The sequence below is a fragment of the Emys orbicularis genome, chromosome 11 (assembly GCF_028017835.1).
Source record: "Emys orbicularis isolate rEmyOrb1 chromosome 11, rEmyOrb1.hap1, whole genome shotgun sequence".
In the NCBI taxonomy this organism is placed as follows: Eukaryota; Metazoa; Chordata; order Testudines; family Emydidae; genus Emys; species Emys orbicularis.
This window is the reverse complement of record NC_088693.1, coordinates 42,793,933-42,938,111: the sequence shown is the minus strand read 5'-3', so window position 1 is coordinate 42,938,111 and position 144,179 is coordinate 42,793,933. Positions and strand designations below refer to the sequence as shown.

The 144,179-nt window shown below is 41.6% G+C and overlaps 1 protein-coding gene across 1 annotated transcript; it reads right to left on the bottom strand.

The window, feature by feature from the left end:
* Positions 1 to 73,850: 73,850 nt before the first annotated feature.
* Positions 73,851 to 123,021, bottom strand: MTX2 (metaxin 2). The gene is made up of 10 exons (XM_065413564.1): positions 122,894 to 123,021; positions 103,961 to 104,008; positions 102,936 to 102,982; positions 83,580 to 83,652; positions 80,427 to 80,503; positions 79,139 to 79,231; positions 78,550 to 78,588; positions 77,997 to 78,122; positions 77,212 to 77,288; positions 73,851 to 74,346 (listed from the first exon to the last, which is right to left on the bottom strand). The coding sequence occupies exons 1-10, from the start codon at positions 122,931 to 122,933 to the stop codon at positions 74,136 to 74,138; spliced, it is 831 nt and encodes a 276-aa protein (XP_065269636.1). The 5' UTR covers positions 122,934 to 123,021; the 3' UTR covers positions 73,851 to 74,135.
* Positions 123,022 to 144,179: the final 21,158 nt, after the last annotated feature.

Here is a 144,179-nt window from a genome sequence, read left to right as displayed (position 1 = left end):
TGTGCTGACTGTAATGTGGGCACTGCACAAATAATAAACACTCACTTAGAATCAGAGATGTCATTTTCTGTTAGGCCACCTGATTCTAATCCCAGGCATCTCAGTTACCAAGTGGTATCCGATGGTAATGGTTAAAGAGGGATTGTAGTCAGGCAGTTCTAGCCTAGTGTAGTTGCACTTCAGTGTTTGGGAGGGGTTGGGGGAAGTGATCCCTGACAATAAATACTCTCTGTAAAAGGCTTTGGAATCCTTCAGTGTGACAGTCACTGTTGTAAATGTAAACGACTACATAATTTGGGTACATCTAACCAGAGGTACTGTAAGAATGGTGTTCTGCAATCCTTAGACCGTACCTACTGTCACAGTTGTTCAACTCATGGGGGCAATCCAAACCAATGAGGGGTTGTGGCACCACTTGCCCTGCAACCCTGGGTGCCTCACAATGCTTTGCTGCTCTAGCTCCCAACATGGGTGTGGTGTTTAGATGCTGCATATGATTATTAGAACTGGGAGCACTGGCTGTTGGGAGTCTGAAAGGACAGGAAACAGGAAGGAGGGGGGAGGAGTTGAGGAGGCTGGGAGAGTTACAGAGTGTGCAGCTACAGCTTGGAAAAGAGACTTCCACTGTAAATAAAGTTCTGTTGAAGTTGTTAATACTTTGCTTGGTGGATACAACATTTTGGCGACGAGGGTGGGATCTTCTGCCTCTGAACCCACCTGCACCCTTTCTGCAAAGCCCAGGTGAGCCTCCAATTGCTTTTACTGCCTAGATCCATATGTTTGAGACTTATCTGCTTGCAATCAGTGCTACAGAGATTTCTGAAGTAAGAAAGCGTGCTCTGCTAATCCACTGCCTTGGAGCAGAAGGGCAGCATATATTTTACACTTTTCCCCTTGCAGATGATAAATATGAAACTGCATTAAAGAACTTTTTTATGCCAAAAAGTGAATGTAGTAGCTAATCGCTACAGATTTCGCCAGCGTGAGCAGAAACCAGGGGAGACTATAATGCAGTATATGGCTTCCCTGAGGAGTCTGATTGTAACTTGTGACTTTGGGAATATGGCAGATGAGATGATTAGAGACCAGCTCATTGAGAAAACAACAATGCTTCATGTAAGAGAACGCTTACTTCTAGAACCACAACTTACACTCAGGGCCGGCTCTAGGCACCAGCAAAACAAGCACATTTCTAGGGGCGGCATTCTGGCGCCGGCCATGCCGCCCCTAAAAATGTGCCCCGGCCGGCCTAGCTCACCTCCACTGCTGCCACTTGCGTGCCACGGCACGCGAAACAGCTGATTCGCGCGCCGCTGCTCGCCCTCCCTCCCAGGCTCTCAAACCTGGGAGGGAGGGGGAGATCCCGAGCGGCTGCGGCGCGTGAAACAGCTGATTCGCGCACCGCTGCCCCCCCTCCCTCCCAGGTTTGAGAGCCTGGGAGGGAGGGGGAGATCCCGAGTGGCCGCGGCGCGTGAAACAGCTGATTCGCGCGCCACTGCTCACCCTCCCTCCCAGGTTTGAGAGCCTGGGAGGGAGGGGGAGACCCTGAGTGGCCGCGGCGTGCGCGCTGCTTCTCCCCCTCCCTCCCTCCTTCCTAGGCTTGAGAGCCTGGGGGGAGGAGGCAGGGCTGGGGATTTGGGGAAGGGGCGGAGTTGAGGCGGGGCCGGGGGTGGGGTAAGAAAAAACGGGGGGGGCGGCCAAAATTGTTTTTGCTTGGGGCGGCAAAAATCCTAGAGCCGGCCTTGCTTACACTAGAAAAAGCAATAACCATTGCCACTCAGATTGAGTCAGCTACAGCTGAAGCCAAAATAATGAGCCAGGGTACAGGAGGCCCAGTCCAGGCTGTGACTCCTTTGCAGAAAAGTTCACTATCACTGCAGACAAACAATTGCAAAAGGAAAACTAATGAAAAGCCACTGAATCAGCAAATGCAAAATACAGTAAAAGCATGCTTTCGCTGTGGATCCCCACAACATCTTGCAAGCTACACAGGATGTCCAGCAAAAGTAGCTCAGTGCAATCATTGCAAAAAGATTGGGCATTTTGCTAAAGTATGTCGCAGTAGCCAGTTCAATCAACAGGTGCATGCAGTTACAATACCAGATGTTACTGTGCTGAGTGTAAACAAAATCACTACTGCACAAATTCCAGAACAGATAAAGTGCACTGTAAATGTTTCTGCCATACCCTCAGGCAAATCACACTCTATTCAGCTAATGTTGGACACTGGCTCAGCAGTATCTATACTACCTGATTCCATCTATTTGCATTACTTTAAAGATGTGCCTCTTACTGAACCCAAACTTCACTTGGTATGCTATTTGAAAAACCATATTCCAGTACATGGCTGCTTGCCAGCAATAGTTACTTTTGGTGATCGCTGTGTAACTGCGGAATTCTACATTGTTCACAAAGGCACTCCTATCCTTGGCAGAGATTTATTAGCTGCTTGTTCAGCGTGTCCAATTCAACAAAAATTACGGGAATTTCTGACAAAGAGATGGCCCAGTAACCCTAAAAACCTTGACCCAGTTTTGCTGCCTTATTTTAGAGTTTGGGATGAACTTTCTTTGCTCGATGGCTGTGTGCTACGAGGTACACACCGGCTACTTGTGCCAGAAGAATTACAGTCAAAACTCATACACCTGGCACACGATACTCATCAAGGAATTGTCAGAACCAAACAACGACTACGGGATCTGTATTGGTGGCCAGGGATGGACTCTCAAACTGAAGCACTCATAAAATCCTGTATCACTTGCCAAATGCATGATAAGACAGCAGTGACATGTACCCCTCCATTACAGCCTGTTCCTCTTCCTGAATCTGCATGGGAAAAAGTGGCGATTGACATTGTAGGACCCTTTGATACTGCTCCACTTGACTGTCATTATGCCATGACTTTAATAGACTATTTCAGCAAATGGCCTGAGGTGGCGTTTACATCGCAAATTTCTTCTGCTACAGTAATTAAGTTCCTCTCTTCAGTTTTTAGCCGGGAAGGTAACCCCAAAGAACTGGTTTCAGATAATGGTAGTCAATTTACTTCCCTGGAGTTTGAAACTTTTCTAGCAGAGAGGACCATTTTACACAGGAGGTCATCCCTATATTACCCTCAAGCCAATGGGGAAATCGAACGGTTTAACAGAAGTTTGAAAGAGAGTTTGCAAACAGCTAAACTGGAAGGGCGATTGTGGATACCCTTCACTACTGATTTCTTGCAAGCATACCGGGCTACACGACATGTCACAACGCAAAGATCACCCACAGAGTTACTTCATGGGAAACAGATGACTACTAAACTGAACATTGCTGGATTGTTAAAGGCACGACCTGATGCCCCACACAAGGATGATGTGAGAAAGACAGTTGAACAGAACCAAGCAAAGTCTAAGGCTTTCACAGACAAACGGCAGGGTGCTAAGGAACCAAAGTTTGAGTGTGGTTCCTTTGTTAGAATACGAAAACCTGGACTCTTACGCAAAGGGGACCATAAATTCACAGCTCCTCTTAAAATCATAGAGAAGAAGGGACCTTACACCTATTGACTTTCTGATGGGCGGGTATGGAATGCTTCTTATCTTGCACCTGCCTATGCACCAAGAGGAGATTATGCCAACACCCAGTCTGCATTGGATGACTTCACTGTAGAACCAACACAACAAGACATTGCACTGGAACCGGGGCTTGAGAGACGGCCTGTCAGACTCAGACAACCACCTGCCTGGACTAAAGACTATGTTATGTAGTATCTACAGTGTTTTCAGTGTAATATTCCTGCCAACAGTATAGTGTCTTGTTTCATATTTGTTCCTGTGGTTAGAACAACAATGTTTATTTTAATTTGGAAAGTTTCTTAAGAGAGGAGGGAATGTGGTGTTTAGATGCTCCATGTGATTATTAGAACTGGGAGCACTGGCTGTTGGGAGTCTGAAAGGACAGGAAACAGGAAGGAGTGGGGAGGAGTTGAGGAGGCTGGGAGAGTTACAGAGTGTGCAGCTACAGCTTGGAAAGAGACTTCCACTGTAACTAAAGTTCTGTTGAAGTTGTTAATACTTTGCTTGGTGGATACAACAATGGGATGCTCACAACCCAAGCATGCAGGTCACACCCTGCGTGTCTGTGTGCTAGACAGCCCTGGTTCAGCAGCCCTGATTACAGCCCCACTCTGGCTTCCATCAGCCTTGGCTACAAGCAGCAAGGTGACCCCAAACATACCTCGTCCTAAATTTTGCCAAAACTGTGTGCTCTGTAATTTCCAGCCCTTCCAGTTCTAAGAAAACTCAGAAATTACTCTCCAGTACATTACGTTCAATTAACTCATTAAACTAAGTTGTTTTGTAACTCATCTTTGGATTATTAAATACTATTGCTTCAGATGCAACATGATTTACTTTTCACTTAGTAGATGTCAAAATTTTATCTAGAGATGAGTGCCAGGGCAATAAGTCTTTTAAGTAACTGTCCTCTGAAATCTGAAGGGCCTAGTCTCTCTTCTGAAACTACTTATAATTTCTATTATTGTCAATGGGAACTACATGTGCATATTCAGTAAAATGTAGTCCTTGAATGGGTGCCTCCCAACTTTGAGAAGATTATCATAGTGTTGAACATAGGAAATCACTTTACTTAATATCACACTTAGTACAGTACTTCCTAGGGCCGTTCTAAACATGTAGAATATGTCTGGGTACACTTAAGAGCTCTCTGACCAGTCTAGAGACCAGGCTGAGTTACAGTCATCTTTCTCCCAAGACTATAAAGCAAAGGCCAGGGCCAACTTCTCTAATATAGCTCCTCATTAGAGAAAGAATAGGGTAAGGGATGGAAAGGGGCATCCCTAAGAACTTCACTAGGAGTTCTTATAAAGAGTTGAAAAGTAGATTCAACAGATATCATGGCATAGTGGGTTTGAGTACATCAGATAGAATAGGCTAAGTCACTTTAAAAAGTAATGAGCTGTTCAAGTTTAGGATTACTCAGCTGGACAACCATCAGTTGACAAAACTGCATATGAAAACAAATATTGGAGAAATTTAGGGTCCTAATATCTCCCCTTGCTTATACCATTGTAAATCAGTATCTACTTAATTGAAGTCAATTGAGTTACAGTAGTATAAATGCGAGGAGAATCAGTAACATCTCATTAACATAGGGTTACCATCCGTCCGTATTTCCCCGGACATGTCCGGCTTTTGCGTCTCTAAATAGCCGTCCGGGAGGAATTGGTAACAAGGTTAAAATGTCCGGGATTTTTTTCTCCCTCGCCTCCCTCCCTCCCTTCCATGCAGAGTGTGGCTGCTGATTGGGCGGCTGGGCCGATTGACCCACTCCCATTGGCCTCCAGCAGCCGGAGCCCTCCCCTTCTCCCCCCTCCCTCTGTCTGCAGCCCTGTGTAACACACAAACCGACCCACCGGGCAGCGTGTTTTGCAAACACGTGGAGCCAGAATGGTAAGGGGAGTCTGGGGGGGGGCAGTCAGGGAGCGGGGGAGTGTTGGATGGGTCCCTGGCCTCCACCTGCCCTCCCCCCTCCTCGTGCCCCCCCCCCCCGCGGGTTCCCCCCTTGCCTGCCTCTCCCTTGTCTGCTGCCCCCGGGTCCTAGTGTCCCCCATCTACTAATGGGAAGACAGACTGCCCTTACCCTGCCCTTCCACCCTAGCCCTGAGCCTCTCCAATGCCCCAAACCCCTCAGCCCCAGCCCTCATCCCCCCACACCCTAATCCTCTGCTACATCCCTGAGCCCCCTCCTACATCATGAACCCCTCATCCTCAGACCCACAGTCCTCATCCCTGCATCCCCTCCTATCCCCAAAGTCCCTCCCTGACCCTGGATGGGGGCAGGGTGGGGGTGGGGCTAGGGCGGGGATTCCCCCCCCCCCAGTGTCCTCTTTTTTGATTGTGGAAATGTGGCAACCCTAATTAACACCTTAAGGCCCCTTTACACTACCACCGTGGTATAAAGTGGCCTTAATGTAAATGAGAATCGGCTCTTTACTGAGCAATATTGTTGGGAATTAAAAATGGTGACTGGACACTAGATTAGATGCAAGATTTTAAGATACAAAAATCTCTTGAGGTATTCTTACAATGTTGCTTAAGAATATATATATATATATATATATATACACATTTTCCAGACATATGAAAGTTAAATGTATACACTATGGAGTGTTTTAATTTTCAAATATAAAATATTTACAAAAAAAATCCAGACAGTGTCTTACATACAACCTAAAATAGGGTATTTTCCACATATAATTTAATAAATCTACAACATAGTACTTAGGGTTTTGTATGTTATCCCTGGCCTTTAACTTAACCTTCTTCCTTGTCAGGATACCACTGCAGAGTGACTGAATTTTTCACAGGCTGAATTCTCCATATCTATTCTCATCTAATAAATTCATCCCTCCAATCAGTAAAATGAAGAACACGCTCTGCTAAGCCCTTGCATTTGCATTTACTACTTCCACAAACCAGCAATACCAGTTTTGAAAAATCTTCAGACAAACAGACAAAAATTACTTAAACTAAATAGGTACTGCGACATGGCATGTGCCCCACACTGGCAAATAAAGCGTTAACAGGGAGCCTGCGGAGCCAATTATCCAGCTGCGGAGAATGAAACTGAGTGGTTCCTCCAAAGGAAAGACTTCAGGGCCAATGAGGAAGGACAGACAGGAGAGCTGCAGGAGGGAGCTTATACTCTGGGATTGGCACTGAAAGAAAGGGGCAGCAAAGGTGAAGGGGTTCACTAGGGAACATTTAATATGCACAAGCAGGATCTACACAAGACAGTTATTGTGCAATGCATTGGTGCTCATTAGAATTTACACCCCACTAGTGCACATTACCCCACTGTGCAGACAAGCCCTAAGAGACACCTGAAGAAGGCTCCTTGTTTGGTTTGGTTTGGTTTGGTTTGGTTTTTTAAAAAAACAAACACCGAGGAAAAGCTTCATGGAGAGATGAAACTCCAGGGAGAGGGGAGTGGAGAGCACAGCTCCACAACAGATGCTTGTAAGCTGGCAAAGTAGGAAGAAATCCAGGGAACAAGAAAGGGATGATGAGAAACACACCCTAGATGCTTATCACAAGGACCCTGGGCTGGAACCCAGAGGAGAGGTCAGCGGGCAGGCAACGGTTCCCCCTACAATCCTCTTGCAGGAAAGGCAGTGTAAGCCTCAGGAATGGGGCAAGGACTACTGAGCCTGGACTAGGGATGAAGGCTGGCTATGTGGTCTCTTAGACTTTGTTTTTTTGTTGGGACTTATTTGGGTACTCCAGAAAAGGGCGGGCTATAGGGCTAAGACACAGAAGTTGCAAATTGCAATGCTTGATGCCAGGGGGCACTATGGCAGTGGGGGCTATCGCTTTAAGGTACATCTAAAAAAATTGTAAATGAAAAACCAACACTAAGCCTTCCTCGCATGGAAGAAAGGACATGGCAATGAAGGGTCGGAACCACCGTTTTAGAATTTTATTTTGCCAAACATCTTTCCTCCCCATACTCCAAGAGCTGCTTTATTCACTTTGTGCCAGAGTGTGAATTCCCAGTGGTGAGCAGTTATTTACCCAAGTAGTCTCATTGACTTCTATGGGACCACTCAGGTGAATAAATTGCTTACCAAAGGGGAGCAACAAGATACTGGGACAAAATGGGTCAGCATTTCTTGGGGCACTGCTGTCCCACAGATAAGATGACCAGTGTATCAAAATGAAAAAAAAAACAGGGCAACTGCCATTCAGGGTTGGTGGGAGATGGGGTGACACCTCTCAGAGCTTTATAGAGAACTAGGAAATAGTGTAATTACAGCACCAATAAGCTACTTCATTATTTAAACATAAACAATAACATGATTTAGAGTTTTTCCAACTTCAGGGCTGATAAAACATCAAAATGTCAATTTTTTAATTAAAAAAAACCATCAAAGATTATTTTAGAGTAACCCTAAAATACAAGCTGCTCCATTCATACATCACACCATCCTGGCCTGTTTCCCACCCCCTTCTCACTTGGGATCTGGTGCTTCTCTCCCTCTCCAGTAAGGAGCCCATTTTCCGCACTCATCTCCTTCTTTGCTACTCCTGGCTGGGCCTTGCTCCTGCTGCCCTGATGCTGTTGCCCTAGCTGGGCCCGATTCCTGCAGCTTTGGTAGTGATGCTGGTGCCACCCACCAGTCCCCTGAGGTAGTAGTCTGGTACTGGTGCTGCCAGTGCCACTAGTGGCCTCTTCCTGAAAGTGTGGCGGGGGCTATGTCACATGGCTTCCCAGAGTTTGCCACTGTGCCATCTGCTAGTGAGGAATGTGGGGGAGTTGTGAACTATAAAATAGGACATTCATATATGGGGATTTACAGCTCCGTATTTCCAGGATGGAGAGCTGAAAAATGGAACTGTCCAGGGAAAAAACAAAAGGGTCACTTTACCCATAGAAATACCTGTAGGGTGAAGGAATAATGCTGTAGAGAGCAGCCATCCTTCCCACTCACCTCAACTGTTATTATTCAGTTTTAGGTTTTTATACCACACCAATCCCCATGGTGTCTGAGCACCTTCTGTCTCCTTATACCACACTGAACCTCTGCTTCCATGGTGTGAGAAGTGGGATGAGAGGGAACAAGCCAACAGTCCCTAACTCTTCCCACCCTACTCAGCCCCCTAAGACTAACCTAATAGAGCTAGGTCTCCTTTGCTCATGAAAGCAGACAGACAATCTAGCCTCCCATGAAATGTACCCAACAAACCAGTTTAATTCAGAGGAACAGTGCTGTGTTATTAAAGACCCATAATCTGTCATAGTCAAGTGAGAAACTAAATAATTCACATCCTAAAATCATGCATTGTTTTAAAAAGATATTCAGTACATAAACCACATTCAAACAGTGTTATGAAGTTGACTTAAAGCCAGGAAATTCTATTTAAATAAACTTAAAGTATGTTGTTCCACTTTTTTTTTTTTAAAGTTTGAGGCCAGAAGGATCAGACCTAACCTAGAATTTCCTGAATCATGTGGTCTAATGTATATTAAATATTGTTTTTAAAGTTGTTAAGTAAATATGTGATAAACTATTAATCCATTAGAAGAGGAACTGGTCTTTTCAAATAAATTCATTAATCTTCAAATATTGAATATTATAACACAGTCAAATATTACATTGCTCTTTATCTAAGTGAACATATAGTTTCAAGATATATTTAGGAAGGAAATGTGTGTTTATTGATTGTATGAGTGAAATGACTTTAATTAAGGAAACAGGCTCACTGCCAAAAAGTTCATACATAGCTATTAGTGTGAGCTGCTTACTACAACAGCCCAAGAAGTCATCATCAAAAGCAGATGCCTAAGTCGGCTACAGCATACATTCTGGTCAGACAAATCCTAATGCTGTACCTTTCGTGACACATAGATTCTCTTCACTTTGAAAGCAAACTCCACTAAACACAACTCTGATATTAGTTTTTCTGCAAAATGCTATGTAAAAACCCTTTAAGCTTGAAAGCAAAACTAATTGTGAGTCCTCTAACTGAGCAAGATTCTGTTGTGAAGATTTTGGGGTCATATGATAGATACAATGCATCTCACCATTTCAAGATGGAATATGGAGAAGAAAAGCTGAGATCCTTTCAAAGAGGCAATGTAAATACCTTCCTGTTAGCTTGCACTCTTCTAAAAATGGTGGTGATGCATTACATTTTTCTCCAGGTTTGGCTGAGGTTACATTTCATGTTCAAAGATAAAGGGAGTAATTGGGAACCAAAAATATTAAGATTATGCGATATGTTTTTGGCTACTGTCACTTACAAAGTTCTAGATGTTTCAGTTCCTTGCGTGAAACATTAAACTGAAAATACTACACAAACAACAGTAATAACTAGGGAAGATGAAATGTCAGTTGTTCGTATTTGGTTTATTTCATATCTGCATTCAAACATTCTGATCTGTATTCACACCTCTTAGTCTAGGCCTTGGTCTGGGAATCCCATGGGAATTTTAACAATTCCTCTGGTACATCTTGGTTCAAGTTGTTTGGCAAACAACAAAATAGCCCCTCTCGTAGTATTTTAGTGCTTCCACACAAGACCAAGGAAAGGAGCTCCATAAAAATGAAAAAAGTTAGTTTGGGATATAGTATGATTTTAAGGGAAAGGCTCAGTGAGCAACTTCTCCAGAATGGCTCATATGTCATCTCTCCAATTCAGAACTGAACCTTAGCCTGGTATTAACTGTGGTACTGTGCTGGTTGAGTTGTCCTGTTCTGGATGAGAAGTAAAACTGTTCTAAGTGTAGGGGCATACTATACTATGGTGTCTCCGTTTAATGATAGCTAGTGAGAGTATGTGTCTGTGAATCACACCAAATATGTACATGTATGGGTAATAGCCATATAATAAATTGCATTTGTTGTGCAACTCTGACTAGATAGCCTGCTCTCTGCCCACTAATCCACATCCCTGGGATTAATTCTAACATTCTAAACCCCTGATCAAACCACGCTATCCATTTTTATTTAACCCAACCTGCCAAATAGAGGTTCCAGTCTTTCCCCTCCATGGTAGAAATGGGATTTTTATACTACTGAAAATGGGAGAACCCTAATTTTCAAATGCTTGCTTCTAGCCATGGAAAGTGTCGAGATATCAGAATTTAAACTTATAGTACTTATATTTGAAAAAACTAGAGATATTTCAAATGGGTTAATTTTACATTTTCTCTCCCTTTGAGCCCTGTATAACTGAGATGAAGTCTTGGCCCCACTGATTTCGGTGAGGCCAGGATTTCACTCGGATTCTGCATGAGGCAGTATAAAAGAAATATATTTTTAAAAGATTAAACACTCAAGCAGCTTTGCAGTGAAGCAGTATATACAGAGCACACAATGGTGTGGAATGGTATAAAGGGTTTATTGACACTTGTCTGGGAAAACCTTCATAATTTGCTTAGGGTATTCTCATTCTTGATTAATGCAGCAATCACAGATGAGTGCCAATAAAATCTTTATATCATACCACAGAATCATGGTTTTCATTATATACAGTTTATAAATGAAACAATTTTTAATATTTATAGTGTAAATTATATATACACACTCATCTATAACACAAACATGCTCACACACTCGTGTGTATGGATCGCTCCCATTCGACTTCAAAGTATCAGACTGTACCCAGGACATCTGTAAAACCAGTAGCCAATATTTAGCATACATTTGACAAGTCATCAATAAACATCTGTATTGAGCCTTGGAGAAAGGCTGTGCAAAGGTCCTCTGGAGTCCAGAGAAGACATATAACCAGCGGCTGCTTTGGGTTAAATCATTTTACAGATTTGAAGACATAGTTGGGATTTTAGAGCTGTAGACGTGTAGTACATTGAGTCACCAGTAAGGGGAACCCTCTTTGCAGTAAACCTTCAAGCCTTCACTGCTTTGATTGAAAGTGTGGTTATAAAGATAATGTGACATTTTGGTTCCAAAAAAATTATGTTTAATCAGAAGGCAACCAGAGATAAGCAGTTTAAAATGAAATCTGAATTACAATTTCAAGTCTCCACTTTTTTATACTTCTCAATGAGATTGAAGAGGAAATGTGAATGAACCTGCATATCAAATACAGGCATTAACCCATAACAATCTTAAATGAAAGAAAAATTGAGGGAAATAGGTTTTTTCTCCAGATTTTAAAATATATCATATTACTCAGAACTTCAAAATAAATTTCTCTATTAACTGGCATTCTTAATAAAATAATGGAAAATAAATGGTTTATATGATAACATAAAATTTAGTAATTTTACCCATAACCGAATCAATCTGTATTTTTAGAGTCAGAGGAACACAACAATTTGGAAACCTAGAAATTAAGTATTCTGATCATTAATAGTCCTGGGTAAATATAAAGATAAGCCTTGCTAATATAGGTGCACCAGGATCAACTCCTGAAAAAAGTTATGATAGTTTGAGACCCATCATTAACCCTTTTGCCACCCTGTGTATGTTTGATTCATGACTAGATTGCTATGTTTGTGGCCTATGATCATACAATGCGCATCTCCAGAAATGATAAAATGTTAATACGGTGCAACGGACACAGTGTGAATATTTGTATCCTGAGTGGGCAGTAGGGGTGGTGTTCCCGGGTTGAGTAGAAGTGGTATATGTTGAAGAATGGTAAGCATCATCTATTTTGGTGAATAATCCAGCAATAGACTCACTTATATAAAATGTGAGATAATATGGAACTGTTGCAACTAATGTGCAAAGAATCACCCCCTTTCCCTTTCCAAGTGAATACTCTTCCATTCAACTCAAGCTAGAAAAAACTCTTCATTTAGCCAAATTTTTTCCCCTAGTGGTAAATATTTAACTATATGGAACCACGGGCTAGTGCAGAGATTTAATGCAGGCCATAAAATCTAAAAGTAAATACCACTCTCTGTCAGAAACCAAAATTTCTGCCATGGTTGTTCAAATACCCTTCCCTCCAGACGTCCAGTGAGAATGGCTGCCTTTTTCTAACTTTTGAATACACCATAAATGCACTACACAGACTGACAGCATATCAATATTAATTAATAATTCACAACTCTGTCCAAATTTTTCCCTACATGTAATCACAACTCTAAATCTTTGGAAACCTTCCTTTATCTAGCAGGAGAGAAAAACCATTTCACTTCTTCCACCCTGCATTGTTTTCAGTCTCTTCTTAGGTGCATCAGCAAATATATGGGAAAGTCTCTCTTGGATGTTTTTAAATGATCAAATGCTTAATGCTGTAATGCAGTTACATATTGCAAATGTGTGCTGTTATTCCTCATTGGAGCCATTCCTAGGATACACCATATTTTATTTATAAAAACATTAGGTAAGTGGAATGTTTTCGCCAGCTGCACCTAGTTAGGAAGTTGGAGCCCTCGCTTTCAAATATGGATCTTGCTCCTGTAATGTAATCTATGCATTCATCACCTCATGATGAGCCACTGCAATGTGCTATATGTAAGGTTACACCCTACATCTACTCAGAGAGTGAAGTTGGTGGATCACTGATTTTAGTGAATCACTTATTAAGTGGCGTACCCTGCTAGCAGGGCAGCTCCTGTGCTCCCACAGCTGCACTGACTGTAGCTGCAGTGCCTGCCTATTGGTCTCTAGGAGAAGCTGAAGGTCTTGATTTGACATATGAAGCCCCAGACGGCCTAGGATATCACCTTTCTTCCTAAGCATACTTCTACAGCAAAGGTCAGCAGCTTTTGCAAAAGTGCCATGGTTATTTAATTATCATAAGAGAGAGAGGATGGCAGATACAACATTATCTGTGAGGGGTCTTTGGCTCTGGAATTCATGCCCTCATTGGTCCAAAATTGATTGATAAGTATGGAGGGCTGAGGATATGTGGTGCACTGGGATGGGATGCATCTTGCACATGTATCTACTAGCTGATATCTTAATTGCTATGCTGAATCAGGGTCAGTGTCCCCTGCTGTAACCACCGGACAAAACTTCTTCTCTGTGGCAGTGGTTTCCTTACCAAGAAATAACAACACATTTATTTGATTTCTTTGTAGGTATGTCTATTGCACTCCTCACTGTATCATCTGAGCATCTCAAAGACACCGGTGAATTAAATCTCACCCCTGAGAAACAGGAAAGCATTATCTCCCCCATACAGCAAAGCCTTCCTCCTATACAGCACATCCCTGCTCAAAAGACTTCTTTGGCTTCTATTGCCTTCCCAGTCCATGGATTTATCCTTCCCATGCTCTGTCCATCTCTCTGAACTCCTGTCTTCCTACTCACCACACAAACCTACATCCTTTTAAAATGACTGGTTGGAATCCTGGTCCCATTTAAGTCAATGGAAGTGTTGCTATTAAGTACAATAGGATTCCTTTCTGTTCCTTTTTAGCTCTCCAGAGTAGCCATAGGCTATTTCTGAGGTTGTACCAAAAATCTGAGACAATTTCTTTACTTGTCTATATTTCAACAATTCCATGCTTTCCTGGTACCATCTGAAAACCTACTAATGTCCTGGGATTCTTAGCTATGTCTCGAATCATTCAAATACTGTGCTCTGGGATCTTCATTTTCCTTATAGTAAAAATCACCTTACACTTATATATTGCAAACAAGCATCAATTCATCCTCTACTGGGACGCAGCCACATCTGAGATGGAACACACACACACACAAATAAATGTTCACCCATTCATATCAGTGCTATAAATTCGCTTAGGGAATGCATGCTATGGGGGAGCAGCTCAGGGAGGGAACGAGTCTTCATGGCACAGTCTAGCCTCATAGTTCAGCACTGATAAAAGGGGAATACGGCTCCTGACTGCATTTCCACCACCCAGCTTTCCATGGCGATCTCCCAGCCTCGCACTAAGCAGACCCATACTTGCTTAACTAATGACATCTGATGAGATCACATCCAGAAGCAAGGCAGCTCTACTAAGCATAAACTTCTTGAAACTTGACAATTTTACTTTTTTTCAGATCTTTCCCAGTATATCAACAGCTACCATGTATATGGTATATTGTAATCAAAATACTTTAGATGCATTGACTGTGAATCATTTTTAAAAAATTCCTTGTGAAACCCACTAACAGAATACACTGACTCTGTATAAAACTCAATGTCAAGCAAATTTCCATTATCAAACTTATTTTCAAAATTTGCACAGGTCAGCACACTTGGGTTAAGTCAAGAACACGATTATTTGCAAGCATGTAGGAAGACAAGGCCCTCTCGTCAAAGACCTTACAAATGAAACAGATAACCAGGAGATGAGAGAGGGAGAAAGATGCAATATAAAGGCAGATAGTGGTGACGGTTAGGATGCATCTCAGTTCCATGGTTTTTATTTGGATTTCTTTTTCTTAATCTTCCCCCTCCCTCCTGTTGTGTGGGTGGGTGCTAAGGATTTCCTTGTCTCAATTTCATTCACTTTCATTGTCATTCGACCCATTCAATATGTAAGGTGCATATCCCGCAAGTAGCTCGCAAAGTCTCCGAAGCATCCAAAAAATTATGTTAGGCTGATGTGATGATTCTGACACGACATCATCAGAAAATACACTTTTGGTGGCAAATTTTCCATTAACTTAATTTGGCCCTCTTTGGGCTTCATGAATGAGCAACCAAAATAAATAATAACAAAATACAAACAAAAGCTGAGTTTGGGGTGGGATTTTTTTATACTTAAATATAATTGGACTGCAGATTTTAATCAACATTATGTGTGCAGTGTTTTAAATAAAATTACATTTTTACTTTACATTAATATTGACATTGCAACTAACTCCTTCCTAAGGGTTGGCTGGACCAGTCAATATTGCTCTGTTAAAGCCATTACACGGAGTTTAGTCAAAGATCTGTTTATGAAAGTCTCCATACTGCTCCAAACAGCTCAACTCTGGTTTCATTATAAGAATGTGTTTTCTGAAGAAAATAGCTATTTAAAATATTGGTAAAATGATGGGGAAAATAAACCAAAAGCAGTCCTATGCTAACTATGTTAACTTTTAGAGTTACACCAGGAATGAATTTGGCCCAATACATATACTTCCAGCCAAAGTGGGCTATAATTTTTTTCTATGATTGGGATCCCATTCCCATTGTAAACACGTTCATATATATATACAAATATATACTACAACTGTTAATGTTAAAAATATCCATTTGATAAAGTCTCAATATTACAGATGGCCACGGTGCTTTGGAGCAGCTCTGTGTTGTGTCAAAAATCTCCTTCTTAATGCCTTTGTACAAGGTCTCTGGACAGCTGTTACAGTGTATCAATGTGAAAGATCCCATTTAATAATCTCTCCACATACTACAGATTGGCTCAATCCTGCATTGATACAGCTGCAAAGAGTGATTTGCTTCTGTAAGGACTATAGGCTCCATCCTAAGAGTACAATGGGGGGGAAATTGCAACAGTTCTATTACAAAGTTAAGTTGGTAGGTAAGCCCTCTACTGTTCCCTCCTCTCTGCCTCTGGGAATCATCCCATCTTCTTCCACAGTGAAAAGGTACTCCTGCTTCACTAGAGAAATAGGAAAGATAAGAAACACGGTTGCCTCTTGCTTTGAACTGAAGACAGACGACCATACTATCAGAGTGCTGAGTAGGAAATTCTAGCTATTATTTATCATGTCCCAGCAGAATGTAACATAATGGGATTTGATAGAGAAAAAGGCCTTTTTCTATTATTGTGACTGAAAAAATGCATTGACAATCCCAATCAAACTATTAGATATGCTAGAAAAATGTAAATGTAAACTCTATTATCTGCATCTGCAATAAATGCAGAAGGTAGTTTGAGTTCAAGAATAATTTTTTACATTTCTGTAACATGGCTGTTCTAAAGAAGTTTTCTAAAAGATTACTAGATTTTCCGTAGAAATAACTACCCTATTGTTCTTTTAAAATGAAAAAAGTTATATCCACTGATGTCTCCTAGACTTTTAGATTCAGTTTACTCACCTTAGAAACAGCCAAATGTGGAGCTATATTTCTATAGGAATTCCTATGCCATCCTTGCTTTCCCTTGTTTGTTTGTTTGTTTGTTTGTTTTTTGTGTATTTTTAAAATAGGAAACCTTATTTCTACATCCTGGGTACAATGTGGTCCAGACAAGTTGTGACTGAAAGTCATTGCCATGTAGGAGCATATCCTGCTTGCCTTTCTCATACTCATAGTCTCTTTGAATTCAGTGGGACTACTCAGGAGAGTAAGGTGAGAAATATTTGGTTTGCTGGTCCTGTTCCAGCAAAGCACTTCAGTATACGCCTAACTTTAAGCTCATGAATAGGCTCATTGAAGTTAAGCACATGTTTGAGTGCTTTGCTGGATGGAGGCCTAAATGATCACGGTACTTTTAGTGAACAAGATTCTAGCATATAAACCACCTTCACAAATTATACTATCTGGCTATAATGAGAGAATGAAATAGCACATAAACTTTCGCAGAATCAGTGTCTTTGCTATATGCTTCCTGCATCAGCAACTTCAACAGCTTAATTATATATTGCACAAAAACGTATTTGCTCTTATCCAGGTTAATGATATTGCTTTTTAATTGTGTGTACCTCTGTATTCTTTTGTTATGCGAAGATAAATAAATAAATAGCATCTGACTCCCTGTTTCATACTCCTTTTCCTTTCCTTTCTCTGGACATTTTCTTGTTCTGCTATATCTTTATTGATATGAGTTCAATGGGAAGTTTTTGGTGCATGCAGTTACTCACACATTAGAGTTTGCAGGTTTGGGAGCTGAATCTTGGGAGGGTGGGGGGTAAAAAGGCTACAGTGGTAAATGAATAACAACATCTGTACTTACGTTTGCTAAGATACAATAATAAGGGACATCAGTCTTAATGACTCAGTGGATAAAATGATTACTAGCTGGGGATGGGGAAAGGTTTCCCCCTGTGATGTTGTATTGAATAGTTAGCTGCATTAAGGGTTTTTATGCCAATGAAGCATCTAATATTGGCCACTGTGAGACATAGGATCCTGTACTAGATCACTTAGCAGTCTGCTCTACTTCTTTCTAAAATAGTTATTTAATGTATTTTTTCTGCTGCTGGAGTCCTGGCTTATTACACCCTTAACAACAAAACAAAATTATAGTATTTAAAACTGAAGGGCTCTCTCCTACCAGTTATCTAAGATGCCCATCACCATAATATGTAGTTTCCATTAGAAGAGTTTTAAAATAGATCAGATTCATAGTGGTCCTATAATCATAGGTAATTAAAATCATGATTAGAAACAATTACTTGTATTAGCACTTTCATATATTACTAAAGTCATGTTGTCCTTTTAATAAGTCACTGCCCAATCATAGCTCTTTTAATTGACTATGGTGCAGGTACTAATTAAAAAATTGTTGTCTTGGAAATGGTGCCTTTTATTTTCCAGGCATCCCAAATCCTTTTTCAAAGTAATGAGTTAGATCCCATGTCTGTGAGTAAAAGAAGCTGCCACACATTTGGAAAACAGTGTAATTGAGATGAAGAGGTGACCAGGACCAGAGATAGAACCAAGCTGCAACCTGGATTTCAGTCACCTCAAATCTTGGGGTGTTCAGATTGGGTTTGCCACTGATTGTCTCTCTACTCTTATTGGAAACTGCTGAAATCCACTTAAGCATCAGTCAGAGACAGGCAGAAGTCTAACCCAAAGGATGCCACCTCCAACAACATATCACCTTGCTGCTACTGCACTATAGTGTTAGCATCAAAGTCGTGGGTGGGGGTGCAGCATCATGCTCTAAGACCACAGCATGGAGCCATGTGTCCTGCTTGCTTTCTGAATCAGGGCTTGCATTTACTCACAACTCTCTCCCACCCACTGTGTTGTTTCCCTCAGCCTACCTCCTCCCACTGCCCTTTGTGCTATCTTTCCCCTCCCCCTGCAGCTGCTGTATTGTGCTCTATGTCTCCAAGAGGCATGCTAGCAGCCCAGGGAAATTGATCTGACTCCAGCGCTCAAACACCAGCAAAAATTGCTGCAGAGCTGGGGAGTGCTGTCGGTTTTATTTATGCTGCTGGAGTGACAGGGAAACAAAATGGAGGAGTATGGGAAGACAGATAACACAGACGTGGGAGGTGGATAACACATTGAGGCTATAGGGAGATAGAGACAAATCAAACAACACAAGAAAGATTACCTGGACTCAGGGAGAGGGGAGTTGTGAAAGATGGGTAGAGAACAGCTGTGCATGGATGGAAACTCCTGTGCCATGACATCTAGACAGGTTGAGTTCCACAGCAGGTGCAGAGGAAAATATGACAAGTACTGGTGCAAGTGTGGTTGTGGAGAATCCTGGGGGGAATAGTGAATGGAGGTTTCCTGTTAAATAGGTGCAAACTGATTTACCCAAGCCAGTGCAAACTGGGCAACCTACTGATTTCCCATGGAACTCAAGTCCCGCTCCTCCACCCCCCGCCACCCAGAGGTCTTAGGTAGCAAGAAGCAGCTCATACTTCTCAGCACCAGTATTGCCAAACCCAAGAGCTCAAAAATCATGAGCTTTTTAAAAAATCCCAGTATTTTAAAGCCAAATAATACATTTGGGGAACCTTTTATTTGCTTTTTGCTTCCTAAGTCTTCAGGGTGTGCTCAAATCATATTTTCAAGATTTACTCTGCAACCATGGGGACCAGAACCTTAATTTTAAAGATATGAAAATAGAAGTTCTTATGAAATCACAGGATTCCAGGAGTTGAGGCTTTAAATCAAGACATTAAATATTGTGAGACTCACAATTAAAAAAAAATCACAAGAGTCCGAAGTACTGCACCCACTGCTGGAGCATGATTAACAAACATCACACTAAAACTGGTGGAATTCCCATGGCCCAGGGGCCTGATTGCATCTGCAGGATTGATAGCATTATCTGAAGCAGCCTGCTTCTCAGCCCCATCTGACTTGGCACTGCAGATTGCCCCTTCTTCCTGATTGGCTCCTGGAGGCCAGTGGGGGAACCTTGTCAGATTTTGCCTTGTCATTGACGGGAGTGGCCTCGCATACTACCTGATGCCACATGATGCTGCAAGAGAAATGTTCATGCAAATGAACTGACAATAGACAAGGACGCACCAAGTAGCCAGGAAAAGTGGGGGTGGGAGTGAGAGAAAGATTGAGCAGAACACCTTCTCTCTGCTGACAGCCAGGAGTGGGACAGAAGCCTTGAAACCAACAGAGTAATAATGTCAGGACATTGTTCTGCAATTATGTTTTGTTTCTTGAAACCTCATTTGATAACGAAGTGGCTCTCCAGTCATTCAAGGCTAAGTACCATAGCACTAGAACATTATGGCTCTGGGGTCAACAGTATTAGCATTCCCTGCTACTGGAGATAGAATTTGAAGGGTTAGCTTATGTTCTATGTAGAGTGTAGAGTTGGGCAAATAAAGAAAAAGAAGAAAGTGTGAATTCACCAACTGGCTTTACCAGTAGTCACAACCCATTGCATTCAATCATTTGGGAACCTTCTGATGAATGCATTCTCTTGGCAGGAATGTTCATGGGGAGCAAGTGTTGCAGATACTAGCATTAATAAATATTAAGGAGCATAGAAGTGTTTCTTTAGCCCTCTTGGAAAGTCCCTTTTTATTATTCATGCCTTAGACTTGATCAGTGACAAGTGTTCAATAATTTGCATACAGAAAAAGGGAACTCTATCAGCTTTGATCATTCAATCAGAGTAAAGTTCATCTTTATAGGAGACAGAGCTTTCTAAGGGACTGGTGTGAGACACTAGAATGAAGTCCCACGGGAATGAAGGACTATGGCAAACCTCACCACCTTCTGCTCTAAGTGCAAGGTGTGCTTCTTTGCTGTTGCCTTCTCTAACAAACACACAACAAAACACTACCCTCCCCACACAATTCTCTCCCTATGAAGAGGCTGAGAAGTAGAATAAACCATCCATGACAGATGTCAGTCATTTGAGAGACAAGGCGGGTGAGGGAATATATTTTATTGGACCAACTTCTGTTGGTGAAAAAGACAAGCTTTTGAACCACACAGGTCAGGTCTACAACAACACTGCAAATGACAGATGTCAGTCATGTCACTTAATACACTACTGGAAGGTGCCCAGATACTACAGTGATGAGGGTAAGAACCTATTGTAAATAATCCTATCATTTACAATACATGTAGCACCCAGTCAAACATGAATTCTGGCATGGAAAAGAATGATTCAGCAACATTATAAACATATGTCTCATAAGAGGCATTTAACTACAGTATCTCGATGAAGGACTCAGTACAAAAACTGAAATGGACTAATCCATTAAGCTCCCCAATTCTGGGAAAGATTGGAAAGAACAACCTGATTGTCAAATACAACTTTAAAAAGAGAGAAATTGAATAAGTTAATGGCAAGTCATTTTGATCCACCACTGATTTGCTAATAGTTAAGGGGCTGATTTGATGAGTTCACTGATGTCAAGATACCTTTCTAATTGGCACCCCCATTGGTACCTATGTTATATAGTAAAGTTGAGCACTCAACTCCCATTGAATTCAGTGACAGCTGAGGGTGCTGGGCACTCATAGAATTAGAGCCATGCTTAAAATCTATAACAATTACAACATAAGACTGGCCATACTGGGCCAGACCAAAGGTCCATCCAGCTCAATATCCTGTCTACCAACAGTGGCCAATGCCAGGTGCCCCAAAGGGAGTGAACCTAACAGGCAATGATCAAGTGATCTCTCTCCTGCCATCCATCTCCACCCTCTGACAAACAGAGGCTAGGGACACCATTCCTTACCCATCCTGGCTAATAGCCATTAATGGACTTAATCTCCATGAATTTATCTAGTTCTCTTTTAAACCCTGTTATAGTCCTAGACTTCACAACCTCCTCAGGCAAGGAGTTCCACAGGTTGACTGTGCACTGTGTGAAGAAGCACTTCCTTTTATTTCATTTGGTGGCCCCTAGTTCTTATATTATAGGAACAAGTAAAGAACTTTTCCTTATTCACTTTCTCCACACCACTCATGATTTTGTATACCTCTATCATATCCCCCCTTAGTCTCCTCTTTTCCAAGCTGAAAAGTCCTAGCCTCTTTAATCTCTCCTCATATGGGACCCTCTCCAAACCCCTAATCATTTTAGTTGCCCTTCTCTGAACCTTTTCTAATGCCAGTATATCTTTTTTGAGATGAGGAGACCACATCTATACGCAGTATTCAAGATGTGGGCATACCATCGATATAAGGGCAATAAGATAGTCTCTGTCTTATTCTCTATCCCTTTTTTAATGATTCCTAACATCCTGTTTGCTTTATTGACTGCCACTGCACACTGCATGGACGTCTTCAGAGAACTATCCACGATGACTCCAAGATCTCTTTCCTGATTAGTTGTAGCTAAATTAGCCCCCATCATATTGTATGTATAGTTGGGGTTATTTTTTCCAATGTACATTACTTTACATTTATCCAAACTACATTTATTACACACTGCATAGGTGCGCTAACATTGAACTTGAAGAAATTGACTCAGCTGTATCATCAGAAAGAGCAAAACTAAACTTGGCTGTTTGCATAATGTTGTCTCTTTGGCCAGCCAGTAACTGAATATTTTGGGCCTTTCAGCACTGTTGCCATTAGGAGGAGAAATGGATGATACGAGTCAGGTATATTCTTTGGTGTAATCCTGTTTATTTACAAAGTACGCAATGTTCTGTTTCCCTAAGCACAGGAGAGACAAACAGCAGGCAGTTTCCTTGCTCACAATTTCCCAAGTCTGACGTTCCACTCAGTTCTGTGCCCCAAAGAGCTCTGTGTCTCTTCTTCCTCTCAGGACCATGCTCATGACAGAGTCTATCCTGTCTACTGGCTCTATTTCACCTCTTCCTGACTCCTCCCCACAGCTTGCCAAAAGAATCCCTAGCCCCTCTGTTAGCAATCAGGAACTCCTTCAGCCCCCACTGCTGTAGCTTCTCTTGTCTCCAGGTATCTCACAGAATGAGCTGATTGTTCCTTCCATTTAGCTGGAAAGAAGGGTGCTTAGTATACCAGTCAGCTTTTACCAGGTCTAATTGTTTGTAACTCAAATACCTGCCTGAAGGAAACCACTAACACCTTCCAGTTTAACAATAACCATTACAATTCACATTACAACACGTGGGAACAGATACTTAGGAGCATGAATCCTAGAAGTTAGAACAGAATGCTGCAGAGACTCCTTTTGTGGAGAGACACTAACCCTCTGAGCTAAATTTGCTGTAATCCAAAAGTTTAAATACAGAGATCTTCCACATTTGTTTCAAATCACACAGAACATTTCAGTAAGTGCTGCACAGAGATTTATAGGGACCCCTAAACACAGTCCACTTTGTGACTGATACTCAGTGCTAATCCCTTTAGGTTTTGCCTTCCAAAAAGCCAACATTGTTACTACTTCTCTGGTCAAAGGTTACGCTTCCTGCTCTCCATCAATGCAACAGACCTGTGAGTGTTTTCAGATATTAGCCAGGTCACTTTCTTGCAAGAATCACTCTTGCCAATAATCTGATTACTGTGGCTAGTGAAGTTAATGCTGTTATTAAGAAGGCATTACCTACATCTTTCCTTTTTTATATAGGTGAGGTAAAGAAGCTCAGGCATCACACTCTTCCATAAATAATTTTCAGAGTTGTGAGACACTTTAATTTTACAGACCCAGACCTGCACAGATACATGTGGCTTGGAAAATCAGCAGCTAGAGAAAAAAAAGGAAGGGAGAACACTATTAATGGGAACATATAGGCTAGATCACAGTTTACATAGGGAGTACTGTATCTGACCTGTTTATCAGATGAGAATCTATGTGTTGCATAATTAAATCCCTTCTATTAGGAAATGCAAGACCCCAAGTGTTGGAGAGGTGAAGAGAGTTCATCATTTGACAAATCACTGTCTGATTTAGCAAAGGATTGAGAAAGATAGTTACTGGTCTTTTCAAAGTGCTCTAGGGCAGGGGTTCTCAAACTGGGGGTCGCGAGGTTATTATATGGGGGGTCGTGAGCTGTCAACCTCCACCCCAAACCCCGCTTTGCCTCCAGCATTTATAATGGTGTTAAATATATTAAAAAGTGTTTTTAATTTATAAGGGGGGGGGGTCGCATTGAGAGGCTTGCTATGTGAAAGGGGTCACCAGTACAAAAGTTTGAGAACCACTGCTCTAGGGGCTTCCTCTTTTAGCCTGTTAGTCAAACTTCTAAGAGTTTTATGTAACAGAAATCTGATCCATACCAACAGATAATTAGTGAAGAAAAATAAACTGAATTTCCATATGAGCCGAGTTATTTACAGTACACAGATGTTTAGATTAGTTCTCAGTTCAGGTATTGGGGCTGGTTTTGACATCAGCTCAAGACTCACGTTTTTTTATGCTTGTAAAACAGTCCACTTCACCTCTGCCTGAACTTGGACCTTCTCAGAAAACCTATCTTCTCTCGGAAAGGCTCTGTTTTCCTTTCCATTTCTTTTCCTCCATGCTGATGCAGCACAGTTTGTACTGAGTTGTGATGAATTTCCCTTCTCCACATATTTCAGTACTGAATCCTTATCCAGGAAATCGAATCCCTTACAATAAATAAAAGGACACTACAATGATCTACCTGTATGCAGAGCTGGCTTTAGTCCTCAGTTTCAACAAGTTTTCATTAAAGGTGGCTAAACAAACATCTCAGCATCTATCTACTCCACTAGCCATCTCCCATTCTTCAGCTAGCTTTCTTCTTTGTTTCTTCAGATAAACCCTCCAATCTTACATCATTCCCCTAGGGCAAACTTTGAAGGTCAACTAATTTAGCAGAGTGAAGTTTAATTTGCTGAAGGAGAGGATTATTAATTTGTTCTTGTTTCTTTTGTTGATCTTCCAAATCTCCTACACACTTACACATCTGCAGCTTACATCCAGTGAGTTGTGCATATGTTTTTCAGATCCCTAGAATACATTGGAAAATAATGTTTATTGCCTCTTCTGGATATTTTGTTTTATTTATAAACAGTGTTTTAAATTCTATCCTTTTGTATTGTAGTCAGATTTCCCCATCACAACATCTATGGCTGGCAATGAACAAGTCAGCACCAAGGAATTGATTTTTTTCATGACGAGAGTCAAGTGGGTCAAAATTCAACCTGGTGAGACTTTATTGACAGAATAAATGTAGAGCATTGTAGCTTGTTAATTATTATTAATGCAACACCCAGAAATATAGTAGGTAATTTTAAGATCAAATAGTTTCTGCTCCAAAGACCCTACAATCTTAGGCCCCACACATGCACAATGGTCTACCCTAGCAAATCTGGTGACTAAATCGGATGCTTAGAAGCAATGCAGTGAGTATATGTAAGAAACAATAGGTGGCATGGGGTGAGGAGAAAACATTTTCAAACGTGTACTTGCTTATTTTATTATATCCCTCTCTCCAACTTTTGGAGGTAGTTTTTCTTAAATTGTCAGCTCTCTGGGGCAGGAATCATGTCTTTGTATGTGTTTAAACAGGGCCTAGTACAATGGGGGCCCCATTCTTTATAATAGGAAGACTATTACAGTAACACGGTCAGTTACAATACAGTGGGTGCACTTCTTAATGGTTCCGGTAATTTAAGAAGGAGCCAAAAAAAAAAAAAAAAAAAAAAGGATCATGACCTCAAATCCCAGGGACCCTAAATAATAGCATTATCCACAACAAAGTTAAAGCAAATAATTTTGGCTTTGGAAAGTTGTCCAGGAAATTGGATGTTCAATGAAGGTTTGCTGGTGTTTGGTCTTTCTGGAAGAACCCATCAATTGGCGACTACATACTACAGCTTTCTAGCACTGCATTCCTTGTCTAGGCATGGGCAGGGGTATACCTCCTTACATCATTCACGAGCCACCTTAGCCATTTTTCACTGCAATTTTCTAATGTATGTACTATGTCAGCAGGGCTATCCCCTAGCCCTGAGTGATTGGTATGGTCCAAAACTATGTCTCAATCTCAAACAAAGCAAAAATCGCAGACAGATGTGATGCTACAGCCACTGGTCTTATTACTATTGTCTCTGAAGGTCCTAGAACATTAACCACAGGAGAGCTGGAGTTATAATACTGCTGATGCTACTGCTTCTTTTGCAGTACTGCTACTGTGTATTCAGCAAAACAAGAACTACTGAAGAATAGCATGGTATTGATGATGAATGACAACTTAAAACAAATTGATACTATAAAAGGCTCACTGTCAGGTAATTTAGGCCCACACATTAATGAAAAATAAGGTTTTAAAACATATTACAAATGCTTTCATGAATAGAAAAAAAAATCAATGAACACAGTTTGTTTGAATTTAAATATTCCCCAGTACTGTTTGCAACACAAACATTGCAGCACTAATCTAGTGCACCAACATGAGTAAGAAAAAAAATATTTCATAGTGATAAATAAATGTGAACTAGTCTGTTTTCATGTTGAAGTTAGATATCCAAATATTCAGGTTCGTACATTAACTAGCATGCATCTGATACTGAAGAGATAGTTCAGTGCCTCATATCCTTCTTCAAGGCCTTGTCTACACTTGTGATGTAAGTTGATCTAAGTTACTCTAGTTAAGTTACATAAGTTACGTAACTTACGTCGACGTAACTTATATCAACTTAACCCAGTGTTTACACTGCACTATGTCAATGGGAGATGCTCTCCCTTTGACTTATCGTGTCTTCACCAGAGCCACTAAATCGATGCCTGCTGCATCGATTGCAGTGGCGCTGATATAGCCCGGAATGAAGACAAGCCCTGAGACTGGATGACCAACACTGTGAATCAAGCTGGGAAATTCTATAGAAGGAAGAGGAATATTCTGTTACTGGTTTCTTCAAAACCTAGAACAATATTTTTCACCTGTCACAAAAACTATATATCATTAACATTTTCTACTTTGTGTTGACAGAAATGGCCATTGCCGTAAACTGTGTTTGCAAGCCCTAAACTTATCCTGGCATACAAATACACAGATGCTGCACAGAAATCTTTTTTTCATTTCAATGAACATTTTGAACCATCTTTTTAGAGTAACAGCAGTGAGATATAAATGGCACCTGAAGGGAAGAGAATATGCATAAGGATTCTTCCATTTGCTATTCCACCCTGTTACTTGAATCATATTTAGTACTCATGTAGCCATGTAGATCAAATAAGAGAGTTAGCAAACAAAGTTTGCTCATCATTATTTGCTATTCATGCTGTATGATTGGTAAATGGTATTATCTGAGCACCTTCCAGTAGGGCACTAAGTGACATGACTAACATCTGTTGCATGTGGCTAGTTATTTCTCTGATCCTCTTTCCAGAGGAAGAATTGTGTGCAGTGTATTGTTTTGTTTTGGTAGGGTTTTGTTTAATGTACATGCTGCTCTGGATTTGTGTTAGAGAATGCATGGCAAAGAAGTGTACCTTGCACTTGGAGTGGAAGGTAATGAGATTTGAGGTGGTAGTTACTTCCTGTGAGAGTTCATTCCAGTCTTGACCAGCCCTCAAGAAAGCCCTGTCTCCAGCAGTGATGAGCTTTTTTCTTATGGTACAAAGTTTCTTTGTACCTGAGAAGCAGAACTGTCAGCCACAGTCCTCATCCTTGAGCTGTAGGTGATCTTTCTTGTTTCCAGGACCAAGGCCACTGAGTGCCTTGAAGCTAAGGACTAAGACCTTGAACTTGCCTCAATATTCTATGGGAAGCCAGGGCAGATAGCAGAGGATAGGTCTGATGTGCTCTTTGGTAGCCCATTTTTTCCGAGGAAATGAGTTGCTATTACAACTCTCCTTTCTTTCTGGCCTTACAGAAAAATCTCTTTTGTAGCCTATTTCTTTGGTTCTGATGGTTGCATCTGCTTCATACCTCAGTCTACTGCTCCATATTCCACTACATTGTGAGCTTCTTTCAAGCAATATACTGATTTTAAAATTGCTCTTTAAAATTGCAATTTTTAAAACTGACTTTTATTTAATTGGCTTTATTTCTACCTATGCATCTCGCTGCTTTACGAGGTAGAAAGATATTGGATTTCTTACTATTCTGGTCAAAGATTCCATGGCATTTTCTTGAGACTAGGACTGATAGTTCTAGTGTTTTGACCAAATACAACTTTGGTTAACTACATTTTGTCCACTGTACCTAGTATTTGCCACTCTCCACTTTTAAATTGTTGTATAGTGTTGCTGTGTACTGTTTAAGCATTTTGCTGCTGTACACTCAGAGCCTGCTTCCTGGTGGGCACTATATGTGTGTGTAGCACCTCTCTCTCTCTCACTCACACACACACACACACACACACACACACAGAGTAGGTAGATAGTAAAAGCACTTTGGTGCTCCATACATTGAAGATATTATTAATTCAGTAAATGTCTATCCAGACAGGATTGCTTTGATTTTTTTTCTTTTAACAGCATCTATTATTCCTCCCTGTTTCCAATGTTATATATCTGAAGAAAATAGTAATTTTTAGACACAAAGCTTGAGTCATATGGTGGTGCCAGTGAAGGCTCTTCTAGTTAGTAGCAATTATAAGTCCAGAATTATCACTTAGACTTTCCCATGAATCTGAAAGCATTCATGCGCTCTCTGTGGTCAAAGTGTAGCACTTCAGCATATTTCAGTCACTTATATTTGCTCTCCATCACATGCAGAAAAGTTGTCTTTCTACCTCTTAGATTTGCTAAAAAGCTTTTAAAGTTCAACACTAGAAAAATGGATCAGATTTCTGTATGACAGGCACTACAGCAACATGGAAATCATAAAAGCCCACAGAACTGTAACTGTGTAGCATGAGAAACACTGTCTTTAGCCTGCCCTTGGGTTTCTAGTGTGTTATAGTAATGGAACATACCATCATTCTAGATATACGCTTTATACCTACTTCATTTACAAACACAAGCACAAGCAGGTGGCGATTAGAGTACATAGGTATAGAAAGATATGCTACCAGGTAATGTAATGAAGCAGCATAATTCATCCTTTGCTCTCTGCATTATGTAAGGGGGAAACAAATGTGCATTAATCATGCAGAAAGCGGGAAAAGGAGATGTATGGAAGGGGAGAGTGATATGATGTAAACCCCTCTCTAGGCCTCACATAGCTGGCAATAGGTTCACCTGTTGAATAATGTCTATTTTGACATACACGTCATTTGACAGGTAGGGCCACCAAGAGGGGCGATGTTAGGGAGTAGCTACTTATTACCAACAGAAAGGCGTGAACAAAGGGTTATTACATTTAAGGTAAAGTAATACTGACTCAGTTGGCATCCACTGTTGCAGATAGGGCACCACAACATGTTTTCAGCTATTGGGAGCTATTCTTATTACTCTGGAATTCTGTCTGTGGAGCTAGGACAGAACACTGTCATTTCTACTAGGTGCAACAAATCCAAGGAGAGAGAGAGAGAGAGAGAGAGAGAGAGAGAGAGGAGGAATGGACCTGCTGTATTGCATTATCCATACATACAGTTCTTCTTTCCACTCTAGCTCTCAACAGCCAGGGCCCCCTCTCACAATACAGAATCCACAATTGCTGGACAGAGGCATTACTACCTTTGTTATGTACTAAGCCCTGGTCTACACTACGAGGGTAAGTCGAATTTAGCCATGTTAGGTCGATTTTATAAGCAATGCGGCTACACAGGCAACCCCGTTCCGTCAACCTAAAGGGCTTTTAAAATCGACTGCTGTACTCCTCCCTGGCGAGGGGAGTAGCACTAAAATCGACCTTGGTTTGAATTTGGGGTAGTGCAGATGCAGCGTTGTGCAAGTCGATGGTATTGGCCTCCTGGAGCTATCCCAGAGTGCTCCAATGTGACTGCTCTGGACAGCACTTTCAACTCTGATGCACTAACCAGGTACACAGGAAAAGCCCCGGGGAACTTTTGAATTTCATTTCCTGTTTGGTCAGCGTGGTGAGCTCAGCAGCACAGGTGACCATGCAGTCCCAGAATCGCAAACGAGCTTCAGCATGGAGCGAACAGGAGACACTGGATCTGATTGCTGTATGGGGAGAAGAATCTGTGCAGGCAGAACTCTAATCAAAAAGAAGAAATGCTAATATATATGCCAAAATTGCAGAGGGCATGGTGGAGAGAGGCTACACCAGGGACACACAGCAGTGCCACATGAAAGTTAAGGAGCTCAGGCAAGCCTCCCACAAGACAAAGGAGGCAAACGGTCGCTCCGGGTCAGAGCCCCATATATGCCGCTTCTATGATCAGCTGCATGCCATTCTAGGGGGGGACTCTACCAGTACCCAACCACTGTCTGTGGACACCTGCAAGGGGGGAGTCTCATGTAACATGGAGGAGGATTTTGTGGATGAGGAAGAGGAGGAGGAGGAGGAGGAGGAGAAAGCGCAGCAGGCAAGCGGAGAATCCGTTCTCCCCGGCAGCCAGAACCTTTTCATCATCCTGGAGCCAATACCCTCCCAAGGCGGGCTCCCGGACCCTGAAGGTGGAGAAGGCACCTCTGGTGAGTGCACATTTGTAACTACAGTACAGGGTTTAAAAGCAATAGTGTTTAATGTTTGATTTGCACTGAAGACTTGGGATGCATTCGCGGCTACTGGAAAAGTCTGTTAACGTGTCTGGGGATGGAGCGGGAATCCTCCAGGGACATCTCCATGAAGCTCTCCTGGAGGTACTCTGAAAGCCTTTGCAGAAGGTTTCTGGGGAGGGCTGCCTTATTTCGTCCTCCACGGTAGGACACTTTACCATGCCAAGCCAGTAGCAAGTAGTCTGGAATCATTGCAGCACAAAGCATGGCAGTGAATGGTCCTGGGTTTTGGTCGCATTCATGCAACATTCGGTCTTTATCTTTCTGTATCAGCCTCAGGTGAATGATATCATTCATGGTCACCTGGTTGAAATAGGGGAATTTTTGTAAGGGAGCAGTAAAAAGACCCCGTTCATGCTGGGCTGTTTGCGCTTGGCTAAAAAGGATCATCCCGGAGAATAGCCATGAGGTGGGGGGAGGGGTGTGCTGCACATCCAACCCAAAACTGCAGCCCCCTCCTTTTAAACAGCAAACCCAACCAGCATTGCTTGCTATGGGGAAGGAGGGTGCTGCAGTTTGAAACCATTCCCATATGTTATGAAGGCAGAAGAAGCCAATCCCATGTACCTTTTGGCTTACCATGGCTGCCTGGAAACCGAATTCTGTTGCCCAGCCATGTGTGATGTGTCACCATACTGGCAGGTGCTCAATATAAAAGGCAAAATGCGACCTTGTACCTAAAGCACATGTGCTGTCTGCTGTGAATTGCTTGATTCACTGTGAAAGAGTCTCCCTTTTGTTCTCAGAAATGTATCTTCTTAAATTTTGCTCTCCCTTTTTATCCCTCCTGCAGGTGCAAATGTTTCTATGCTCATCCCTATCATCTCCGTTCCTGAGGTTATCGCAGATTAGAAGGTGAAAAAAACGCACTCGAGATAACATGTTTTCCGAGCTCATGCAGTCCTTCCGCACTGGTAGGGCACAGCTGAACGCATGGAGGCATTCCGTGGCAGAGGCCAGGAAAGCATACAGTGAGCATGATCAGAACACGCAGGAGGAGATGCTGAGGCTAATAGGGGAGCAAATGGACATGATCAGGCGTCTGGTGGAGCTGCTGGAAAGGCAACAAGAGCACAGACTGCCACTGCATTCATTGTATAACCGCCTGCCCTCCTCCCCAAGTTCCATATTCTCCTCACCCAGACGCCCAAGAATGCAGGGGCAGGGAGGCTCCTGGCATCCAGCCACTCTACTCCAGAGGATGGCCCAAGCAACAGAAGGTTGTCATTCAAACAATTTTGATTTGTAGTGTAGCTACAATAAGCAATGTGGCCTTGTCCTTCCCTCTTCCCCTCCTCCCCCACCCCACCCGGGCTACCTTGTCAGTTATCTCACTTTTTTCTTAATAAATAAAGAACTCATGGATTCACAACAATAGGGACTTTATTTCCTTTGCCAGCTGTGGTCGAACGGGGAGGAGGATTGGCTTACAGGGAAGAAAATTCAACAAAGGGGGCGGTTTTGCATCAAGGAGAAACACACACAACTGTCACACAGTAGCCTGGCCAGTCTAGGGTGACCAGATCAGTGCTATAAAATATCGGGATGCGGGGGCGGAGCAAAAAAAAAGGGGGGGGCGGAGCAAAAAAAAAAAAAAAAAAGGAGTTTCAAAGGGGCCAGGGGCATTAGCAGGCCCCGGCCGCGCGTGCTGCCCTCCCCTGGAGCCTCCCGCCCCGCGGCCCGCCACGGGCATATGCAGCGCGCGGTGGGTCCGGGCGGGGGCAGCGTGGAGCGAGAAGGGGCCGGGTGGGCGGCGCGGGGGGGCGCGGGCTGAATCCCTGCTGCTGCCGGGGAGCCCCGCACCTCTCCCTCCCGCTCGCGGCTGCGGCTCCTTCCTGGTGGGACGCGCCTCCCGCCGCCCCAGCCACATGCGGCGCGCGTCCCCCACGCCTAGTCTCCTTCCCGCTGTGAAGGAGCCGCTGGACGCACGCCACATGTGCCCAGGGCGGGCCGGGGGGTGCGTCCCGCCGGGAAGGAGCTGCAGCCGCGAGCGGGAGGGAGAGGTGCGGGGCTCCCCGGCAGCAGCGGGGATTCGGCCCATGCCCCCGCGCCGCCCACCCAGCCCCTGCCCGCTCCGCGCTGCCCGCCTGGACCCACCGCGCTGCCTCCAAGCTGCGCTCCCGGCCCCGGCCCCCCTGTGCTGCGGCCCGGGCAGGAGCCCTCTGGTGCAGCAGGGGGCTCAGAGCTGAGCCCCCCATCTCCCTCCCTTGCCAGCCCCCCTTTGCCCGCCTGGTGCCTGGGTGCCGGAGCTGACTCACCAGCTCCAGGATCCAGGCACCGCCGCCACCCCCTCCCGGCTTGTGCCGCCATGCAGCTGCAAGCCTGGGAGAGAGGAGGAATGCTGCGTGGTTGGGGAAGAGGCGGGGCCAGGGCGGGGATTTGGGGAGGGAGCCAATGGGGGAAGGAGGGGGTGGAGCCGGGGTGGGAGGGGCGAGAGTCCCTCCCGGAGGGCAAAATTTCTTGTTTGTCCAGTGTTTGTCCAAACATTGGTCGGGACGTGGGACAAAGAAGCAAATATCGGGACAGTCCCAATAAAATCGGGACGTCTGGTCACCCTAGGCCAGTCATGAAACTGGTTTTCAAAGCTTCTCTGATGCGCAGTGCACCTAGCTGTGCTCTTCTAATCACCCTGGTGTCTGGCTGCTCAAAATCAGCCACCATTTGCCTCAACCTCCCACCCGCCATAAACGTCTCCCCCGTACTCTCACAGATATTATGGAGCAAGCAGCAATAACAATGGGAATATTGGTTGCGCTGAGGTCTAACCTAGTCAGCAAACAGCGCCAGTGAGCTTTTAAACGTCCAAAGGCACATTCTACCACCATTCTGCACTTGCGCAGCCTATAGTTGAACTGCTTCTTACTACTGTCCAGGCTGCCTGTGTATGGCTTCATGAGCCATGGGAGCAAGGGGTAGGCTGGGTCCCCAAGGATAACTATTGGCATTTCAACATCCCCAATGATAATTTTCTAGTCTGGGAAGTAATTCCCTTCTTGCAGCTGCTCGAACAGCCCGGAGTTCCTAAAGATGCGAGCGTCATGCACCTTTCCTGGCCATCCCACGTTGATGTCGGTGAAACGTCCCTTGTGATCCACCAGTGCTTGCAGCACCACTGAGAAGTACCCCTTGTGGTTTATGTACTGATTGGCAAGGTGGTCCGGTGCCAAGATAGGGATATGCGTTCCATCTATCGTCCCACCACAGTTAGGAAACCCCATTGCAGCAAAGCCATCCACTATGACCTGCACATTTCCCAGAGTCACTACCCTTGCTAGCAGAAGGTTACTGATTGCCTTGGCTACTTGCATCACAGCAGCCCCCATGGTAGATTTACTCACTCTGAATTGATTGCAAGCTTCCACAGGGCTATCGCCACTCGCTTCTCAACTGTCAGGGCAGGTCTCATCTTGGTATTCCTGCGCTTCAGGGCGGGGGAAAGCAGCTCACACAGTTCCATGAAAGTGGCCTTACGCATGCGAAAGTTTCACAGCCACTGGGAATCATCCCATACCTGCAACACTATGTGGTCCCACCAGTCTGTGCTTGTTTGCTGGGCCCAGAATTGGCATTCCACTGTATCAACCTGCCCCACTGCCGCCATGATATCCCAATTGCCACACCCCGTGCTTTCAGGAACGTCTGTGTCCATGTCCTCCTCACAATCGTCCTCATGCTGGCGTCTCCTAGCCAGGTTCTGCACATACTGCAGGATAATGTGCGAGGTGTTTACTATGCTCACAACAGCAGTGGTGAGCTGAGTGGGCTCCATGCTTGCCGTGCTATGGCATCTGCACGGGTAACCCAGGAAAAAAGGCACGAAATGATTGTTTGCCATTGCTTTCAAGGAGGGAGGGAGGGAGAGAGGGGAGACTGACGACATGTACCCAAAACTACCCACGACAATATTTTTGCCCCATCAGGCATTGGGAGCTTAACCCAGAATTCCAGTGGGCAGTCGGGACTGTGGGATGGCTACCCACAGTGCACTACTCCGTGAGTTGATGCTAGCCACGGTATTGAGGACGCACTCCGCCGACCTACTGCGCTTAGAGGGGACATACACAATCAACTGTATAAAATCGCTTTCTAAAGATCGACTTCTATAAAATCGACCTAATTTCATAGTGTAGACATACCCTAAGTGAGGCTGTTCTTTCACATGTTTGTTCACTGTGCTCTACTTCCATTCCTGAAGTGGCTGCATTTCAGTGGTGAGTAAAATGATCTTTGTACGTACTGTACAGTACAGGGCCCTCTGAATCCTGGAAGGCACTGTATATACATCAAAATAAATCACTGTAAAAGTAAATTGCTAATATTTGGTTAAGCTTCACAGACCTTACTCTGAAAAAACCCCATTGAAATCCAGATTGAACACTAAAATCAGTGAAAGTCTAAACAGGTAAGGTCAGCAAGATGTGGTTCAATATATCTGAGACAGTAGACTGAAGCCATGTGAAACTAGACTTGTGTTTTTATTCTTTCTGGACAGCATTTAGTTTTTTGCCCAATCTTCTCCATAATATCTGTGTATTTTCAATAACTAGAATAAATCCAGCCCCTGGCATTTTCGCAGTGCAGGTCCCAGCTGGAGTTATGTGGCTCAGTCGGGCCCCTAATCAGAGAATCCGAATCAGATCCTGACTGTTGCCCAAGCCACCAAATCCCATTCCCTGAAAAGCTTTATCACCCTGGGCATTAAAATGCTTAGGGCCCTCCCTGTGTATTTATACTTAAAAGACAAGTTATGCCTCCTTCAGTACAGCAAGAAAGGATGCAGAATGAATGCCACCCTAGCAGCCTATTGGCCAAGGAGAAGGAATACAAGTCCACCTGGCCCGGAAAGACTGAATGGATCTGTATGGCACAAAAGAGGACTGACCTAATAGCTCCAAACTGGAACCTAGAAGTAAGTCTGTGTTCTGTGTGACAGGAGTAGGAATCTTTCCCAATGGTATGTGAGAAGGACACAGCTGCTGCCCAGAACCCCCTTCCAAAGCCTTTCAACACCCCTCGAAGCCCAGATCTTTATGATACCTAGGGCCTCAATCTGGGCTCCTCTCTTCCCACACAGCAGCTACGCAGGGGCTAACGCAGCCCTCCATGGCCCCTCTGCAAGAAGGGGCACTAGAATTTGTAGAGGCCATCTCAAGAGATCTCCCTGCCTCCTAGGACGAGTGCAGAAGGGTAGGCACAGAGCTGATTGCCTCCATCCTTTACCCAGATCAGCTGTACTGTGTAAGAGAAGTTTGTCTGTAGCCTAAAGCAATTTGTTTGTAGAAGGGCTTGATGCTGGAATGAAAGTAAAGTCTAAAACACACAACTGTGCTTATGTTTAAGTGAGAGTTAATCATTCAGGTATGGAATCCTCAGCCCCCTCATAGTGTGCCAGGCACTTCCATAGCTAGCCTTGCTGTGGGAATGGAAGAGAGTAACAGGGATGGCCTGCTGCTTGGCTACTTAAGCTATGTAGGTTTGCGCTGTTCACCTATGCACAGGCCATGGCCCTGTGCAAAATCCCACAGAGGAGAACAAATTAATTCAAAATTCAGTGACTCCAGCAGATCACCTGCACATTTCCTCCCAAATCCCAGCTGCTGGTTTCTACGACCCGTAGCAGTGAAACAAAACAAAACAAAACAAAAAATTAAGCAGAGAATGGGCACCTGGGGAGCTCTGTGCTCCACAGATCCCAATCACGACTCTTCACTCTCCTCCAATGCCCTTCCCTCAAGCCATGGCGGAGTGTCGAGTCCAAGGGCTGAGTTATCAATGGCTGCCACGCCACTGCTGCACTCTGATCACCTCCACGAAGGAATGGCAGAACAAAGAGGGAGTTAATGCTACTTAAAGAAACATGAACTTTCTACTAGACTTACCCTACTCATTTTTTCCATGCAGACCTTTGGCCACGTGTTCACTATGTAGAGGGAGGAGGGTGGCTACATGGAATAGGGCATCCCACGTAGCCACCTTTTCTCTCCACGCGGTCCTAATGAAGCTTTGTTTTGCTCCTCTTTATGCTGCCAAAAGTGAAGGGGGGCAAAGTAATTGCCATAACTGATCACATCATTGATCCACCCAGTCTATTATTCTGCTTATGGTAGTGGCAGTTACCTGATGGTACAGAAGAAGCCCTCGATAGACTCCTATCTGACTAATTTTCAATTCACAAAAATCTTACAGATGACATTTATCATCTTACATACTTTCAGTTTATATTGAATAATGCCATAAAAATGATTAAGTGTAAATATAAAAGAAAGTCACAGGAAAATCAGTTCTGACAGATGTTCACTAGCCTGATACACTACAGATTACTTGCTTAGCTGTTTTCTCTTCTTACCACTAGCTGGCACTTAAGGTAAGTTAAAGAATTTTTTCCTTGTTATCATTATACTAAATATCACCTTTGTTTATTTCAGTTATTTTTCTTTTTTGTTCTTAGCTCTGTTTTTTAAATCTTGATTTTATTTTGCTTGCTTTTGTTATTTTTTACAACAGCTTCTTTTAAAGTGCTATATATTTAAAGCAGATCATATGGAACATACCTAACTAAACAATATCTATCTCCCCGAAAATATCGTACTATTTAGGAAGGTAACATGGAATTTTAAAAAATTATTCACACATAGAAAAGTGCTGTTTAAGAAAAATAATCAACAAAACACACATTTGGAACATTCTAAACCTTTGTGCTGGTTGTGTGTTAAATTTTTAAAATTTACTTTTAAATATTTATTTGGAATTTTGGACTACATATTTTCAAAGCTTGAATTAAGAATTCAGCTGATCAGTTTTAATGATATGTTGCACCAGAATCTCTGAGGTTCGATGCTCTTTGGGATCAGACCCATTTTGAAAACTAGGGAGGTATGACTTGCTAAGGTTTTTGTTTTTGTTTTTCTTTGATTTTACAAAAATCTCTGGGTATATATTTCTAGTTAATAACATAAACTAAAATTTCTAGATAGTATTTCTAGTAATACTTTTGCCACTTCATTTTGTCTCCAGCTGACAGGAGAAATTTGAAATGCATCATACTCACTATTCAAACTGATAACATGTGAAAGGTCCAGAAGAAACTGTTTGTAAAATTTTTACACAATATGTCTTGTAGTGCTGCTTTGTGTCATGTTATGTGGTTTTATGTCCTAATCTGACATTATGAGATTACATGATATATTTGATCTTTAAACAAGTATTTCTTTAAAATGTTTGGCAGACTTATAGCACTTCGGGTATTATTTTTTATTATGGACAGATAGGTCAAATCTGCAAACAATTTAATGGTCATATATCTCTGCCCTTGTCAAGTCGATCCTCCCAGCAAGTGTACTACAGGCAGGAGGAACAAATTAGTAGGCTAATCTTTCAAGGTGCTAAACATACTCAACTTGCATTGGTTTCAACTGGGAGTTGAAGTCTCTCAGCACTTTGCAGGCCTGGCCCTCCAATTAGCTTAATTTACAGTTTCAGGAACACAGTAAGTTCATACTTCCTGCATGTATTTCAGGACTACAGCTATCCTTTAACTTTTCCTCCTGAAATCTGAGTAGGAGCTATGCAGTTTTAGAGCAAAATGGCTCCACATGGTTCTCAGCTCCAGTTTTGGCGGACATTTTTCTTTCAGCTGAAACTTCGGACCTCAGCTCTGCTGAGCATAAGAATATATGGTGTTCTCATTAACACCTCATCCCTGTTTCCAACTAAACTGCCTCACACCACCATTTACCTTACCAGTGTCAGGCAAATAAAAAAGATTTGAGATGTCAAAAGGGGAACAAACTTGTCACAGGAATTCTAGAAAATAAGTACTTCCTTGCTTGAAGAGATGGAGGAAGGAATAGTGCCTGGAGTACACACAGCCTAGTATTACAAAGAACTAACTTAGTAATTCTTCAACTAGATTGTTTCAAGAGGGCTTGCATGAGCTGTGTGCTGTCTTGGTTAGAACACAGATGTTTCATCTCTGCAGCCATAATGGAGGTACCTGAGACTGTTTGCTGGTGTGCTGGCTATAAATAAAGATTTAGAAGCCAGGACGCAGCTGGGTCCTAATTTGAGCTGATTCACAATGTAGCCTACAGGGGATCACATCACCTCTTTCTCACTCGATCAGCACAGATGAAAAACCTGATAAAAAACAGAGTCACACCAAACACCAGATCCTTGGCCTCAGAAGTTTTCCTACATGTATCAATGTTTGTTTAAAAGGTATAAGAAGGGATAGTTGCCATCTCAGAAAGATGCAGATTCCATGCACCGTAATGATTAAAATATTCCTTTTGCTCCCCAAAGCCTTCACTTTGTATTCATTCCTCCCTGACTTTCATCACTGCCAAGTACTGTATTTCTGCATGAGAAACAGGCAAGTGACTCCACTCTGAACCAACAGCCAAGATGTGCTATAAAAGTCATATGGTGCTTCCATTCCATCTCTTCACAATGTGCATTAGTAGCAAAGCACATGAAGAGCCCAGAAAACAACAGGAACAAAATTCACCAAACCCAGGATGCTCCATATCCTTGCCCCTCCTTCCAGCATAAGCAGCATCTTTTGTGTGGTCTTACCCACTGGACACATGAGGTGTGCTAACATGGAGCAGGGGCAGAGGGAGTCAGGGGACTGGCCAGCCAAGAAAGTGGGAGGGAATGTGTATGACTACAAAGCTGTGGGTTGCACAGCGTTGCCCCAAGGCCTCTGCAGGTGCATAAAGGAAAACAGTCCCAGGCTGCTTTAACGTAGGCGCCAAAGGTATTGTAGAAAGAGGAACATGCACAAAGGGGCTCTGGGAGTGAATGGAGGGTCAGCACCAGACCTGTAGGTTCATTACTAAAGGAGCTACACAACAGAGACCAACCATTCAAAGTCAGAGTGTGCATGAGGACTGTGGGGGTCTTGTGTCCCAAAAGGCCTCAGAGCACCCCTTCTCAGCAGGAAAAGTGGGGTATCCTATGAACACAGTAGCTGTAAGTGAAATCTCACTTCTTGGTAGCCATTGATAGCACCAGTGGGATGACATATAAAGATGTCCTACTTTAGGTATATGGAAAACAAATGCCACATTCTAACACAGGCCATTTAAACGTGTACATTTCTTCAAGAGCACAGAAAGAATATTTTAAATGTTTCTCCACTGAAAAGTAGTTTTTTTGCTAGGTAGGGTGTGTTTCATAGAACCACCCCACTCCATGTTTGTACTCTAATAGCAGATTACTAGTGAAACAGCACTTTGCTGTAATAGCACATTGGTGGGGAATACTGATGTTAAAAGCTGTTTTTAACATTTAATGAGTATGAAGTAGAGCTGAGTGAATAATGGGAAAATGCTTTTGTGACCACATTCACTAAATCAGATTTCAGGATTTGATTCAACCCTGCTTCTCATCTCATTCATCTATTTTTTCTTGAAAGTTCAGGTTTATGTCATATACATGCTTGGGGAGGGAGCTTCTATTAATGCAAATACTTGTTAGCATAAGGAGTCTGATACTCACACCAGAAGTGCTGGCACACACATTACTATACATATCAGCTTTGTCTGTTTGAGAGTCAGGGTGTTAGCATGCAGGAGAGTGAGAAAGCTAATGATTACATCACAAACAAAATGGAGATGGTACAGGCGGCAGTAAGGAAATGGTCAGAGGAAAGTCAGATATTCCTGTAGCAGACTGGTCTCTTGCCTGGAGACATTTTCAGCATGCCCCAGTTCCAGAACATGTAATAGGGTTCCAGTGGTGGGGCCACAGATACATTAGTTCATCACGTACCTGTGCAATTCATACCATGCCGGCCCAATTTATCACAATAACTCCTCATCTATGGCGTGAGTCTATGAACACATGTGCACATACACCTCTAATTTCCTCAAGACAATTTTAATAGCTTTGGTTCTTGAGATGTAATCTCTCTTTTCGGGAGCCCTGAACTCTCAGTAGCACTATACTAGAAAAACAAAGGAAGTCTCTCATTAAGTGTTTCCTTATTTGTTAAATGACTCTGAGCTCCTACAGGAAGTTGACTAGAAGGGAAACTTTTTTTTAAAAAGGGTGGTGGGAACCTCCTAATTAGTAAATTATGATGCTTCAGTGCTGTTTCTAATACACAGGATCATATAATAGTTTATTTCTGTATTGATTTTAGAGCTGATAGCAATGCCTTTAGTTAAAGTTGCCTGACATTTCCTACTATGAGACCTTGTTTTGATTGCTTATAACTTTGCCGAACTTTAATCATTTGAGGGGAAATTTTCCATGCTGAATGTCTGCCTCAGGCTGATTTTATTTATTGTTATTATTATTATAAAGTTTCAGCTAAAATGTTTCAGCTATTTCTGAAAGTCAGGTTACTGACAAATGCCTTATTTTGTCCTTGTTAAAAAATTTCTTCCAACCTTTTTGTTGAGAACCTCTTGATGCTCCATTCATTGGAGCGGGGCCTTGAAATTTGGCAGAGAGGTCAGCCTGGTGTCAGAGATGTGCTTTTTCTGTCCCTGTGAAAATCTACCCAAAGTTGGCGAAGTTATAAGCCTTCAAATCAAACAACTCAGTTTGCACATGCTCAGTAGAGAGTTGTAAGAATTTGGCAGCTAAATTCTCCAAAGATTTCATCTGCAATGAGCATGATGCAGCCCCTTACAACTGCTGAGTGCTGACCAGACTGTGCATCCATCATTCCACAGAGCAACTGAGCATACTTCATATTAGGGGTGCAGAGGCTGAGCAGGACTTTCCCTGCAATTGCTGTTCCCAGGGGCTGTTGTGGTGCTGGACACAAGAAGTGAGAGCAGAGCTCTCTCCTCCTATATTCTTAATACCTCTCTTGCTGTGGCTCAGGCAGTAAAAAGGGGAAGGAGGAAACACCTGATTCAAACACAGCGGGATGCGAAATGGGTGGGGAGTGGGAAAGGAGGTGCAGGAGTCAGAGGGCAAGGAGGTGCCAGGGGCAAGAGCTGGAGGGCAAGGAGAAGCATAGGAGAAGGGCCATAGAAGGCACAAGATGGAGAGTTGCATAGGAGCACAGGGAGACCTAACCATGATTCAACCCCAGAGCACAGATTATCCTGTGCACTAAAAGATGCAGGGGTCCTGTGGGAAAAAAAATAGGATGTGATCATGCAATTAAAAGGTGTAACATAATACATACACATAAGGGGGTGAATTAGGGTTGCTCAGGCATCCTTCACTGTGGATTTCCTAACTTTTGAGTGCTCAGCCTTGCAACCTTAATGTTCTTTTAACACACTTTTTTGGCTATAATTTAGCACATGGTAAAGGCACCTACAGTGCAGTCTACAGAAATCTAAATAAGTACGTACGTAAATATCTTTGAGGTGATGTCCAAAACATGTAGCCATTTTAAAGCCAGGTTTTCCAGCCTTGTTCCTTTCTACCTTCTGGTAGACAAGAAGAAAATAAAATCATCTTATTGTAAGAAAACAAAGGCAAAGAAGTCTATGTATAGTGTCTAGTTCCAGAAAACAGGGCACCATAGGGAATACCTGTGGCATTTACAGATGTGTACTGTACGGAGAGATTTTGGCAAACCAGTAAAGTGCCTGAAACCACTACTGATTATTCCTAAAAGCAGCCAAGTCAGCAGGCCATAAACATGTACTTAGGTAGGTTCTCATAAAGTAGAAGGATAGAATAGAACGTTGACATCTCAACTGACAGTGACTGTTTTAAATGAAACTGAATATGAAACAGGTTGGCATAAAAGTTACACTCTGGTCTTAAAAGATCTTGTTAAGTACAGGTAGTCACTGATTTCAAGGCATAAACTGATACCCATCCGCAAGGATCACAAAGGAATTGTTTCCCTCTTTGTACAACACTGAACAGTTGACTCAGGGAGTTAATCATGGGAGGCTTTTGTATCTTGTTCCAAAGCAGCAGGAACTGCCAGAGGCAGGATGCAAGACTTCCTATTACACTTGGTGTATGGAGTTTGTTATATCTTAAATGCAAATACCTTTGTAATATCTTAAATACCTTTCTCTTTCAGTGAGTTTGGCAATGATCATTTGTACTCCTAAATCACCTTTGATCTGAAAGCATTAGTCCAACATTACTAGATTTAGCCCCTGATATATAGGTATTACCATCTCCATTTTATAGATGGAGTAACTGAGACACAGACAAGTTAAATAACTCGGTACAGAACATTTTTAACAATCATTCAGGCTTTTGTAATCTTTCCTTTCAAAATTTAAAGGCATTAAACCATATTGTTGCCTAATTTCTAGTAAATTTTTATTTGCTTCATATATATAGTGAAAGACCACATCTACTTCTAAGTCCCAATCCAGCAAAGCATTGAAGCATATGTTTAACTTTAACTAGGTGCCTAAGTCCCAAAGAAGTGGCTGGGAATTAAGCACATGCTTTAAAAGCTTTGTTGAATAAGGATAGACCATTGAAGAGGCGCTAATCATTAACTTCATTTTGTTTTTGCAATGCAATAACTTAAAAAAATCAAAAGAATTTTCAACAGAAATAATAATTTCTGAGACAGAGACATTCAATGTCAAGTATATAGCTCAAACAAAATGTATGGACTTGAAGCAGAGTTAGCTGAGTGAGGTTCTTTGGTCTGTGTTATAAAGGACTTAATAATATCAAACATATCACACAGAAGGTCAAAATAGATCATCATAATGGTCCCTTAAAAGTAAACTCCTAAATATAGGGCTTCTTAATTAACACAAAGGAGGACTCAAGTGTAACAGGGTTAGTGGGTGCAGTTTGAATGGTTGAATGAATATCAATTTTTTTAAATAACATTTTTTCTGCTTACAAATAACCAAGAAAGCCAAATCTGACATACAGTCAGTGAAACTTACATTTGTGTTTTTAACATTATCTTTTTTCTCTGTAATTCACTGGTTTAAAATGTTTAAATGGCTGCTAACAGTGTAATATAGGTTATCTTGTTCATACAGACATTTGATATGATTAAGTACCTCGATGTACTTTTTCTGTACCAGCTTTAATACTGCCACTTACAAAGGTTATTATTTGAAATCTAAAAAGGTAGGCTTGTCTTCCTGAAAACAGGTTATCAATTATAACTTTCTTTTGTTGAATGAGTAGTGATGTCTCCTCTTTGGAGTGTGTTGGATTGCACACATATGTATTTAGGGACTTTCTTCTTATGTGTGACAAGTAAGTTTTGATTCTAAGTTTCCAGATGTTTTAAACAGCAGAGGGACAACATGAAATATCATTAGGAAGCAAGAAGCTTAGGACGCATCCACAAAGCAACAGCTCAACGAGATTGTGAACTTTTCTTTTTTGACATTTGTAATGGAACGGTCTTTTTGAAAGAACATAAGGCCTAGAGAGCTGGACTGTGAAAGTGTGAAACGGGTGTTCATTATCAGAATTACATTCTGTATTAAGTCCTAAAGAAAAGAAACAAAGTAGAAACCAACTGCAAGGTTTGCTTTTTCCCTTTCTCCGTGCCTTTATTTTGAAATGATTGAAACAATTAATAGATATATTTACCTCAGAGAAACATGCTGATGAACTTCTCTTAGAGCTGAGAAAAATTGCTATAGCAAAGCTGTGAGACTCCATTTTGAATCAGGGGAAGGGGGTTGATGGGCCAGGACCTATTATTGGGGCTAAAGAACTATAAAGCCTGGCTCAGCAGACAGGTTCACTCTATTTTAGCAGCATAGTCTCTCTTATCAGAAGTGTTTTCCTGTCCTAAATCTAATTTGGGAGCCTAGATGAGTTAGAAAAGTTCATTCTGTTTTAGGAATTGAATATAGCCTGGGAGCATTGTGTAGCTCAGAAGTTCATTCCTGCTTGACAGTGTGGTTTAGCTCTGAAGCTTGCTCCAGCTTGTGTGTTTAGTTTAGCTCTGGAGCTTCTTCTAGCTTCAGGAGCTTACACCAGTCCTGGGAACGGCTAGATTTCTCACATCCTCCAAGTGCAGTGTGACAACATTTTTAACAGTTGATGGATAACATGTGATATCACTTTAAAACCACAGTGTAATTTTTGGTGACAAGAAGAAACTGTGAATATTGTCAGTCTTTATCAAAGGAGACAGAAAAGTGTACATTTGTTATTGTTCCCTTGACAACTTCTGATCATGCAGTTTGTAAATCTCTTCACTTTTAAGTGAAATGGACCCCATGTATATCCATGTACTTTTAAGGGCCAGATTGTGCTTTAAGCCACAGCCCTTGTTGTAAAGAGCTGAGGAACACAGAACTGTTCAGGACTCACCACAGAGGCACTAGAAAAATGCATGCTGAATCAGGAGCTCTGCCACCCCTCTTCCCTCTATAATTGCTGACTTACAGGGGAAAGGGACAGTGGCCCACCACACTCACACCCTTTGAGAGTCTAGCATTATGTCTGTGCTTCCTAACCACATTATGCTTGGCTACAAGATTGACTCAATGTGATCAAACTCAGACAACATTTTGAAGCTATACAAAGAACAGAGCTTATGGTTAGTTACAGATTTGTTGCTGTTACTGACCAGGTATGTAGAAGACCCAGGTTCAAGTCCCTGCTCTGAATCAGGCAGAGAAAGGACTTGAACATGAGATTCCCCCACCCTAGGTGAATACCCAAACTCCCAGGCCATGGGCAGGGCAGGGACTGTTTGTATTATGGGTTTTTTTGGGAACATTTTCACAAGGTCTCATTTTCTTTCTGAGGCAGAATGAAATCAAATTTCAATGCCTCAAAATTCTTCGCATAATAGAACAGTTGTATTCCGGGCAGCCTTTGTCTGCACTCAAAGGTGCTTGGAAAGAGGTTACCATAAATTGACTATAAAGCTTTTCCCTGCCACAGAAAGGAGGAGAGACAAGGAAGACTGAAAAGCCAAAGTTTTTGGTGCTCTGTTTCATGTTGTTTATTGCTCTTCTTTGTCTCTGCCACCCGCATAGTCAATAAAACAATAAGGCTATTTGAAAAGTTAGAGCAGCTTTTGTTTGAGTAACAGCCTGCTCCTTGCAAGGCATTTGTATTTCAATGTATTGAACATTCATTATGTATTAGACATTCAACCCTGTAAAAATAGATCCAGGAAAAACATATCTTATCAACTTGGCTACTGCCCTTGCATAGCTTAGATTGTAGCTCCTCAGGCCAGCGATCATCGGCCAGTTCCTCCACTGTGGTCTGGCTTCTTTATGCCACTTCAGCAGAGGGAAAGTTGGCTTAACCAGCTGCTGAAATCTAGAGGCAAAGGAGAGCTCAAATTGATGCTACACTGGGAGCTTGGGTGGAGAAAAGGAGCTGAGGTCAGATTACTTCTGCACCCCAGTGATCAGTGGCTGCCAGAACTGCCCCTGAGGCTGCTTTGAGTTGAACTGGGGGCCTCACCTGCCCCCATCTAGTCCTAGGATCAAGAGGGTGTAAAGTCACCTTTGCCCACCCCACTGCAGCTGTTTTGGGCGTTGCTCCAGTGCAGCTCACCATCTGGCCCCAGGTAGTCTCAGAGCCCAGTCATTTTAGATATGTGATATGACATTTCTATCTTTAACAATAGCTGTTCAAGTTTATTTGTGAAATGAGGAAACCTTTCACCAAATTTTGAAACAGAGAAACTAGAAAAAAAATGGGGATACCAGCAGGTTACATACATGCATAGCTCATTTGGATTATAGGTGGTCACAGTTTTATATCCAATAAATGGAAATCTCTCATGCATTAGAGTTTAATTTATATTATATTATTGTATATAACAGCATATGAGTCCCTTGTAGTTCTAAACAAGTTGAAGTGAGAAGCAGACCGCACACCAAAAGCATTATGAAGCAGCCTACCAGTAAGGATACAATAATGGCTCATTTCCTGACCATTAATTCAGACATCATGCAATCAGTCAAATGAATCCATTGTCCTTTGCAGCTATTTCGGTGACTGCTGCCCTATTGTCACCGGTGGAAGGGACCCCGACTCAGTAGCCCATGTCTTTCTTTAATTAGAGCCAGTGATAACCCATGGACAGATCAGTTTGCCAATGGCAATCTATCATACAGCCTTCGGTTGCTGGCATCAATAGATTACTGTCTATAAACAGAATATCTTTGATATAAAGATAGCTGGAATGAGAACACCATATGAGGCAGTAGAAACTTACCTACTCTGGACAAATTAAAGTTCCTATGTGCAGCTTCCCCACACAGCCTGACAGGGTTTTTAGTGTAATCCCATGCTTTCTGCTTTAATTTTGACCCCGTATCAAAACATAAGATGATACTGGTGCCTTGAGACCAAGAATCCTTTGAAAATTGCCTGCTTTACCTCTCTTATTTTAGTGAGAATCATAGCAATGCTTAGTGTTCATTGTTCACAATAACACTCCACATCAATCAATATTTTAATGAAAAAAACTTAACAGCTGATCAGCTTTCCTGTATTAGTTGCTGACTCAGTCCCTGGTATATTATGAAAAAATAGAGATATTGTCTATGCATGCTATAGACTTCATTGGTGTTTTATTTCCAGATAAATGGCTCAGTTTCTTCTCCACAGGATTAACAGCATTTTTATCAAAGGCAAACAAGTCTGAATTTCACCTGATTTAATGTTTAATTATTTATTATTATTATTTATGATTATTTCTTATCATTATAAATGTAATTTTACAAGCCAGAACACAATGCCCTGCAGCTGCTGGGATACAATGATTATTCTAAAGCCTCATCAACCAAATATTGCACAGCAGCAATAGTTACTTTTCAGCATGAAGTTTAACTTTCACTGCTGCTCTGCTGATCAATGGGTGTGAGTGAGAGGCACCTCCAAAAATATTTTACACAACTAAGTCCCCTTCTGTACCTTCTACCTACTTCTCACCCCATGAGAGAAGGAACGGGCGCAGGATTAGGAACCCAAAGAAGCACTTTTCTCTAAGGAGGAGACAGATAAGGTGGGGCAGGGTGCAGAGCAGAACTGGAGCGCCTTGTTATATCTACATATCCTCAGGTTCAGAGTCTGAAAGCTGCAATCCCTGTCTCTTTTTCTTAGAAGGGAGCATGCCGATTTTTCTGACTACTTTCATATCTCTTCCCCATTGTTTTTAACACAACAAGGGATGATCTGATCCACAGCAGTGGGACTGCAGCACTATTAAATATTGAGTGTAGACAATTTAATTTGTGCAGAGATGCCAGAGATCTCCTGGAGGGCCTGAGGCATATAACACTACTCTGACTGGAAAGTTATACAAACAGCTCTGCTCACTTTTAGCCTATTTGAGGTATTACTTGTATTGTAAAATCTTGGATATGTTTGCAATCAGGAAGTCACTTATGGAGCTGTGCCTACACATGACTAACATTTTGTTATTTAAAAAGCCTTTATGATGACTGTCTAATAGTAGGAAGATGCACTGTTGTGTAGCCATGTTGGTCCCAGGATATTAGAGAGACAAGGTGGGCGAGGTAATATCTTTCATTCAACCAGCTTCTATTGGTGAGAGAGACATGCTTTTGAGCTACACAGAGCTCTTCATCAGGTACGTTGCCACATGGGACTGGAAGTGTGAAGGCCTGATCCTCCAGCCACTTAAGTCAACTCTCATGGACTCCCCTGTGGACAGGGTGAGTTCTTAAGGCTTTTTTCCAATGGAATATGGTCATATTCTTAAGAATTCCCAGATACAATAAAAATATAACCGCAGCAGTAAAGGAGAGACTAATTTGGAGAGACTAGTTAGTAAATTGCTTATAAAGAGTGTAACAGCACTACCTCTGCCTGTTAAAATTCTATTAGCACACCGTGAATTACCTAGCCAGTGTGTCTTAGCGTTACAAGCCACTACTGTTAATTATATAGTGTTCTGAACCCGATGTGAAGAACTCTGAAACCCAACTCACATATCAAAGCGGAGTCTTCTAAGCAGGCTCTGAATGTGGTAGGCAAATTCCCTGGTGCTTCACTTGACAAAAAGATGGATTAAAAAAAACTCTAGGGCATCATTATTATCACTGATGTGAAAGACTGCTTTGCTTATTTATATTAATTACAGATTAGTGCTTTAAATAGCTTCAGCTCTTGCAAATATTTTGAATTGACGTACTGGCGTGTGTAGTTCCTTGCTGAGGGCTGGCTCTACTCGACAAACATTGACTCAAACAGGGTGCACAGTGAAGTTGTTTATGTGTTCAGGATCTGCAATAGAGGAAAAAAATATACCTTGAAGGCGTTTCCATTAGGGGAAAGAACTAGTTTGCAGCTAATACTGTACAAAGCTCTGTGCTAAGATTTTAAATGGAAACTTACTGATGTGCTGCCAGGGTCTTGCAGGGCTCACATGAGCCCTTTGTTAACAGAAACAAGGCCAGGGCTCTATTATTTTTACTCTATTATTATTTATAGGAATACCTAGTGACCTCAACTGAGATTGGGGCCCGCCTTGTCCTAGACACTGTCCAAACTGCACTGTTCCCTGCTCTCCAGAGCATGCAATCTAAACAGACAAGACCAAGGGAGAGAGGGGAAGTCTTATTTATCATAGAAGAATCATAGAAGGTTGGGGTTGGAAGACACTTCACGGGGTAATCTAGTCCAACCCCATTTATCAAAGCAGGACCCCATTTATCCCCATGTTACAGATGGGAAACTGAGGTACAGAGCAATTAGTGTATAGAAGTATGTTTCCAGACGTTCCCCCAAAATTTTAAGTGAAGATGAACAAAATATTTAGTATACAACTCCCAGTTGTCTGTATCTTTTATGTAGAATGTGCTGAGCTTTTAAAGCATTGCATAGATTTCAGATAAGCTGTAGACATATTAAATATTATTTGTTCAAAATCTGACAAGCACATCATAAAAATGGTACTGTCCTGTAAAAAGTACTTGAAAACACTGAAATAATGGCATTTCTCTCTAATTATAGGCTGTTCTTTATTGATCAAGGAGTATATCTGACCATTCTTATCAAGAAATTGGATAAATTTAGTAAGAACATGAAGGTTCCAGTCTTCATACAGAAATAAAAAAATTTCCAGGGGAAACAATGGATTATTTTAAAAGGAGGAAGAAAATGGAAGGTGGTGTAGGAATGTTGGCACCTCTTATCCATCCAATGATTATGCATTGAGTAAATGGGTTAAGTATTGTAGAGCAGACCATGGAAGAAAAGGATTTTATTCAAATGAGATTTCTGGGATTCATGATTGTTCCAGAGAGATCCAGTGCTCTTGAGGGTCATTTCTGCACCAGCCAGCTAACAGACCTAGCTGAACTGTTGATTATTAAAGGGTTAAGTTAGGATTTTGTCTGATAAAGGAGATTGACTCTAATTTTGTATCTGCTCCTGTCCAAGTCAATGTTAATATGTCATGCTGCAATTGTTTAAAGAAATTTAACTGTGTTAGAGACTAGAGGAAACTTGGAAAAGGCAATTAATGAGGGGAGAAGGTTTATCTTAATAGTGTTTATCCAAGAAAATGATTATTTTAATGCATATTGTGGTAGTGCTTAAAAGCCCTAGCCTCGTGCTCTGCCCTGCACAAATCCATAACCAAGAGATGGTCCTGCCCCAAAGACCTTACAATCTATGTATAACTAAATAAGATTTCCAGTGTCATTTATGCCCTGGAAAATACTCCCCCTCCCCCCAAATATATAACTGATGTGGAAGACCAGGAAAAAAGACATTTTTTTCTTTAAGGGCTTCTAAATGCTTCAGGCTAAGAGCCAAAAGGAGAACCTCTATTTTATTTTCAATACAGAAAATTCTGCAAAAATATTATACTGAACCAATGAAAAGGAATATTATTGGGTTACTGGCAAAAAGTAGCGTCAACCACATATAATCCAATCCAGCAATTAACATCCCTGGCTTTAGACTGGTAATACAGATGCTGGAGCAAATTATTTGGGCTGAAGGTGCCACCGAAAGAGAAAATAAGGAAAATCCAGGGCAGCCTGGCCTAGTGCCATTTCAGGCTACTGCCCTTAGATTCATAACCATTAAGAGGGATCTGGGATGTTGGGGCCTGATACACGTAACTTGTCCACATAAGACATGTGAGTACAAACCCCCCTGCTCCAGGTCAATGAGGACTCACAATTCAGTGTGAGCAAAGCCCTTTGAACCATCTAGGGATAGGATAACAACAGAAGTGTTACTTATGTTAGCAGAGTGAATTGTATTGAATAACTTCTGCTATCAGATCCCTTGCAAATCTGTATAAATTCTACTGATCAAGGGAGAAATTCTGCTATCCAGGTTGCTAACATTTGAAATAAAACTTCTACATCCTTGCTGATGAAAGAAACAGCTTTTCTGAGACACACTCTGTGGGGTCCTTATCGTTTTTGCATACAATAGTGATCATGCCCCCAAACCTGCTTGGAGGCCAAGAAGAGAGGGAGTTGTCTAAGGCTGTGAACATGGAGACCAATATTTTTTCACACTAGTTTATAAAATTCAACCTTATGCCTCTCATGGCCCAGGAAGCCTGCTCTACGTCATCAGTCGAGATGTCATTTTCCATAATTCATAAGCATTGGAGCAAGGCTAGGCACTGGGATCTTGGATAAGTACTCATTAATTTCCTCTTGTTTTTAGAAATGTCAGAGGTGTAAAGCTGAGAATAAAAAAAGTCAAATTTCTTAGATATATCTACAGTGTGAATAAGAATATTATACTGAGCATTTCTGATATTATACAGCCTCTGCCGTATGCTTGTATCTTTAATTGGTATGCAAGGAGTTTATCTACTTTACCGCCTGCACTTATCAGAATAGATATAAAATGGTAGAGTGATCATGGCTGCTTTCAAAGAAAAAGATATGTTCTTTTCAAGGGTGTAAGTGTAATAAATCTTTCAGGTTTAAGGACTCTGTGGAAGAGAAGAGATTCTGTTCTGCTGACAACTGAATGTGGTAACTTTCCTCAAGGAAAACAAATCAGGCTTCTATAGCAAAATATAGTAAAAAGTCATTGAAATGTGCTATTCCAGAACATGCAATACAGAATTTCTAACTAGCTCCTCTCACCAATTAAGACACACTTACATCTCAATTTGTTTTTTGAATGGTTAACGTAGGTGACCTGTCATTGATTTAGAATATTTTCAGTCTGGAAATCTCTTGCTACAGTTCTACTGAAAAACACTGTTTTAAAATAACCAATCAGCTTTAAAAGAAACTAAAATTATTACAGGAATTAATTTATACTGGAAATAGGGACAAAAAGATTTAATCACCATCTCAGAAACTTTCAGCACTGCTGTAAAAAGATTAGCTAATATCTTACTGTAAAATAACTACAGGAGGCTTAAAGAATACTTTTATAAGGTTTTTTTTTCCTCACAGTATATCTGTGAAAATAATTAGATATTTTTATGTTTGGATATTACAGTGATGAAGGCCACATAAGTACCTAGATAGATGTGTTTAAATTGACCTGTCAGAATGGTACCTCCCAATGCTTACTTTTTCATATAAGCCTAGTAACTAAGGTTAACGTGAATTTAAATAATTCATTTTATCTTGAAGAATGAACAAAAAAGTTGAATAATGGTATGGTCACCTCTGACAAATCTCCCAACTATTAAAGAGCAGACTGCTCCTGAGTACCATTTGCTTGCGCCTTTTTTTTATTTTATTTTAATCTTAGCAACGCGCACCATGCAGCATCTGACTAAACATAATACAATTTGATTTGTGTTGCGGTGGTTCTCCAAAGAACAAATCTGTAAAATTACAACATGTGAAAGTTTAACACAATGATATAAAATGGCAATGGCACTGTTCATATCTTAAACTGACAGACTGATGGTGATTATTGCAAGGACAATGCCCTGCATATGTCAAACGATTTGCAAATAATTTATGTCACCTTATCCTCCATTATTGTTTTTGCAGAGGACATAAAGTGTGTCACTAATATTAAACTGTCTGCAAAAAAAAGCCTAGCTCAGCTTTTTCCTGGCTGAGAACGCAGAGCCATCTGCACAGAGACAAACATGCATATGGCCATCATTTGTCCAACATCTTACACAATGTGAAGGTTTTTACTTGAAATGCCAACCTGTGTGGCAGATGATGTATGTGTTTCTTCAGTCCTGTGATTACCAGCACAGAGCTGCTGTGCAGTGCTCTTCACCTCATCAGTTCCACAAGCTGCACTCCAAGGTGTGTGAAGCATTTGCAGCAAGATGGCTTCTGACGTGCAGCAAGGCAAAAGCATTCTGGTGTGAATATTTGACTCCAGATTTTGTTCAAATCAGGGTCATATTCTGACCTGTAGAAATTAGTGTGGGTAGAGATTTAGCACTACAAAACAGCAATTTGAAAACTAGAATGAATATATTTTAAAGATGGAAAGCAAAGGACAGTGCTGTGTCTCCTGGGTAATTTCAGGCAAGGCGGCGGTGGGGGTGGGGAGAGACTTTATAAATGACCTGCTTTTGGGGGGAATAAGCGGAGGCCAACACAATATTTGTCATTACTATTTGTAAAAGTTGTACCATCCTCACAGCCAGGAACAAGATGGGTTCTTTGTCTAGTTCCTGAAATACTGAATTTATTTCTACTATGAATAGCTTTAAAGGGTTATTTGCAGTGGGCTTTTGTTATTAAAATATTATTAAAAGATGCAGTGTAGTAATCCGAGCAACGAACTGGGAAGCAAGACTCCCAAACTTTTAATCCAGATTCTGCCACTGACTCACTCTGACCTGCGACAACTTATTTAATGCCTCAGTTTGCACCTCTGCCAAACATATATAATTATATCACTTACCAACAGCACATGCCTACGTTTTTTGTGTGTTAAGTACTTCAAGATTGTTAGATGAAAATCACTAATTTCAGTGTAAGTTATTTATATTTTAAAATGACTATAGTGTTGTAGCCAAATGATTACAATTAACTTTAGTTCAACACAAAGCTTGACTTCACTACAGTGATTTGGAGGGTGCACTGAAAATATAGGGTTAATGCAGCTTCAAATCTATCACTACTCTGCATTGTCCTTTCTCTAAGTATTTTGAGTATTTTACATGTCATCAACTCTATGAAAAAATCCATTTCGTGCCCTACGCAGCTTTTCTGAGTCTGCCCGTAAGTAAACAATTTATGCTCATTGTATTTATTATACTAACTAATAAATAACTAGACTAAACTAGAAAATGCAAATGAAGAGGAAAAAGCTGCATTTTCCAAATGATTTTACATCATTCATAATTCTGCGCAATTCTGCTTTCCCATGTAATTTTCTCAAACAAACAAACAAAACCCCAGCATAGTGGCCTGCCTAAATGAATTTGGCCCTTTCTGCCTAGTTACTGCAGTAATTAGAGATTAGAGTTAAATCTCTTACTTTCAGAGAGGTAGACATCAGACAGCAAAGTAGTCCATTGCACACACAACATGGTAACCTGCAGAACATTTGAATCAAAGTCTTTTGCTTCCTGTAGCCATTGAGATTTGAAACATTGCAGTCATGTGGAACTGTGAAGGTGGCAGGACTGCAGAAGCAGGCCCTGATACATGTATCTTCCATGAAGGTGGCACAGCTCTCACCTCCCCTGCTTTTTCCAGTTATAGGATGAATGGCTGGCCCTGGGAAGAACATGCCACGGGGCAAAAGTGGACTGGAATTACAAAAGGCAGTCTGGAGGGAGGAGGGCCACAGGTAGGGTCCTGAAGACCCACAGGAAGCCAAACAAAATGGCATCCAAAGGAACCAGTGATGCAGGAGCTATTCAATCCTGCCACAAAGTCATGTCCATGCGAACAGCAGCAGCGTCTGCAACAAAAAGCAATTTTGGGGAGAGTTGTTTGACAGAAGCACGTTTGAGCATAACAACATATGCCCTTGCATGCTGGTTCGTGTTTATTATAATAGTGCTCAGAGACTCCAGTCAAGCTGGAGGCCTAATGCTGCTAGGCAATGGCATTATACAACCAGTTCCCTTCCCCCCAAAATATTACAACCTAAGAAAGCAAGTGACATACGAAAGTGGGGGAAGAGGTCAAGTCAAACCTACATGAAATGTAAATAAATAGATAAAGTACCAACTCTCTCCAGCTGGCCAAAACCTGGTCATCACTGACTGATTTCTTAAAAGTACTGCAACAGAGGTGGGTCTTCGGAGAGTTGAAAGAGGAAAAGGTCCTTACAGATCAGTTTAGCTAAGACACTTCTTGACTAAGGGGTGGCATGGAAGAAAATGCAGACATGTTTGTGTGACAAGCTAACGAATAGATGGAGTCCAGAGGCATTCTGGATATTAGGAAAGAGGTTACAATAATCAAGGCAGAAGACTAGGGCCTGGGTGAGAGTGCAGACTGTATGGACAAAAAAGAAAGGACAGATCTTATAAACCTTGTGGAGGAAAGAGTGGCAAGGTTTGGACAGTCTGGAAGTGCAGGGTGAGAGACTGAGGAAACAGAGATAAATCACTATGTTAAGGGCTTGAGTGTCAGGAATAATGGTGTTGCTGTCAACAGTGATGGGGAGCAAGGGGGGATGACCAGAGATGGTTTAAAAGGAAACATTGGTGTTCTTTCTTGGCGAGAGAGGTTGAAGTTGGCAGTGAGACATCCATGAGGAGATGTCAGACAGGTTGAGAGGCAGAATTAGATAGAGGGGAACTGGTCGGAATGCTGATCATGTGTCATTGGTGTAAGAGGGGGTAGTTGAATTGTACAAGTAGATGAATTCACATAGAGAGGATGTGAAATCAGCAGAGGAAGGGCCATAGAAACAGGCAGCTCTGGAGACTAGGCCATACCAGAATTTGGTTGGATTAGCTGGATTCGGGACAGTTATTTTCCAGTACCTGTTGGAAGCTGAGTAATGAGGACATTATGCCACTCCCTCCCCTCATATTGTCTGCAGCAAGGCAAGCTTATCCACTTTGCCCACCTTCCTCTCAGCCAGTTCTGATGACAGCCCATTTAGGTAGATGGATGCTCCTTTCACTTGCAATGGCATTGGCTGTTTCTTCGCCTTGACCAGTTCATGTTAAATCCTCTCATTTCTGCTTCTCCACTCCCATCTCTCCAGTATCAGACCCTTTCCTCTTGATTGAATTCAGGGATCTAGGACGACTGACAATTTGAGTAGTGCCTAGAGTCTGTAGAAACTAGTTGTCTTGTTCCTCACTCTGGGGATGAGTATTTTAAAACGTTCTTACAAACTTAGCTTAACCTTCTAGGTCTATAGTATAAACTAACAAGTATTGATAATGAGGTCTTGGACTTTCTTAGGTATGTTTGTTTATTTTTAACAAACAATTAGTTTGTAAAAGAAAAGTCATTTCCAAAAATATATTTAGTTACAAAAATGGCTTTATAGAAACAACAGGAATATTTTCAGTGTCAAACCAAATAAGAGAAACAAAATAGCATATAACTGCACTCATGATTTCAAGTCAATCTCCATATATAGTAGATTGGAAGATACACTAATCTTAATGCTGGCTAGAAGTAGTTAGCAGTTATTGTGCATGAGCAGTAGGCACTTTTCCAGCATTAATAGCTTGTCTATTACAATGTTCTAAATTTGCAGCAATAGATAAGAGTACTTGACATTCTATATGCAAAGAGCCTGCAACATGACATGTTTTAAGCAAATGAATTTGACTTATTGGAAGCCACGGAGAGCCTCTAAAAACACCAACGTTCTATTTTTCTTCCTCACAGTCTATAATACACAAAAAATTCAACCTGAATTTAGCCCTCATACACCCCTCTCTTGGGGTGAGACCCCGTTGAATCAAATTTCAGCTTGGTGTCAGTTTTTACATCTGATTGATAAAAACCCCTTGACAATAGAGTTTACATGGAAAGTGCTGACTGACCAACCCCTCAAATTGGCCTCACTCAGGCACGTCCAGTTACTGAAACAGGATGTGTTATGCCACCATGGCATGTGGGTTTAGAATTACAGCAGTAGATACAGACACTATTCTAACATTAGAACCAAAGGGCTGGTCTACACTTTAAATTTACTGGTATAATTGTCTGTCAGTGTTTGTTTTTTTTTTTTTTAACATAAACCAACTTAGTTATATTGGTAAAAGCCCTAATGTGGTTGCAGTTATACCAGTATAAAGGTGCCTTATACTAGTATAACTTATTCTGTTTCCCGAACCTTGTAAGCATTTTTATATTAGTATAACTGTATCCATGACAAAAGCAACAAAGAGTCCTGTGGCACCTTATAGACTAACAGATGTATTGGAGCATAAGCTTTTGTGGGTCAATACCCGCTTCGTCAGACGCATGTCGAAGTGGGTATTCACCCACGAAAGCTTATGCTCCAATACATCTGTTAGTCTATAAGGTGCCACAGGACTCTTCGTTGCTTTTTACAGATCCAGACTAACAAGGCTACCCCTCTGATACTTGTATCCATGACCATACTCAAAATACAAGTTGACAGTCAACAAAACAAAAACTGTATCCTCACTAGGGGGGTTTGCTGCTTTAACCATACATGTATACTTAAAGTGGCAAACTTCCTACTACAGACAAATCCAAATAGTTAAGTCAACATTCCTTTTGAGGTATGCCAATTATTGCATCATCCCCCACAAAAACTTTTGATTTTTAAAAACTAAAGGTGTTGTTGGGGTGCAAGTCCAATATTATGCACTTACTATGAGACTCAATGATTACATGTTAACAAAAAGGGAAGAGACAGAAGAGTGAGTAGCAAAGCATGATCTACATAGCAAAGTACAACTAAGCTAGCTAGTACTCTTCACTTCCAACTCCTGCATTTATTGTAAGACCAGATAATGAGCAGCACTTTTTCTTTTGTAACAATTCATTAATCAGAGAAATGATCCTTGCTAGTGTTTAGATGTTTTACTTAATTTGGTACTTCTGGCCCACTGCCCCACTAGTGCCAAAATTATTATTTCTCACCCAGCAGGTGATAAATAACAACTTCAGTCATGATTAATACCATGAATTTCTCAACCTGACTAATGCAAAAAACTTGAAACCTGCAGAACAAGTGGGTGATAATTGTTGCGAGAGCCATTGGCGCTATGCTCTGCTCCTAAAGAAAGCAAACCACAGGAAATGAAGTGTTTGCTAGCAGCCCAGCTGATCCTAAGAGGCTTCATTAAGTGCAGCTCAGCAGCATTCTCCATGTTTAGATTTGTGATACTTTCCCCCCCCCCCCCCCCCCCCACAACACTAAGCTTTAATTATCTTTGAGAAACAGAAGACTGCCACGGTATTTTTTTCTGAAAAAGCCAGAGAAAATAGCAGATAAATATCTCATTAACCCAGTTCAATATTGTAATATGTACTGGCTGATAGACGTACAATATCTTCGCAACATGATAGCTGACAACTCCACTCTCAGGAGGAGTTTTTTAAATAATTCAATGTTTCTGACAAAAATGGCCACAACATCGCTTATAGAACACAGCCTCACTGAAAGCCAGACAAAGTAGAACTATTTTCAGAGGGTGAAAAACAACCCACTGGCCTGGTATTGGTGACCAACTGAAACAAAGCTGCATTGCTAAAAGAGCTGGGTGTGAAATCCTGCCTCCATTGAACTGAAAGGGAGTTTTGCTATTGACTCCAATGGAGCCAGGACATCATCCTGTATCCTCTTGGCTATTTAGTTTGGCACAGAATGCAATAACCTTTGCTGCCAAGGACAGTGTTGCATTCAGTCTGCTTAGTCTACATCCTTAAAATTCACCTCCTTGTTACTTTTTTTCTTGCTTGTTAAGACTGTAGTGGGATCCAGTTTCATTTAATGGTCCATAAAACAACTCTACAGCTGAAGTAACATTGCTTGGGGTAACATAAGAAATTGAGGCTTAGTCAAAAAAAAAAAAAAAAAAAAGGCTTCTCTTCCCCTTATACAAACAACTCCCAAACCATTTTGATTTATTGCTAAGAATGGACTTGGGTTCTTACAGCTTTCAGGGTGATAATCCCATCTTTATTGATTCTATGCAATAATGTAATTATTAGCTGCAGGAGTGAAACAGTCCTTCATTGTAGAGAATTATTTAATAAAACCTTTGCCTACAGAATACTCTGGATGTCTGATTAGTGGTGCCCAGTAGCATTACCATTTTATACATGGAGTGTGGCTGTAAACCAGAGTCACAACAAAAATTGTATTGTGTGGGTTCCATTTTTTTCTCTCTCTGGCTTCCAGATCAAATGTTAGTTTATAGGAAAAATGAAGCTTTGCCCAAATACCAGTGTTTGTCTTTGACCCACCATAAACTCAGGGACACTGAAGGGTACTCCAAATCAGTGTAACTTTGTTTCATGTTTGAAGGAACTTCTCCTTGTTTTGGGGCCCCAATTCAGGCTTGTTCCCTATTGTGATTAAAGTGCAGGATGTAGTGCTGGCTGCTCTGAAAGAGGCCTTAATAGTGTCTGGAACCAGTCACAGACAATTTTGTGTTGGTAAGCCACCAGGACCAACCATGGGGTGCACCAAAGATAGCTCAACTTGCTCTAAGGGTATGTCTACACAGCAAAAAGCTGTGCAAAGGCTAGTTTACCTGAGCTAGCTTGAATCCAGCTAGGACAGGTAACAACAGTGAAAACAGCACAGCACAGCCTCAGAGTCAAGTATGTACACTGGGTTCATGCTAAAATCTGCGCTGCATTGTCTCTTATTGCTATTGCTACCCACACTGGCTAGATTCAGGCTAGCTTGGGTAGCCTGTGCACAGCTTTTGCAGTGTAGACATACCCTTCATATGTCATGGCTCCATGACTCAGACAGCTAGTGAGACCAGTCCTACCGTAATCCTATCAGCACTTATTGGGAAGTAGGACCTCTATTTTCACTAAAGCTTTTTGATTCATTTTAGTCACATCAAGGTGGGAAAATAATTCACTACTTTCAAAACGTCATTTAATACAGACTTACCATCTAAGAATCAAACTGTTAATTCTCAGGAGAAAAAGGCATGAAGAGTAAAACAATGTAACACTGAGCAAATATTCTATACACAATTTAAAATCAAGAAGGTATACTCAGTTGTAAGACATACATATGTTTTTACACATTTGAGTCTTATTTTAATCTTAGTACTCAGGTTCCGGTGGAATTGATCTTTAAAATGTTCAAAGATACCGAGTCATGGCATGAAAGCGACTGGCATTACTGTGTTAGAAGTCTTATTCAATTTCACATTTCTCTAAATTAAGTATATTTGTGATAGTTCCAAGCCTTTGTGTTTTGTGTACACAAGGTAACCTTTGGGAGTTTGTTTTATTTCATAGATATTAAGGCCAGAAGGGACCATTGTGATCATCTAATCTGATTTCCTGCGTAAAACAGGCCATAAAACTTCCCTGAATTAATTCCCACTTCAAATCCAATAGCAGAACTACAGCATTTTTTTTTTTTTAGAAAGGCAGCCAATCTTTATTTAAAAAGTGTCCAGAGATGGAGAATCTGCCATAAGTCTTGGTAAACTGTTCCAATGGTTCAATTACCCTATTAAAAATTTGCACCTTATTTCTAGTCTGAATGTGTTTAATTTCAACTTCCAGGCATTGGATCTTGTTATACCTTTATCTGATAGAGCGAAGTACCTTCTATTTTCAAATTTCTGGTACTTCTAAACTAATCAAATCACTCCTATCATCTCTTTGTTAAACTAAACAGGTTGAGCTCCTTGGGGCCTGATGTACACTACAAAGTTAGGTCGACATATGCCGCGTTAGGTCGTGTCTACACTACCGAGTCCCTGCCACCATCCTAAAGGGCTTGTAAAGTCAACTTCTGTATTCCACCTCCACAAGAGGCGTAGCACTTCAGTCAACATCTATGCGTCGACATGGAGATAGTGTATACACTGCACTAGGTAATTTAAATGAATTGGCCTCCAGGAGGTGTCCCACTGTGCTCTGGAGAGCACTTTCAAATCCATTGCACCTCAGCCAGGTATACAGGAAACAGCTGCCCACCAGTTAAAGCCCTGGGAACTTTTGAATTTTTCATTTCCTGTTTGATTGGCATGGAGAGCTCATCAGCACAGCTGACCATGGATGCTCAAGGCCGCAAACACGCTCCAGCATGGAGCACACAGGAGGTGATGGATCTTAGTGCTGTGTGGGGAGAAGAGTCTGTGCAGGCAGAGCTCCGACCCAGCAGAAGAAATGCTAACATCTATGCCAAAATCGCACAGGGCATGGGGGAGAAGGGCTACACCAGGGCTACACACAGCAGTGCCGCATGAAAATAAAGGAGCTTCGGCAAGCGTACCAGAAGACAAGGGAGGTGAACAGTTGCTCGGGTTCTGAGCCACAGACATGCCGCTTCTATGAGGAGCTGTGTGGGATTCCAGGCGACATGCAGGGAACACGAGCATGACACGCAGGAAGAGATGGTACAGATTATGAGGGAGCAATCAGACATGTTGAAGTGTCTGGTTGAGGTTCAAGAAAGGCAGCTGGATGCTAGAGTCCCGCTCCAGCCTACGGTGAACCTGCTGCCAAGTTCCACATCCTCCTCTCCCAGACGTCCTAGGATGTGGCGGGGGGGTGTTCCGGTATCTCTTGCACTCAACTCCAGTGGAGGGTACAAGGACCAGAAGGCGCCCATGCCCACACTTTGATTGTTATTGCAGTGCAATTGTAAGCAAGCTGTCCTTGTTTGTCCCCTCCCCCCACCAGTGTTGTCAGCCCCTTAGTCCTAGGTTATCTCACTTTTCTTTGCTGTCTCTCAGTGTTTGTGAGCATAATAAAAAAAATGGATTGAGGAGAAAAGGCTCTTTATTCATTCAGTACACTGTGATTTGCGGGGATGTAGTTTACAGGGGAGTACATGCAATGAAGGGGACAGCTTGGTAAGGAACTACACACAAGTGTCACATTACTGTGGATCATTGATTAAACTAGTTTTCAAAGCCTCATGGAGATGCAGTGCGCCTCGATGTGCTCTTCTTATTGCCCTCGTGTTTGGCTGCTCAAAATTGGCTGCCAGGTGATCTGCCTCAACCCCTCACCCCGCTGGAAACTTTTCTCCCTTGTTTCACAGATATTATGGAGCACACAGCAATAATATATACACACACACAATATATATATATTTATGCAAATAGCGCAGGATAAGGCGTGAGGTGTTTGTAATGCTCACAACAACAGTGTACAGCTGAGCAGGGTCCATGCTTGCTATGCTTTGGCGTCTGTGTGGGTAACCCAGACTTAGGAAAAAAGGCACGAAAAAGCCTTGGTTTGTTTACCATTGATTTCAGGGAGGGAGGGATGTAAGTGCATCATAGGAGGCTAATGCCATGTTCCTATAACCACCCGCACAAATGTTTTGGTCCCATGAGGCATTGCAAGCCCAACCCAACATTCCACTCGGCTCCATGCATTGTGGGAGAGCTACCCACAGTGCAGCACTCCGTGAGTCGATGCAAGTCCTGCTAGTGAGGATGCACTCCACTGACACAATGAGCATAGTGGGGACATGCAAAATCGACTTGCTTAAATAAGAGGCTCAATGTCGACTTAAATAAAATTGACCTAATTTTGTAGTGTAGACATACTCTGAGGGTATGTCTACACTACAGGATTAATTCGAATTTATATAATTCGAATTTAGGAAACCGATTTTATAAATTCGAATGTATTCGGCCACACTAGGCACCATTAATTCGGTGGTGTGCGTCCAAGCTACCATAGTAGCATCGATTTCCAGAGCGTTGCATTGTGGGTAGCTTTTACATAGCTATCCCATAGTTCCCGCAGTCTCCACCCCCCTTGGAATTCTGGGTTGAGACCCCAGTGCATGATGGGGCAAAAAACATTGTCGCAGGTAGTTCTGGGTACAGCCTCCCCCTCCCTCCCTGAAAGCAACGGCAGACAACCATTTCGCGCCTTTTTTCCTGAGTGAACTCTGCAGACTCCATTCTGCATCAAGCATGGATCCCGTTGTGCTCCAGAACGCAGTCTTGAACATTATAAACACCTCGCGCTTTCTCGTGGAGTTTATGCTTACACAGGACCAGAAAAAAGAGGCGAGGAGGAGGAGGCGGCGATTGCAGCGCAGCGACCAGCGTGATGAGGACATGGACACGGACACAGAATTCTCTGAGACCGCGGGCCCCGGTGCTTTGGAGATTATGATGTTAATGGGCCAGGTTATAGGCTTGGAACGCCGATTCTGGGCCCGGGAAACAAGCACAGACTGGTGGGACCGCATAGTGTTGCAGGTGTGGGACGATTCCCAGTGGCTGAGAAACTTTCGCATGCGTAAGGGCACTTTCATGGAACTTTGTGACTTGCTTTCCCCTGCCCTGAAGCGCCAGAATACCAAGATGAGAGCAGCCCTCACAGTTGAGAAGTGAGTGGCGATAGCCCTGTGGAAGCTTGCAACGCCAGACAGCTACCGGTCAGTCGGGAATCAATTTGGAGTGGGCAAATCTACTGTGGGGGCTGCTGTGATGCAAGTAGCCAAAGCAATCACGGAGGTGCTGCTACGAAAGGTAGTGACTCTGGGAAATGTGCAGGTCATAGTGGATGGCTTTGCTGCAATGGGATTCCCTAACTGTGGTGGGGCAATAGATGGAACCCATATTCCTATCTTGGCACCGGAGCACCAGGGTACCCAGTACATAAACCGCAAGGGGTACTTCTCAATGGTGCTGCAAGCACTTGTGGATCACAAGGGACGTTTCACCAACATCCATGTGGGCTGGCCGGGAAGGGTTCATGACGCTCGCGTCTTCAGGAACACCAATCTGTTTAAACGGCTGCAGCAAGGGACTTACTTTCCGGACCAGAAAATAACCGTGGGGGATGTTGAAATGCCAATTGTTATTCTTGGGGACCCAGCCTACCCCTTAATGCCATGGCTCATGAAGCCATACACAGGCAGCCTGGACAGGAGTCAGGAGTTGTTCAACTACAGGCTGAGCAAGTGCAGAATGGTGGTAGAATGTGCATTTGGCCGTTTAAAAGGTCGCTGGCGATCCTTATTGACTCGCTCAGACCTCAGCCAAACCAATATCCCCATTGTTATTACTGCTTGCTGTGTGCTTCACAATCTCTGTGAGAGCAAGGGGGAGACCTTTATGGCAGGGTGGGAGGCTGAGGCAAATCGCCTGGCTGCTGATTACTCGCAGCCAGACACCAGGGCGATTAGAAGAGCACACGATGAAGCGCTGCGCATTAGGGAAGCTTTGAAAACCAGTTTCATGACTGGCCAGGCTACAGTGTGAAATTTATGTTTGTTTATCCTTCCTGAAAACCCGCCCCCTTTATTGACTCATTCTCTGTAAGGAACCCACCCTCCCCCTTCCCCCAGCTTGCTTTCAAAGGAAATAAAGTCACCATTGTTTAAAAATCATTTATTCTTTATTAATTGATTATAAAAAGAGGGAGAGAACCTGAGTGGGGTTTGGGAGGAGGATCTGCGGGAAGGAAAAGCCCAGTAAAAAAAGGTTAAAAAAATGGCAGCCTTTTGCTTGGGCTGTCCACTGGGGTGGAATGGGAGGGTGTACGGAGCCTCCCCCCCCCCCGTGTTCTTACACGTCTGGGTGTGGAGGCTATGGAACATGGTGAGGAGGTAGGGGGGTTATACAGGGGCTGTAGCGGCACTCTGTTCTCCAGCAGCCGTTCCTGAAGCTCCACCAGACGCCGGAGCATGTCTGTTTGCTCACGCAGCAGCCCCAGCGTTGCTTCCCGACTCCTCTGATCTTCCTGCCGCCACCTCTCATCTCGAGCGTCTCTCCTCTCCTCACGTTGGTCCCTTCTGTCCTCACGTTGGTCCCTCATGTCCTCACGTTGGTCCCTCCTGTCCTCACGGTCACTGGCTTCTTTCCTATACTTGCAAACCGTCTCCTTCCACTCATTCAGATGAGCTCTTTCATTCCTGGTGGATTGCATGATTTCGGAAAACATCTCTTCTCTCGTCTTTTTTTTACGACGCCTTATCTGGGATAGCCTTCGGGAAGGAGGAGGGAGGCTTGAAACATTTGCACCTGCTGGAGGGAGTGAAAAAAGGAGAGAATTTTTTTAAAAGATACATTTTTCAGAACAATGCTTATACTCTTTCACGGTGTATACTATTCACATTACATAGCACATGTGATTTCTGTGCAAGGTCGCATTTTGCCTCTTAATATTGAGTGCCTGTGGCTTTGCTGCTAGAGATCACAGACGCAGGTCGGGGCAACAGAATTCACCTTGCATGCTGCCATGGTAAGCCACTGTCTTTAGGCTTCTGCGCCCTGCTTTCCCACATACCAAGCAAAGCCCGTTGTGCTGCAGTTTTCCTGTTAGCTTGTTTTCTGCTGCTGAAGGTTAACACCCCCCCCCCAATCCAATTCTCTGGGATGAGTGCTTTCTCCCTCCCCCCACTGCGTGGCTGGTATCAGGGAAGATCCCTGCAGGAACCAAACTAACACCCCCCCACACCCGCCATGAATTCTCTGGGATGAGTGCTTTCTCCCTCCCCCCACCGCGTGGCTGGTATCAGGGAAGATCCCTGCAGGAACCAAACTAACACCACCACCCCCCACCCGCCATGAATTCTCTGGGATGAGTGCTTTCTCCCTCCCCCCACCGCGTGGCTGGTATCAGGGAAGATCCCTGCAGGAACCAAACTAACACCCCCCCCCCCCACCCGCCATGAATTCTCTGGGATGAGTGCTTTCTCCCTCCCCCCACCGCGTGGCTGGTATCAGGGAAGATCCCTGCAGGAACCAAACTAACACCCCCCCCCCCACCCGCCATGCATTCTCTGGGATGAGTGCTTTATCCCTCCCCCCACCGCCTGGCTGGTATCAGGGAAGATCCCTGCTAGCAAAACGCGAAAAGCTCTGGGCCAATCCTCCCCCCCCCCCTTTGCACTTGGCTAAATGCAGGGAAGGATTTCTTTTCAGCCACAGGCAAACAGCCCAGTAGGAACGGCCACCTCAGTCCCCTTAATTAAATTCCCTTATTTCAACCAGGTTACCCTAAGCGATATCACTCTCCTGAGGATTACACAGCAAGATAAAGAACGGATGTTGCTTGAATGCCAGCAAACACCGGGACCATACGCTGCCAGGCTCTGTCAGGCAATGATACCAGATTACTTGCTACTAGCATGGCGTGGTCAAGTGTCCTACCATGGAGGACGGAATAAGGCTGCACTGCCCAGAAACCTTGTGGCAAGGCTTTTGGAGTACCTCCAGGAGAGCTTCATGGAGATGTCCCTGGAGGATTTCCGCTCCATCCCCAGACATGTTAACAGACTTTTCCAGTAGCTGTACTGGCTGCGAATGCATCCCAAGTGCTCAGGGCAAATTAATCATTAAAAATGCTTGCTTTTAAACCATGTTTTATATTTTAAAAGGTAAACTCACCTGAGGTCCCTTCCATGGGGTCATGGTCTTGGGTGCTGGCTTGGGAGGCTTGGGAGGGTACTTCAGTCAGGGTGAGAAACAGTTCCTGGCTGTTGGGGAGAACGGAGAGCTGGGTGCTCTCTGCCAGCTCGTCCTCCTCCTCCTCCTCTTCCCCTTCCACGGAATCATCAGGTGTACCTGATGAGATTATCCCCAGCTCGGAATCCACAGTCAGAGGTGGGGTAGTGGTGGCGGCCCCCCCTAGAAATGCATTTAGCTCAGCGTAGAAGCGGCATGTCCGCGGCTCTGACCCGGAGCGACCGTTTGCCTCCTTTGCTTTTTGATAGGCTTGTCTCAGCTCCTTGACTTTCACGCGGCACTGATCTGTGTCCCTATTGTGGCCTCTCTCCATCATGCCCTTGGAAATTTTTTCATAAGTTTTGGCATTTCGTCTTTTCGAACGCAGTTCAGCTAGCACTGAATCCTCTCCCCATATAGAGATCAAATCCAGTACCTCCTGTACGGTCCATGCTGGTGCTCTTTTTCGATTATCAGCCTGCATGGTTACCTGTGCTGATGAGCTCTCTGTGGTCACCTGTGCTCTCCACGCTGTGCAAACAGGAAATGAAATTCAAATGTTCCCGGGGCTTTTCCTGTCCACCTGGCCAGTGCATGCGAGTTCAGATTGCTGGCCAGAGCGGTCACAATGGTGCACTGTGGGATAGCTCCTGGAGGCCAATAACATCGAATTGCGGCCACACTAACGCTAATTCGAATTGACAAATTCGATTTTGGCGCTACTCCGCTCGTCGGGGTGGAGTACAGAAATCGAATTAAAGGGCCCTTTAATTCGAATTAAATGGCTTCGTTGTGTGGACGGGTCAAGCGTTAATTCGAATTAAGGCAGCTAAATCCGAATTAAAGTCGTAGTGTAGACCAGGCCTGAGTCTCTCACTATTAAGGCATATTTTCTAATCATTCTTGTGGCTCTTCTCTGAACCCTCTCCAATTGTTAACACATTTCTTGAAATATCGACACTAGGGGTAGGTCTACACTTGGCGCTGGAGATGTGGTTTCTAGCTCGAGGAGATGTATACATATTAGCTCATTATTTTTAGTGCGCTAGCTCCATCAGAGCTAGTGTGAGTACATCTCCTTGATCTGGGAGTCACCTCCCCAGCTCCAAGTGTAGATATACCATAGAATTGGACACAGTAGTCACACCAGCAGTAGTCACACCAACACCAAATAGAGGCAATAGTTTTCCTACCGCTACTCGATATTTCCCCCATTTAGAGAGACAAGGTGGGTGAAGTAATATATTTCATTGGACTAACTTCTGTTGGTGAGAGAGACAAGCTTTCAAACTACACCGCTTTCAAGCTTCCTCAGGTCAGGACACAGACCCACCTTGTCTAATATCCTGGGACTGAAATGGCTCCAATAGCACTGCATACAACATATTCCCGTTTACACATCTAAGGATCACATCAGCCCTTTTGGACAGAGCATCGCACTCGACACTCATGGATTGCTAATTATTCATCAGGACCCCCAAGATCTTTTTCAGAGTCACTGCTTCCCAGGATAGAGCCTCCATCCTGTAATTATGACCTACATTCTTTGTTCCTAGGTGTATGGCTTTACATTTGGCCGTACTGAAATGCATAATGCTTGTTTGAACCCAGTTTACCAAACAATCCAGCTCTCTCTGCCTCAGCGACCTGTCCTCTTCACTATTTATCACTCCCCTAATCAGTGTCATATCAGTGTATCAGTGATAAAAAAAATATGGTTTTCTTCCAAGTCATTGATAATATAATAAGCAAAGGGACCAAAAAGACCCCCTGCAGGACCCCACAAAAACACATCAGCTCAGTGACGATTCCTCATTTAGAATTAGTTGAGTCCCAGCAGCTAGCCAGTTTTTAATCCATTTAATGTATGCCATCTTGATTTTGTATTAAATCAAACAGTTGTGCTACACCAAATTAAATGCCTTACATCAACACTATTAAGTTTTATTGATATCTTTTTTAGTGAAATACAAATTTCATAGATAATCTCATTAAAGAGTGACAAATCTGTAATATTAGTGAGCACACAGAATTTCATAGGGTTAATGTAAAAAATGACATATTAAAATCTAAGTAATATTTTACACTGCAGTTTGGTTAAGTTTAATAATTGTAATATATCAACATAATGGACCCCAAAGCACTTAAAATACTTTAAATTATAGATATATGCCATATAGTAATCACGCCATCTACCACCGAAATGCAGCTACCTCTGAGGTAAACACAGCAACTGTACCAGTGCTCAAAAACACCACACAACAGTTTAGGCTCGGAAGCAGAGAATACTTTTGTTCCCAATTGAAACTACACTGGGAATTTTGATAACTCAATTATTCAAACAATAGAAGGAGAGGGTGATTAAGGTTACAGAAACTATTTAATTTAGTTGCAAAGTCTTATAGTCTTGCATCTCATCTTACTTTAATACTGAGTTTTCAATCTAATTCACTATTCTCTGCATCCTTAAGTGCAGTCTGAGTGGCTCAAATAGATTTACAAAAGCTTTATTTGTTTATAATAGATCCTTATCTTTTGCCAACCATTTTCACAGAGCTTGAATTTATATTCTGGAACAGACATTCAGAGACAGTTAATGCATATGGCTATCTCAGACTTTAAGGGGGGAAAAAAGGTTGATTTGATGTTACTGAACAAAATTTGCAGTCATTTCTGTTTCAAATTAGTAACGAGAGGATTGTACAAAAAGTACAAAACCAAGTTTGTATAGTACCCTTCATACAAAAGGTTGTCAGAGTGCTGTACAAAAAAGAAATTCAGGGCTGGCTGGCATCAGTTCAGAAAGAGCTATTCTAAAAAGCCATCCATTCACATATTAGAAAAGGCTAAATCACATCGCTAGGATTAATTCCCTTCAGAAGAAAGAGTTCCACATCCAAAGTGCTGCATTACTAATGCTCTTCCTCTCTCCTGAAACATGTTATTGCTAAGATATAAAAGGTTACTGAGCTCACCGCTGTGTTTTCAAAGCACTCTAAACTTTTGCTACAAATCTGGTATTACACTAGCAGCCACTGCAGAGTCTTAAGAGTGAGTGGTCTATGTGCTCAGGTTTTTGTACCTGTGAGTATTCCTGCAGCTGGGTTCCATACAAGCTACTGTTCAGGTACAAAGGACACTTGAAATCCATTGAGTAAAATATACCTGTAGATAAGTCTAGTGGTAACAGAAGAATGGCCAAAATAACCTAAGCTAGGTTAAAATCTCTCCTTTCAAATGCTGATTTGTCTTCAGCAGGTGGAAGAAGGCAGGTTGGACTCATGGACTTTAAGGCCAGAAGGGATCATCATGATCATCTAGTCCAATGGCTCTCAACCTTTCCAGACTACTGTACCCCTTTCAGGAGTCTGATTGGTCTTCTACACCCCAAGTTTCACCTCTCTTAAAAACTACTTGCTTACAAAATCAGACATAAAAATACAAAAAAGTGTCACAGCTCACTCTTACTGAAAAATGGCTTACTTTCTCATCTTTACCATGTAATTATAAAATAAATCGATTGGAGCCTGTTTTTCACTTGTTGAGCCTTGTCTGAAGCTGGAGTCCTGGATAGCAAGGCTGGAGCCCGAGCCCCGCTGCCCGGGGCTGATGCATGTAACTTAGCTTTGCGGGGCCCCTGTGGCATGAGGCCCCAAGCAACTGCCCTGCCTGCCATCCCTTAACACCAGCCCTGCACTTGTGACCCCCTAAACCAATCCCGCAACCCCTTTGGGAGTTGCAACCCCCAGGTTCAGAAACACTGATTTAGATGAGTTGAGTACCCCTAGAAAACTTTTGTGTACCCCCAGGGGTACACGTACCCCTGGTTGAGAACCACTGGTTAGTCTGACGTGCACATTGCAGGCCACAGAACTCGCTCACCCAGTCCTGTAATAGACCCATAACCTCTGGCTGAGTTACTGGAGTCCTCAAATCATGGGAGGACTTCAAATTACAGAGAATCCACCATTTACACTAGTTTCAAGCTGAAAGTGACCCGTGACCCATGCTGCAGAGGAAGGCAAAAAATCCCCGGGGTCTCTGCCAATCTGAACCGGGGGAAAATTCCTTCCTGACCCCAAATACGGTGATCACTGCTTGAATACGATACTCAAGATTTTACACAGGATCTAGTCAAATCTGAAATTTCTTATATCAGAGACTATTAGTTTTTATCTCAAGAAAAGGGAAAAAGTGTTGCAGTTGGGTATTAATCAATACTTCATTCTCCTCTGACTTAAAAAAACCCTCACATCTATGATTTTTGGTTTTTGCATTCATGTGACTTATGAAAAGCAGGTACTCAAAACGGATATCTGAATCTTCAGTGTAACAGTTTTAATTAATATTTTGATAATAGAACATCTCACCACATAGTACTTAAAAGGTTTGTTTTTTTGTTTTTTAAATGGTACTGGACCAACATGCAGACTTGGGAAATTCATCAAAGACCAAAAGCAGAAATGGAGCTACATCTTCCAATTTTAATAAGCCTGAACTGCTATGTTACAAACAAATGCTAGACCTGCGTAACACTCATGTTGGTGAACTCCTCTGGAAGAAACCCGGTGCTCCAGTACAGGATTGAGGAATTCAGTAACCACATTTCAACTGTGCAAGTAATAATGGCAACTTGTAACATTAATAATAGTAAGATCTCAGTTAATAATTAGGTTAATAGTTATCCTGCTGATGAAGCTGTGAAATGTGACAGGCTTTCCAGCAACTGGTCTTTGCTAGCTTTATGAGACACAAGGGAACATAAGTCAAAACCTCATGATTAATGTGTAAATAATCAAAACCATAATTATTTTGATATTGACTATGGCAAACCAATGTAGCCAGAGAAGTGTATTTCCTAATGCAGTGGACCTCACACTCTACATCACCGAAACAACAATCAGGCTATTGAGCTAGTGCCTCACTGTGCCTAGGTTTATTGAACCTAGAGCTTTTTGGCAGAAAGTTGATGTTTCTTGTTTTTGGACAGTATTTCTGAGCAACATCTCAACATAATTTTGGAAAAATACCATGCACAATTTCATTTATAAAGTAGCACAGAATGCTGCTATTAGATGTGCCCGGAGATACTAAGCACCCGCAAGGCAAGCAGGAGCCCTAAATTGCATGCTAAGTAACTTCATCAGTAGCCTCACTGAAATTAACAGGACTACACGTGAAGTAAGATACTACATGACATAAGGGTGGCAAAACGTGGGTTTATGCAAATAGTGTGGGAGAAAATTTGTCACCAGATTGCTTTTTGAGAATTTTGAAGTCCAAAGAGTAACCTGCTTTCTAATATATTAACCACTAACAAACAGAAACAAAACTGATTTTTAAGTCTAGTTTGGTTTTGTATTAAAAACCAAAGAGCAAGGCTTCTGGCATACCATAATGGGATATGTAACTTGAAGTGCTTTACTATCATACTAATGCACCTAAACATGCCATATGAGAGCATCAGAAAAACCTCAAGGAGCCGAGGGAGACCAACGGGGGTGGGGAGAAAGAAAAAATATGCCCAGAGAAAAGACAGCCGAGTCCTTCTACTTGAGAGAGGAAGAAGAAAAAAGCCCATACCGTGGGCTTCAGAGTTTGGGAGCAATACTGTCAAGCTGGAAGCAGAAACAGCCGGACACAGACGTTTAAGTGGCAACAGCTAGCGTGCTGGAGGAGGAACAAGGCAAGCTGAAAAATAGGAAAGACTGAAGAAACATAAATGTAAAAAATTCAGAAACAAAGGTGAAGAGATCAAGAAAAAGCAAAGCCAATAAGAAGTACTGAAAGACAAAAAATGAGAAGTGACAAAATTAAAGATTGATGCAGTAAAAATTACTGATGCCTGTAAAATCTGATTTGACGACTAGTTTTTAAATCAGCTGGTTGCCAGAAAACTAGAAGTCTGTTTTGCCACCTGGTCCCAGATATAGAAGCTTTCGTTGAGGTGAAATAATTAAGATACTGTAAATAGTACTTTTACCTTTAGCTCAGTAATTCAAAACTAGAACAGATTGGAGTGAGAGTCAACACCACGAAATGGCCTGTCAAAAATGAGCTAATAATCTCAATGCCGTTTCCATATCCACATCACAAAAAATAATTTCTGACAGCTTTCTTAGCTATCTGAGTAGAGGTCAAGGACTGATGTCCTTTCTTTCCTAGAAGTTGTCATTCTGAGACACCTTTTTGAGACAGCGCGTGGAAACTTGCATGGCTGATGCACATGCTGTACCTGTTCTGTGCATTGATAGGAGGCCTCCACACTCCTAGGCTGTTCACTTTCCACCTTTCACAAACATTAAAAAAAAAAAAATTGAGGTGACTGTAATTTCTCAAGACAATACAAACAAATCTTAAAAGTTGCTTTAATTTTATTGCATTGTTACCATTTCATTTAAAGTTAGTGGTACCCTACATTTGATAAAGCTGCACTTAGGACGGAAGAATCCCATGCACTGTTACAGACTAGGGACCGAATGGCTAGGAAGCAGTTCTGCAGAAAAGGACCTAGGGGTTACAGTGGACGAGAAGCTGGATATGAGTCAACAGTGTGCCCTTGTTGCCAAGAAGGCTAACGGCATTTTGGGCTGTATAAGTAGGGGCATTGCCAGCAGATCGAGGGACGTGATCATTCCCCTCTATTCAACATTGGTGAGGCCTCATCTGGAGTACTGTGTCCAGTTTTGGTCCCCACACTACAAGAAGAATGTGGAAAAATTGGAAAGAGTCCAGCGGAGGGCAACAAAAATGATTAGGGGGCTGGAGCACATGACTTATGAGGAGAGGCTGAGGGAACTGGGATTGTTTAGTCTGCAGAAGAGAAGAATGAGGGGGGATTTGATAGCTGCTTTCAACTACCTGAAAGGGGGTTCCAAAGAGGATGGATCTAGACTGTTCTCATTGGTACCTGATGACAGAACAAGGAGTAATGGTCTCAAGTTGGGGAGGTTTAGGTTGGATATTAGGAAAAACTTTTTCACTAGGAGGGTGGTGAAGCACTGGAATGGGTTACCTAGGGAGGTGGTGGAATCTCCTTCCTTAGAGGTTTTTAAGGTCAGGCTTTACAAAGCCCTGGCTGGGATGATTTAGTTGGGAACTGGTCCTGCTTTGAACAGGGGGTTGGACTAGATGACCTCCTGAGGTCCCTTCCAACCCTGATATTCTATGATTCTATGATACTCTTCATTTATCCATCTCGTTTTGAATGCTAATCTCTTAAAAGGACCTAATCACCTTGTAAACACACACTGACTTTCAAAGTGCAACCTTGTTGAAGCCTGAAAAGAGTAATTTTCCTATTACTTGCTCTACCATTGTCATAACTATAAAGGGAAGGGTAACAGCTCTCCTGTGTACAGTACTCTCCCTCCTGGCCAGAGACTCCAAAATCCTTTTACCTGTAAAGGGTTAAGAAGCTCGGGTAACCTGGCTGACACCTGACCCAAAGGACCAATAAGGGGACAAGATACTTTCAAATCTTGGGGGGGGGGAAAGGCTTGTGTGTGTGCTCTTTGTTTTAAGGGGTTGTTCGCTCTTGGGACTGAGAGGGACCAGCCATCAATCCAGGTTCTCCCCATCTTTCTAAACAAGTCTCTCATATTTCAAACTTGTAAGTAAAAAAGCCAGGCAAGGCGTCTTGGTTTTACTTTGTTTTCTCAACTTGTAAATGTACCTTTTACCAGAGTGTTTATCTTTGTTTGCTGTACTTTGAACCTAAGACAGAGGGGGTCCTCTGAGCTCTTTAAGTTTGATTACCCTGTAAAGTTATTTTCCATACTGATTTTACAGAGATGATTTTTACCTTTTTCTTTAATTAAAAGCCTTCTTTTTAAGAACCTGATTGATTTCTCCTTGTTTTAAGATCCAAGGGGGTTTGGATCTGTATTCACCAGGAGTTGGTGAAAGGAAGGAGGGGGGAAGGGTCAATTTCTCCTTGTTTTAAGATCCAAGGGGGTTTGGATCTGTATCCACCAGGAGTTGGTGAAAGGAAGGAGGGGGGAAGGGTCAATTTCTCCTTGTTTTAAGATCCAAGGAGTTTGGATCTGTATTCACCAGGGAATTGGTGAGAGGTTTCTAAAAGCTTCCCAGGGTAGGGAATGGTGGCAGCGGACCAGAACTAAGCTGGTAGTTAAGCTTAGAAGTCCTCATGCAGGCCCCCATATTTGTACCCTAAAGGTCAAAGTGGGGATACAGCCTTGACAACCATATAGTCAACAAGTTAATCCTACAGGATATAATGCAAATTACTTTCCTTTTGTCCTTCTGCTAGGGAGATCTGAAAACACTGTTTCTAACATACGAATAAAGCTTATTAAAAGATTTTTGGAAAGATCGAAGAGACACTTAAAAAACAGTAGTTTTTCATTTATTTTTATTTTTAATACAGATACAATATTATTCCAAGGTCACTTCAGTTTAATATTTAATAGCCTTTATGGCATTTAAATGGCAATACCTCAAAAATCATTTCATGTTAAATGTATACAGTGAATTCTAGAACACACAAAATGCAGTTTGAACTTCCCTTGCTCCAGAATGTTTTAGCAGCTTCCAAGAGGTTTTATTACACACTTTTTCATTTTCAAAGCCATCATCATCATCATCGTCTGTTAAACAATGAAATCAAAATTTGTTTCAGAAACTGGGCCTCCTCCCCACAAAATGAAGCATTTAACTCGGTAGATAACCCGTTGAGGATCTGGATACAGCACTTGCAGAGCTGTCTTTATCATGATCCTCAAAATAGTGTTGCTCTATTCTCCTGCAAAAGGCCACGAGGTTGCTGTAGTTTTTCACTTTTTCAGAGAGTTCATCACTGGTCAGCTGAGTAGTAAGAATTGTGAACAGATGTCCAAATACCAAAGCATCTAACTCAGTTGGCCTATAAAAGAGACAGGGAAAAATGTGGGCCCCTGGGAGTCAGAAAACACTGAAAACCTTATAAAGAAAATGCTACTGTACTCTGATTTTTTTAAAATATTATCTCAAAAAACTCCAAGTATTTTCACAAAGTAATCAAACTGGTCATATTTAACCAAATAAAGCTCGAGATTTAGCAAATGCATGAAACCTTAAATACAGTAGAACCTCAGAGTTATGAACACCAGAGTTACAAACTGACCAGTCAGCCATACACCATTATGTTTTGTTCAGAGTTATAAACATTTCAGAGTTATGAACAACCTCCATTCCTGAGGTGTTTGTAACTGTGAGGTTCTACTGTATTTTATATGTACACTAACAAATTTTGGCCTGAATTCTTAATGTGCTGCTCAGTGCTCCCATTAACAAATTAGGAATTTTTGGGTGGTTGTTTTTCCCCCCCAAACAGTGAAGAAGTTACAAAATACCTTTTCATAAAATGCATGCAGAGCCTACCCACTGACTCATCTGTCCAGCACCAACTGTTCCTCACTTTTTGATCTTGTGGGAAGGGAGTCTATATTCCCAGTCTCCTCTGCAGATACTGTGCATAACAAAACTACCCCTTCAAACAGAATGGTGCTCTTCAAAACAGCAAAAAACCCACACCTCTTCTGGGCTTTTCAGCCACCAAAAATTCCTTGACTAGTGAAAAAAAGTTACTACATGGTAATAGCATTTAGAGCCATCTCTTTTGTGTTAAAGAGACTAAACAAATGGAAATAAACACTGTAACCAAAGCCACCAGAACCCAAAGGAGAAAAGTGGTGTCTTGAAAAGTCTGCAGTCATACTCATGGCTATGTGTACAAGCCTTCCATAGCTTGACCTTAGTGAACTTTTTGCAGCACTGGTCTATATGCAAACAAAACAAAAAAAGCCCAAACAAAACATTTCCCCTAAGTATATTTAACAATTTAGAGCTTTTCTTCACTAATGTCCAAGAACTACATACTAATATTAATGAGCTAGAAGAATATTTTATTATACTAATTATAGAGAAACTCTATTACTATTTAAGACAAAAAACATTTAAAAAATGTAAAGGTTGAAAGTGTGTGTTATGGAGTCCAGCTAGCACCCCCAAACAATAGCACTTCCTTTACCAAAAAAAAAAAAAAAAAAAAAATCACCTTTATAAAAGACAGTTCAGAATGCCTCAAAATGAATAGTTGCAATACAGCTTCAATTTGTTCTCTACTGCTATGTAATCCTACAGCACTCACTCTCATCCAATTAGATTGCCCACCTAACCTTAACTTTGCAAAATCTTCGGGGGCAAAGAGGCGAGAAACAAAATATTACATCCTGCTAATTGAGACATTTCTCCATCCCCATCTAATGTACTGGGGATCAGAAACTGGGCTTTCTTCGGCCTGGTCCAAACTAACAAGTAACAGTCAGCTGAAGTAAACTTAACCTATGGAAAAAACCAAACAATCCAATTTACAATTACTCAGTTTCCCAATTCCGCCTTGCTTTCTGATTCTGTGGCATAGCCGGACAAGACAATTGCTTCCTCCCCCCACCCCACCCCCAGTTGCCTCCTCTCTGAATCCCACTGGCTCCTTCATATATCCTTGCTTTAATAAGCCTTTAGTTAAGTCCTTCCCCGTCTCTATTAGTGTGTAATGTCACAAGCTGATTTTATTTAAGTGTCTTTGTAATTTCCCCATTGTCACCCCACCAAAAATATCTAAAACTGGCCCCCAGATACTGCCATGATCAGAGGAACGCGAAGGCAGCTTTTTAAAAAAAAATCACATACATTGCACTTGGAATGTACATTCTTTATGTAACTTCATGGTTCACATGCCATGGTGATGGGTGCAGTACATGAATATATTCAACATTAATTACAAGAATATTTTTGGGAAAGTACACATTTGCAACTGGGTGTGACTGACAATAGCAAAGGACATCTGGTGTATGTCAGATTTGGGTCCGCGGTGGCTTTTCTGCAAAAGCCCAGAACAGTATTCTCTTACACAAATCATAGCTGCTACTTTGTAATAAATCCTTTGTGGGGAGAAGACCAGCGTTTCCCCACAGTCAGATGACTTCACAGGCATCTTCATGCTAACCCAACTCTTTAAAGTATGGCTACGCTGCAATCCAAGGTATGAATGAAGCACAGGTAGACTTAGCTGGGCCACCTTTACCTGCAGTAGCACAGCTAAAAACCAGTAGCGTTGATGTGGTGGCACAGGCGTCCAACGTGAGTATTTACCCACGGTCCCCAGTGTGCTTGTTCAGGCTGTGCTGCTATTTTTAGCTGTGCTAGCGCCCTTAAAGCTAGTGTGGTATGTCTATCCGGGCTGCAATCACACCTTGGACTGCAGTGTAGACAAAGCCCTCCCCACTACTGAGTCACTTGAATTAACCTGTGCAGGAAGCACGTTTTGATCAAAATACGTCACATTCATTCTGCTTATGATCTATGAAATGCCAACATATGCTAATGTAATTAAGTGGATTATTGCTTATAGTTACCAATTAACACTACAGGTTTCTGTTTTTACATTATATGTTTTTAACTGACAAATTATTGTGTATTCTGTATCAAGTCAGTGGAAAATAGGATGAAGTCTATAAACACTAGAGAAAATATATGAAAAATTTTATTGAAACTTAGTATCTTTTGTAATATTTACAATTACTTAGTAATTTCAGAAATTCTTATACATGCAATTTATGGATTCATTCCCACATGTTCCTTAACTGCTCATAAGGTATTAAAATAAGGCAAAAATAGTCCCCATTCAGCTATGTTCTGGAGAGTAATATACCTACAGTACATTACATTTCCATATAAAGTAACTTACTGCTTATTGAAGAAATAGGATTGTGTTCCCAGTCTTTGAGAGAGAGCTTGACAGCACTGATCTACATCTTCCAACACCTAACCAAACAAAAGATTAGTACAGTACCTAAATAGTCAGATGAGAACACAATTCTCTACAAAATAGCTCCCTTATTGCATACATAACAGCAGTAGGCATTTGTAATAATTTACTAAATTAACTATGTAGACCATAGATATTACACAGATTCAGATTACAAATCTTATTTCCAGACCTTAAATGACAAGTATATTGTTGACATAAGGAAACTTGTTAATTTCCCTATTGTCAATAATTGGGTTAAAATTAATACATTAAATTTTTACCTATAAACTTCTTTGTATTTTTCTTGGCGCTCCAAGAACAAATTGCCACAATCCTGCAAAGGGACCCCATTATCTTCACATGGGAATCAGAGTCCTTGGCTGCTAATCCCTTTCCAGGATCATGGTCTAAACTCACATAAACAGACACTCAGCATAGAGATACATATTCATGAGAAAACATCTTTCATTTTTCTCAGATTGTGTGTGTGATTTAAAAGTTTATTGCTCTCGAAGCCAGAGACATGGATTCCACAGACAATTGTTTTAAATGTATGGAGTTGCACAATACATATATTTTATGAAACATAGGAAATAAAATATTGCTTCTCTGGAATTTGACACTTTTGATATTTTATTTATATGTATTTCATTGCTGAGAGGTTATTAAAAAAAAAAACCAAACAGAATGAAGAATTCAACTCTGGCTATTATCTGACTGACCTGTTCAAGTGACTTGCTAGCCCATCCAATAGCTTTCATCTTACGTCTGACCTCCCATTGTTTCTGATAGGCCAAAATGCGATTGAGAGGCCAAGGATAAGGGGATCCATACCTTGGATGAGTAATCTTTGTTTAAAAAAAAAAAATACACACAAAAACAAAATCACTTTTTTAAAAAAGGCAGATAAGACTGTGTACTGTTATTTACAAAATAGCTATGGTTTTCATGGATCAGAAAGCATTTACATTGGCTTTTGTAAAATATTAAGAAGTTATTCTGCCCAGAAATTCATAGTTTGCAGCCTAAAGAAAAAGAAACCATTTACTCTATTACCTTAAAAATATATAAAACCATATCTACTTTGCAGCCAGCTACCTTAAGTAATGACACATAGTTTCCCTAAAATGTATATGCAAGCAAAATTAAAGTGAAAAACTATATCATTAATGGTATAAACCTCTATGTTTCATTTATGAGTAGGGACTTGCATTTGTGAGCAAAAGTGTTTTCTCATTAAATTTTAATTAAGATAAATGCTGCAGAACCACTCACCTCTTCTACTGTTGTATCATCACACCACTGAAGATACAACTAGGGGGAAAAAAGAACACTTTTTATTCTGAAATTTCAGTTAGACTGCACAGAGAGTTATTTCTAACTATTGATGTTTTCTTTTAAGTTAAATTAACAGCATATCCCAAAAATATTTTAAGTCTAACAGTGCCTTCCGTGAACACAAAAGAGAAGTTAATGGTGATGCTTGCAAGACAAAAGCTGGTTGCTAGTTCTCTTTCAGAACAGCCACCAGATCAGATTTGAAATTAAGATGGATTTCAGAACATGCTACATACATTATGAGTCAACTTTCTTTACAGCTACATGTTAGTCTTTATAAACCCACCATTGTTTTGTACAACAAAAATCAACCTCAATTCATGAAATTTTCATATGACTATGTAAAGAGACCACAGAGAATGTGGAGTTCTGTTCTTGTAAGGACACTAGCCTATGAGTTGATGAACTATTTCCCAATCTAAGAATTTGAAAATAAAATACATTTTCCACATGGAAATAAAACGCTACATTTTTGCCTACTTATCACCTACTCAGAAAATCAACAAATTATTATGGTTTGCTGTACCTCTGCTGTCAATAGCATATTATTGACTAATTCCATGTAGGCTTTCATCTCAGCTTTTTGGACTTCATCCAACCCATCACTGAGTGAATGGCCCTAAGGGGGTAAAAGAATATACAACCTTGTAAGAAAGGATATTACAATATTCAGCTAGGGCTTGAGCCAAAGCCAACAGAAGTCAATGTGCTTTAGATCAGGTCGTGATCTCTCTATATAGGTCTCTAAATCATAAAATGGATGGGTAAATATTAGGAAGTATCTTCCATACTAAAATTACCTTCAATATTAAACAGAAAATGTTATACTCCAATATAATCAAACACAAAAGACAAATGTAGATTTATTTTCAGCTACAGAACTACTGTGCATTTCTTTTTTAGCTGTGTACAACTTGATTTCATGGCTTCACTATTACTATGATTTCTTCTGTGTGAAGAATTAGGTTGATGATATAAACAGTTTATCAAAATAAACTGCTTAATAAGCAGACATTGCTTTACAAGGACAGAAAAAAGTAAAAGCAAATATAAACATATATTAGCTGAAATTTCAAGATTTAAGCAAACACTGTATGTCTTTTCTAAGAATACTATACTTGGGAGCCAAAAAACGAGTGCTATTGCAAGGTCTAGGTTATTTATCAGCTCCTTGTTAACATGATGAAATCCTGTACTTACAGCTGATTTCTATCATTTGAATAAATGCCAGAGGAAAATACCCCCATCATACCATCACAGACCCCCATTCAGGGCTGCCCAGAGGGTGGGGCAAGTGGGGCAATTTGCCCCAGACCCCGCAGGGGCCCCGCGAGCCCTGGCCGAGAATCCCTTTCCTGGCTAGAGGCACCTTTTTACTTATCCGGTGGTGGTCCGGGTCTTCGGCGGCATTTCGGCGGCAGGGGGCCCTTCAGTCGCTCTGGTCTTCGGTGGCATGTCCTTCATGCCAAAGACGCGGAGCGACTGAAGGACCCGCCGCCGCAGACTCGGAGCGCCGCCCGGTGAGTATGTCTGCTCCCCCGCTTTGCCCCAGACCCCCTGAATCCTCTGGGCTGCCCTGCCCCCATTACACCATATTTTCCTTAAACAAAAGGTTACTCCCTGCATTGGGTTAAAATAGTTTGCCATATTGTAAAAATGCAGATACCTTTACATTCATATGAGGTTTTTCTACTTTACTCTCTTAAAAACTAAATATGTCACATTTCTTAAGAGTAAGCTAAATGAGTGCAAATGCTAAAAAGAGTGACTACCGTATTTATCAGTTACTGATCAAGTATATTTAATATCCTTACCTTGGCTTTTACAAACTGGACTATGGGGCCAAGTTCAGATACTACTTGATTTCCTACACGAATAAAGGGTACTTTGCCTGCAGTGAGATACGGTATATTTTTAGTAAATTAAAGCTTTCTATACATACAGAGAATTATTTTTGAAATCATGGCTTTGAAGTGTTTCAGCACAAAGTCTATCAGATTGTACATGACAGTTAACAGGCAAAGTTTCATTTGAGAGATGCTCACAAATAGAGCCTCCCCACGCCTAGCTCTTTAGTTCACACTTTTATGCTACGCCTTGTCCTATTGATTGGCTTTCACGCTAACGTAGTGGTCCCCAACCTTTTCACCCTCCTGCTCCCCTTACCCCTGTTCCCCTCCCACCCACCCAGCCCCAGGAGCTAGGCTAGGAGCAGGGACGTGGCTCAGGGGATAGGGCGGTGGACAGGAGTAAGGGCCAAGGCTAAGACTGCAGCTGGGGCTGTTAACGGAGCCACGGCCAGGGGTGGAGGCTGGGACTGGGAGCCTAGCTGTAGCCATGGGGGCGGAGGCTCGAGGTGGGGCTAAGGCTGGGTGCGGAGCCACGGTGGAGGCCGGTAGACAGGGCTGAGGCTGGGTGCAAAGCTGTGGCCAGGCCATGCGGGGGGCCAGAAGCCGGGGCTGTGGCTGGAGGCAGTGCTGGAGCAGAGCTGGGATGGAGCAGGGCTCCATGGTGCTCCTTCCCTGCCCTCTGCTGGGGCTGGCCTGGGCCGCACCATGCTCCCCCAAAGGTTCCTCCACACATCCCTAGGTGGACACGCCCCACAGTTTGGTGACCACTGCTCTAACGAATATTTGCAAGTTATTGTACAAATTGATAGGTCTCAATCCAATAATTAATTAAATCTTGCTTTGCTGGGAAGATTGTTAGTTCAATATTTCCACAAAGCACAACTGTGGAAATCCCAGGGAAGTAGATAAAGGCAGCCAAGTGCTCTATGAAACACCTACTTGACAGATACCATCTTTAAACACCAGTACATACACAGTGCTACGTAAATTTAAGAAAATTTAGATTATATATAATATGTATTTTACATATTGTTATTTAATCACCTCAACATGGAGGAAGAGACGTTGGACATTTTTTGTTTTACATTAGTAAACATAGTTCACTGAATATGATGTAAGACAATAATGGAGTTTGCCCATAAATGAAACAGGTCACAATACACAATAGCCTCGCAAGGAGAGACAAGGAAAATGAGGATAGCAAAGTGTGTCTTCACAGAATATTTTAAAAGAACAAACCAAAGTCAAATATTATTTACAGGGCTTTTAAAAGTAATATAATTTGAAAGATATTCATGAAAATGTTAAGAAATCCAACCAGATCCCAAATGCACAGAACCTACTGCTAGACCTAGTTCAAACAGAGTTCATAACAACAGCAGGTTCAGTCATGGTCTTTATCATGAGATTCACTCCTCTCTGATTCACAGTCAGCCTAAGGGTAACAGATGAGGTACACTGCACCAACAAAAACCTCATCTGCATCCGTATGATGAAGTATTACAATAGAAATGCAAGGTTTTCTGAATTGCAAAAACTCTATGGTTTACACTGCTAGCATATAAAGATGATCTTTCGGTATTCCTATATCCACAGTCAGCATTTGACTCCCTCAAAAGGATTTTCTAGTTGTGGAAAGTATCATTACAAAGTGTCCTACACAAATGTGGAGATGCATGTCTGAGAACCACTACAATCAGTTTGAGATTTTTTTTCAGGAATGAAAACCTTTTATGAATAGCCTGTTTTGGTTGGAATTAATTTTAATGTTATTAAAACGATATTGAAGTAAACAGAAAAACAAGCAGAACACTGCGCAAAAATTGTAGAGGCTCTTAGGACGATGAATAAATCACCACATTTATACTCCTAGCTGTATTTAAAATGGAACCAGTATGACAAATAGAATATGCTAGATGTGATCAGTACAGCACGACTCTCATCAGCCCATGTCAGTCATGCTCCTTTCTGCATTATTTAGCCAGTGGTAAAGAAAAAAAGCTTCAGACACAAGTAATGGTATATCAGATAATAGCCAATGTGGCTGGGAGGAAGGGAGGGCGGGAGGTGGAGAATACAAGTATCACCACTCCTATTCCCATGCGTGTAAGAGACTGACTTGTTTCTACAAGGAGTCAGCCCAATGGGTTTATTTTGAAAGGCTGATTAAAAAAAAATTCCTGGTTTTGCTACAAGAACTGTACTGTTTTCAGTGCTACCAATCATTGAGATTTTTTTAAAGCATTAATTAAAGACAGGATTCCAGCTGATTTTCCCCTAATACCAAGAAGGAGGAGCAGAGCTAACCATGCAGTATGCAAATGCAAAGACCCACGTAGGCAGGCATTTTTACTGCTCCATGCTTGAATCAAAAATTATAAAAGTAGCTTAATTTAACTCACACAAATGGATCCTAATGTAATGAAGAATTTTAGGATATCAAAATTGTGTTGTGCATTCAGCAGTTCTTTTCTAGTAACCTTTTAGATGAGAGTATATAGAAATTTCCAACAGAGTTTGGGATTTTTTTTTAAAAAACATCAAATACTGAATTTGCATTTTTTGCAAACAGTCTTTTGAATCAGAAGAGGACTTAAGTACAACACTGTTCTTGGTACTGACAGTTTATCCATGATCTGTCCGCAATTATTAACATGCTGACAATCACCTTCCAGCTAAGATAACAAAAGACATTTCTTCCCACCCTTAAAACAGTGGAAAATGGAACACCATTCATTGGCCAACAGGGTATTCCCAGGGGTATGTCCCTGGAGATCAGTAGAGCTACTTCTGCATACAGAAACCTCTGGGCTTGAGAAGGCCAAGAGTCCCTAGGCATTTTTTGAGAGTGTTGCCACCAGACTTCTAAGTAACCGAGGACGTGAATCCACTGTATGTCCACTGCATTTAAAATGTGCAATACAGTACATTTTAAAAATTTGTATTTGATTTATCTCATTCTCTATAGAGAAAAATCACAGTAGACTAAGGAAAAAAATAAAGAGGCAACCCACATACACTAGCACTGACTGGCTGTTATCTGCAAGATGAGGTGCTGTTGCCATGGCATCAAAACATAGGTACTAACACAGTAATTTAAACGAACACCACACTTACCAGATGGGGACATATATTCTGCATTTGCTCTACAAACCACCTGGACTGGCAGATTGCACATTTGCAAAAAGGCCTGAAAACAAAGAGGAGCACAGAAAAAGGAAAACACGTATTAGCTGATGACAAAACATGGATTTGTTTTAAATATATTAAACTAGTACTTAGCACAATGTTTATAAAGTACAGGTATCTGTATTCTGTTTTAGGGAAAATAGAAAAGGAAAGAAAGAAAAAATATAAAACGTCATTGGACAATAGTGTATAAGGATATTGTCCAAAATCATTAGTAAGAATTCTTCTGTTTAACAAAGTTACATCTATTTTTCCCATTTGATGGTGGCATTTGACTGCCAAAGTTACTGTTGTTTATAAGTCACTAATAATCAGTCTAAGTGACATTTTGTCAACCTGAACATTGGGGCCCATATCTTTTGTGGTTATTACTGACTAATATGTTTAGAGAACAAGCACCAGCATGTGCTGCTACATCTCTAGCATATTTAAAACAAAAAACAAAAAACACACATATTTAAAAAAAAAAAAAAAAAAAATCCTTCCACTGCCATATTTTCACTAGCCAACATTTTCACGATTTTTGCTTTGCAATTCTGCTAGATTAAAAGGCAGTGTTTATTACCAGTAGAGTTTACTTGAATTAAGGGTATAGTTGACCAACGTAATTTTTTTTATATCTATCTATAACCTGGACAAAGCCATTTCCACAGGATACTAATTTTTATCAGCAGCAGTCATCATCATAAAATACTTGGAGTGTTTCTGTGTAAGAACAAAATAACTTTCACAAGGTAACTCACACTTTCGATAGTGAGAGCATGGCAAGTATAAATAACCTCTCAAGCTCAGTGGTGAGGAACACAATGTTAAATCCTATTGGGTATTTGGTATTCGCTTTTGCCAGTGAAAAGGCCAAAATCTCAAATTCAAAATCTGAAAGCTATTAATCCAGACTTGAGCTCTTCACTACTTTCTGAACAAAGGCAGGTACAACTAAATTAATTTTAAAGAGAATCTATTACACATAAAAAGAAGTTTCATTATGATTTTAAGGACGGTATATGGACTTAACATGCATGCACGACAGCTTCGTTAACATAGCAGACCACTAGGTTCTATCTGTTATATTGTGTGACACTGGCAGACCTGGTTTCAGCTCATGCCAGGGTCTCCATGTCTCAACTGAACACTGGCAAATAAACAACTGGAATCAGTGTGGCTCACCTGTGTATTAGCATTAGGATTATATAAGAATGTGTTTAGTGTTTACACTTTATTGAATGCTTGTGAGTTGCTGCATGCATTAATCTCACTTATAGCATCTGTATCCTACATTGTAAGGTAATATTTAAGAATTTGTATTGTAAACTTCTGTGACTGGGTAAATCACCAGACAGGAGAGAGACATTAACTAGTGTAAAGTACTTTTCTCCAACAGAAGGTGTTACGTCCTGGCCAACAAGGAAGTCCCATCAACACCAGACAGACTATTGTGGAACATTAAAGAGAACAAAAGATTGTTATGCTCTGCAACCTTCCTACCCCATGAAGATGAGTCATGCAAGTAAATTCCTGTCATCAGCTGAGTTTGCAGCTCAGAGCACAGGGGGGGAAGGGAATAAAAAAAAACCCAACAAGAAGGAACTGTATCTCAATGCTGCTTGGACTCTAGGGGGCAAGGTTTTCTAAGCACAAGCAGAGAATCCCAAGCTGCTTAGCTTGGGTTAGCCCTAAAGGACATATAGAGCTTGTTTATTACTGAAGCTTCTATTACCTTTTGAAACTTAAGATTGTAACTCATTTGTGTATAATGTTTACCTGCTTTAATCTTGTAAATAACTCATTTTCTTTTCGTATTAATAAATCTGTCAATAGTTTATTACAGGATTGGCTACAAGCATTGTCTTAGGTGAGAGACCTACGGTGCAATTGACCTAGGGTAAGCATCTGGTCCCTTGGGACTGGGAGTAATCTGCCTATTGCTGTGATCCTTGGTGTAAGGGACCATCTATCACAAAGGTGGGCTTACCAGGGTGGCAAGACAGTAACCTAGGGGACTGTCTGTGACTTCACGTTAAGGCTGTTATAGGAGCTCTAAGTATAGAACTCACAACCAATTTGGGGTTTGTGCCCTGGTTCTTACCAGTCTGCCCGGTACTTGAACCACTGCAGAACAGTTTGACTTATTGATCAAGGTGAAAAAGGCTATTTCTGGTTCAAAGTACACAACCCCCAAGGAAAGAAAAACAGTCCTTTTCTACCTTTATTTTGGAAACAATCCCAGGCTGAGAGGCATGTATATTTTTTGCAGTTGTCTCAACTCTACTGAATGAAATGTTTCTTGTATTAAAAGACAAATTAAAATGTATGAAAATAAACTCTAACTAAAGGAAAATTCAAATCTTAAATTGGCACTTGCCCTGTTGCCCGCTATGCACAAGTGCGCCATCAGTGTGTGATTTAATGTACCAAATATTCTGCAATAGTCAGGCACTAGGGGTAAAGTTTAATACACAGCTTTATATTTTTGGCCAAACAACTCTTCTTTCTTTATTATAATTTCACTTTAGTAAAAATATTGAAATTAGGATTAATTTAAGAACACACTTCCAAGCCCTGGTTTCCTTCTCCTGATTTAAGTCAGCGGTTGGGGAAATTTTGCTCTCATGTTTTGTGGCTAGAATGATGCCAGAGAGCTTAGAAGAATATGTCTCAAATCAGTAGAGACTATATTAAAACACCATCTAAACTAATAGCATTTCCTTCCCTCCACTTCATTCAGCCTCCTCCCAGGGTTTAGTTTGGGAATGAAGAATAAAGTTAGACCACTGATCTTTGGTAGGACTGGGGAAGAGTGAAATTAAGGAAGATAACCAGCAACCCACTGGAAAGTTAGGAAAAGCACAGAAACTGAATGAGACACACAGAAAGGTGGTCCCCTCACAGACTGCTGGATGACGGTTTCTCCAGCCACACGGTGAGTAGGCAGCAAGAAGAAGAGCCTTTTATCCCCAGCCGGAGGACATCCAGGAGCTGGGACAGTTACTAGGAACCAGCTTCTTCCTTGACCACTGCACCAAGATACTGAATCAGCATCCTTAAACTCATCTGGTTCCCTTCTGCTGTGAAGAGATATGAGGAGATGCTGCTCCTAGAGAGCCCAGCTCTTATATAGTAACAGTCCTACCTCAGGGATAAAAATATCTTCACCCATTTGCTCTCATCATTGCAAAAAAACAAAAAACAGCCACTCGGCTGCCTGTCAAAGGCAGTCCTCCTTTCCTCTTTTCCTCTGCTCCGTTCAGCTCCATTCCCCACAAAACAGCACCAGGACTGTTGTCTCATCCTCATCCCCTTCTGCCTAAACACCCTGGTTCTGCTCTATCCTGCCCTAATTCCTGTGTTCAACCAGGAAGCAGAAGCAATGACTAGGAAATAAAGATTAAAAAAAAAACCCCAGAACTTATTAAAAAACGGATTGAAACAGTCAGCATAAGCCTCCCAATACCAAATAAGCCATTAGAAGTCATAAAAGCCTTTAATGTATAGGGCATTGGTCTTAACTTTGAATTTCCGTTCTTAATTATTCTGGGACTATATGTATTTTTTTAAGTACCTTTGCATACAAATGGGCCCATTCTCTCTCCATAAGGTCATCTAAAAAGACTGGTGTATAACGTACTTTAAAAAACCCGATATGCAAGGTCCACTAGAGAAGGGCCTAAATGTAACCCCAAATACAAACAAAAACTCCTGAACCTGGGGACAGTATTGGCCCCATATGTACTAGCTACCTTATGAACTAATTAAAAAACAGGAATTTGGTTTTAGATTCTATGTACTGGTAGAGTAGGAGTACATACAGAATTTTAGACACAATATGCAAGTGAAATATACATAGGTTACTAATTTTGCATGGCTTTCAAAGCTGTATCTGGGCATGCAGGAATGTAAATAGCATTCAATCAGCAATAGAGCATTATAGTGCTAACAGTGTACATCTCAAATGACAGCTTTGAGAAAGGTTGTATTTCAGGAGCAAAACATTCTTAAATTAATTTATCACACCTCAAATCCATGCTCTTACTCCCTAGCTGTTTATTTCCTTCTTGAAAAGTAGCTGAAGTTTAATTTTGTCCAGGCTTGCCACAGTAATTCCCTTTGCAATAGGGCACTAAATTAACTTCAGGATTCTACATCTAGCCGGAGGTGAATTTTTATAGCTGCCATGTGCTGTTCTCAATGCTGGTTCTAAAGAAAGTGTGCCTGAATTATCCTGGAGTTAGTGCAGCAAGCAAGTCATCTGAAAGCTTTTAAATGTAGTGGTACATGCAAGGATAGGATTGTACGCCAAAGAACCATCACTGACCTTTTCAGGTCTGAACAATGTAGCTATACAGACAAATTGGTAGTGTAGATCAAGCCATAGTCTTTTCCTTGCAGAGACAGACCTCACAAATGTAAGCCAATAATTAGGGAGGCTTTTCAATGGGGGAAAAAAAATTCTACAAAATTAAAGCTGATCACACAAGCAGCAATGACCATCAGAATTAGATAGCTCTTCTGATTCTTATTTTGCCAGATCTTAGCTTCAGATAAAATTAACTGGATTCATTCATCCATCCATCCTCCCTCCTGCAGTGCCCCACCCTACAAGCCTTAGGATCCTTATGGTTTCCTCTTTCCCTAAGCTTTAGTAGGCTCCCCCTGTGATGTTATTGACATGAACTGTGACCATATAGATCATTGTTGCAACCAGGGTCCTATGGTTGCACCAGGTCTTGTACAGAGGAGGTCAAGTGGGGTGTCTATGGAAAGGTTGTAGTTTGCTGGTCATGATTATGCTGTCCGTATGGGTGTATTATTTTTGTATTTGAAGTTATGAATATTGGCTATGTACTTGTATCTCAATGTGTTTGATTCTAAGTAGCCTTAGTGAAGCACTTGGTCAGCTTCTTGAGAATGGGCACTTACAGAGAAAAGTCCTATCAAGAAACACTTAACTGACAATTTTCAGAGTAGCAGCCGTGTTAGTCTGTATCCGCAAAAAGAACAGGAGTATTTGTGGCACCTAGAGACTAACAAATTTATTAGAGCATAAGCTTTCGTGGGCTACAACCCACTTCTTCGGATGCATATAGAGTGAAACATATATTGAGGAGATATATATACACACATACAGAGAGCATGAACAGGTGGGAGTTGTCTTACCAACTCTGAGAGGCCAATTAAGTAAGAGAAAAAAAACTTTTGAAGTGATAATCAAGCTAGCCCAGTACAGACAGTTTGATAAGAAGCAAGTGTGAGAATACTTACAAGGGGAGATAGATTCAATGTTTGTAATGGCTCAGCCATTCCCAGTCTTTATTTAATCCTGAGTTGATTGTGTCTAGTTTGCAAGACACAATCAACTCAGGATTAAATAAAGACTGGGAATGGCTGAGCCATTACAAACATTGAATCTATCTCCCCTTGTAAGTATTCTCACACTTGCTTCTTATCAAACTGTCTGTACTGGGCTAGCTTGATTATCACTTCAAACGTTTTTTTTCTCTTACTTAATTGGCCTCTCAGAGTTGGTAAGACAATTCCCACCTGTTCATGCTCTCTGTATGTGTGTATATATATCTCCTCAATATATGTTTCACTCTATATGCATCCGAAGAAGTGGGTTGTAGCCCACGAAAGCTTATGCTCTAATAAATTTGTTAGTCTCTAAGGTGCCACAAGTACTCCTGTTCTTTTAACTGACAATGGACTTTGGGAGACGCCAATTCACATCTGAGCTTTCCTGGGAACGTTTAAACTAACATGTAAACAATGCCGTTGGCCTGCAAAAAGCTGAATCATTCATGGACATGTGATTTGCCCAGGTGACTACAAACTCCATCTTGTTGCTGTGACTTTGCACAGAAGAACAAAAGGGTTTCCGCCCACAAGAGAGAATATAAAAGGCCCTGGAAACCTCTCCATTTTGTCTTCAGCTGGCTCAAGAGATGGCCTCTCCACCCCCAAGCGATGCCTGAAAGAAGCTGGAACAAAGGACAGTAACTACGGGGGTGTGAGTGATTGCTGGACCCAGACTAGGAAGGAGTCCAGTCTGTGAAAGAAGCTTACTGGAACATCTCTGGGGGTGAGATTTCATTTGTAATCAGTTTCTTAATGTATTAGGCTTAGACTTGCGTGTTTTATTTTGCTTGGTAACTTACTTTATTCTGTCTGTTATTACTTGGAACCACTTAAATCCTACCTTTTATACTTAATAAAACACACTTTTTGCTTATTAATTAATCCAGAGTAAGTAAGTAATACCTGGGGGAGCAAACAGCTGTGCATCTCTCTCTATCATTGTTATAGAGGGTGGACAATTTATGAGTTTATCCTGTATAAGCTTTATACAGAGTAAAACGGATTTATTTGGGGTTTGGATCCCATTGGGAGCTGGGTGTCTGGGTGCTAGAGGCAGGAGCACTTGCTAAGCCATTTTCAGTTAAGTCTGCAGCTTTGGGGCACGTGGTTCTGACCTGGGTCTGTGTTCGAGCAGACTGGCGTATCTGGCTCAACAAGGCAGGGTTCTGAAGACGCAAGCTGGCAGGGAAAACGGGCTCAGAGGTAGTCTCAGCACATCAGGTGAAAGTCCCAAGGGGGTCTCTGTGACCGAACCTGTCAGACTCCCATCCTCTACAAGTGCGAGCAGGATCATCAGATCTCAACAAGCCTTAGGTCTTGCCTTCAATTATAGGCAGTGGGTGGCGAGGGCTAGAGAAGGCTCCAAATCTCTGTATGGCTGTGCCAGGGCCATGAAGAGGATGGCAAAGGAGAGTCCCGAGGGAGGGAAGAGATCCTGAGGCCCCATGTTTAGTGGCACCAGAGCCAGAAGGAGACAACTCTGGCTTTCTTTATAGAATCATAGAACTGGAAGGGACCTTGAGACGTCATCTAGTCCAGTCCCCTGCACTCATGGCAAGACTAAATATTATCTGGACCATCCCTCACAGGTGTCTGTCTAACCTGCTCTTAAAAACCTCCAATGATGGAGATTCCACAACCTCCCTAGGCAATTTATTCCAGTTTTTCCTAATGTCCAACCTAAACCTCCCTTGCTGCAATTTAACCCCATTGCTTCTTGTTCTAGCCTCAGAGGTTGAGAAAAACAATTTTTTCTCCCTCCTCCTTCTAACAACCTTTTACGTACTTGAAAACTTATCATGTCCCCTCTCAGTCTTCTCTTCTCCAGAATAAACAAACCCAATTTTTTCAATCTTCCCTCATAGGTCATGTTTTCTAGACCTTTCATCATCTCTCCAATTTGTCCACATCTTTCCTGAAAAGTGGCACCTAGAACCGGACACAATACTCCAGTTGAAGCCTAATCAGCGCAGAGTAGAGCGGAAGTATTACTTCTCATGTCTTGCTTACAACACTCCAGCTAATACATCCCAGAATGATGTTCGCTTTTTTTGCAATAGTGTTACACTGTTGACTCATATTTAGCTTATGGTTCACTATGACCCCCAGATCCCTTTCCGCAGTAATCCTTCCTAGGCAGTCATTTCCCAATTTGTATGTGTGCAACTGATCAGGAGTGGGTGAATGCGGTTTTGTGGCCTGTGATGTGCAGGAGGTCAGACTAGATGATCATGATGGTCCCTTCTGGCCTTAGAGTCTATGAGTACTTTGCATTTGTCCTTATTGAATTTCATCCTCTTTACTTCACTCCATTTCTCCAGTCTGTCCAGATCATTTTGAATTTTAATCCTATCCTCCAAAGCACTTGCAACGCCTCCAAGCTTGGTATCGTCCGCAAACTTTATAAGTGTACTCTCTAGGCCATTATCTAAATCATTGTTGAAGATATTTAACAGAACCAGACCAAGAACGGATCTCTAAGGAACCCCACTCGTTATGTCCTTCCAGCATGACTGTGAACCACTGATAACTACTCTCTGGGAACCATCTTTCCTATGCAGTGGGATAGTTTTCTCTTGTGCCCTTAATATGGTCATTCACCATTCACAGTGGGGCGGTGAGGTGACTGACACATTTTTCACAATCTGTGTAATATCTTCCTAATCAAGAATTTATAAACATTCTTCCTCATAGAGGCATTAACCTGTAAGATGCTGAGAACTCTTATTGTATGTGCCAACCAATTAATCAAGTGCCATTAGACACACAGCTAACATGCTTACAATGGATGGATATAAAACCCATTGTAACTTAATGTGCTGCAGATTTTTAATATTCCACCTTCACACTCTACCATTACAGAGTCATCTCCACATGTGACGAGCAGTGCTATAATCTGTGGACTTCTCAAAACCTACTAATATTCTTGAAAGGTAATTTACACCCAAAACAAGGATATGAGCTACAACTCTTAACTGCACCTCAACAAAAGCTTCTTTTTCAGGGGAATACCAGAAAGGTTCATCACAACATCAGTGACATACTGGTATTCACTGTTGACATCATCACTTTCAAAGGGGTACTCTTGGATCCTCCTTAACTATTTATTTGCTAGGACTTTGTTCTGACAAAAACATGAGAATTTAAATAAACTAAGCATTAGTGACTTAATGTGTGGTGTACGTATTGTGACAATTGTTAAAGGAAATAACACTACTCCTAGCCACAGAGAGGGCCGAGGTCAGGTGTGCGATTATGCAATTTCCCAGATTCCACCACCCATTCATAAATATTAGGACTGGTCTACATTGAAAACGTACATCAGAATAGCTACGTCTCTCAGGTGTGAAAAAATCCACACCCCTGAAAGATGTAGCTATGCCGACCTAACCCGCAGTGTAGACAGCGCTAGGTCAATGGAAGAATTCATCTGTTGACCTGGCTACTGCCTCTCAGGGAGGTTGATTAACTACAGAGACAAGAGAAACCCTCCTGTCGCCGTCATGAGTGTATACACTGAAGCGCTGCAGTTGTGCCAGACTGTAGCGTTTTAAGTATAGCCATAGCCTTAGATAATTTATTTCACTATAACAACTTTCACATTCTCCTGTATTAATGTGATTGACAGACTTGGGAAATTATGAGCATTAAAAACTTAACTGAAAACCACAGTTAAAAACATGTTAAGCACAATTAATACTTTTCATGTAAATGACAATTATGTTATCCCCTAGATAATTCGAGGGTAAAGGAATCACAAGCAATATGTGCTTATAGGTATCTATTGCCAGAAAATTTTGACTGCTTTTTTGATACAATAAACATTATTATATGAAGACAAAGCAGTAGACTAATATATTTGGATTCTAGTAAGCATTTGATTGGGTGTCGGGGAAATTACTCCAAATTAGTTTAAATTGGCTGGATTTGAATAATCATGAGGAGAGAAAACAGACAAAGACCACACAAACAAAGAGGCACAAAAAGTGACAATGTATTGAGATGGAGATATTTGGGAGGTAGGGTCTAGTGGACAATGCAAGGATCTTTGTCAGGCTTGATCTTATTTAACATCTTCTTTAGTGACTAAAAAGGAGTGAGCAGCACAAAGTGTATAGATGATATTAAATTGGAATGCATTGCAATACCAGCGAGAATAAAAAAATAATAGAATATTGATGACTTTGCAGCCCCAAGCGTCTCATTTTCTCGCCATGGTTCCTTCCATATATGAAGAGTAGGAGGGGTGACAAGGTGGCGTTCTACTTCATCTTTTACAAAAGAGCCCTTGTGGCAGTAGGGGATTACCCAACATTCTCTTGGACTTTTCAACGAGAAGAGATTGGAATCACTCCAACTCAGTTATGTTAAGGTCCACAAACACATCAGTTCTACTTCACAGTCAATGGTAGCAAAGGCAGACATATCTATTGGTTCAATATTCATTAACAGAGATCAGTCAACCAAACCTATGCAGTCTCTGTCCCATATTCAGGTCTAAAACCAGAATAAAAAGGGCCAAGGAAATTTGATGATTCTAGACAACTCAAAAAGTTGCTTTGCCAAATCCTTCTTTAAAAAAGAAAAAAAAGAAAAAAAAAACACCCCCAAAAGGTTAGGAACTGGGCAATAATTGGGAAGATGACTAATATCAAAAGATAGTTCATTGAGAGTGGGCACAACAATCACTTGTTGAAAAGATGCCAACACCTCTAATGGGAAACATTAATCTCTATCAAGAGTGCATTCAACTCCCCCCATAAATGATTTTACAAGTCAAGCGGGGTTCAGTTTGCAGGCTAAAACCTAACGTTCCCCCAAGACCTTCAGAACCTCATATAGGAAAAATGTAGCATTTGCACACATCCACTGACCTCAGCATGGATCTACTACCCAAGCAGCAGCCAAATCTTAGCAATCTTGCCAATGAGCTCTTTAAGGAAGATACTCTACTCTGAGTGAACGCAGTGCAGAGTCATCCTTTGCAACACATCTGCCACTCATAACTTCAGATGAAAAAGTTTTCACAGCTATTTTAGTCAGGAAAATGTTCATAGCTTTCCAGGTCCCCCTCTAGGGAAGTCTTAGCCCCCTCAGCCAAAAATACTCAAATACCAATAGAAAAAGGAGAACAGCTTCAAAATGAAAACTGAACTCCTATTTGGTAGCATAGAAAGGGCAAATATCTTTTTCTGACTTATTAGCATCTGGCCATAAGAGTTGGGGTAGATTAACAAATATTTAAAATCAAGAAGAATAAAGTGAAAACTGATCAGTCTTCTCCTTATTTCCCTAGCCTGTATTACAACAATAAGCAATAATACTAGTGTCCAGGACACTTATAAAAGAAAAGGAAACTTCCTACAAGAGTCAATGTGGAATTCATTGTCACAGGAAGATATCAAGCCAAACATTCTGTCTGGATTTTAAAAAGACTCGATTTTATGGACTGCATTTGTAGTTCAGCATGCTATAACAGTAATCGAAGCTCACATTTCTGGGTATAAGGTTATTGCCACTGACATCAAGAATTCCTTCCCTATCCACTCATCCCACGGGGTTTCATCGGAGGGGTTTACCTTCTTCTGAAGCAATGATATTGGCCACTGCCAGAAGCAGAAGACCAAACAACCTGGACTTGCAGTGCAATCCAGTATGGCAACTCCTATATGATCAATATAGCTTCTGAAGGTTAGGTTCTATTAAAAATTATTCCTAAAACTGAAGGTATGTTGTCCTCTCTGTGGTTAAGGTTATTAAGCTTGTGGCAGACAAACAACCCATCTCCTACAGCACAATGTACTCCAGTATAGGACCTTAGTTTGCTGATTTCATATTCATTTTTGGTTCCACTTAGTAGTAGCAGCAGTAGTAGTGTATCTACTTTATTTTGAATGTCAGTATGAAACAAAAAAGTGCATTTTAACTGCAAGAGAATGAACTAACAGCAAATATGCAGAAAGGGCTCGTGTCAAGCTTTAACATGACATGGATTATGAAACTAATAAACCTCTTTCACATGTCTTTCGTTTTAATCAAGGGAGATGGCACATCCTGTCAAAACAGCATTGTTACCCGTGTCAGTCAGTTCTAAGATGCTCCTATACAGTGACTTACAATGTCAAGCTACTGAGCACTGATGTCTCTTACTCTTAATATTAATAATCAGAAAAAAAATAAGTTTTCAGCCTCTGTATGAGCTTTTGAAAATGGGTTTCACCTGTAAATTTAGTTTGATTTTAGGTGAAAGAACTGTTAACTAAGAAAACATATGAGTTTATATTAATTGACAGAATTTGAATGGGACACAGTTTGATTCAGTTAAAAGAACAACAAATAACAACAAAATAAAATAACACCATCAACTTGTTTTATTTCCCCAATTTCAGAAAATCCAATTATCTGATAGAGCACCCTTTAAATAGCACGTGTTGAATTTTGGTTAGCATTAAAAATAAAGAGAATACTCTTCCTGCACACACTGCTAATGTTCAGAAGGGATTTGGGGAGGCCCAGGAGGACACGGCAGAGTTCGCTCAGAATCCCTCTCCTTTCTCTGTACGCTCACACATGCCTGCCATTTTCACCTTTGCTGCTGCTTTTGAAAACTCCCCTCAGAACTATGCAATAGACTGATGTCATCATACTAGGGCATAAGATGGGAAATGAAAATGCCTATATACAGTGCTATTAGAGAGAGAAGGTGGGTGAGGTAATATCTTTTATTGGACCAACATCTGCTGGTGAGAGAGAAAAGCTTTGAAGCTTACACAGAGTTCATGTTCACTCCTGTTAAATGTACAAATTAAACAAACAAAATAGAAGGTTTATTCTCTTTAGCCTTTCAGTTAGTCATCCTAGGTGTTACTTGAAACACTAGTAGATACCCATTTTTTTTTTCAAACATAAATGTTATTTTTCAAGTTGACAATGTGACTACTACTCCAGAGTATCTCTTAGTGAATCATCCAATAAGTTTTTCCATCTCAAAGCAGAAAACACACACCCACTAAACACAATACTCTAAGCATAAATTCCAATTGGATGTAAATAATATCAAGATTTCAGTATTTAAGGTCAGAATCACTACCTCCCACCCTCTCATTCCAGAGCTCGGACAGTTCACATTCTATATCCCTGTATGCAAAACCCTACTTTCAGATGACAAGCTCCAGGCATCTTTCAGAGGAGACGCACATTATCAGTTTCATAATTAAGTCCAAACCATTGTAAGTAATATCTCATTGACTAGTATTTTAAAAGCACTCACAAATGCTACTGTGAAGAAAGAGATTTGTGTTTTCATTCTTATTCTGTTTCATCAAGACACAAAGGAGAATCTGTGATGACAACTGAAGAATTATTCTTCCCCTTATTGAAGGGACGTCTTTTAAAATGAAAAACCATGAACAAATCTACAAAATAATTCAGTTTTTATATCAAACAGCTGCAGACCTTGTAATTGAAATAGTGTGTCTAAGGCTACAAATGAAAACTGTTCAGTATCATTCTTTGAGTGACAGATTAAATTCCTAATCCAGTTGTGGTAATGGCCACATTTGTAGTTTAACATAAATTAAGAGCTTAATTATATTTGCGACTATTTTAAACAAAATAACAAATTCCTTTGTACCTGTGAATGTAATTTATAGCAAAGCCAAGTTCATTTTCCAAAACAATCTATTTTACACTGCAGCAGAACACTGCTATAATGGTATAATGTAATTCTTGTTGTAGAATGTGGAAAGAGTAGATTCACTGGTAGCACAGAGGAGGTTTTGAAGATAAATGAAGATGCTATTCATTCAGGGGTAATTTCATCTTAGAACTATATGAAAGATGTTTCACTCACATGCTGTAGTTGCATGGCTAGGGATTTAAGTGTATTTTCAGCTACAAAGTAATGCTGCTAGATCAATTATGTTGATACTGTATTTCTCATCATGAAGAATTTTAGCTTTTATTCTGTTTAAAAATGGATTGTCGGATTTTCATTTCACTACTGAATCTTTGTTTTGTGTAGGGCAACAACTTAAAATTCAGCTTACTGTTTAGCTTCAAAAACAAAATTACACAATTCATATGCTAATATCACAAGCCTGCAAAAAACTATTAATCATGGGTGATTTACCTCACGTTATCAAATAAGTTATCAAATAATTGTGTAAATAAGCAGTTAACCTGGGCAATTTAAACTTCTGTTGCATAAATGTCCCTCTCTGATGCAATACTACTAGCCAATTCTAGCCCCCTTCTTGCAGCAAGACATAGACCATAGACTGGAATGCGTTACCTAGGGAGGTGGTTGAGTCTCCTTCCTTGGAGGTTTTTAAGGCCCGGCTTGACAAAGCCCTGGCTGGGATGATTTAGTTGGGAATTGGTCCTGCTTTGAGCAGGGGGTTGGACTAGATGACCTCCTGAGGTCCCTTCCAACCCTGATATTCTATGATTCTATGACCAAATGCATGGTTTCTGCAACTGATACTGGATTTTAATATCAGTCACTATATGTTCTGAAACCACAAGATAGTACCACACACTATGTGGTATCTGCCTGAAGGTTTTAAAGTATCAACATGTTTAGGCTTGTGTACATAACATTTTTAGAGAGAGAGAGAGAGAGAGAGAGGGGTTACAAAAATCGTTTATAATGTAAAGTGTTAGGAAACCTAAATATAGGATCATTGTTATACAATACACATAGTATTTAAAGCAATACATACAAGATCAGCCTCACATTTTATATAAGGATGTAACAGAACACTCACTTCTGGAATTTAGAACTGAATACTAAAGAGGTCTTAGTTCCCCATGCATCTTGAGCAAAATTCACACTCTCCTTTTCCTTCCAGCATAATGTCTGAGTAATTGAATTTTGTGTGGGAAACACCATGGAGATTGTGGGGACAGAATCTACTTCTAGATTCAGGCAAAGCAGCCTGTCTGCTATTCCGTCCCACAAGCTGGAATACTATCTGCAGACCCTCCATGCCCCCTTGTTTGAGGCCCAAAGATTCATAAAAAACACAAATCCAATTGCCCCACTTCTGGTTTCTCCCTGACTGTTAAATGTCTGTATTACAGAGGTCTCAATAAATTTGTCTTCCAGACTTACTTTAGATCACTGAAATAACCCTTATTCAGTCAGGTTTTAATTCTGTAATTTCTCTTCTTTTATGTGTTTCAGTCATTATATGGATTACATACGTGATTCACAAATAAAATGCCTTATTGACTTGAGAACATACAGGCTGTTACAAGGAAATAAAATATAGGAACTGGAAAACACCATCTTTTACTTTTTAGTATTGCAGTAATGTCAATAAGGGCTGGGGCCCAAATGTGGTAGGTGCTATGTGAACTTGGAGGAAGACCATCCTGAAGAGTTTACAGTTAAAAATAAGAGTTTTTAAATAGTATTATGTACGTTATTAAAATTGAGTGTTAGTAATTTCCATTTTGCTGCTCTCTCTCACAACAGTAAAATGGTACCATAGAGAACCAACACAAAATCCTTTTGTCAAATTCTTAAGATTCTTCTTCCAAAATTAGAGTGTGTGTTTAAGGTACAACAGAATACAGCAGGCAGAAATTGTAAAATTTGAGGCATTTAAATGAGAGTTTCATATCTGGGGAAGGATTTGGGGGACAAAAATTATATCTTTATTTTTATTGCTAGGTGTCTGTGGAGTCCTTTCTATTTGTCCATAGGATGAAATAAATGGCTGGGCAGGGGAGACCAGGAGAGTATTTTGCATGTATACACTGGTCTATAAAATAAAATAAAAATATATTAGAAAACCACTGCTTTAAAATCAACAAATTTGCAGTTTGCCAGAGGGAGTTATCTAAGGAGTATAAAATGTTCTTCTTTGCAATAATACAGTAGTGTGTGTGTGTGTATATACACATACATACACACAAACTATATTGTATGTATTTAGGATGTCACTGATTAATAGTCTGTTAATGGTTTTCATTGTTAACTACATCCACTCCTTTTTGGATATACTGAGGTTTAGCTATTGAGATACTGTTTTTATAGTCAGAAGAAAGAAAAAACAGGAATATTGAGTACTTGAAAATTCCATCATAAATAAGCTGAGGGAAATGATTTTTGGGGAGGAAGATGATAGGAACACTGAGTTATATCACTTATCTTGATTTGTGCATGTAATTTTTCATTAACTTTAATGGGAGCAAGGCTGCACATATCATGGGAAGAAAAGAGACTATTCTACATATGACATTCTCTACCCTGTAGCAGGATAATCATCACTGAAATTACACCATTTTCCTTTTATATGAATTTCTTTGCTGTGAAAGTAAATTGACATTTCGTATCAAGATTTGCAGCATAAGATCAAATTATCTTCATTTCCAATAGGACTGTATAATATGCTACTTTAGTTTAGTAGACAAGTAGTGTACACCAAACACCGTGAAAGATCAAGGGATTCACAATTAAATCTACTTTCAGGAATTGCAGGTTACCCAAATATATACACCTCCAAGCAGGATCAGCATAGGAGCTCCACTATGGGAATTTTTAATTAAACATAAGAAGGCACTAATATTCAGTATAATTACTATATCATATCACTTTCTAAAAAGGTTACCCCCCGTCACATACACCCAGTCTTAAGTTTGCACTGCAATGTGCAAGAAATAGGCAATATAACTCCATTCAATATGTACATAATCATTCCTTATACTGAATCTTTAGCTTTTATAAGAAAATGTCTGCAATAACCACTCACTCACACACACATACAGAACTTATTTTTCTTTCCACAGTATCTGTTCCATAGCCAAGCAGAAACTGACATGCTAGATCATGCTCCCGGAAGCGGCCGGTACCATGTCCCTGCAGCCTCTGGGAGGGTGGGGGAGAAAGGCACTGCCCCCCTCAGCTCCCATTGGCCGGGAACGGGGAACCACGGCCAATGGGAGCTTAGGGGAGGTATCTGGAGGTGAGGGCAGCGCACCGAGCCCTCCCCGACTCCCAGGGATGTGGTGCCGGCCGCTTCTGGGAGTGGCGAGGGGCCAGGACAGGCAGGGAGCCTGCCTTAGCCCCGCTGCATGCTGCTGCCACCCTGGAGCCGCTCAAGGTAAGCAGCGCTGGGCTGGAGCCCGCACCCCACACTCCAATCTCCTGCCCTGAGCCCCCTAGCCCCCTGTCTTGAGCTCCCTGCCGCATCCCTCCTGCGCCCTGAGCCCCAGCCGCACCCCTCCTGCACCCAAACCCCCTGCCGCACCTCACACCCCAACCCTCTGCCCTGAGCCCCCTGCTGCACCCTGCACCCCTACCCCCTGCCCTGAGCCCCCTCCTGAACCCCACACCCCTCCTGCACCTCAACCCCCTGCCCTGAGCCCCCTCCTGCACGCCGCACCCCTCCCTGCACCCAACCCCTTGCCCTGAGCCCCCTCCATCACTCCGCACCCCTCTCTGCACTCCAAACCCCTGCCCTGAGCCCCCTTGTACACCCCGCACTCCTCCTGCACCCCAACCCCTTGCCTTGAGCCCCTGCCTGCACACTGCACCCGCTCCCACTCCCCCTACCGCACCCCAACCCCCTGTCCCATTCCTACATTCATGGCCCTGCATGCAATTTTCCCACCCAGATGTGGCCCTCGGGCCAAAATGTTTGCCCATCCCTGTGCTAGATGCATGGTAGTGTTACCACTTGTAAAGACTGTGGTCAGCTTTTATTTTAACTAATTGCTTAGTAATTCATTAGTCATGCCCTTTTATAGATATATATATATATTTATTCATCTATTCTTTGCGAGCCTGCCAAGGCAGACATCATAAAGAGGTGCTATGATGGAAAGGAGATTTCTAGAAGGATTTGGTGTAGGTGACAGCCAAATTATGGCAAGTTTAGGGTTTTAACTAAACCATCTTTCCTGAAGGATCTCCTAGCAGCCCCCCCCCCCCCCAACCTATTTAATCAGAGGAACACAGAACTCCGAGGCATCTTCACCATGCGTAAGCCCAAACAAGCAATGAACAACCTGTGTGCTACGTCTAAGGGAAATCCATGTACCATAGGTCAGTGGCTGAGAGATACTGGAGAGAAAAAGAAAGGCAGCTTGTATAAAAATATATTGAGAAAAGAAGTCTGAGGTATTGGCTTCCTCTCTTCCTACCCCAACACATACCTATTCACCCCTCCTGAAAAACACGCACACAATTCATCAGAAAAAGATACAACTGTTCCCATTTTTGATGTTGCCTAATGCAATGTATGTCAGGTGAGCTAATTTTAAAATTGCCTGATCATTAAGTAATTTTTTTTTTTAAATTACGCATCCTAATATTTACATTTTGTGGACAGCTATTTTTTTTTAGATCACAACTGTGTTCCTAATACAGATTCTTCTAAACTGATACCATTCCCCCATACAGAATAAAATTGTTCCATAAAATTTAAATCAGATATCTGCCAAAGTTATATTTATAGTCATGGCTACTATCAGCTGTCAAGCCAAAGAATATTGAAGAAAAACAGGCATTTTTAATATATTATGGTTAATATATCATCTAAGTGACATGTGCAGGATAACAATAGAATTGGAATGGTCAAGCAAAAGGCTACATTAGAAAAGGAAACTTCTGTTTTGTTTGGAAAGAAACCAAAACCACACCCGTAACCCTGATGGAAGGAGAGAAAAGATTCATGAGAACTACAAAAGTAAGGGTTTCTGGAGCTAAAGCTAACATCGAGATCAAATGCTCAACAAAACTCCTTATTTCTTCCCACTGTAAGGAATTATTTAAAACATACTGCACCACAGAGAGAGGGGGGTAAAACACTACCATCTGTTTTTCAAAATAAATGGAAAATTTGTCCACCTATCAACGAAACAAGATACTTTGGGGTGGGGGGTGGGGGGGAAATTACCAAAGGAACACTGGTATTTTCCAGACTCTCAGCAAAAAATGTATTATATATTTTGGACAGAATAGGGTCCTTAGAGGATTGCTAGAGTGACCAAAGAATCCTGAACTTTTGATTGGCATTTTTACAAAATACAGGTTAGTGAACCTTTTACATGATATCTCTAATGGTCCCACTCTGACCAAAAGAGATGCAGCCTTCTGGGATACATAAGCCCCCAAAAGGCTATATTAACTAGCTGTGCAATGGACTAGACCACATAGGGGAACAAGTAGAAGTGAGAGAATGAATCAACCCTCTTCCACAGCCAATACTAGAGTTGCTTTGGAGGATGGGAAACTTTTCTTGCCAGCCAGTCCCTCTCTACTACTGGGGGAAAGTGTCCCCTCAGAATAAAGAGCAGCCTCTGGGGTCACTGAACTTAACACGTTAATGGAGTTTACATGAACTTTCTAGCTACAAAGGCACTTTAAAGCAGATTAGAGCCTTAAATTTGTCAATTATATGGACTACCTCTAACACACACTGGAGTGTACAAATATACAGTGGATTCTAACTCTTTATATACAGTGGAACTGGATTCCTTGCGTTTTGGGGATATTGGCTTTGAGGATAATGTAACCAACAAGCATATAATGAGTGGTCTTTGGGAGGGCATCTTTCCCTAAGCAATCCAAAAGGTGGATGACAGCTGGAAAGACAACAAAGGTCAAATAGGAGCTGCCAGTAGTGTGTCCAATTCCGATTATAAATAGGTAGACAGATGTAAATATTAACAGATGCATAGGCACTAATATTAGGATTCTTAAAAACAAAATCAATAACACCTCAATGATAAAGATTAAAAGGAATAATTTCAACTTTGAAAATTATGTTGCGTCCAGGAACATACAATGTTAAATCTACAAAGTACTTAGAAAATTTCTAAATATGTCATTTGAATACTTTTTATGTAATTTACTTACGATTTAATCCTTCCAAGAAATATTTTAATTTAACATCTAGTTTAGAAAAGATGATGCTTTACCTGGACAGCAAGAGAAGATGCATTGTCAGAAAGCAAAATTTGCTCCTCTGTAGAAAGAAAATCAAAGAATGTAATTACAAGAAATAGTTATTGTTTAGTTATTGACGTGTAACTGCATAACAGTCTGTGTTAAATCTCTTGTATATAAATTAAAAAGGCAAATACTTCAACAGAGAATATATGCACCATTACATTAATTTTATGTTATGCTATCGGACAGCAAAACATGGGATATGAATACAAAAATATACCAGGAATATTTCTTCTAGAAATGCCCTCCCATTTATCTTATTTTACCAGAGATGTACAATTAGAAACCCCAACTAAAAAAAAAAAGTGTCTCAATTTTAAGCCAATTATTCCTCTACTAATCAAAGTTAAATAAAATACCATCTTCATAATTCCTCTAGCTAAAAAGTAAAAGCATTCAGAATCCTCAAAAAACCAGCTTGCAGTTAATATTGCACACTGTGTCTAGGTCTGTCACACAAAAGAAAGATGACAAGTTCGCTGCAATAAAAATTCCATGCTTAGAAGACTAAGGCTGCTACCTATTAGTCTTCATTACTTTGCAGTCTTCTGACAACTGTAGCAGGCTGCTGAGCCCCAAATGGGGGCCATAATGTGATCTGATGATATATGAAGAGCTGCTAAAGGGAGCCTGAACCATCCTAGCCTATACATTTTAACAGTTCCTTTTTACTGAGAGCCCACTTTACCATAAGACTTCAAAAATCTGCTGCCTCAGCTATTGGTGCAGTAAATCTGCCAACGGTGCCTGCAACCACATCATTTTACACTGCCTACAGCAGCCAATATAATGAGTCAATAATAAACCAAGGACCTTATAGGCCATGAATAGCTGGTTTATATTGGCAGATGCAAGCTTAGCTAAAACCTCTGACCAGACAAACACAAAGGAATCTCTTCTTAACAGTTTCTATTTCCCCTGAAGTTAATTATATTACTGTATATTTAATGTTTTTAAAAATAAAATCATTAATTGCAGAAAATAATGTACCCACCCTTCAGTTGCTGATATAATGCAGCATTTTCAGGCCAAGGTTCTGCAGCTGTGGAAAGAAAAGAAATTCATAATTAAGCAAGCCAACCAACAATATGCTAGCGGACGTGAACTGAACATGAACGTTACCTAGAGCAGAAATTAGAATTTTAGAGCCATTGATGCAAAATTTGACCTACCTTAAAAACGGCCCACTGTTATTCACACTGCTCTTCTTTTTCCAGAGAATGGAACGGGATGGGAGAAAAAGAGAAATCTGATTCCTCCCAAAAACGAAGGCTGCAATATTCCTTAAATTCAAGTTATGCCAAAGGGTGACCTTACAGCTCTAAAACCATAGTAGCAGATTTCTTCCTAACTGTAAGAGTTCTTGTACACATTCGCATCAAAACACACTATGCTCCCTTCTGCCCACTCACAAGACAAGTAATTTAAAAGCTGTAAGATAAAGAATTCTGATAAGAACAGGACAGACACGCAGAGGAGAGATGGCACAACTGGCACCTACAAAACTAAGTTTAAGGGTTTGCTTTGGGACAAAAAGTTTTCTGCTGTTTTAATGTTGGTTCCTGATTCAGCACCCCCTATAACAAAATCACCAAGCTAAGTGTTTGGGCACTTCATAAGGCAACACACCAAGCAGATGGTAGTACTGAAGGTTTATTTTGCCACACACAATATGTGACCGAAGTTGATATTTGTCAGTATTCTTTTGAAAGACTATCATCATTTGTTCAAAAAGGCAAGATATTCCAACTAAGAATCTGTGTGTTTAATCAATCATGCACCAAGTGAATTTCTGGCATAGCATAAATAATCATCACTACCAATGTACTATTGCTAATAGTGGTTAGATAACAGACAAAATGACATTACAATGAACTATTACATTTCTTTGTCAAATACATCTTATATGTCCATTTTAAGGTGTTAATTCAAGTTTTTTTGTTTCAATCAAATTGACTAGTTGTGATTCAAATTCATTCTACTCACATAAAAAATATTTTTAAAAAGCATTCAAGTCTACAAATGACTATATGTACAGCAAAACAGAAGCCTGCCACTGGCTAAGAAAAGGTCATTCTTTGTATCAGCTGGCCTTCAGAACGCTAAAGAAAAATACCACATGATTTCATAATTAAAATATTCTTTTTTACTACTTCTGCACTGTTAACTTTATATTTTATGGCAGTTAGACAAGATTGTAAAGCTTGTAATAATATATACACAATCTCGCAAAGGTCACTACCCTAACATCAAGCACAAACAGCCTACCAGTATGGGCATGAGAAGGTAACTAATCACATCCAAGTGTCATGACAAAGTGTTTTATGTTTTCTTATAGCATTTATTGCTTTTAAACCCATCCATTAAAGTTTGTTTCCTGGAGTAATAATTCTTGAGATGAAATACACTCTTATTTATTTAAAGAAAAAAAAAAAGATGACAACACAGTGTACCTGGCACTAACTGTTAAAATAATGTATTTAAATTACATTTCTTGAATTCAGTAGAAGTCCAGGCTCATAGAAATGTTGAAATTTAGTGACATGACCACCATATGTGAATGGACCAACTACTATTTGCATGCTAAGAGGCGGGAGTACCGCCAAAATCAAATTATCTGTATGGTTTCCACCATTTGGGGTGGAAGTCTAGTGAGATTTCAACACCAAATTGACCTCTAAATGAAGCCTAATCTCAATACAGATCTGGATGTAGACACCATATTTCCATTAGGAGATGTGCTAAGAAGCTCCTTCACTGAAGGTACAGATGCACACAATATAGGGCAAATAGTGAAGGTACCTATTTTTTGCTGTGACAACCTGGATGTCCTGTTCAAAATTTTCAATCATATCCCATATATTAAAAAGGATTGTCATCTTAAAACCTGGTATATATACTCAGCTGTGGACTTCACATTAATTTTGTTAACCATTACATATAGCCCTAAGCTCCCAACCTCAGGTGTGTGGAGGAACACAGTATAACTTCAGGGAGAAAGGTGCAATAATTGTTTTAAGCCACAAATGTGCTCACACAATCCTAAGCAGACTGTGCACAGATACAGCCCAGATAGTAATGCAAACTTCCCCACACTGCATTGCCAATATATCGCAAATCCTGATCTAGAGTAACTACTTCAAGGAAGTAAGAGTGTAGTACTGTCTGCGTTCAGTCCAGGGCAACGTCAACAACCGTGCTTACCTCTCTGCTAGGTGTGATGGTGCTTGGGTGATGTGGACCTTTGTCTGCAAGAATTGGAGTGAGACTATCAATTTAGTTCTCACAGACTACTCATCACATGGTAAGAGCCTTTGGTCACTGAAATCTGGCCTAGGATAGTAAACAACAAACTTGGAACAATATTCTGTTACTCATATCTCAAAAGAACCATCTTATAAGATTTACCTTAGATTCTTGCAAACTGGGCCAAGTGTGCTTGAAGAGTAGCCAAACTACAATACAAAGGGTACACTCTCAAAGGCCTGCACAATTCTCATTGACTTGACTGAGAATTATGTTATTAAACACCTATACACTACTCCATTACTCACCCTGTATCTTGTGGGCACCATATATGCAGTCATTTCATATGTTGCTTTGTACAGAGGTTTAATACCACAATATAAATCTGACAAATGACAAGCTATGAAAGATAGAAATTTAATTCAGAATGGTATCATTAGAGTGACTACTTAAAATTAGTCATAATCCCAAAATCCACTGCTCAGGGAGACTAGATCCCCTATTTTATGATAGCAAGGAAAAAATCTTTAAAGAGGTGCCATGTGTCTCCGTAACAGGAGAGAGAGTATAGTATTTTTAATGTACAGCATGACTCCTGGCTTCTGTAGGTGAAGACATAATTTGTAGAATAATAGGCACTAATATTACACGCTGCTTCAGTTCTGTCATATTTCCAATCCATCAAGTTGATTAATGCTATAATAACTCTACACAAACTTATCATTTGTGCACTAATGAAGTCAAATCCAGTTTATCCTTCAGCAACTAGATTATTTTGGTCTCCAGATGTTAGTTCTCCAGCTAACTAAGGCCACCGTGGCAGTGATGGGGCAGAGGAAAAGCAAATGTGACATATACCCAATTTTGAAAGTTTTCTGCAGGAGATCAACTTCACGGTATCTCAGCAGCAGATCCAATAGAACAGACAACCATCTTCATCGCTATCTTACAGTATGAAATAATTGACTGGTTATATGCCTTATGGACTGCAAGTTATTGTTGAACCTCAGGAATATGGACATGACAGAGGAGCTAAAACTGACGGTTCAGCAGATGGAGCATTGCAGTGATCAAAGAAGCTGAACAGTAGTTAAACTTGGCATGTAAAAACTACTTTAGTTTTGAAAAAGACTTAAATATAAAATTTAGTTATTGAAAACTTTACTAAATGCCATGTGCATTAGATTAACCATATCAGTTGTTTGCTCATCACTGGTGGGTTTGGAGAACAGCAGCATATAGAACTAACAGACATTGGCATGGTTCATTGGTACCAAATTAAATTCTCTAGAAAAAAATCCTGAAAATTAAGTGTCATCATATGACCCAAGAAGCTTTAACTATCGAGGACAGTGGCTATATATTAAGTTGATTCCCAGCTCCTCTTCTGTCATATATTGTCCTAGCCATTCCTTGATATCATTTTTTCCTGATAGAAACAAGGTTCCATATAAATCAACGTGACATAAAAGTCTTGTCAAATTCTTTGTTGCTGGGAAAATATTGCATAAGGTGCACTTTTCAGATTTAGTAATGGAATATTTTACTCCTGAACCATTAAGGACTGGTTCAGCTATCCAATTTGCCTTTAGATTTAAAATGATCATTTCTAGTCACTTCTGATTTTTAGTTCAATAATACAGTTTATCTGTCTAGGCACTTATATGCCCTGTCCCATCATCATATCAGGAGCATCTCACAAGCACAAGACTCTCCTGTCAGATAGGGAAGTATTATCCCCATTGTATAGATAGGGAATTCAGGCACAAGAAAATGAAATTCACCTCTGTGCAGAGAGCCCACACAAAGCCTATGCACCCGCTCAGATCCCAAATAAGCTTTCAAAAAGAGCTGAAGTGGGGCTTCAGTGATATATAGGCCTTGTGGGGGCCCTCTGCACAAAAGTGAACTGCAGGTAAAGAGATCAGGTGAGGTGACTCAACCAAGTTCACACAAAATGCCTGGAAGAGCAGAAGACTGAATTCAAACCCCCCAAGACCCAGTCCAGTGCCTCAGCCTCAAAAATTCCCCTTTCTAGACTGTTCATTTTTAATGCAATTGTTTTAATTTTTGAAGTATCTCATGAGATTAGAGAAATAGCCACTGGATTTCCAGTCTGGCAATCGTGAACGAGTGTGAAAATTTCCAGCAGAATGGTATTGACACAGAATGGGGAAGGGAACGGAAATAATTCATCCATGTTCCAAGCAGCATTAGCAGCAATTCTCTTCCATAAACTATTTACAATTATTCATTTCCTTTTATTACTTTAAAAAAAAACGGACTCTTGAAGAAACTACAAGATATTAAATAGGCCTTTGAGAGTTTTAGTGAGGTATAGTATGTGCTAGGCCACTATTTTACAATTTTTCTTGCAAAATTCCATCATGTATAACTAATGTCAGATAGCATAGTATGTGGTGGTATGGCTTGCCTGTTGCTCAGCCACCCATTCAGCAAATTTACTTCCAAACTGTAGCATTTTTTTATATATTACAGATAAATAAATAAATGTCTTAAACCCACTGGGAGACTTCCAGATCCATCCTTTAAGCCCTTCACCTCAGAGGAGATAGTAGTAGTAAGAAGGGAAGGTATTTTGTTACCGAATACATCCAACTTGAAAATTACTTGTTCCCTACTTCTAGTAACACCTCAGAACAACAAAATATAATTTAAAAACAATGTTTTTATTCAATATTTATGATAATGCCTACTTATACACTAGTTCAGCCCCTTCTACAATCAAGGTAAAGAATTAAGCAGAGCACCGTCCTCTGGCACATTTATTATTTGTTAAGTGATGATGCTATATAGACTCTGTGGCAAACAAGATGCAAATAAAGACAACCCCTGCCCCCAACGCCTACAAACTAACTCTCTGATATTTCCACTATGACACTAATTTACACTTGGTTTTCTTTCTTCTGCTTCTGTAAATAACAGTTATTTAATGGGCTACCAAACTATTTCATGTGATTCACTGCATGCAATTATGTAATTGAGGATAGAATCTAGACGTTGGTCATTTTGGTCCATTCGCCCAGGATAGTTTTCTAAAATGCCAAGTAATGTTCATAGATCTCAAATGAAGGAAGGATGAGCACAGAAAAGAAATGTTCCTTCTCTGTGAAGTGGTTGCATTAATTAGTTTCATTTCTTTATTTTTACCATATTCTCATGGTATACGACAATATTTATTTTGCATAAAAAGGTAGGAAAAAGAAAAAGATCTGTACGTTAACATTAGGCATAAGAAGTTAGGTTCACATAATGGTAAAGCCTTGTCTTAACCTAGCCAAGAGGCAGAATATTCTGAATTAAGACCAAAAATGTTGTCCTTAATTCACCTTGCTGTTTAGATACTGCACCTGGTGAGATAAGTGAACTTATATACTATTCTCGAAGGTTTCTCAAGAGTATTTCATCACAACAATGCAAACACTAAAAAGCAATGGAATTGTAAATTTGGGCAATAGCCACACCTCCCAATCTTAATCTCCAAGTATTAGCTCACAAACCTCTCCACATTCAACGACACTGACACCTAACAATAAAACAGACCATTTGTGATCTACTCAATTTCAGGCTGAGATTGGTGCCACAGGAAAAAGCTGCTTTGCAGTCAGTATCTTCTACCTTTAGACATCCCAAAGAAAGCCCCATTGTCAGTCTCTTTCCTAGTCGAGATACAACAAAAGGAGCTAGATTACCAGTGTATTCTTCTTTCATAATGGAATAGCAAACATTTTAAGTTTTGGGGGTGCTAGTGGGTCTATTAAGTATAAATATGGAAATGCTGGTAATTGATATATTTTTTAATCTGCCTTAAGATAAAAATGTAGGAACAAACCTTGATTAATGCAATGATATTGCAGTCAAATTGGAACCAAAACAGTTCAAAGACATCTCATCCATTAGTAGTGATCAATAAAGGAAGTATAACTAAGTTATGAATTAGCTGCCTGAACAACAGTCAATTCAACCCACCTATGTGAAGACACAGATCAATTTTAAAAAGATACTCAAATCAATTTCATAAAATTGACCTAATGTTGTAGGCTAACAAGGGTCAAGAAAAGCAGTTCATAGTGTCAGTAACTCCAAGGCTCTGCCAAAAATGAACACTAATTACTTTAAGGAAAAAATCTGTTATCCTAAGATTCATAGTTGTGCGAATACCCCCATTTGTTCTCAAATTGAAGTGCATGCATTAAATCATATACAACATGGGGGGGAGCGATAGCTCAGTGGTTTGAGCATTGGCCTGCTAAACCCAGGGTTGAGAGTTCAATCCTTGTGGGGGCCACTTAGGGATCTGGGGCAAAATCAGTACTTGGTCCTGCTAGTGAAGGCAGGGGGCTGGACTTGATGACCTTTCAAGGTCCCTTCCAGTTCCAGGAGATGGGATATCTCCATTATAATTATTATTATTATTAAGTAATTACGTTATTTGGTTAAATCCATCCCCATAACCCTTCCCCCCAAATAAGTTACAGTAGAACCTCAGAGTTATGAACACCAGAATTACAAACAGACCAGTCAACCATACATCTCATTTGGAACCAGAAGTATGCAATCAGGCAGCAGCAGAGACAAAAAAGGCAAATACAGTACAGTAGTGTGTTAAATGTAAACTACTAAATAATAAAGGGAAAGTTAAAAAAAAAAAAAGATCTGAAAAAGTAAGGAAACTGTTTCTGTACTTGTTTCATTTAAATTAAGGTGATTAAAAGCAGAATTTTCCCCCGCATAGTAAAGTTTCAAAGCTGTATGAAGTCAATGTTCAGTTGTAAGCTTTTGAAAGACCCACCATAAGGTTTTGTTCAGAGTTACGAAAAACCTCCATTCCCGAGGTGTTCGTAACACTGAGGTTCTACTGTACAATACAGATAGATCATATATGTTCAGTGAATATTGATCAGCAACCTGGTCAAAGGAAAAACCCAATTTCAGCAACAACTCTGGCAGGGCCGGCTCTAGGCACCAGCAAAACAAGCTGGTGCTTGGGGCGGCACATTTTTAGGGGCGGCATGGCCGGCACCAGAATGCCACCCCTAAAAATGTCCCCTGGCCGCCCTAGCTCACCTCCGCTGCTGCTGCCGCTCGCGCACCGCTACTCGCCCTCCCTCCCAGGCTCTCAAACCTGGGAGGGAGGGGGAGATCCCGAGCGGCCGCGGCGCGCAAAACAGCTGTTTCTCACGCCGCTGCTCCCCCTCCCTCCCAGGCTTGAGAGCCTGGGAGGGAGGGGGAGACTCCGAGTGGCCGCGGCGCGGGCGCCGCTTCTCCCCCTCCCTCCCTCCTAGGCTTGAGAGCCTGGGGGGAGGAGGCAGGGCTGGGGATTTGGGGAAGGGGCGGAGTTGAGGCGGGGCCGGGGGTGGGGTAATTAAAAAACGGGGGGGGGGGGCGGCCAAAATTGTTTTTGCTTTGGGCGGCAAAAATCCTAGAGCCGGCCCTGAATTCTGGAATTCAGCTGCCAGCAACTTGTAGAAAAGTGTCACATGCAGAATCTCTAGCAGCCATTTGACGTGATGGAATTTGCTATTTTATCCTACAAAAAGACTGACTAAATAAATATGACCTTTAGTTACCTTCTTTGAACTGAGTGTTCTAGCTGGCATTTATTGCAAGGGTATGGCGTTGATCCTACAAAATGCTGAAAACTTTTGAGTAGAGCTGAGTACCCTCATCTCTCTCATTGGGGGTACAGTACAGGGGTCGACTGGAGAGCGATCTGCAGTCGATTTGGCGGGTCTTTACTAGACCCGCTAAATCAACTGCCGGTGAATCGATCTCAGAGCCTCAATCCAGGCTGTAGTTGGACCTGCCCTAAGGCTTCCAGGCCATGTGCTGGGCAGCTTGTGTTTGGAACAAAGGAAATACAAGCTGCATGGCAAAGACTATAAAGGGCAGCTCCATCTTCTCCATTTTGTCTTCAATCCTGCTTCTTACCTCTGGAGTAACTTTTCTACAGACTGAAGCTCTGAACAAAGGACTGGATGACCAATCCAGGCTGTGGATGTGTTCCAGAGGGGCTTTCAAGCCAGCAAACTCACCAATACTGCTAAGAACCTGATATATGGACTTTGATAGTCTCTGTATATATTTGAGTGCTTTATCAATTAACAACTCTCTTCTTGTTCTTTCTTTTTTCTTTATAATAAATCTTTAGTTTTAGGCACTAAAGGATTGGCTGGCAGCAGGGTATTTTTGGTAAGAACCAACCTAATAGTAACCTGGCAACATGGCTGACCCTTTGGGATCAGAAGATCATTTTGCATATGTGAGCAGAGTTTTTAAAATAACTTCTCACTATACTTCACCTAGGTGCTAATTGGGAGCCAGAGAACTGGAATGCAATAAAGGGGGCTGTGTGATTTCTGTTTTAGCTTCTTGATAACCAGTGTGGGGGATCAGAAGCACAGTTTGTGACTGGTTGGGGAGTTTAACTTCAGTTTTACCCACCAGTCTTGGGAGTATCAGCTCTCCCTTTTGCAGCCTGCCCTGACCTTGGCATTTCCAGTGAGGGCTACCCCAGGCACCCCGGGTCACAATACCTTCCTATACCACTCTAAATACATCATCTTCCTGCCTTATGTGATCAGCCTTCAACTACTTTTAGGCTACATCTACACTTGAACCGCTACAATGGCACAGCAGCAGAGCTGCAGCTATAGCACTTCAGTGTAGACACTCACTACAGCAATGGCTGGGGTTCTGTAGGCAATCCACCTTCCCGAGAGGCTGTAGCTAGGTCGACAAAAGAATTCTTCTATCAACCTATCGTGTACAAAGGTGGTTAGGTCGGCTTAACTATGTTGCTCAGGGGTGTAGATTTTCCATGCCCCTGAGTGACGTAACTGTCTCAACTTAACTTTTTAGTGTAGACCTGGCCTTAGACTTCTGTCACCTGACCCATTTTGACTATGATTCAACAAAGTACTTAAGCATGTGTGTAACTTTAACTATGTGAGTTGTCCCACTGAAATCAATGGGACTACTCAAATGCTTAAATATCAAGCTGAATTGGAACTTGGTCATCTATTAGCCAAGTTATTTACATTCACTGTACTTTAAACCTTTCCTCTTAAATCGGTGTCTTCAGCCTCCAGATCATTTTTTGAAGGGGAGCAGGGGGCTCTTTTCTGAGCACCCTCCAACTTGTCAATATATTTCTAGCAATAAGGAGCCCAGAAACAAATGCAATATTCTAGGTGCAGTAAAATCAGAGACTTTTGACAACATCCCTACCTATGGACTCCAGACGGGATGCAGTTTGCCATACAACAGCTAGAAAGGTATTACTAGGTTTGACATATTAGCCTATCACCTCTTTCAGCATTTCTATCTATTAGGTTTCACCCTTCAATTCATTACCTGTGTTATGGACAATTTCCCCCCCAAATAAGGCTTACATTTTCCCCTCTACATTCTTTGCATTTTCATTTTGTTATTTTCTAATTTCTCTGATCCATTTTGCACTATTTGTCTTGACTGTTATATGCACCTTCTTCCAGTTCATAGTAGAATTAAACATGCAGATTAACATGCTATTTACACCCCCTCCTAATAATTAAAGATGTTAAATAAGACTGGACTTAAAGATCAAACCCCATAGAACCCCAATGGACACCTTCTCTTCCCTGCATTCCTCTGCTTCCTTCACCCCCAACACACACACTGCAACTTTGCACACTACTGTATCTTTCATTATAATTTTAAAAAGCCAATCTAAGGAATGTGCCAACAGTGTAGTGGCGTGTGGCACCTGTTCAGTGCCCAGAACACTGGAGCTTGGAATGGCAGCAATAGAGTCCCAGTTCTCCCACACACAGCCCTATTTGTTTTAGTTTTAAAAGAGAAAAGGAAAGGACAGGACAGGAAAGGAAAAAGAAAATGGGAATTTCATGGGGAGGTGCATGTATGTATCACAAGGGGCAGAAGGAGGAAACTGGGAGAGAGAGATGGGAAAAACTTGATGCCTTTCCAGAGCAATTATTTCACTCACTCTAAAAATACTTTGCACTAGTGCTGACCTTTATTGCAGTCTTTCAGGCAGTTTTCAATTCACAGGCCACTGTTCATATTCAAGCCATTTTAAAACTAAAACCTAATTTTGCAAGTAAGTTTTCGTAAGACCATATCAAATAAGAGAGTATAAAATGTTACTAACATCCAGAAATATATCTACTGTGTTCCCCTTCATCTGTTAATTTTATAATTTTATTTTTAAAAGTAATCAAGTTTGTCTGTCAAGAGACAAGAGAAGCTGTTACTTTAACAGAAAACATGAGACAGTAAATACCAATTAGAGAAAGATTGCTTAGTCTTAATGGATCCAGAAACAACTCAGGAAGCATTTTACGTTTATGAGCTGTAATTGTATTAGTCTTATTTCCTGGTTTAAGAAGTATCTCAAGTGAAATGCATACTGTATCAAAACAATGAAAATAAATTATTTCTGCTCTGACCTAGAAGAGATTTGACAGGCAATCGGCTCAAACATAGCTAAAAACATATGGAAACTACACTAGCCTAAGGTGGTGTTAGCATTATAAAAGATCTGTTTATTAAAAACAACATTTAACCTGACAGTGCCCCTTTAAAAGGGCTTGCATTGATGTTGACTACAGCACAGATTGCTTAAAGCTAGTTTGAAGCAGGTACAACTACTTTTGCAACATACAAGCTTGAACTATTAACATGATATACACCCATATTTCTGTTATACAAAATGCCTTCTTAGTTGGTGTACTATTATTTAGACTTTGGATTTTCATGTGTCAGAACAATTTAGGTGGCAAGTTTTGTTCTCCATATACACTTCTACCCCGATATAACGCTGTCCTCAGGAGCCAAAAAAATCTTACCGCGTTATAGGTGAAACCGCGTTATATCGAACTTGCTTTGATCCGCCAGAGCACGCAGCCCCGGAGCACTGCTTTTCCGCGTTATATCTGAATTTGTGTTATTACGGGTTGCATTATATCGGGGTAGAGGTGTATTTGTTATGAGCAAAATCATGGTTCATCTTAATACATAAAAGATGCAGACAGACAATTCATTTTTACACACACCTTTATTGCACTGGGGTAGACTTTTGGGGACTGTAAAATATATACAGGCAGAGGGAGCATGTTTTTCAAACTGTATTAATTTCCCCCAGTACTACAATTAGACTAAGACTCTGGGTACAGCACACCAGCAATTAGCAATCACTGGTCTAGAACCAGTGCTTGGGAAAGGTTTTCTTTCCCCCTACTCTTTGGCCATCTTTGCAATAGTCTTTCTAGATGATTTCAGCACCTGATATCTCACAAAAACAGATGGAGTTAAGAGATTAATATTTTACACCATTTCAGAGCTGGGCTCCTAAAATTTTCCAATGCCGTAAGAACTCATTTACTATCCTGGTAGTTATTTTGTGTTTGATACAGGATTAGTCTGCATATGGTCTCTTTCATATCTATGGGAGAATATATTGTTGGATGTATTTCAGAGATAGGTTTGCATTACTATAATTTGATTACATATGCACTATCTGCCATGCATGAAACATTTATACTTACAGTTCATAAAGCTACAGAAAAATGTTATTTTTCTCTACCTTACAGCAGCAACATCTTGTATATTCAAAAGAGAAAAGTGTAAGTGAATGGTTTTAGCATTACCCAGCCAATGTTACCATAAAAAGGTTCTTACGCCACATAAGTGATTTGATCATCATTTTATATTTAATCATTAGTGCATTAGAGCAGCAGACTATACTCAGCATGTTCAAATGGACACAACTCACACAGAGCCCTTAAGAAATTACCTTTCACCAGACTGCTGAAATATTGCTGATATTCAAGCATGTGGGCAAGTGATTAAGTATGAGATGCTGTACCCACTGTCTTGATGGGAAGGCATGAAGTATGGTAAAGCGGAGGATAGGCAGTACTTAAAAAAAGTTGACATCCTCTGAAAAGTTATGACACATTCCTTGACAGAAAAAAATCCTCTGCTTCTAATACATTTCTTGAAAATAAACTTTGCTGGGCTGATTCTATTTAAGTCCACATGTGAAAAAGCCATGTTTTATGGCTGCTATATTGCTAGGGCAGTTAGAGTTAATTGGAATTGCCATGACAAAATGATTGGCTAATAATAGAGGGTCCTGTTCATGAAAACAATCAAATTTCATTTTTATTACTGATGTAAAGAATTCTCAGTCATGATTACATTTCCATGAATGCATAATAGGAAACCAGTACTCGTAAACGGAGACGTATGAAATAAGAACATTTTAAAGCAATCATAATTTTTAAATGGTCTTCTTTCTAATATAGCACTTTTTTCACCCTCAAAAACATATTCTGACATGTGGTGTGCACAACTGCTTGTCTTTGGCATAAAAATGAGAAACTATACTTCATCTCTTCAGATTACTCAGCACACAGTACGTGCTGGAGCATATATGACTATTTTTATATTGTTTTTTTAAAATCGCCTCTCCTAGAATACTATATTACTAAGGTAATACCCAGGGGCCCTGTTTATTGGGTAACTTCTTGGGAAAGCAAAGAAATGTAGTGGATATTGGCCAAGATACTGGATGAGTTAATCTCCAAAAATACTTATTTTGTTCATATTGGAAGATTTTCTGTTTTCATTTATTTTCAGTCTATAACTGTACGGTATGTAATGTAGATCAGCTATGAAAACCAAAAATTTTTATGGTTGAAATGTCTATTATTTTAACGCCAGATAAGTGCTTTGACACTGAGCATTTTCCGACAAAGCAGAGGTCAGGTTATAAGTTTGTTTTGTAGAATAAGGTTCAATAGACTGTAGACTGCAACTATTATTTGCACAGTAGTTGGGGTCACAATGAGTAGTCAAATATCAAATATACATAGAGAGGAAGAATAAAACAAAGAGAATTATTTGTATTCTCTATAGATAGGATAGCACAATGGTAGACAGCAAAAAGTAGCAGCAGTACGCAACTACAGTTAGAATATGAGCCATACTTGATCTATATCCGATAGTTAAAAGGAGGGGTGTTATGAGACTGGTTTATTCCGGAAGGATAGATTTGAGGCAGGTCTACAAGTAGGCAGGCAGCTCTGAGAGTGAGAATTCATTTTGGCTGTTATCATGGGGGTATAGACATTTCACTGGAAGTATATACATATTCCGTACAAGTGTAAGTATCTCTCTAGGATGCTTTGGTATATTGGGAGAGGGAAGAATTAAGGATGTTTGTGGACTTCTATATTACCATGTCCAGATTTTCCAACATTTGTACATTTCCTCCCCTTTCCTCCCCTGAATTAAACCTTATTTATATATATATTTTAAACTACAACATTTTAATCACATTTTCTGCAGAAGTAGTTGGAATGTCTATATATTATCTTCATGAAGTTTTGTGTTCGGGAATATTCTATTTTTAAATAAAGTACTTTATTTTAAAGTAACTTGATGAAAGACTATTTTGCTATAATCACAGGTGTAGTAGCTATATTTTACCATAGTAAAAATATACAACCACCAATATTTCATTCATTAAAACACAAAAACAATGTAAGTAACTGAATAAGTACACTGACAGAGACCATAAATTGTCATTGCAACATTTGAATCTGTGCTGATAGAGACCATAGCCTCCTTGATCCTGAGGCAACTTGGCCAATGGACCTTAAACATCACTGGCACTGATGTATATTATTGAAGTCTGTGAACTCCACAGATCCTTTGGTTTAAGTTTTCAAATGTGACTAAGCAACTTAGCCATATAACTTGTTTCAACAGGAGTGGTGTAGCTAGATATCCTGGTTAGCTTTTTTGTTTTTTTGGTAATCAGAATTGGGGCAGGGGGAGGTTGGGTCTAGGCCTTTAACCTGAAGCAATTAGAAACTCCACCTCATCGACTTCTGCATTAGAACTCATACTGGGTGAAGGGAGGATCTTACCCAGGAGACAAACACCACCTCATCCTCCTGCCCTGGAGTTCTCAGAGATTACATGCTATGCCTTTGCAAATGTATAGCTTTTGTAGTGAGAAAAAGCAAGTCACTAAAAATCTGTGAACTGGAAAAAAAAGAAAGCTAGTTTTCAGTTGAGAGAATATTTAAGACAGTTTTGAACTCCTTAGGCTAAACTATTTGAATGGAATACACTTTTTCTCCAGGCAAACAAAATAAAAGCAACCTTTTCTTCTAGGAGCTCAGATGACCTATACCCCTTGAATTTTATGACAAGGTCTTCAATTTATGCAGTAGAGCTGCAATGAATCCTGTCACTTTTAATAGATTACAAAATTGTTTGCTAAGCTTCCCAGCTTCAAAACGGGGGGTGGGGAGGAAAACAAAAAACAAAAACAACCGAACAAAAAAAGCTTGAAGCACTATCTTAAGAGGCAACTGTTATTTTGGGGCTGCTAGGCCCCACAGAAGGGTGCTCTGTTCAGAGAGATGTTGAAAGTAATGCATGGCAGCCACTTCCTCCTGTCTTTCCCTGCTCCCACCCAAATAGTGCATAAGCCTCTTCTGCTTGTGCTGCATACCCCTGAATCCCCTTCTTTCTCAGCCCCGCTATACAGTCCCTTTTCTGTAGACCTCCTAAAATGGAAGGCAGACAAGCTCAGAAGAAGTTCCTAAAGGGGGAAAAGTAGAGGGCTCTTTAGATCTTGTTATGCCTTTGTGAGATAGATTAATGAGCTGGATAGTGAAGCTGGACAAATTCAGCCTAGAAATAAGGTACACATTTTTAACAGTAAGTGTAATTAACTATTGGAACAACTTACCTAGATATGTGGTGGACTCTCCACCAGTTGAAGTCTTTAATCAAAGTTGATGTGTTTCTAAAAAATGCACTCTAGATCAGCTAGAAGTTACGGGCTTGAAAAATTTCACTTGGTGAAATTCTATGGCCTGTAGTATCAGGGGGTAGCCGTGTTAGTCAGACTAACAGATTTATTTGGGCATAAGCTTTCTTGGGTAAAACACCACTTGTTTCTATGGCCTGTGTTATGCTGAAGATCAGACTAGATCATCATAAATCTTTTCTGGCCTTAAAAATCTGTGAAGCTACAGAAGATAGCAGGAAGGTGGACATCTGAGGAATTCTTTTGGTGCTGAGTTTTATGCAAGACCTTAGCTAAGAGAAGAGTTATTCAGCCATTTGCACAGTCTTATAACCATATTTTCCACAAATCCCTATCTAAAACTGAAGAACAATTTGACTAACTTCCAGTTTGCCCAAGACATTCTCACCTGGAAAAAGACTAAATATCATAGAATCCTTGGACTGGAAGGGACCTTGAGAGGTCATCTAGTCCAGTCCCCTGTAGTCATGGCAGGACTAAGTATTATCTAGACTATCCCTCACAGGTGTTTGTCTAACCTGCTCTTAAAAAATCTCCAATAATGGAAATTCCACAACCTCCCTAGGCAATTTATTCCAGTGCTTAACCACCCTGACAGTTAGGAAGTTTTTCCTAATGTCCAACCTAAACCTCCCTTGCTGCAATTTAAGCCCATTGCTTCTTGTTCTAGCCTCAGAGGTTAAGAAGAACAACTGTTCTGCCTCCTCCTTGTAACAACCTTTTAGGTACTTGAAAACTGTTATCACGTCCCCTCTCAGTCTTCTCTTTACCAGACTAAGCAAACCCAATTTTTTCAATCTTCCCTCATAGGTCATGTTTTCTAGACCTTCCATCATTTTTGTTGCTCTTCTCTGGACTTTCTCCAATCTGTCCACATCTTTCCTGAAATGTGGCACCCACAACTGGACACAATACTTCAGTTGAGGCCTATCAGCACAGAGTAGAGCAGAAGAATTAGTTCTTATATCTTGCTTACAACACTCCAGCTAATACATCCCAGAATGATGTTCGCTTTTTTTGCAATAATGTTACACTGTTGACTCATATTTAGCTTGTGGTCCACTATAGACCTACAGATCCCTTTCCGCAGTACTCCTTCCTAGGCAATCATTTCCCATTTTGTATGTGTGCAACTGATTGTTTCTTCCTAAGTGGAGTACTTTGCATTTGTCCTTATTGAATTTCATCCTCTTTACTTCACACCATTTCTCCAGTTTGTCCAGATCCTTTTGAATTATAATTCTATCCTCCAAAGCACTTCCAACTCCTCCCAGCTTGGTATCAACCGCAAACTTTAGAAGTATACTCTCTATGCCATTATCTAAATCACTGATGAAGATATTGAACAGAACCAATCCAGAACGGATCCCTGCGGGATCCCACTCGTTATGCCCTTCCAGCATGACTGTGAACCACTGATAACTACTCTCTGGGAACGGTTTTTCAACCAATTATGCACCCACCTTATAGTAGCTCCATCTAGTTGCATTTCCCTAGTTTGTTTATGAGAAGGTCATGCAGACAGTATCAAAAGCTTTACTAAAGTCAAAATATACCACGTCTACTGCTTCCCCCCATCCACAAAGCTTGTTACCCTATCAAAGAAAGCTATCAGGTTGGTTTGACCCGATTTGTTCTTGACAAATCCATGCTGACTGTTACTTATCACCTTATTATCTTCTAAATATTTACAAATTGATTGCTTAATTATTTGCTCCATTATCTTTCCAGGTACTGAAGTTAAGCTGACTGGTCTGTAATTCCCTGGGTTGTTCTTATTTCCCTTTTTATACATTGGCACTATATTTGCTGTTTTCCAGTCTTCTGGAATCTCTCCCGTCTTCCATGACTTTTCAAAGATAATCGCTAATGGCTCAGATCTCTCTTCAGTCAGCTCCTTGAGTATTCTAGGATGTATTTCATCAGGCCCTGGTTACTTGAAGACATCTAATTTGTCTAAGCAATTTTTAACTTGTTCTTTCCCTATTTTAGCCTCTGATCCTACCTCATTTTCACTGGCATTCACTGTTAGACATTGAATTACCACCAACCTTCTTGGCGAAAACTGAAACAAAGAAGTCATTAAGCACCTCTGCCAGTTCCACATTTTCTGTTAATGTTTTTCTCACCTCATTGAGTAACGGGCCTACCCTGTCCTTGGTCTTCCTCTTGCTTCTAATGTACTTGTAGAATGTTTTCTTGTTACCCTTTATGTCTCTAGCTAGTTTGATCTTGTTTTGTGCCTTGGCCTTTCTAATTTTGTCCCTACATACTTGTGTTATTTGTGTATATTAATCCTTTGTAATTTGACCTAGTTTCCACTTTTTGTAGGACTCCTTTTTGATTTTTAGATCATTGAAGATTTCCAGGGTAAGCCAGGGTGGTCTCTTGCCATACTTCCTATCTTTCCTATGCAGTGGGATAGTTTGCTCTTGTGTTCTTAGTAATGTCACTTTGAAAAACTGCCAACTGTCTTCAATTGTTTTTCCCCTTAGACTTACGTCCCATGGGATCTGTAAGATTTCAGGTCTCCCACCCCCAAAAAGTTGTCTCCCCACTTAAAACTTGGGGGGGGGAAGAGGTGCTAGAAGTTAGCTAAATACTGAAAACTATCTTAATTGTAGCCACTGGACCACCAAAATGATTACAATCACGCAAATAGCTTAATACTCAGTAATAATGAGAAAGGAAACGAGAAAGTACATGACAAATCTTTTTTTTTTAAATCAGACACAAATTTGGTTCACTCCTTAACACAGTCCAAAAAACCCTCCAAATCAGATGTTTATTGCAGGGCTCATCTTTCTTCCTTATATTTGAAAATGGAAAAAAGACTGTAACTGAAGGGATGAGGAATCATTGAGGGGGAAGGGGAATTTGTGGTGAGTTATGTATAATTGCTGCAGTTAATGTCAAGGGCAACTACAACCAATGGATAGGCACCATTTTAGCATTTCCAGAAATCAAAATAAAACTATTTTCTAGGGTACGGAAAACGGAACGTGAACTTGATATTTTGGTAACAGGTGTCAAATTGTATGTATCTTTAGAAAATGAAGAGGAAAAAGAAGAAAGAGGAGAAAGTTGGCCTCTAAAGAGATGGCCAACTCCCACACAATAATGCACCTATTATAACATTAGGCCCCTTATAAAATACAAATAAACTTCTGATGGAGGAAAATGGCCTTGCAAGTTTTAAAAAAAACAACAAAAACATAAAAACACTTTTTGGGGTGGCAGGGCAACCAAGCCACACTAAGATATTCAAATAATATGTGGTATGTGTTCATCATTGTAATCCGCCACTGTAGGATACACATGTTGTTGACATCAGGCTATTAAACACTCTGAGGTTTGCCTGACAACATTTCCAAAGCATAACATATACAGTGGGACACCACACAATGCCACGTGGTATAGTTACTGCAATAAATAATCCAGCTCTTTAAACACCATAGCAAAACTACCCCAGACAGCATCATCAATAACATGGTCACCATGCAGGTAACATTTACTGACACTGCTTACAAGAGGTGCCAATTCTCTACCAGAGCCTGACACCAGGATGGCTGGGTCCTCTCTAGGGTACGGGGACCTGTGCAGGGCCCACTGGCTTTTGCACCCTGCTTCTCCCCCCCTTGCTAGTCCCATGCCCCCCTCTGAACCCCGCCTGCCTCCTGCCAGCTCCAGCCCCCACCCCACGCACCTATCCCCCTCTGCCACCCCGGATCCCTCTACTCCAACTCTCTCCTACTCCCCCGCCCCATCCACCACGCCGCCCTCTCCTGCCCGTGCCCGCCCCATTACCTGCTATTTGAGTCACAAACGCTTCCGCCACCAAAGACATGATCCCCCCCCGGGCCACCCGCGCTCCGCAGGTCCCGGCCGAGCCAGGAGGCACCAGTGGCAGCCCCGCAAGGTTAAGGGCACGCACAGGAACTGGGAGCCGGCCTGGCAGCGCCGGGGCAAGTGCATCCGGGGCCCGCTCCGCCTCCCGGGCCCGCCCCTCTCTCCGCGGAGCGGCGGAGGCCGCGCTGGGCCCGGACCCCATCCCCCGCCGCTCCGAGCAGGGCAGGCCCTGCAGCCTTCACTGCGGGGTCCCCGGGGGGAGAGACCCCCCTCCCTCAGTGGCACCGATGCAGCTCCATGAGCATGACCCTGGCGGCAGCCAGTACCTGTCCTACGCTGGGGATCAAACCCCCACCCACTGCACAGCCCCGTGCTGTGCAGAGACTCCCACGGACTGGGGATCAACTTCCCCCTCCCCCCCCCCGGACAGCCCCGTGCTGTGCAGAGGCTCCCACGGCCTGGGGGTCAACTTTCCTCTCCCCCCCCCCCCGGACAGCCCCGTGCTGTGCAGAGGCTCCCACGGCCTGGGGGTCAACTTCCCCCTCCCCCCCCCGGACAGCCCCGTGCTGTGCAGAGGCTCCCACGGCCTGGGGGTCACCTTTCCTCTCCCCCACCCCCACCCCCACCCCACTGTACAGCCCCGTGCTGGGCAGAGGCTCCCACGGACTGGAGATCAACACCCCTCCCCCCCACACACACGGTACAGCCCCGTGCTGGGCAGAGTCTCCCACGGACTGGAGATCAACACCCCTCCCCCCCCACACACACACGGTACAGCTCCGTGCTGGGCAGAGGCTCCCATGGACTGGGGATCAACGCCCCTCCCCCACACACACACACGCACGATACAGCCCCATGCTGGGCAGAGGCTCCCATGGACTGGGGATCAACGCCCCTCCCCACCCCCCCACACACGCACGATACAGCCCCATGCTGGGCAGAGGCTCCCATGGACAGGGTATCAACCCTACACACACACACACACACACACACACTGTACAGCCCCCTGCTGGGCAGAGGCTCCCATGGACTGGGGATCAACGCCCCTCCCCACCCCCCACCCCCACACGCACGATACAGCCCCATGCTGGGCAGAGGCTCCCATGGGCTGGGTATCAACCCTACACACACACACACACACACACACACACTGTACAGCCCCCTGCTGGGCAGAGGCTCCCATGGACTGGGGATCAACGCCCCTCCCCACCCCCCCACACACGCACGATACAGCCCCATGCTGGGCAGAGGCTCCCATGGACTGGGTATCAACCCTACACACACACACACACACACACACTGTACAGCCCCCTGCTGGGTAGAGGCTCCCATGGGCCAGAGATCAAACCTCTGACACCATACAGCCTCATGCTGGGCAGATGCTCCCATGGACGGGGATCAACCTCCCCCACACACACACACTGTACAGTCCCATGCTGGGCAGAGACTCCTGTGGACTGGGGATTAACCTCCACACACACACACACACACACACACACACACACACACTGTACAGTCCCATGCTGGGCAGAGACTCCTGTGGACTGGGGATTAACCTCCACACACACACACACACTGTACAGTCCCATGCTGGGCAGAGGCTCCCATAGACTGGGAATCAAACCTCAAACACACTGTTCACCCTCAGTCTTGTAGTTCTTGGATGTATCTGGATCAAATACCGCATTAAGCCCCATCCTATGTGTCTCTATATACCTGGGGATCAGTCACCAACTGTATTGTGAGCCTTATTTTTTATGTAGGGTGACCAGATAGCAAGTATTAAAAATCGGGATGGGGCTGGGGGGTAATAGGTGCCTATATAAGAAAAAGTCGCGGCAGAGCACTGGGAGAGAGCTCTCTCAGCAATGTAATAAAACCACCTCTGCGAGGGGAATAGCTACCAGTGCCGGGAGCGTGGCTCTCAGTGCTGGTGCACTGTCTACACTGCCACTTTACAGCGCTGTAACTTTCATCACCCAGGGGGTTGTTTTTTCACACTCCTGAGTGAAGAAAGTTTCAGCACTGTAAGTGGCACTGTAGACAAGGCCTAACTTTCAAAGATTGTCTCTCACCAACAGAAGTTGATGCAGTAAAAGGTGTTACCTCACTCACCCACCTTGTCTCTCTAATCAGCCTTATTTTGGGTAGATGCCTCATTGTTTGTTCAGCCATCTGCTTATAGAGGGCTTATAGAGGGAGGGGAACAGTGACTCACCCAGCAACCTACCATCCATCCAGATGGTGAGCATATAATACAGCAAAATACTCCTCATCTCTACAAGGGCAGAAAGTGTAATACGTGTGGCAAAATCTCCCCAGAGAGAATGATACACATAGTAAAATCCACAAATCCCCCACAGAGGGAGAAAGTGAAGTGTAACACACAAAGCAAAATCCCTCGTACTTCAGCTCAGTGACACATCCCAGTTACAATATAGTTAGGGGTTGTCCACAATGCAAATGTAAACTTTGCATAAACTACGACTATCAGAATTATATTTCTGGTGCAGGTGGGGTCTAAATGATATTAAAATCCCCTTTCCACATGAACAGATGGACTTTTAAACTCTGCCTTTATCACACCCCTTCACCAACCCCAATGATTTGGGGTTTCCAACATTTGGGACCTTGGACTATTATGTAGACATCATTAATGATACCATAGTTTATGCTGAGTCTATAGCCTATTTTAACCCTCTAACTTTTGACTGGAGTTAAACAGATTATTTGCTCATTGGAAAGCAGGTAAAGTAGGAATTTTTTTTCTGAGAAGTGCTACATTAAAGATATTTGCTATTTAAACAAATATTGTTTTGTGGGTCCGTCCTCCCCACCCCACACACAGTGTTTCATGCATTTGTGGCCCACTTGCAAGGTTTGTGCAGCTCCATATAACATTTATTTTACTGATGACAACAATCACTGATTTCCCTGAGCATCGGGAGTGGTGTGAAAGAAAGTTTTGAGGAACCACAGGCAGCTTGAGGGAAGTTGGGGGCAACCAAAGGATCATTGACAGATTATTGGGTGAGAGGAGTTTGGGGGTTATTGGAGAGATACTGGACTGGTTGCTGTGTTGGAGATGAAAATGGAGTCACCTGGAGGAGAAGGTGGCCAAGGAGCCCAGGAGAGGAGGGAGCCAACTCCATTGTACCTCTGCTCCCTAGTAGCCCCCCTCCAATCAGCCAATCCCCTTCTGTCAGCCCGTTCAAACCATGGCCCATCCCCTCCTATTAGTCAACACCTGTCCCTTCCATTAGCCCCGTCCACCCCATTAGTCCCTTCCTTATCCTGCCCACTAGTTCCTTATCCTGCCCACCCGCTCCATTAGACCCATACCTCTCCAGCCAGCGAGGTACTGAGGCAGCCGACCATCTCTGATTCCTTTTTGCTTCATGGTGGGCTCCCCCATGGTGGCACCAAAGCAAACATGTGGAGCAGAAAGCAAGAAGAGGGGCTATAAAATGCCCACCTAGCTGCCTTCAATTCTGACACCACAGTGGTCCCCACTGGCTGGGAGGAATCACTGTAAGGGAAGCCCCACTTTGTTCCTACTGCAGGATGGGTGAGTTGCCAGCACAGGGCTGCTTGGTTGTGGAAGTGGAGGGCTGCAGATATGAGCATTGAGAATAGTGCATGATCCTTAGTTGTTTATTGCTATCTGTTGTAATTGTGTAGGTCTGGAGACAATGGGGGCTGAAGAGGGGAGAAGGTTGGACGTAGGCACTGTAGAAGCAACCCTGGGAGAAGGAGGAGAATGGAGAGAAAGAGGGACAGGTGGCAGGAAGGGGAAGGTGAGGACTGGAAAGGAAAACACAGCCTTCATAGGGCTGACAAGCCTCATTAAATTCATCAGGTACTGAATTTGAAGAGCCTTACAAGACTCCTCAGTATAGTAAGGAGGAGAAAGGAGTCCCAGGAAGAACTCTCTTCCCTTCTCCACTTGCTGCATCATGATGCTCCTCTAGTCCAGTGGAGCAAAAGCAGTGAAGAATCTGTCTTCTGCTCTCACCTGCATGTGGCAAAGTAAAGCATTCCAATTTAAAACAAAACCAAATGACAAAAACAAACAGTAAAGGAATTCACAGACAATAGAGTTTATTAGGCTGGTGTTAATGCTGAGAATATCTATTGGTTTTGAGAAAAGAGAAACCTTACCATAATATTGTAGTCAGAAAAGCAAACATTGGAAACCAAGGAACTTCACATTTAAAACTAAATTTCAACAACATTTGAAAATATAGAAATGCTATGTTAAGGGCACCAAATAACCTTAACTCTGCCCCTGAATTGATGGCCTAAGGGGGAAAAAACAGGCTCTGAGACCTTATCCATTCATAACAGTTCCATATCAAAGATCACAAATGAAAATGCTTTACTCCAGTTGTACAATGGTTGTGCACATTTCAGCTTGTGCACAGCTGTGCACTGTCCACAGAAAATCTCATACTTTAAAAAACCCTAATGAGATAGACAGCGTATTGAAGGTCATCATTCTGCAGTAACATTCCATGTTTCACCAATGATACAAGTATCAGTAAATACAGCGCTAGTGAATCTACAAAAACAAGCCTACCTCTCTTGCCTCATGAAAGTATAGCTCTTATAGAATGTATTTGGTTTGTTCTTGTATGTTTGTTTCATTTGAAATAGAACATTTACTCACCCCTCATTACAGTTTTGAAAAAATTAAAATAGAAATATTGATTGGAAGAAAAAAGTATCAAAAAAAAGTAGTATAAAAAAACACTGGCCAATAATGTAGTGGATGAGAATATTTATCATAATTCTGTTTATTATGATGGATGGTTGGTTGGAATATTAACCACATCACTATCCTGTAAGTGGAAGTAAAGTGTATCTTTAGGGGGTGATGACTCTCACTACATAACTCATGACTGATGCAAAATCCTTCAATAGTGTAAATATGGTTGACTTGTGAAATACTGCAGGCACTTCAACTCTGCTTCTGGTATGAAAATGAAATAAGTATGTGGGCTCCCTGGATCTGGGATATGCAGTGCAAGTCTTCCTTCCTGGTATAACATAGTCCTGGTATAACATAGTCCTGATTTAAGCATATGGTAAGAAAAAGCATTTCAGGAGCTGGAATGCACTGCACCACTTGAGCAATACAAAAGGACTTTAATAAAGCCCAAAGAATTCCCTGTCATGCGGGTATCTTCCACTGAGGGAAAGCCGATGTAGATTGCTCTGCACTACCCTCTCTGGCATAAAAGGTAGAAGTAGGCATTGCAGGGGCTAGAGGGGGCAGGGTCAGAGTGTTATGGGTGTCTTGTGGCTGTGCAGCTTTGGTCCAGAGCTATGACTCCAACAATCTGCCAGCCACTAGACACACAAAGTTACAAGGCAGATTGTGACTGAACCCCTTGTTGGCCTGGGTGAACCCCAAAATGTCACACTGTCATCTGAGGATCTCAAGAACTATACTAACTTTAACAAGTGCTTATTCTTCCATATCCTGCCCAAAGATGAAAGGACATTTCTCCAACTTGTGTCTTGTACAGGATATATTATAATTTAAGTAATCTGATGAAGGGTCTAACCTTCTTCTCCCCATCCCAAGATCTCTATAAGAAAGGACTCTTGTGTCAAGATATATGTCTTCCTGTTCAGCTAACATTCATTTATTTTATTCTTACATCTATAATAGGGAGCATATGTAAATTTTGAAAAAGTGCCATAATATTCAGTTGTATATCTGATATTTAGATGACATATTAGAGTAACTGAAGATATGAAAGTCTGTTACATTATTTTGCTATGCCATCTAATCCCCATTCTTTTTTAGCCATACTTTAGTAAGAAATAACCCATTTTTTGTCAAGCTAACCTCATCTATTGGCAGGGCCAGGAAAAGGAATGATATCACTTAAGTCTTATAGGGCAAGATCTTAAATCCTTTATGCTGATAACCACCACAAGGTAGTTGTGAACAAATACATAGTTTTACTCATATTTTCAAAGTGCTTGAAGGTCTTCAGATGATGACTACTACTAAAGCACTAAGCATTGTTATTAAAGGAAGTTTCTTTAGTACTAGCACTGTAGTACAGTATGCTATCTATGGTACTTATATCTTTCCTCATCACCATAGTATCTGAGCACCTCACAATCTTTAATGTATTTATCCTCATAACACCCTTGTGAGGTAAGGAAGTGCTATAAACCCCATTTTACAGATGGGTAACTAAAGACTAAGGCCCAATTTCTCACAGTTATTTAGAGGATCTGAGTTTAAATTAGCCTAAATGACTTGCCCAAGGTCACACACAAAGTCTATGAACAAGAAGGGAATTGAAAGTTAAAAACAACTTGGAGCTGCCATGAGATGCTGAATGTATTAGAATATGGTGATAATCTAAATTAAATTGCTGTATATTAATTATTCAGGTCTACCCACCACCATAAATAGTCCAGAAGGCTAAAAATAGAAAACATTGTGCAAAGGGTGCCCAGGCAAAGAAAAATTGGCGCTTAAACTAGAGAGCCCATATCAAATGACTAACACCTAATTATAAAGAACATTGTCTATATAGAATTCACCAAGTGATACAAAGCACCCAGTTCTACCACCAGATACATAGGTGTATAATGCAGTGTAATCCAAGGTCTAGAATTTAGGAGCTGTAATAATCCAAAGGCTATCAGATGGAATCCTAGTTTCTTAGCCACAAGAGGAGGAAAGAGAGATAAATCAAGCACATGTTCTCTTACTACAGTACCTACAAGTCTTTCCTTCACCAGAGCCTGCTGCAAATAAATTTATCTTTGGTCATTCTTATGTTATACCCTGGAGAGGTTTGTTAGCCTTCCCTGGTTTTAAAGGGATAACACCCTATGCTAGGGTGCAAGACCCACTGATTTAAATACTGACTTGAATATTGAGCATTGACTTTAATGTAAATCCAAAGGGCAGAACTGGTCTCTAGCACTATCTTAAGCACATTACTTTGTCTGGAGGAAGAAGGGAGGTAACCCATACCTATGGTAACACCAATCTTATAAAATCATATGCAGAAATATTTCAGCTAACATCATTCACACTGTAACCTGAGTCATAACAAGAAAGGAAAGAGAGAGGGAGAACTCAGTGGAAAGCTCTCAGAGCTGTCCAGAAACATCTGAAGAAAGGAATGATAATGCTGGAAGTAGAACATGAAATGAGATAAATTGAGAGACAAAATATCTCTGGGGTGTATTAACTTCTGCTGAAACACTTTAATATAACACGATAAGAAGTAGTGAAAGCCTTTAATTGACACAAAGTATGGAAAACTGAGAAAGTGCCTCTGGATTGGAAAGTGGCAACAACAAATCTATTGCATAGTAAATGCCAAGAATTTAAGAGGAATTAGTCATTTATGGGCCTAGTTTGCACAAGTGCTGAGCCCCACAGCTCCCACTGATTTATCTAAACGTTGGGTTCTCATCTTCTCTATGAATCAAGCCACTTGTGTGTCTGAGAAGGAATTACAGGATCTGGAGTATGCTTCTGCAGTATACCAAGACTGCTGTCTAGACCATGCCGAAAGAGAATGCACTAGAAAGAAAAAGAAATTTGGCTTCACTCTCAAAATGAAGATTGAAAACTGTAAAGTTGCACAAAGTATATCTGTGGGAATATGTGCTGGGGGCTTTTTCCTTGTCTGAATCCCTAAGAATTTCCCTACCCTCCAAACCTTGTTTTGCTTTCCCCTCTCAAAATTCTACATTGTCATGACCATTCTTCTGGTTGAAGAGAGCCAGGTTATTTATTATTATTTGTATTGCAGCAATGCCTAGAGAGCAGGGCCCCATTGTGCTAGGTATTACAAACATATAACTTTGCGCTTTTCTACACAGGGAAATTGACTGGCATGGCTATAGTTACATGTATAGTTACATGTAAAGAAATTGACTGGCATTTACATAGTTGTATGTAAAGTAAATAAGGTTTTTAAAATGTTTAAGAAGCTTCATTTAAAATTAAATGGCAAGGACCCCGGCAGTGTCAGTGCCACTGAAAATCAGCTCGCGTGCCATAGGTTGCCTACCCCTGGTATACAGACTCCCACACCCTAATAAGACCTGGCATTGAGATAGCACTTCACATCTTCAAAGCTCTGTTAAAATTAATGGATTCTAAAGAGTTTATTTGTTGTGTGTCAGATGCTACCAGTTTTTGCAGTTTTGTGGTGAGGTGGTGAAGCCCTTCTCTGCCCACCCTTGTAGTTAGCTCTGGCTGCATGCAGCTTTTTAGGCTACTGGGGGTTTTCTTCAGGATCTGCAGCAGCAGTTTTCTAGCAAATCAGTGGTATATCGTAACTATGCTTCACCATTCTGTCTCCAGACAGCATGCTGATGGCAACTGAACTCGTCTTTATGAAGGGCTGTAGAAGCATTGATAGTTACGGACCAATCCAGAAATGACTAACTGGTTACTTTCCACTGAAAGAGTATTTTAGCCCAATATTTTAATAAGGAAAGTCTTGAAAACACAGGGGAAATCACACTACTTTTGTAATATGACTGAGTTGGAGACCAGGCCTGATAGCAACCAAGGAGAGCTCTGACACAGAGAGAATGAAAACCAGCCAACACTGCACTCCCCCACTCCTGTTCTGGTCCCTCAGAGTAACTTAGGCCCAGATCCTCAAAGGTATTTAGCCTGCAAGGAAGTTATGAACCTAAATACCTTTGAGGGTCTGTGCCTTGGAAGTTAGGAGCCTAAATATCTTTAAGGATCTGAGCCTTAGAGTATCCTAAAGCCTGTTCTAAATTATGGTGGCAGCCAATGGCCCCTGAGCCTACAAAGCTGGACCATGCCAGCTGACTCAGGCTTGCGGGCCTGTTTCATTGCTGCATAGACTTATGGACTTGGGCTGGAGCCTGGGCTCTGGGACACTCCCACGCCGCAGGGTCTTGAAGCCCCAGCTCCAGCCCAAGCCCGGAAGTCTCCACAGCAATGAAACAGCCCCGCAGCCCAAGCCCCACGAGTCCAAGTCGGCTGGCAGAATCCAGTCATGGGGTTTTCTTTGCTGTATAGACAAAACCCTAAGGGGTCATTGACTCAAGAACTGGGAATTACTGAGGTGCAGGGAAATCCTCGCTATGCTGTTTTTCCCCAGCAATACCCTCACAGGAAAGAGGGCTGGCCTTCCAGTGACTCTGCCCTCAGAAATCTCCCCTGCAGTGGGATGCTTTGTGCCAGCAGAGTATGTAAAGCAGCACAGCACAAAGGAGAATCTGGGCCAAAATGTTCTAACAGATTTAAATAGACACTGGATACATGTTTATATAAATAAATACACAATTGTCAAGCTGTTCTAAACCCCATCTTGGGCATTTTAAAATGAGAAGCAGTGTCAAAATCAATGGGAGTTTTGCCTAAGAAGGGATTGAGAGCCAAACCCCTTAATCACACATACAGTCCCATTGATTTCAACAGAGAAGAAGTGCAACCTCATTAGAAAAAGTTGGAAAGGCCGAGAGTGAAAATTAAGGGTCAGCTTCTACCTCTCATGTGTGTGCAGCTCCTGTAAACTTCCCTGGGAGCCAGGCAAACACCCCCAAGGGCAGGATCTGATACTGCGTAAGGGCTGTAGAACATGGGCCCAAGCTTTAATTTATTTTTTCAATAGATTTTTACATTAAAATAAGAGATGCACATTTCCTGCATTTTTGTTAGTAATCACTGTCTTACGACCATTTCCTTAATCAGCCCCCTACAGATATTTGTCCATTGATTTGTAAACACAGGAAAGAGATAATTCCTAAGAACACACTTCTATACAAATATAATAGCCATAGGGGTATTAGCACTCCAACCACTTTGCATTTGTGGAGAACAGTGCGTATTTAATTCATTAAATCAATTATAGTTTAAGATATGCCAATGCATTTCCAACAGCTTATGCTAGGATTTCAAAAGGGCTTTCATAATATTTTAAAAAGCACCAACAATAACATTTTCGGAAAGCAAACAGTTTCCAAATGCATCATATTTTCTTCTTTTCCCCTTGCTCATTTATTTCTTCTCTCTCCATTTTGTTCAGAGGGAGTTTTAGGTCTTTCGCCTTTTTCCCACTCTTCCCTGACTCCCATTGACTTTGGTTGGTTTTGTGGTTGCTCAGTATTTCTGAAAATCAGCCACTTACTGTACAATCTTTTATTGACCAAAGGCAGAAATGTCAGTACACTGGGGAATAATCAACTCAGGTGTAACTCCTTTTGAGGCAATGGAGCTACATCAGAGATGAATTTTCCCCATTCTTCTTAAAAGGGCTAAATCCCAAAGTCTGATCTCTACTTCAACAGTTTTGTCTGAAAAAGGACTGAGTAAAATTGACTTCACACATTAAGGTTTGGCCCGTATTTACTCAGTTGCCTGTAGAATACTTTCTCTTATGAAAGTGGAGAACCCTGTGCTACAGGTTTCATATGGTTAGATTACGCAGGGCCAGATTATAGCTGTGATGCTGGCAGGCTAGGTGTCAGCTCATGCCAAGGTCCCCATGTTTCAACTGGACACTAACAGATACATAAGTGAAATCTGTCTGGCTCACTTGTGAGTTAATATTGATAATATAGGTATTAGAATTATAAGGAAGTGTTTAGTGTTTAGACTCTATTGAAGTTTGTTAGTTGTTGCATGCATTAATCTCACATGTATTATCTATGTTCCATATTGTAATGTAATATTTGAGCAGTTGTATTGCGAACCTCTGTGACTGTCAGAATTGCCACATAGAAGAGGGGCATTATTTAGTGTGAAGAGCTGCAGGCCAGGTCTACCCTACAGACTCATATTGGTATAACTATGTCGCTCAGGGGTGTGAAAAATAGTTATACCGACCTAACCCCCGGTGTAGGCAGGGCTACGTCGGCGGGAGAGCTTCTCCTGTAAGACATAGCTACCACCTCTCACAGAGGTGGATTAATTAGACAACCAGGAGAAACTCTCCCATTGGCATAGGAGCATCTTCACTGAAGCACTGCAGCTGTGCTGATGCAGTGTTTTAAGTGTAGACCTGCCCTTATTGTTTGTCTCTCCTCTCCTTGAAGATGAGTCATGCAAGTGGACTCCTCCCATCAGCGGAGTTTGCAACGCAGAAGAACACATGGTGGGAGGGGAATAAAAACCCCAAGCCAAAGGATCTGATCATCTTTGTGCTGCTTTGTCTCGGAGGAGGGGGGACGGGACAGCAAGGTGTTTCTAGGCATAAGCAAGAGATTCCCAAGTGCTTACTAGCCTGGGTTAGCCCTAAAGGTCAAATAGATCTTGCTGATCATAGAAGCCAACATTACCTATTGAAACCTAAGACTGTAACTCATTTGTGTGTCTATGGGTATGTCTACACTGGAATAAAAGACCCATGGCACTGCCGCAGCTGGCCCATCAGCTGATTTAGTCCTGCAGGGCTAAAAATTGCAGTGGAGACATTCGGGCTTGGTTTAGAACCTCCCGTCTCATGGGTCAGCTGACTCGGACCAGCCTCGGGTGTTTAATTGCTGTGTAGACATACCCAAGTTTGTTTGCTTTAACTTCGTAAATAACTCTCTAATTTCCTTTTCCTATTTAATAAATCCTCATCTAGTTTACTATAGGATTGGCTACAAGCACAGTCTTTGGTGTGAGACCTAAAGTGCAATTGCCATCAGGTAAGTTACTTGCTCTTTGGGATAAGGAGTAACCTGAATATTGCTGTGATTCTTGGTGTAACGTCTATCATAGAGATATGCTTACCTGGGTGGCAAGATAGACCAGAGTATCTAAGGGGGCTATCTGTGACTCTGTGTTTAGGCTGTTAAAGTGCCTGAAGAGTTTGCACTTGGTATGACTGGTGAAATCTAGGTTTAGAGCTCTCATCCAGTGTGGGGTTTGTGCCCTGGTTTTTAATGAAGTTGGTACTCATGCTCGTGAATCTCTCTTGGGAGTATTACAATAGCTCTTAGACCATGGCTGATGTTGGAGGGAGCTGCAGCAGGAGCTCCCAGGAGAGACAGGAGATTCAGACTCAGCCAGAATTTCTCCTGGGTTTCTGGGGCATGAATGTTGCAACAGCTGTTCCATCAACAGAGACCACAGCATCTTTTGCACCACTCCACTTCCTTATTCAAGTAGCTAATGCCAACAGGGTCACTAGCAGAGAATTCTCCATGGGGGTTGGGCCCAGATCCAGTCTTGAAAAGTGCTGGCCCCAGCCTTGAAAAGTGCTGAAAGGCTCTTTGCACCATCTCCCCACATACAGAGATCCCTGGTGTACCCAGGGCTGGACACAATGAAGTTCAATTATCTTTTCAAGTGTGAATCATAATCCTATTGCTGAAATTCCAGGAATGTCAAAGCAGCATCTCAATAGAAACAATCCTCGTTTTCACAATTTTTTATAGTCATAACTCAGATTGTTGAAGTGGTGACACAAAGTTCCATTCTGGTATTTGTACATCATGTCTTACCGTGCTGCAAAATCTTGAAGCAGCCTGTCAATTTGGGTGTGGGGCAGTTGTTCACAGTTTTACTGTTAGAAGGAGTTAAGCAAGTCTGCTTATTCCCAAAAGATGCTAACTGAAAAGTTAAGGAGCTACTACTGTGTGTGATTGCTGGACAAGCCTGGTTAACATTAAAGAGGATTTATTAATGCATGAAAGTGTAACACTGACAAACTTTGTTCATCAGCAGATGGGATCAAACACCTGGGACCTCTGGAGCTTAGTAAATGAGCCTCTACAGCAGGGGTCGGCAACGTTTGGCACGCAGCTCGCCAGGGTAAGCACCCTGACGGGCCGGGCCAGTTTATTTACCTGCTGACGCGGCAGGTTCGGCCGATCACGGCCCCCCACTGGCCGCAGTTCGCCGTCCCGGGCCAATGGGGGCGGCGGGAAGCTGCGGCCAGCACATCGCTCGCCCGCGCCGCTTCTCGCCGCCCCCATTGGCCTGGGCCGGCGAACCGCGGCCAGTGGGGGCCACGATCGGCCGAACCTGCCGCGTCAGCAGGTAAATAAACTGGCCCGGCCCGCTAGGGTGCTTACCCTGGCGAGCCGCGTGCCGAACGTTGCCGACCCCTGCTCTACAGCATGAGCTAAAAGCCAACTGGCTGTTAGCTAAGGCTGTAGAGCAGACTCATTTTATCTCTCTCTCTAAGTGATCTCGGTGCCACTAGATGGGACAGAACAGCACACCCAGAAGGTGTGTGGGTTACAAAAGCACCTTGTGATGGGATCTAAAAAACCATTCCAAGAGGCTGGCATAGGATTAACCCTCTCCTTGCTGTCGGAATATTCACAATTGCCTATCCTGAGTGCAAAGAATTGTAGGGTCTGGGATGGCCCTGCTGTGATGAATTAATTATCTGCAGTACACTAGAAGAGATGTGCTGTGGTTAATTGAAGGCTGGCTGATAGTGAGGGCCAGTAGCTGTAGGAAGTGTTTGTTTAGGTTGATTTGATCTCTTTGTCCTTTCTGATCCTCGACTGAAGCAATCCTTGTTTCATAGACCCCTTAAGTTTAGTTTGAGGCAGTGGTTCCCAAACTTTAACAGCCTGTGAACCCCTTTTACTAACACGTCAAGTCTCACGAACCCCCTCTTAAAAATGAATATTTCCAGGGTTTTTCTCCTTTACCTGAGTATAAATTAAAAAAGCAGTGATCTTGGAAATATAACATTTGTTTTTATGACATGCTTATTACACACTATTTATTGTTAATTATCATTTATCATTACAGTATTTTTATTACATTATGAAAATGGCAACACTCTTCCAAGATCTCACTTTCATAGCTTGTATCACTTTGAATAAGCCTGTTATAAGACAAGGCTCCTATGTTTCATCAAGGAGTATCAGATGTGAAACAGCATGAAGGTATTTAAGAAGCCAACTCAAAGAGTTCCTCCTACACAAGCATTCAGGTCTTGAGCAGTCCAGGCAAACAATGCATGTTACAACAAAGCTTAAGCTTGTTCTTCATAATAATTTTAAAAACAATACTAGCTGCCTATTTAATTTTAAAAACAGCAAAAAATATTCACCTCCCTTTCCATTTCTTATAAGGAGTCTTGAAGTTTAAATCTCCTCAGTGTGATAGATAGGCTTGATTTGATCTGCTTAGCTATGGGAAGTCCAGGGGCTCCAGGCTGCTGGCCCCATGCTGCCCGGAGTCCCTAGGGACAGCTCTGTCTGCCATTAGGGAATTTTTTCCCAAGAACCCCCTGTAACATTTCGCGAACCCCCAGGGGTTCACGAACCCTAGTTTGGGAACCACTGGTTTGAGGGTAGCCTTTTATTTGTGCTTGTAAGGAATGGCCTACTCCTTTAAGGAACACTTACTTTTCTGGTTTACAGCTAAATACAGCACAAAGCTGTATAAGCTCCACCTAGACTTGTCGAATCACTTCCCCCCTTTGGTTTGTCACACTCCTTTGAAAACCTGTGTGGATCTTGTGTTATAGGAAAAGTAATATTTTATTTTGTGAATCATTTTCCTTAAATCTCCTAGTGAGCCTTCCTCTATAATAATCTAGTTACTACCATCAGTGGTGCCAAAGTTTAAACATAAAATGAAGAATACCGACTATAACCTATACTGGAGAAGCTAGTCAGAGAAGATTGCCCCTCCATATATTCTGGAAAGGCTGAGTACTGACTTACCTTTGGACACAGATATATGAAATATGGGAATGTATTTTAATTCTAAATATTCTGCTATCTAAAACCACTGACTGAATGTAAAAAGAGCAGGAACAGCTCTGCCTTATCTTCATTATAGCTGTAAAGGCTTATACTCAACACTGCATCTCCCCAGAGTCCAACTCTGGTTAGAAAAAAGCCAAGGAAATAACAAATCACTTTCAAAGTGTGTCATAGGCAAGATTTATTCATTAGTAAAGCTAGGCCAATGACCTGGAAAAGAGAGAGGAATGAAAAGATATTACAACAGAAAAAAAAAGTCACCATTCAGTTACATGTACGCTGACTACAGGAAAGAGTAAAGCAGGAGATAGTCTTGTCATATGCTGTGGAGAATGAGGGCATGTGAAGGGGACCAAGTGCTGCCAAGTGTTCAGGCTTGGGTGCGGCATGTTTCCTTCCCCTCCGGGTGTTCCCCTCTCTCACTGTAGCTCCACCCTATGGTGGTCTGTCATTTTAGTGACGCCGCCCCCAGCTGAGTCACAGTCAAGTCCACTCCTTTCCAGGTACACATAAGGAGTTCAATAATGTGGAAGTCTTAAGACATCAGCAAGGGCTTCAGGGCTTCCCCTTAGCTCAGGGTCTTGGATTCTGCACCTTTGTGCTTTCAGGGTCTTCCCCAACTAGGTTCCCTGCCAAGGGATAGACTTCTGTCATTGTCCCTTCTTTAGGAGTTCTTAGAGGAGTGTGGGCCCACCCTCTCCACCAGGCTCTGATCCAGGGCCCAATGGTATGCAACTAAGCCCTGCACTTTGGGGTGCTAGGCGATTGCCTCCCTGGATCACGTCCCACCAGCGCTCCCTCTTCCACAGGGTAAAGAAAATAACTGAACACAAAAACAAAGTTTCTGGCCTTCAAAATCACTAGTCCCTCCTTTGCAGGCTTGTTCAGGTCAGTATCTAAGGCTGAAAGCACTCCTATGGTGCTCCTTCCCAGGAGTTCAAAGCACAGGTCAACTACCTTCCCCGTCAGCCTGCTACTCGGCTTCCCTTTTTAAGCTCTCTCTAGCTTGTGCAGGCTTTGCAGGTGCAGTGGGGCAGGGCTGCCTGTGCCCAGAGCAGCTCCTTACCTCTTTCTTATCCAGTGTAGGGTTTGTATTACCCCATTACAGGTATTATTTTGAGTCTTTCATGTGGCTCAGTTTACCTGCTTTATATTATTCTGGCTGGATATAAAATCAAAGGAGACTGTTGTGGGGAGCAAGCAGGAAATAAACAATGACAGAGAGAAGATATCTCCAGGGAGAATACCAAGGGCCCTTAAGGGAAACAAATGGCTGAGCTAGTCCTTGGGAAATCCAGATCTGCCTCTCACCCAGCAAGGTGACCAGCCTATCTTTCCAAGGCCAGGGTCTACAATCAAAAGAACACTAAGCTATAAAAAACTCCAACATAGAGGAAAAGGAAGGGGAGCAGACAGCAGCCTCTTGAGAGGCAGAGCAAGCAGCAAGGCTGTAGAGCTAAGGCACGGACTCTGCAGGTTGTGCCTGAGACAGCTGAGCTTAAGCTTTGAGAGAGGTGATGAGGTGCAGACAAGCCATGCAGGCCCATTGTGGGTTTAACCCTTTCTTGCTGTTTGCTGTGTACCTTTGGGCAAATAGACAATACATCAGTTTGAAAGGAATTGTTTGGAGTCCCTTTAATCAGCCACCGTTGCATTATCATAGTTGGAAACAGGGAGGGCTGCACCTGCGATCCCATAGTGATAGAGCCACAGGTTTCCACCCTGAAAGATGTGAAGACAGCTCAAAGTCAGCTTCCCAGGCCAAGGTCAGTTCCCGTAGTCAGAACTTGTCAGGCTTCCAAGTGAGGCTCATAATCCAAGTCAGAGCCAAAGTCAATGCCAGGAGCAGGGCCAGTCATGACCACTCACTGAGAATCCACATTGTTGCCTAGACAGTTCCTGGTATGCCCCATGGGTTTATATGGTGTCAAGGGACCAATGAGAAGCTTCCAAGGTGACTGCCAATCAGGTCTCGCAGGCGGGACTTCCCATAGAGTACATCCACCTATGGGTTGTAGGTTATAGCTACTGCCAAATGGTGGCATAGAGCTGCCCGTTGCCTAGCAATTCTAGTGATCTAGGTTTGAGTCCTGCTGATCTTTACACAATGGTAGCTTTTGTTAAATGTAGATGCTATCCACTAGAGCTCAGACTAGCACCAACTTCTCCCATAAGTCCACAAACACCCATCAAATGAAAATGGCTATTAATCACTACCAGTGCTGCTGGATTTGAGCCAAGGACCTGGAAATGAAAAGCTCCATATCTCAGTAACAACCACTGAGACAACCAGACCTCTTGAAAATATATCCTGTGTTCTAGTTAACTTTTCTTACCACAAATTCTAAGTAATAAATCTTTTGACCTTTCCTTTGAACTGTACATTTTGGGGACAGATTATTTAGTTATTAATGCCTTATTACTTTAATACTAGTTATTTTCTTATTATTAGGAGTAAATATTTATACTATGGTAGCTTCCAAAGACTGTTTAGATCAGGCCTTATTGTGCTAAGTGCTTACAAACACAGGAAATCCCTGTATTAAAGAATTTACATATGCAGACAAAGGGCGGGGGATGAGGATACAACATACAAGCAAATGATATGGTGAAGAATTGGCACCGCTTTGTTGGTTACATGTCTAATATTACTTTTGAATCGGGATAGATGTTTGCTTTCCCAGTGTTCATTAAAATGTGGTGAAAACAGCTCCAATCACATCTTCATCTCATAGGGGTCCTTGATCCCTACTAGTCTCATTTTTAGCTGTGAGTATAGTCTGGAGATATTATTATAATCTGTGGGTGATGCTTTCCCTGCAACAATGGACACCAGCTACTATGGAGATCGTTAGATCTATCAGAAGAGGCTTGAATACAATCACCCGCTTATTACCATGCAGTCCCATCTCAGTTTGGATGCCTGCCTGATTCTCCCTTCGGGAACCTGTGATCAGTAATATTGACCAACAGCCTTCTTTAACAAAATATTTTTTATCTAACTGTTGGAACAAAACATTAGTGATAAATTGATTTTAAAACAAGCAGCCTACACATACATCTAATGTGAAGTGTAAGATTAACTAACTACAAGCTAAGTTAGATAGGCTTTCCTCTTCAGTTACAGCAACAGAACTAAATCAACTCAGATTCTTTTACAAAGCAAAGATCCTCTTGGGACCTAACCTGGTCACCACTGACATGCCCTACTGTTCTTTTAGCCCTCCTGCATTCCTTCTGTGAGGGTGTCTCAGGCTTCTTTACATGTGAAAATTGACCAGCGTAGCCACAGCAGAATAAACTATTCTCCAAGGGCACGTCTTCACTACCCGCCGATCCGGCGGGTAGCAATCGGTCTATCGGGGATCGACTTACTGCGTCTAGTGAAGACGCAATAAAATCGATCCCTGATGGCTCTACCGTCGACTCCGGAAATCCACCGCGGCAAGAGGCGGTAGCGGAGTCGACGGCGGCGCGGCAGCGGTCGACTTGCCGCCGTCCTCACAGCCAGGTAAGTCGACCTAAAATACGCCACTTCAGCTACGCTATTCACGTAGCTGAAGTTGCGTATCTTAGGTCAACCCCCCGCTGTAGTGTAGACCTAGCCCAAGTGGCCACTCTATTCCGGAATAAAAGTGACTCTTCTTTGAAAGCAGATTGATTGTTCTGGAATAAAGTCACTATTATTCCAGAACAGTGTGTCCACATGAGGAGGTATTCCAGCATAGCTATAGTATAATAACTTATTTCTCTATAGCTATGCCAGTTAATTTCCCCATTGAGACAAGCTCTCCCCAACCCCTGTTATGCCAGTTAAATCCATTACCACATTGCTCAACATTTTTATTTGTTTCAGGGCCCAGCTGTGAACCCTCCTGGTGCCTCAGAGGGGTTTTTCGCTGTTGGTCAGAGCATCCAGTTAGGTGGATGCAGGAAGATGCCCCTGTGTTTGTTGCTCCATTGGTTTAGTGGTTGGACCCATTCAGTCAGAGTTTGTCTTCACAGGGAAAAAAATGGGTGATTTGGTTTGGTTTTAACAGTAAAATAAACTAACTCACTCAGGCTATCCTGCTGTAAAATCCCCATGAAGACAAATAGTTTTTACGGTGAATACATAGGCAAGGTCAAGACTATATTTCCTGTTGGTGATTGACCTTATCTAGTTTACTTCAGACCCTTGTCTGAGTTAGGATTTTACAGTGAGATAGCAAATGCATGTTAGTTATCTCATGGTTAAAACAAAACAACAACAAAACCAACCAACCAAACCCACCACACTTTTTCTGGCAGTGAAGACAAAGCCTGAATGGATTGTAATCACTGGCCTGATGGGTGTCTCCTCCATGAGTGATGGTGCTGAAACTGTGGACAGGGGACCTTCTCACTTCCTTTTGTTAGCTTAGCATAATCTTAGCCATCAATTATTATGGTGGGTGTCGTCCCTGAGCACAGCCCTTTTTGTGGCACAGCACAGCATGGTCATGCAGACCCAAGCCCTCTCCTCTCCCTCTTGGGTCTTGCAATGATTTACTCCCAGGCCAGTGTATTTAGACCACAGTTCCCCTTTTCTGGGGCTTATTCATTAACTGTTCTACTGAGACCAAAACTCTTTGGGCCCTCAGTGCTAAACCTTTCTCCTAGGATCAAGAATCCCACAGCCCTCATTCAGGCCAGCTACAATCTTAAACCAGCTTCTCCCAGCTGGTCTCTTTTTAAGTTATTCCCAGCCCCATAGTGGGAAAGATCAGCAACCTTCCTCCTGCTAGTATCTCTCCATATATGCTGCCTTCCTTCCCAGGGCTCATCCCAGTTATCTGGGAAACGGTAACCTTGCCCTCACCTGCATGTCTGGTCCTGGGTCCTAAAAGAAACAGTACTGTGGATTTTTCCTAAATACTAATTTCCTGGAACCACTTCCTCTCTTCCTTCATGTACCCCTAAACTCGCGGAACCTTATAGGGCCATGCCATAGCCATGGAACAAGGATTGGCTGGCCTTCTGCCCTTGAAGGGAACAGATCACCTGTTACATGCACAAAAATCACATTTTTACATAGCTCAACATATACAATTAATACAGAGCTACTTAAGGTCATAGATTGTCAGAAATGTTCACTCTGTCTCCTTTAAGGGCTGTCACATAGTAGAGTTCCATTTTACCCCTCTTCTAGCAGTGACATGGGGAGCTGTTGAGGTCTTCAGTTTCATATAAATGTGGTGATGTCCAGATATACATGTATTTTTCATTAAACCTAGACACTGTAACCCAGACCCTTACAGATATCTAGGTGCCAAAATGCCTTTGAGAATCTGGATCTGTTGTTTTTTCCTTTCCCAGGTGGGGGTGAAAGCAAACTCACTCTCAAACCCACGTAAAAGAGGAGTTAAGGCTGATAGGCATGGGACAACATTCAGAGGACTGAGCCATAACTTTGAGTGCACTTGCTGTTGTTAGTGTATGTCTGACCTTTAAAAATATAGTTTTCAGTCTCGGGTAGGTTGGAACCATCACTACTCTTGGATCACAAGTGACTCTAGTAATACATAATACATTTGTTTCAGTTATGGCTAGACCCACAACATGATGGTTCTTTTTCACATGGACCTCACCTCACCAAGTCACACCTGTGCAATCTCATGGCTAGATAACTGAAACATATTCTACTTGGGGCTTCACTTGAAAACCAGCAGGAAGCACCATCTGGCTCATCTCTTAAATTGCATATGACAGCTGTGCTTCCATTTTCTGCACTGGCTACCTATTCACATCCAAGTGAAATTAGAAGTCTTGATTACAATTATAACGCCTTACGTGGTCTTGCACCCAGTTATATCCAGGGGGGCTGGAACAATTTGTATAGTGGGGGTGCTGAGAGCCATTGAACCAAACTGTAAACCCCATATGATGGAAACCACTTCAAGCCAGGGTGTGCAGCAGCAACGCCAGCACACCTAATTCCAGCACCTATGGTTATATCAGAGATCTCTTCTGTCCTGTGAAGACAGTCACAATCTATTGGTTCAATCTCGCTGTCAGTTCTTGCAACTGAACAATCTGGCACCCGCATTGGGGAGTTCTTAGTGGGTGGCCCATGCTTTTGGGATCTACTCCCTCTGGCATGCAAGACCAGGTTTGATAAGCTTCAGCGTGCAAAATAATGGAAGTTTGTTCTGCCAAATTTTTTACTTGACCTCTGAACAGGTTTTAAGAGCAAGATATATGGGTTTTATTAAGATCCTTTTTAACTTACATTTTGTGAATTTTATAATTTTATAAATTTTAATTTGAGGCACTCGTGTGATGAAGAGAGAGATTCGCCATTTATAAATCAGTGAATATATGAATACATGGATTTTAAAATAATACTCCTATACCCATGTTAACCACCAGATTTAATACTAAAGATTACCAGAAACTTAAATTGCATCCATTATGTGAACAGTGGTTGGGCAAAATCCAATCTTTGCTAGTCATTAAAAAATTTATTGTTACTGGGCTTTGTATCATCTATTTTCAAATACCACTCTAAACTTTATTGTGTTTAATC

Bases quoted from the DNA above. Each gene is read 5' to 3' on its own strand.
- MTX2 (XM_065413564.1), bottom strand. From the start codon at position 122,933: ATGTCTTTGGTGGCGGAAGCGTTTGTGACTCAAATAGCAG. The intron at 104,009-122,893 runs GTAATGGGGCGG...TTCTTTCCACAG, and splicing joins GTTTGTGACTCAAATAGCAG to CTGCAGAACCTTGGCCTGAA. The intron at 78,589-79,138 runs GTACAGCAAACC...TTTTCCCCCTAG, and splicing joins ATATGCTATTGACAGCAGAG to TTGTATCTTCAGTGGTGTGA.